At 42.7% G+C, this 144,179-nt stretch overlaps 1 protein-coding gene across 5 annotated transcripts; it reads right to left on the bottom strand.

Moving 5' to 3' along the window:
* Positions 1 to 13,351: 13,351 nt before the first annotated feature.
* On the bottom strand, positions 13,352 to 103,040 carry meis2a (Meis homeobox 2a). 5 transcript variants are annotated; one of them, XM_042500279.1, is made up of 14 exons: positions 102,846 to 103,040; positions 101,750 to 102,596; positions 101,055 to 101,281; positions 99,420 to 99,561; positions 99,105 to 99,155; positions 98,638 to 98,688; positions 98,022 to 98,171; positions 89,263 to 89,377; positions 66,817 to 66,962; positions 41,589 to 41,665; positions 21,881 to 21,939; positions 19,158 to 19,268; positions 18,612 to 18,710; positions 15,061 to 15,149 (listed from the first exon to the last, which is right to left on the bottom strand). In XM_042500279.1, exons 2-13 carry the CDS (start codon positions 101,759 to 101,761, stop codon positions 18,652 to 18,654), a joined length of 1,200 nt encoding a protein of 399 aa, XP_042356213.1. In that variant the 5' UTR covers positions 101,762 to 102,596; positions 102,846 to 103,040; the 3' UTR covers positions 15,061 to 15,149; positions 18,612 to 18,651. The 5 variants fall into 5 exon arrangements, with proteins under 5 accessions (XP_042356210.1, XP_042356212.1, XP_042356209.1 ...); XM_042500280.1 differs by having other exon boundaries at positions 19,158 to 19,247; positions 102,846 to 103,039; XM_042500276.1 differs by lacking the exon at positions 18,612 to 18,710 and having other exon boundaries at positions 13,352 to 15,149; positions 66,817 to 66,959; positions 102,846 to 103,030.
* Positions 103,041 to 144,179: the final 41,139 nt, after the last annotated feature.

Consider the following 144,179-nt stretch of genomic DNA (forward strand, 5'->3'; position numbering starts at 1 on the left):
AAGTGAAAGGCTGAAGAACCTGCCACCACCTCAGACAATGCATCTTATAATAAGAGCATTGTTCCCCCAAAGTGCTGCCGCATTGAAACCGAGTAAACAAGTTAATTTGTTTCTTGATATCAGCCCTCCTGCAGTGAAATGTTCTTGTCGTTACTACAGTGACCAACTCCAGTTCTGTTACCGAGGAGAACTCTCCCCGTATAGAATAAAAATAAGCGTTTCTATGTTTGTTCTGCACAGTCATGCGCCGCATACGCAGTTAGAGAGATATGGTATGTGGGGGTTAAATACCACTAAAGTGTTGCTTGATTTGTTACCCTTAAACCTCTAACCCTCAGCCGGCTCCCATCTAGGCCTTGATCCCTCCATGAGGAGGCCAGTGGGTCACCATGGGGTCGCCAGGCGGCCATGGCTTCCTCTGTCGGGCCCCCCCCTCCCTCCATGTGGTACAAAACAACTGTCCCCATGTGTCCAGTTAAACTCGGCCCTATTGCCTGGCCATGGAATGCTTAGACATCAGTTTATGGCTCCTGTTGGACACAAAAACAGAGCTATTTTACTCAGGGAGGGAAAATTCTCTATTGAGTAAGAACAGAAAAAAATGGAAAACAGCAGATTCAGTTCCTCTCAAGTTTCAAGCCTTCCTGCCATTGTTTTCCAAGATGGCTGTCGCACAAAAGAGGAGCCAGGGTCAACCTCTATAAATTAGGTTCTGCACACAATGCAAACTAAATACAGCTTTTTTAAAATTGACTTCAAAGGCGACGGCCGACAACAGCATCAGCTGACAGTATTTCCATGATGTGAGTGCAAATATAGAAAAAAATGATTTTTTTTAAGAGCCAGCCATCTTTATTTTGTGTTTTCCTTGCCCTTGTCTCCCGCCTCTTTTTAGATTCATTGTTCTTGTCACAACAATGGGGCACTCGAGTGCTCTCCAAATAAGGCCAGTTTGGAGAGGTCGTTTCCTGGGGCCAAGAACACCAGTGTTGTGGAGAAATGTGATCCTCAAAAGGCATCCAGTAACAACAAGACTCAACATACAGTATTTTCTTCATTTTAGAAAAAAATAAGAGAAGAGTTGAAGAAGAAGAGTTGCAGTAATTTATAACAATTTCAGATAATCAATTTAGTGTGAAGGAGAAAAAACTGAAGTCATATTATTAATCATGTTTTTCCTGTTGCCAAAAGTCTACATGCACAACGATTTAGTTACACATTTTATCCTGTATTGTAATATTGGTTACAATTCTTAAATCTGTGAGTCCCATGTGTCAGATTAGTTTGATGCAGTTCACAGCATTCGCTCTGTCTGGCCTCGGCCTGCAGGCTATTGGAAGTCCACTATCCACTCAGATGTACATCTTGGCCCAATCTCTTCCAGATCCTGCTGTTTTATGCCTCTTCAGCCAAGCTGCTAGATCGACCGCTGAGACGCAAGGAATGAGAAAGAAGGACGGAACCAGAGACAGACTGAAGGGTAGGTTCTATCCCTCCAGCAGACCACCAAACGGACTTCCTCCACGCTCCTGCGTTATTTATGTGGAGAGAGCTCTGGCCTGTTTCTGCCCCAGGCAGCGTAGTGCTTTTAGTAAGGATCCTCTCAGCCTCCCTCAGCCAGCAAGACATCACAGGGTGGAAATAAATAAAAGTTCTCCTGGAAGAGTCAGAGCAGCCAGTTTGAAATTAAAAAAAGGATTTTTTTCTTTAAAGAGGGCTTGAATAACAGCACTGGGAAAAAAGCAGCCTCTCTGCCCCGAGCTGAGGCAGATACGAAGAGATTTCATTTTTATTTTTAGGACACTCTGCCTGCTAATCAGAGGCGGTTATTTAAAAACAACAATGGATCATGAGAAAAATGGTCTGGGGGATTTTAAATGGCAAAGCAGTGGATGTTTGATTGACAGGATGGAGGGCAGATGGTATGTTTGAGGAAAACTATGACACATTAATCCACTCTGAGGGGTGGGGGGGCTACTTTAGTTTAGTGATGTATGAGTCACTGGGAGTGCGGGACAAGTGGAGACACAGCCGAGAGCTTCGAAAAACGGAAAATTCAGGGCTCTGAACACTCCTGACACTGATGTGACATGGGATCACATGCACCCAGGGCCTGGCCAGTGAAATATCCCATTTCTGACAGCTTTAAATGAGCAACTCTAGTCACTTCCTGTTAAAAGGAACAGCTTGGCAGTGGAAACCTAAATATCTCAGATGGTATACAGTGTTAAACACTAAGGTGTTGACTAGGCGTCCTGCTAATTGAGGTATTCCATTTAGAGCCAAGCTCTCATTTGTAAAAACAGTGGGGCTCGCAGTGTAACCCAGGCCTTCAAATAAATCCAGGAAGCATATTTGGAGTTCCTTCCAGTGAGACCTGATACACCACGTGTCTGCGGCCTGTGACGCTGCTGCGTTTAGCCAAGATGTCATACATCAGCCACATTTTACAGCAGCTATTTTCGTAAGCTTTGATTTGTCGCCATTGTTTTAACGTGTATTGTCATGGATAAAAAGGAGGAGGTGGATACCACAGAGGGGGAAAAAAGGGTCTGTCAGGGAAATGGAGGGAGCGTGCATTTGTGGTTGGAACCACAGGGGTGACAGCCTGCGCCGAGGCTGCCTGCTCCAGCATTGGCCACCGGAAAGGTCAGCCCCCTCTGCGAGTGGCATTTGGACTGTGACAGAAGTGACCCAGAAACTGTGTCATCTCCTGTTCTCAGTGAGGGGTCCAGAGGAGGACGAGTAACATCCACAGGTACAGGTACAGGCCAGCGTGGGGAGGGGAGGCGGGGAGGAGAACAGCAGGGTAGAGGAGAGGTAGAGGAGGAAGAGAAGGCAGAGTGACATTCTAAAAGATGAGAGCCGTGCGTTTGGAAAATATGACTGTGGAGGTAGTCGGTGGGGGGGAGAAGGTTAGTTGCAAGAGTCTGCAGACGAAATGTGATTGAGTCAAAACAAACCCCGGCTCACCCTTTCCCTCGTCCTCTATTTGAGAGCGCGATTGCCTGATGAGAGCTGTCGCAAGCTTGTTATTATGAAATAAGTGCACTTAGGAGGAGGTGGGGCTACTGTACACAGGCGGCGGTGACCATGGAGACGAGCATAGCTATTATGGGATGCACCCTATGGTGATGCAGAAGTGCACAACTCTATTACTTGAGTCAGAGTATAAATAATCCTGGTCAGGTATTACTACAATACAAGTGAATGTTGCTGATTTAAATTATTACTTGACTTAAAGTACTAGAGTACTTCCTTATTAAAACACTTAAATATTCAAAGCACTTTTAGAAAAAAATCTCAATGCATTGTTGTATATTTTCTAGGTCTGCAAGTAACGATTATTTTGATAATTGATTAATCGGTCGATTTTTTTTTCAATTAATTGGATTTCAAAAAATGAAAATTATAATAAAATAAGCAGATTTTTCCCCCATCACTTTGTTCAAAAACATATTCTCATTGACAGCAGTACTAAAAGTGCAGTGCATAAACAGGCTTTTGCTTGAACATCCCTGAGCTGTCAAAATAATATTAAATTTTAAATAATAACTACAAAATCAAATATGAAACAATTCAAAAACCAAATGTTGACAGCTTTTACAACATACCATTACGTTTTCTTCCTTTAAAACTGAACATGCGTGTTTTTTTGTTTGTTTGTTTTTTGTGGAGACTGACCTGCTGTTGAGCTCTCCTCCTCCTCACTTTGTCTGTCCTTTTAGATGCTGCATCACAACCGTCGTGCTCGCGTGCAATGCCGTGGCATCCGAACTCACTATAATACATCCATGGTGTCTTTTGCATATTTTGCAGCTAACACACTTCCTTGTTTTGCATGATGTGAAGTGCTCCCAAACCTTTGAAGTTTTCGTACGAAACGTCATGCCTCCGCCATGCCTCTTCAAAACATCGGCCTTTCCGTCTGTATGTGACGTAAACACTCACGTGACACAGCGACTGACAAAATAATGGCGCAACACAAGGAATCGATAATTATATTCGCTGCCAACACATTTGATGATCGATTTTATCAATTCGTTGTTGCCGCCCTAATATTTTCACAATACATGAACAGATTGCAATGACTCTCTCGTTTGCCAAACAGTTTAATTTGCTGTAAATGCAGCTTCTTAAAAAAATGATCAAATAAAATAAAATAAACAGCCTACCTTAACATCTCAGTTACACAACTGTAGTTTGGAAAAAACTTCACTAAAGTTTGTATTGATTTACAACCAAAATTAACTTTCAGCCAGTGGATAACTTTGGAGGAACATCCACCCAATTCTTTAGTCAAAAACTGAAGCTGCCAGTGCAAACAATTTGTCGTGGATTTATGGACTTTTGCATTTAAGAAAATAAATAAAAATCATCTGCTGACTTCAAGGCAAATGTAATAAGTAACAAGAGCCTTCATAGAAATGTAGTTGATTCAAAGTAAGATGTTTCCAAAGAAAATAATTCAAGTAAAGAAGAGATACTCAAAAATTGTACTAAAGTACAGTACTTAAGTAAATCTACTTTGTTACTGTCCACCACAATAAATCCTTGCTCCAAATCCTGATGCACAGATGAGACTTCATTGTGTATAGCTTAATTTTGGAAGTATTTGAAAGAGCAGATGTGATTGGTTATTTTATTCAATTGTTGCCACTGGCAACATAATATTTTTGTGCAGGGAAATTGTGAAGGGCAGGGGTGGAAGCAGACATTTCGTCAAAAGAGTCAAGAAAAAGAAGGAAGCAGAGAGAGGAAGACTAAACATTTTTTTCTTTTTTGTATTACTTTCAGTGGTGGATGAAGTACCCGAAAGCAATGCTTGAATAAAAGTACAGACATTTTACCAGAAAATGACTCTGGTAGAGGCTAAACTCTTAGAATAATACTAAGTCAAAGTCTTAAAATATTTGATCTTTACATGTCTAGTTAAGTATCAAAAACCTCCTCCCTTCCTTAGTTCCTTCATATGTTGTCATAAGTAACTAAGATGCTTAGGAGAAATGTAATGAAGTATACATTTTATTTAGAAAATGTGGTGGAGTAAAAGTGAAAGTCAGCAGAAATATAAAAACTCTAGATGCTCCCAAAAATACTGAAGTACTGCATTGAAGTATTGTTACTGTGTAACAGAACACCACAGGGTGCTTTATGAGTATTTTGTTGGGCCTTCACTGTGCTGAGCAATTAACTGTTAGGCTGAAAGCACGGTGCCAGCTCCAGAGCTCCTCTGCTCAAGAAATGTGGTCCATTTATCACTTTTACAACTCATTTTCACCCCCAAAACACTCCTCTCATGGGCTGGATACAACCTGGCTGCTGCCATGTCCTTGAGTTCCTGGTGACAGGTAAATATACACTTCCATCCAAACACATGTCCCACATCGTCTATATATGACTTATGGGAGGTCAGTCTGCGAGGGATCGATGTTGCAGTTCATTTTTAGAGGCTTGATGATGTCATGTTGCGGTGCGCTGTGGGTTATGGGTGCATGAACCTGTTGCTGCGAGAAAGCACAACTTGTCTTCAGAGGAGTGGATGAGGCAACACGTGTGCGGCGGTGAGTTTTCACTTTTAAGGAGGAACTTGAATGAATGTTGCACACTGTAACTCCAGCACGTCACTCCACTGACAACATCCCAGTCCCACAGGGATCATCGGCAGGTCACACAAGAGGGAGAAATGAATGGAGCGATGTGATGTTGTCATTCAAATGCAATGGATCACTTGAACTCCATTGCCCTGTTGTAATGACCCTGTGTAAGGGCCTGTAATGTGGTTTTCCCATTGGGTTTGAGAGAAACCCTATGCCAGGCCATTCAGGTGTGCAATAAAGTGCTTTTCACTTTCTGAGGACTTCCTGTCTCCAGTGGCGTTCTCCATTAACTCCTCACAGACAGACAAGAGCCTTTCTATTGGCCCAGACGCTCTTTATCGCAGCAGTTATTCCCCCCAGGTACGGCACTACCTGGCCTGCAGATAAGATAGGAAACCGGCTGCCTGTCATTATTGGCAGATGAAGGCTATCTGAATATTGACAACAGTTTACACTCCTTGTTGAGAAACAAAGTTGGACTTGTGAGACGGTGGCACACAGGGCTTTTATTGTGTAGGGGAGATATGAAAACCCAGGTTCCCTGTGGTCACACACCCAAATAGCCTTATGTCACAGCCTGAACCCCCTCCTCCTCCTCCTCCTCCCTCCTCCTCCTCCTCCTCCTGCTCCTCTTCAGTTGGCTACTATTTATTCCCACCAGCTGTAGTGATGTGCTAAAAAAGTTCTTGACACCAGCTATTGCTTTTCATCACTGCAGCTTCCGACTGCTAACAGGGAGCATGCTAGCTTTTCCTGCTTCTCTCACAGGCTGGAGGAAATCCTCACATTTAACATAGAAACACATCAGGTTATAACAGAGAAATTGTTAGATGTAGAAAATGTATTTTTTATGAATCCTCACATAAGGTATTGTTATTAAAAACACCGAAAATGCCAAAATAAAGGGACAGACTGACACAAAAAATTAAAGAAGAAAAAAAAGAGAGAGAAAGAAAATGCGATGCCGCATCTCCGTTTCTTCCAACTGCGACCTGGATGCGTTTACATTCTTTCACAGTTTGTTTTGTAACCCGAAGAGAAATTCAGTTCCACGATTTTTGCGCATCTTGAACGTTTCATTCGTGTATTTTTGCACTTTTGATTTCTGTAAGTTGTGTCTACAAAATGACATGATATTAGTTTCTGCCAAAAAAAGAATGATTAAAAAAGAAAAATACGGTTGTCATTTTTTTTTCTAAGACTAATTTCAAAGGACGACTTTCTGCTTTCGGATCAATTAATTTAAAGTGATAATCCCCAGAAATTGCGACTTTTTTTTAAATAACTTTTCACCAGGAAATAAAATACAATTTTGTCGAAATATTGAAAAAGTCGTTTTCACCTTAGGAAAAATAAAGGACGTTTTTTTTAGTGTCTTTCTTTCCTTAACAAAAACGATTTCAAGATTTCGACGGTCTTTGTCTTTGTACTTTGTTGTTTACACAACGCGTTTGCTCGATTTTTAAACGAAATAATTGAAATTCGTTTTTAAAAATTATTTTAATAGAATTGTTTTATCTTGTAGACAATTGATAACAAATTCTAGCAAATGAAAATAACAAAAACCCTTGCAGCATTATCATTACTATGTTTGAATTATTTTTATTTAGAGCAATTGTAGGCGATTCTTCTTTGTTTTGCGGAATTTGTATGGCTATTAATGTTGCTCTAATCTTTATTAAAGCATTCTAGGCTCAATAATGAAGTGGACCACCTCTGTGTCTCCTTGATATTTCCTCCAGAGGAAACGCAAGTCTGTAACTCCATCCCAGTGACACCAGTCTCCCTCTCCTCGTCCTCCCTCCCCCTGTCTTTTGGCCCTTTTTTCCTCTCCGTATAGACCTCAGTGCCATTACATTGTTTTGAAAAATAAGGAGAGGTTTTAACTGCCATCCGAGACGATAATGGTTACCGATTCTATACTTTCAGTCATAATCTTCAAGTGGGCCGTGATTAATGATGTCAGTGTTCGCCGGGTCCTTCAGGCCCCTGGCTGGATGACTTCAGTCCTGCTGCCCCTCTCTCCTTTCTCTCTCTCTTTCCTTTAAACACACATTTGTGCACAGCTCTTGCAGAGATGTTGCATGCTATGAATTGCCCATTTCTCTCTCTCTCTGTGTCACGCGCACTCTCAGGAAGGGGAGCCGGGCAACAAGTCCCCAGGTGCGAAGCATAATATTGACCCTACAATCCATCTTTATTGATTTTACCATCAACGTGGCCGCCTAATACATGCATAAGGAGCTTTATACCTGTGAGTAAATATGAGATGAGAGTCTTTGGAGGTCACGTTTACTGCAGCAGGTCAGGGTCTTATCATGTGAGAGGACGGAGAATGGCGCGAGGCGTTTTGGCATGATTTTTTTGTGGAGCGCAGAGCTGATCGGTCTTTTCGATATTTGAAGCAGAAATGTGAATGAAAGGTTTGCAGGAGCTGGTGTCAAAACAGTCCGCTTCTTCTTTTTTTCCCCCTCTTTCTATAAACACATTTACTTTGGCCTCCAGAAGGGGTCGCCATCATGTAATAACAGTGCGCCCAAGGGTGTGGTGAGGAGGGGGTCTCTCTCTCTCTTTCTCTCTCTTTCTCTCTTTCCAAAAACCAAAGAACATCAATTATATTGGGGTTATTAATTGATTTGAAACATGCACTGTGCTCATAGAAATATGCACATTCATCAATAACCCGGAGGATTTTCATATTGTAGAAAATCTCATTCTTTCTTGCAGCTCTCTCTCGCTCTCTCTCTCTCTCTCTCTCTGTTATTTACAGTTCTTGTGAAATGTCTCACTTTGCTGCCCTCGGCTACCCGCAAGATATTTCTAACCTTTTTTTAAAACTCTCAAAATAACCCAAGGAAATTAAGAATTTAAAAAAATCAACTTAGGACAACACCCCATAAATTTAGGGAATCAATATTTTCGCCGCTCACTATTAGGACTTCCGCCTCATAATGGAATCATGCCAGATTTATTTGCGGATCTTATGGGCTCTCGAGCCATAAAGCGCGATTATTTCACTGGAAAAACCGGTCAAATGTTGACAACCTTAGGGGCATTGTAGCAGCGCTGGAGAAGAAGGCAACATAATGAGAAAAAAAAAAGGAGACGGCCGAGCCTGAGGCTTGCCTAATTAAATCTTAACTGATTGAAATAAAGGTTTGAGTACCTCAAGGCTTGACTAAACTCCGGCTATTTCCCTTTTTATTGCGCTTTATTTATTCTGCACTCACATGCCCTTTTTTCCTTCTGCACAACAGGCCAACTGCAATTTTCAATTTCTGCTCCTTTCCAAACCCCTATAGCTACATTATTTGACTAATTATAATTTTCGCATCATTAAGATTTATTTTCGTGGGATGAGTGTGTTGGGGAGGGAGGGAGAGGAGGGTGCCGGGGTGACTGTCACTCATTTTTAAGAAGACAAGCACCGCTGAAGTGTGAACAAAATCGCCTGTAATTCAAGTAGTCGCGAGTAGGCGCAAAAAAGTCCTGATACGATGCACCTGAGAGATTTATTTTCAGTATTATTCCTTAAAATAACACTTTCATTTTATCCAGTCCCTAGGAAATATAGATTATTAATTCGCTTTTTTCTTTTGCTATTTGTTTTCGTTATTTCCATTTTTTAACCTCTATAATTAAAACATGTAAATGTACAAACAAACAAACAAACAAATAATAATAAATACGTGTTTTTATTTAAGACTAATTATGCATATTTAGATAATATTACATTATTACGAGGATTTATTTTTAAAGATAAAATCCTAAATTTCTATTTATCAAAATGCCATACGGAAGCGCGCGCTTGTGGAAAGGGCAGTGGAGAGCCGTCACTGTCTGCAGGCGCGTTTTCTTCCTCCATTGTCTGAGAAAATACTATCATAAATGATAAATAGATAATGGAGCTGTCTCCTGCAGACACGTTCATCAGCGGTAAATGGGAGCTGGCGCGGAGCACCACGGAGAATTAAGGCGAAAGAGTTTGCAACATTCCTGCAGGGGAGAAGTTGTTGACAATTAAAGAACACACACACGGAGAGAGGAGAGGAAGAGAGAGAGGTCAGACATGCATTTACTGGCCGTCTTTTGGGACTATTTTGTTTATTCCGGCGGAGTAGTCTTTGCAACTTGGCCAACAAAATAAGATTATTATTTTGTTTAGACTTTCTCTTTGGATTTTTGGACACTGTATCAAGTGACGTTTTTGCAATCAAGAGAAATAATGTCTGTATCTGTAATAATACCTTAAATGTCTATAAGGTATTTTAGCTTTTAAATCTTGCGTAACAGCCACGTTGACTTTTATTTTTATTGTAAAGAAAATCACACATTATCTGATTTTGTGTGGCTTTGTGTGCATTAAGTCTATTTGAGTTTACTTGCTGGGCGTAAAGCTATTTCTTCGTGTGATAAAGACGGATGTCAATATGGATTCCACCCCAGGAAGTAAAAATAAACTGTAATTTCAAGCAATAAACAACAAAAGAAAAAGAAAAACCAGGAAGTAAAACACAATTCTGAAAAAGAAAAACATTCAGAGTCATGAAATCTGCGTGCACATGAAGTTTGGCCTCTAAACTCCATTATCTTTCCGGAGTTTGGATTGCGCACATCAACCCTGCCTTTTATTTTCTACAGAAAAAAAGCAGCCAGTCCCCTTTTAAAGAAAGCCTTTTCGGTGGTGCTATAATAAACCATTTTCCCTGGGCTTTATTGATCAGTCACTCTGAGCTAATGTAATTATCCTCATCAATAGGGGGACTGCAGGGAGAATCATTATGCGGTTGACATTGATAAATGATCAGCCAAATGCGGCCCTTTTCTCCCAGGGACCCCCGCCTCTGACCTGCTCACACAGGCCTACATAACGTAGTCATAGAAACACCTTATGGCAAGAGGAGAGAAAACTGCTGAAATGTTTAAAAAAAAGGAGGGCAGCACACACACACACACACACACACACACACACACACACACACACACACACACAGCCTACATACACAAAACCTAAAAACTGTCCCCCAGAGCAAGCCATTTCGGGGAGAGCCAGCTGCAAAGCGAAGGACACTCAGCTCCTGCGTGCGCGTCCATTTTTATGACCACTATCCAAATCAGCAATTTAAAAAAAAAAAAAAACTTTTTTTTCTCCCTCGCTGCCAGCAGATGCACTATCTAAAAATACATATTTGCGGTCCCCTCTCTCAGATCATACACCACAAGAGAGCCAATAACATTATTAACATGTTGCGTCTGGAGCACGCGCGCGCGCGTGCACATACACAGTGTTTCCAGCGGGGTAAACTGTGTGTGGACTTTTAATATTGTTGCACGGGCGTCTTCCAGAGGAGCGGGCTGCATTGTGCAGCAGTGCAGAGGGAATATATTCCTTATTTTATTCGTGCAGCAGCAGCCCGGACTGGCTTTGACAGGGAGGAGATGAAGGGGAGGAGTTGTTTAGCTCGGCTGGATCATCCATCATCCCTGTCACACCGAATCGGCAAAAGGAAAGCAGCAGAGGCAATCTACCTTCTGTCTCATCGGGGAAAGAGAGGGGGAGGAGGAGGAGGAGGAGGAGGAGGAGGAGGAGGGGAGAGGGGAAAGAAAAGAAAAAAAACTATTAATATTAAAATCCTCTCCATCCACAGTAATCCTCACGTTTTCTCTCTTTTTCATCTGATAATCTCCGCACAAAACGGAGGGCTTCTTCCTTCCGTTTTATCCACAGAATAATAGAGCGCTAGAAAAACAAAAAAGGACTTTTAGGGGTTTGAATAGTTGAGAGGAGAAGATGCATCATTAACCAGACTCTGGTGTAAAACCAGTAAATATCTACATTCGTTTTTCTCCAGCCTGGTTAAGGCCTTAACACCCCTGCGCGTGTGCAGAGAAACTGTTAAACAAACATGAAGTGTGCAGGTATTATGTCCGGAATTTCATTAAAACAACCTGCGTGAAATTCAAACCAAATGCTAAAATAACTCATAAAAAAATAATATTGTATGCTGACCATCAGCGGGCTAAACAAATGTCATTTTTAATAAACAAACAAAAATAAATAAATAAATAATTTTTTAAAACCCCCCAAATTATATTAGTTTTAAGAATTAAAAATGGCTTTGAACGCAGGATATTGCTCTGGAAATATTTAATGTGTAAAAGTGATTCAAATTAAAAATAAGCCATTTTGATTTATTTAACTTTTTTTCCCCTTTTCTGTTTTTGTTTGTTTAGTTTTTGTTTGTTTGTTTTTAACAAAAACATAAAATCCAACAGTTGAATAAATACAAGAATAGGTCAATAGCTGCCGGATACACAGGAATTAATAATAAGTTAAGATTGATTTCAAATGAATAATTTCCTAAATTTAAGATCAGTTTTGTTTTATTCCAATGTCAGATTTTTTAAAAAACAAATTCTTATGGGGAAAAAAAACACAAAACTTTCTAAGGGCCACAAAGAATAATTGCAATAAACAACTGGATTTATAAACTAAAAAACCCTGACTAGGGCAGTTTTTAGCTGTAAATACAAATAATAAAATTAAAAAACATTATAATAATCTTACTATGATATTGTAGTTTTACAACGTATTATATTTGTTGATTCACACATAAGACTAAACCAGTAATAGGCGTCAGCAGTGTTCGTAATAAAAATGTAAAGAGGAAAAAAAAAACAAACCCTGAAAAAAACATTTAAGGCCTTAAGTCCGACAGAGCAGAAGTTTAAACTTCTCTGTGAAGGGCAGAAAATATTTCAGCCGAAGTGATGTTGTCATTTCTGGTTTAAGGCTATGACTTGGATGGCCGCGGGCAAACACAGCCAAAGAAATAGAGAAGAGAGAGGAGATAGCCTATCAAAGCCCATCTGTGTGCTCCTGTGCGGCGCTGCCACGTGCAGCCGACAGGCGGCGCTGCAAAACGGCAGAACCGAGCCGAGCACACCGAGAGACACAGAGACACACAGAGACACACAGAGGGCCAGCCGAGACTCTCACTGTACGAGCAATTACACTGGGAACAAATGCTCGCTCTATTGTTTGAACATCAGGGAAAGAGTGAAGGCTGAATCCCTCTCAACTAAATTAACTTTTAAAATCCCAAATTAAGGTTAGCCTACCTTTTTTACTCAACCAGAAATGTTTAAAATATTTTATCCTCATTTAATTAATTTGTATTTATTTCTGTAAAGAAGAAAATGATGTGCAAAATAAATTATCACCACAAAATTTAATAAGTCATTAAAAAAAAAAGTTTTTTCCCCTGTTATTTTTAAAAACCGGATGCCACTTTTGACTTTCTTATTTACCACTGTCACTGCTGACAGTTTATTTTTCGGTATAAAACTAAGATGTGTTAGTGGTGTATTTGCTCTGTAATTTGCACCCTTCATTTGCATTTGACAGTTATTTATCATTAAGCGGACATATTTGTGTTCCCAAATAAATTGCTATGGCATGATATATGTCAACCATAATTTGTTATTGTCATTATAAGAGGGTATTCAATAACCAAATTGGCATTCTGGTTAAAAGATACTGCAAATAAATTGCTGGAAAAGTGTGGATTTCACTGTATTTTTTTCTCCATTTGCAAAAATTAAATTAAAACTTAAGACCTTGCTGAAAGGCAACAATGCACCCGAAACATGTTTTCTGATTAACAATAGCAAACTAATTAATCTTATGCTTTTAAAATGAAAATGTGCATAAAGATTTTGTTTATAACACAGTTAATAACACAAAAATCTAACAAAAATCAAAAATGAAATATTTATTACAGCATTTGTGACTGAACACCTTTTAAACATTACGTCACAGTCCTCATACAAGTATTTAATGTATTTTTGACAAAGCTTAAGGGAGACGGCATCTTATCATCTAGTGAGGAACACGTGCTGAAAAAGGAAGGAATTCATGGACATACAATATCAATGCCACAGCAGATCTGAAACTAGCAAAAACATTCTTTTTCAATTGAGGTAAACACATAGAATATCTAACATGAAACAATTAATAGACTGAACTCTGTACGAAGTTTGTTACAATATTCTCTCAGCTTTTTTTCCCCCAAAAGCATTGAGTTCATAATTTAAGTTTTTTTTTTTTCCTTTTTTTTAGTTTTAGGTTTTTTGGTGCATCAACCATCAAATGCTTCTTCAGTGCCGCAGAATCAACGTTTGTGTCAGTATTGTCCTTATGGCAAGAGTGTTGATCCGCAGATAAAGAAGCGCCGTAGGATGTTGCTTTTCACTTTTAAGCTTCCTTCAATAGGCTCTTACCAACGAGAGTCCAGGGTACAAAAAAATAAAATAATATTAAAATAAAAATGTATAAAACCAACACAATCCAGTGCTTGGGCAATTCAAACAAAGAACTTTTTTCCTTTAAAACCTACAGGGCAACATTCATTCATGAACCAAAAAATAAGAGGGGCATGACAAATGTTCAAACTGAATCTTCTGGAGAGATCCGGTGTCATTTAGCAGCCTTTTCCCATCATGCCCTGTTCTTATGGGGGACAGGACCTGATTGCCCTCTATGGTTTGAGATGTTCCATCCTCTTGTTTTTTTCTTTTATAGTGCTGTGCTGCGAGACAGTTTCTCCTCCAGGAAGGAGCACACACAGTGTGAGAGAGAAAAAAGGTTAACCTTTAATTCTAAAACTAGCTCAGGAAACATAAACCATGTGATCAACGAAAAATGCACAAGTTTTAACTTATTTATCTATACTTTTTATACTACAGTAGTTATAACTCTTGGAGTCTTTCTGTTGTTTCTTTTTTAAATCTTCCAGAGTGATTTTTATTTTAGAAGCGTTTGTCACATGAAAGTGTACTGAACATGTTTACGATGGCGTGTGAGTGAGTGTGCGAAAAAGTGTGTGTTTTTTGAGTGCGTCTTGTCCGTTCTTTGCACACGTGTATGTCAAAACATCCTCTGTTGATCTTTACCAAAAGCCCAAGACTTTACAAAGTGTTCTTGTCAGCTTGGTCCTCCGTTTGGATGAAAGTAACAAAATTGACAAGTCTCAAAAAAAAAAAAAAAAAAAAAAAAAAATTATCACAGCTCATCTGGAATTCTGTTTCTTTAGTGTCAAATTCTGGTCAAAAGGGTTCGCTTTTTATTCTTAAAAATAGTCTCAAAATAGGATTTATCGTGGGCTGCTTTCTTTTTTTAACTGTTTTCTTGTAGTAGCTGCTGTTGTCTTGGTAGCAAAGTTCCCTTATACTATTGGGCATGGATGTCCAGGCCTTGTCCTCCAGTACTGGGGTCAATGGGAGTGAGCAAAGGGGGTCTCTGTGCAGACATGGTCATTCCTGGGTGTGACGAGGGTCCTCCATGCATCAGCATGGCGTGATGGGGGTGGTGATGAGGGTGGTGGGCGTGGTGAGGGTGGTCGGGCAGGTACGCGTGGAGAGGGGGTCCGTGTCGGAGCTGGGAGGGGTGGGAGGTCATCTGATGAGGGTTGGTGTAAGTGGGTGGGGCCATGCTCATGCCCATAGGACCGCTCTGAGGTACGTACTCCCCCGGCAGGCCTGGCAGACCTGACAGAAACACACAGAGGGAGAAATTAAGTTACACTCTTGATAATAAAACTTTTTTGACATGCTCCTTCTCCATTAACGGGCCTTAATTCAATTTAAACACAACAAAGGGCTTAGCGGGTTTTTATGACACTGTGTCCGTGACAAGAGCGCTTTTAGCTTCAACAAGTAAAGAGAGACATTATTGCGCCGGGCTATTTTGGGCTATGGTGAGTGGTTTACAATGCCCAATAGCGTTGTGGTCAGGTCTCAGGTTGGAAAATGATCCTCAGTCATCCACAGACACTGCAGTCCTGGAGGATGGGAGGAAAACCAACCAGCCGTATTGATGTGGAGAAGTGCTAATACTTTTACAAGTGGAACAGTCAATTCCCCAGCTGACTCAAGTGACAAACCGAACAGGCATTCTCTCACGGGGGACGAGCCTCTGTGAACATATTTGATTTACAATCCCTTAAAGAAGTCATTAAATAATTTAGGACTCAGTTTGCTGTATCACAAAGACAGAGAGAGAGCATTAAAGGCTCGTTTTCACCCATGAATGAAAGCATTTTAACCCTTTAAACCCTTGGTTTATTTCAAACACGAGAAAAGGCTATGAGCAAGTTGAGAAAAAAAAATGACCCAAAAATATGCAAAAAAAGTACGAGAAAATAATCTATAAAATACACAATGAAATGAATTGAAAATTAAATAGTTATTCTTTAAAATATTTTTAAATCTATAATTATAAATATAACATCTTTGGACATTTTTAACAAGCATTTTAAAAATGTATTTTCCATATCTATCCTTTTCTAGCAATTTTTGGATGACTTTGAGCATTCCCTTTTTCCCGTATTATCACAAAAAAGCAACCACTTAATTCAAAGGTTTAAATACTTGTGAAAGCGTCTTAATGCAGCACAAGAAAACTGATATCGACTCCGGTTTCAAAGGGTTAAGCTGCTCTTAAATGCATGGAGTGTGGGTTTTTGGAAAAAGAGCAGCAAAAGATAAAAGGAAGAGAGAAAGAAAGCAGGTGATGTCCCTTAAGATGGACTCCTCTTCATATGTGTGGAGGCCTCAGCATGCTGGCATCCCTCACACTGTGACAGGACCCGGCACACACAGAGACGACTCAGCAGTGCCACTGTTTGGCTTTTCACATGGCTTGTTTGTTGTAATCGGAAAGAAAAAAAGAAGTGGAGGGGGGTTTGCTCCTGGAGCCTGGGACTGGAGTATGGGAACATGGCTGGTCCAGAGGCCTGGACCTTGGGGAAAGGCGATTGAGAGCAGGGGGTCCCCCGCTGGAGCCAGGGGGCCTGGGTCTGGGATTGGGTCTGGGCCGACCTGCTTTGTAATGTGAACCCCTGGGGGATTAGAAGCTGTAATAGGAGGGGAGAGGTCGCTGCAAGGTCACTAGGCATGCTCACTCTCTGCATTCCTCCACCTTAGTACACTGCAATTAAGAAATTACACTGGAGGGCCCCGGTGAGGGGAAGAGGACAGAGAGGAGAAAAAAAAAAGGGACAGCAAAGGCCAAGATTAATGACCAGCCTCATTGGTTGAAAGCTGTGCCATTTTCGAATACTCCCTTTCCATGTCAGTTCATTTGAAATGCACATGTTTGTCAGAGCAGGTCTCTTAAAACCTCACTACTGGGGTCATAAAATAAATAAATCATCCAGGGTGTCGGGGCTATGATGGGTGCCCTCACCTCCATATAACCTAGAGCAGCTCCTGTTAAAAGGCCCAGCAGATGTTTTTGACACTGTAAGCTGGTAATCTCCAGTCTTGTAAGCTGCAGTCATTCCGTTAAGTAGATCTGAGACCCCCCTCCTTTATTAACAAGAGTGGTAAAACCATCTGAAGACAATAACTGGGGACAGACTGGGCCTCTCTCTCTCTCCATGCCTGCCTCCCTCTGCACTTCTGTTATGGCACAGCGGTCCTGCTCAATGGCTGGCCATAATTAAGTACCAAATATACCATATTGTGTGGCTGTGTAATCAAATCAAGAGAGGATAATATTCCTCTGTATTAAGCTATTAATGTAATTGGTCATGAAGCATAAAGTATGTTACGTAATTAAATAGTCTCAAAATTATATAGCCCTATATTAAGAATTAGCCAACCTGAGCAAATGTTGTCTCTGTGTGGCTGTTTTAGGGAACATTGCTTCCTGATTTTTTTTCTCCCTGCTGCCATTAGCAAAGACAGGAGGGGAAGAGAGACGGAGAGAGACGGAGAGAGAGAGAGAGAGAGAGAGAGAAAGAGAGAGTGAGAGAGGAAACAAGGACTAGAGGGGTGAAATGATCTCTGTCGGCAGAATTGCCGCTGTGACCCTTTGGAAAATCCAGTCGCCATTTACATATAAAGGGTTCTTTTAATCAAGGTAAGTGTTATTATATTGTGCCTCATTGGGCAAAGGGAGTTTAGGTGTTAAAATAAAATCTCTTCTGCCCTGCCGCCTTCAGGATGTGATATGTCTTGATTTTTCAAATGTCAGCAGTGTGGCACTAGCGGGAGGCGGAATGGCCAGCTTAATCAGGCTGCCGACATTCAGCTGTGTGTGTGTGTGTGTGTGTGTGTGTGTGAGAGAGAGAGAGCGGCACAGAGACTGTATGTGTGAAAGAGATCCCCTCCTTTTAGATGCAGTCATGCTTGTGTCTACAACCTTATAAATTCATCTCAGTGCTCCCCGCTCTTGTCTGTGAGTCTCAGGTCAGTCTCGTCTCTGGCCCCCCCCCGCCCCCCCTTAAATATTCTCCCTCCAGTAAAAAAAAAACCAAACACCCACCCCCCCCCCCCCCTCCACGCTCATTCCTCCCTTTACACAGCTCAAACCAAACCCCCAGTGAAGGATCGGCCATGTCACCCACGGCCCGTATATCTCGCTCAGGGGCCGTAATGTACTGCGGTGTTCCCGTCTTTGCATATAAGATAATTTGGGCATCAATCCTTCCCCCAGACAGATTTATGTCACTCGGAGGACAGTTTCACTTCTCCTTCTTTATCGCTTCACTGGAGCCTGCTTAATTTCTCCCCGTCAGCCCCTTCCCCAGGAGATGTTATTTTTTCCCTAAATGTCCAACATTTGCATTGGCTGTCCGGGGATGGGGAGAGCGATGGTGCTGTTGTGATAAATAAATCTGCACATGCCATGCCAGGTTGTTTCTTCCCTCTTCTTCTTGTTGTTGTTCCTGTTGTCTGGCGCCACAAGTCCATGGGTCCTCTCTGTCCCAGGACGGTTCCCCCCGAATTTTCCCAAGTCTTTAATTCATCCTTGGCTACTGCACCCGCCTCTAAAGCATCTTGCTAGAACAGCCATGCATGCTGGTTCATAGTTGTTGATGCTAGGGAGTATGGGCTGCAAAATTATAGCCAGGGTAGAGAGTGAAAGGGAATCGTGGGTGAAAAAAAAATGAAACCCACAGCCCCAAGATGTAAAAACAACAAGGAAAAGAGCCCAGTACTTACGTCCCCCTTTTTCTTTGCGTTTTGCTTTACAAGATGGAGGTTACATGTAGTGCCATTGCCCATCCATGCCCATATTCATCCCCATTCCACTCATAGGCCCTAGAAAGAGAGAATAAACGCCAGAAAAGGGTCAGCAGGAGTTTGGATCACAGAGAGGAGAACCACTGATAGAAAGGAGGAGGTGGGTTAGATGGAAAATGATTAGGGGGAAGGAAGTGAAAGGTGTTTTTCAAGTGTTTTTATTTTTGCATTGCATCCCATAAATCCCTTTAGTTATTATAACTTGTGAAGGATTTTTCACAGATGTGTTAGAGAAAAAACAAGCAGCAGACAGTGTGGGGACTTTTAGAGAAAGTGGTGTTGTTAGTTGGTTGGTGGTTAGTTTTACGTGGCTGACTCGGGGACCTGCTCCGTGCTGAGGTGACTAAATCTCATGCTACAGAAAAGAGGATCAGTGTTGATCAGCTGTGCGATAACTGAGGGAGAAACTGGTGTCTGGTGAAGCAGGCATTGATGGAGATGACGAGGGATGTGGGACCGGCTTACCGGCTGGCCGGATCCCCATGTGTTGCTGACCGTCCAGCACGAAGCTGCCCATCGGCTGGCCCTCTGGACTGTACGCTGCTCCTTGGCTCACTGAAGGATCAAGAAGAAAACCTGATTGTAGTCAAAACGTGGACATGAAAAAGGGGGAGGGGGGACGGGAGGGGAGGAAGAAGAAGAAGAGAAAACACACCAGACAATCAGCAATTGTCCCAGCTCCAGCCCAAACATACTGTAAGACATTGTGCTCATGTTTGTGGACCGCGTTGACTGACGCGTGGCATGCAAACACGCATACAGTAGGTCCTCGTGCATGCAAGCACACACACACACACACACACACACACACACACACACACGCACACTGGCGCATGCACACACACCAGTGTCATTCAAAACCACACTCACAGGAGATACATTGTTCTCGAAGAAGAAAGCATGCAGTTTGACAGGATGAGAAGAATTTCTGCCTTCACCCCGTCAACACTTGAGTCAGCAGTCATCTACTCCTAAACGTCACATACAGCTCTAATGAATTATTATTAAATATTCTGAATGATTTATTTGATTATCTGTAATGATACAACAGCAATCCGTTTGCTCGGTTGTATTGTGTTTTGCCTACTATTAGCCCTAATGAACTAATGCTCTCTGGAGACTGTAGAAAACCGTGTATTGCAGGACTATAACAGTATTATCTTGGATAATCTGTAATTCGGAAAAGATTAGTGGGAGCTGTTAGTCATGCTGTTTTATGTAGAGGTTGTTGATTGGCACACATCGGCTGCACGCTGACAAATATTCCACACAAGAGCGCAGTAATTGTAGAAAAGAAGTCACCCACATTTGTGAGTGCATCTCATTTTAATCGCGGCTCATGTTGGTTTTGAACAATCTCCACCCCGGTGTGTGGGGACCTTTTTAAGGCGGGAGGAGCTAATCAACAAAAACAGCTTTTCCTCTCCCTGAGACAAATTACTTGGCCTCTTTTTTTGGTAATGCCAAAGTCAATGAAGCTTAGGGTGGCTGAATCATTCCACAGGATCACAGAGCGGCATGTTTACTACTCAAAATGTGTGAGTGTGTTTTTGTAATCTGACCACAATAGATAGGGAAACGTGTTATAAATTAACGACATGAAGCTTTCCTTAATCTGTTTTTAAAGAAATAAAAATCTCTGCCTGCGTTGGTGTTAACTCAAAACATCAGATCTGATTTAATTCAGGCATCCCATAGAGTGGTGCGGGCATGAGTGCTAAAACCTGGAGAGTAGTTAGCATTTTAGCACTCCTGGTTTCCTTGTCTCAAAGTCTATGGTGTTTTTTTGAATGGGGCTTTTGATTAGATGCCTGAAAGAAGGTTTGTGGTTAACACAAGCTTAAGAGACTTTCACAGTTTGTTTTACGACATAAAATATATAAGTAAATTCCCCATTTGTGAATTTTGAAATTTTTATGTGTCTTCAAAAAGGTGGTTGCTAACAAGTGGCTCAATGAGACTTCAGAAAGTCATCATGCCTAACACAGCTTTATAGCCTTGTTTTAATGGGAAGCATAACTGTACATAGAGATAGATGACTTAATAGGTCACCAAAAGTGAAGCCAAAACATCTCGATACTGGCGGGCTACAGTATAGGTTGTAAATCCCCTGAGAAACTTGATACTGCTAAGATTTGCTACTGTGCAGACTCTGGCTCCAAATGGTGTCACCAGCAAAGGATGGCAGTGGCTGTATCCAGGATAATTTGTCTTATTTTTTTATACAGTATGGGGAAGTGGAGATGCAATGTCTCTCTTTATAAACAGTCTATTATGGGGATGTAAAGTAATGAAATGGTGGTGTAGTTCATCAGTAGCCTAATGTTAGCTTTTAACTTCTAAAGATTACATTGATGCTTCATAAATCATAGAGATGGTGCTAACTTGTGAAGATTATGTACTTATCATAGACTTGCTTGCCATAGATTATTTTTTGGAAGAATCCAAGGGGAAATTCCTATAGGCTTTTTGACAAGGGAACCAGGGTGAAGCCAACTTCTGGGTTGGCCCACAAAAAACATCCCTGAAGCACTCTATTAAAGTCAGTCTCCCTCCTAAGGGCAGTTTGGATGACTGAAATGCATTAACTGATATCAATAAACTAAAAAATGACTAAGCAGTCATGTATTGGTCTTGATATTTAAAATGTGCTGAATAACTACTCAATATCCAAATTCAGATCAGTGAGTCTGGAGGGAGTACAATAAAATGCAGCAGAAAAAGTGAGGGGAAGCCTCCCTAACCCTGGACTGGAAAAAAAAAATTAAAAACAAAACAGAAAAAAAGGAAATATAACTCATAAATTGCTGCTAGCATTCCTGGCACTCCTCTTGTGTCCAATTAGTAATTCACAGAGAGAGTGCTAATATACCTCTCTCTCCACTTAGACTGGGAAATCTCCAATTAGAGTCAATCAGCAAACGGCCTGCACCACTGCTGAACGCATCTCATACAGAAAATGGGAAAGGGGATGGAGGGAGGGAGAGGAAGAGGAGGGAGTAGATGGGATTTGTGTGTGTGTGGAGAGAGAGGAGATGTAGGGTGCCCCCTCAAAAAAATCTGGGCTCTAGGCATGATGTGCATGCCAGGAAAGGATTTGGGAAGGGTGTCTTCATGCTGGGGAATGAAAGAGATAGAAGGTCTGCTGCTGTATGTTGGCTGGTTTTTTTTTTGAGTGTTTTTTTTACCTGCTCGATTTGACTGGTCAATCATGGGCTGTACTATTCTTCTCCTGGCGTTAATGAACCTGGCAGAGAGGAAGAGAGAAAAAAAAAACAGAGAGAGGAGAAAAACAAACGTTAAATCACCCCTGCATTCACACACAGAGAGATTCATCACAAGCCACCACAAAGACAAAACAGTTTTGCATGACTTAATGGCAACATTAGCCACCGAGTCCTTGAGAGAGGCGCTCGCAACAAAACAGCAACAAACAAAGGGGCAATTGTGTGCTGACTTGGGAACCCAGCGAGGGATACTTTTAATGTTCCTTATGATCTATTCCCCCCTCTTTTAATAAAGCTTTTGATTACGTTTGGTTGCTATGGGCACCAGGGAGACATTCCTCAAGTATTAAGTGCAGCTTGGGCACAGAAGAACCCTCATAATGGCACATCGCTCTCTCCTTCTGTCTTTCACTCCTGTTGCACAACTTTAGTGTACAGTATCCTGTACTCCAAAGAGTCTGGAGTGTTATCACCCATTGGAATTTCAAAGGCAGCTCTAAGGCTGGGTTGCACCGACAAGGCTTACTTTAATCTAAGATTAGCTCTAATCAGTGTTTAGTAAAACTTGGTTTAAAATGAGTAAATCCAGATTTACGCAGAGCTCTGTTTCACCATTAAAAATGAATCTAGTGAAGTCAAGTTTATTAATCTAAACAGAGTGTAATCAATAGGGACACGCTTCATATCAAAATTAAAATAAACTTAAATACATGGGGCACCCACTGGTTCACCTGGTAGAGTGGGCACCCCATGTACAAAGGCTATGGCCCTGCCGCAGTGGCTTTGGGTTCAATTCCACCATTGACCCTCTGCTGCATGTCATTCCCTCTCTCTCTCCTCATTTCACATTATAGCTTATAGCATTAAATGTTTAAATGGCTGCTTTTCTGTAACAATAACCATAACATTTTTTTATTATCACCAAAGTCAATTGAGTTGAGTCTCAACTTTCTTTGAGAAACTTGATTATTTTGCTCAATCCATCACCAAAAGGCAGCGATTGTAAACGTTAAAGTTTTAAGCCTGGATCACAGTTTAAATTTAAGCTTTAAGTTTTGGTGCAACACCATTAAATTTACTTGAAGTTTAGAGTAAAAACTAAACTGAGATTCATTTAATTTCTTTTAATTTTGAGCTATAGTTTTGAAGTTTGGTGCAACATAATTTAAACCATAATTTAATCAGGTTTAAAAGTTAATCCATGTTGGTGAAATTCAGCTTAAGTTAGCAAAGTGCAGGATACAAATGGCTCCTTTCATTACTCCCCACCATTCCTCCCCCACCTCCACCCTTCCCCTCAGTGGGACCCCCACTTCTCTGCATTGTAGGGGGTTCTGCTCCCCTTCCAGCTGTCTAGAAATGAGGACCAGGCATGGGCCACTCCGTGCTTTCACAAGGTATTGTTATGTCAGCGAGCCCATCAATTAGGCTGTCTGAAGTTTTATCACCGCCACAGCAGCGAATAAGTGCAGCTCCACAAAGCCTCCCCAGCCGGCCTCGCTCCTGTGGCTTTTCCAGTGTAGAGCCAGAGGTCATCTGGAGGTGACTGCCAGCCAGAGGCAACCTTTTTAACTTGGAATGGAGAAGCCTTGGGCTGTGTCAAGCTGGCCACTCAGGCTGAGCGAGCTCTCCACCTTTCTCTCTTTCTTCCGCTCACTTTCACGTACTAAAAATGTAGCGCGGGCTTAGCACTACAGGTACCACCATGTGGTTGATATTAAAGAGGGGTTTCAAATCACGTAGGAGCTGTCCAGCATGGAGTCCTTTGCTGGTTTCCAAAAAGGCAGAGAAGAGAGGGAGAAAAAAACGGCCGCCCTCTTCCAACGTACGGGCCACGGCACCATCAGTGCGGCTAAAGAACTGGTCATTAGAAGGAAGGGAGAGCTGGAACCAATTTGGGCTCCTAATCCCCCATGAAGCCCTGATACCTGCCCTTACCTTCTCCAATGAACTTAAACGCCTGTAATCTGCCCGGCTCAAAGTGACATGGTTAAACGTACAAAATGCACGGTTGGGAAAAGAGAGACGCGGTGCTCATTTGCCAGGGGGCATCCAGAGTGCAGGTACGCAAGGGGTGCTGTAGGCCCCTGAGAGAAAAAGATGAAACGCATCCATATGAGAGAGAGGAGGAAGGTGGAGGAGGCGGGGCGCGCCGATGAGAGCCGGATTGGAAATTATATGATTGCGATGCATGATTTGTGATTTGAGGGAGGAATGAGGATTAAGGTTTATTAACTGTGAAAGTATTTTTCAATAGAACAAAGGGGACAAAGCATTCTTAGAGAGCTATGCTGTCAGAAAATGCCTGCAGTGCTTATGAGAAGAAGACCAGCTGAGCAAGTAAACAGTAAGACATTCCTGGTATCACACTCCCTTTCTTTAGCTTAGAGTGCAAGGCCTGCTAAAATATATGTCCTGCTTTCTCTCTACTTAGATGCACCGAGGGGCTCAAAATCACAACCATGTGCATTCTTACCTATTCTGGGACATAACCATAAACACATAATATTAGGAATGTTCTTCCCAGGTGCTAAATTTGCCCATACGGTTTCCAGGAAATGTACTGGAGAGGAAGATCAAAGTGCTGTTTTCAGACTTCTTTAAAAATCAAGGTGTTCCTTTAAAAACATTGTTCTTCCTCTTGTGTTTTTCCACTTCTTACTGGAAATGTATGACATAAAGTATACAGGAACATATTTCAGGGTACTGGCTCTCATTGAAATGGTAATTTTTGAAAACAGCTCATTGCTGTGTACACAAACATATGGGTATTCAAATATTTTCCCTCCAAGCTGCTTCTGAGATGGACCTGCTTCTTGTCAACAGTCCCTATTGGCTAACCACCACCATATCACACACTAACCCACCCACACACACACATACAAAGGCTCTGTTTTTGTACGCTAAACAAGTTGCCACAGTAACCAGGAGGCGATGCGGTGCACTGGAGGGAGTGGGGGGGTGACGGAGCGCCCCTCTCGTGGCCTTAGAGCACCTTTTATCAGTCTGAGTAAAGCCAATTGAGATTATCAGAGCCAGGCCTGATAACACTGTTTTCCCTCGACCCGTGAGCTGCTAATGGTGTGTGCTTAGAACAACACAACCAGGAATCCTCTAGAGATGAAGGCCAGTCAAACTGGGATGGACGGATAGATGGACGCACCCAAAGGCCCTGAGAGAGACACAGAGGTTGACCACAGGGACTCACAATTCCCAACCACTCGCTAAAACATACGCGCGTGCTGTAAATCTACACATCGACACCGTGGACATGACCACAAGCACCGCCAGTGTGTCTGTAGGCTAACCAGAACACAGGAGGCTCACAGGGGACACTAGCTAAAAAACCTCCAACCCAAACCCCCATGTTTTATTATCTACATCTGGTGGTCTAGCTTATTATGGCCTGCCTCTGCTCAATGTTAGAGCACAGAAACACACACACATGCACACACAGTACACAGAGTACCTCTCAGCATGGGAACTCCATGCTGTCTTCAAACAAATAATTAAAGGCAAGGTTAGGGGGTCGTGTAGAGGTCATTCCTCGGGATACAGCTCAGAATGTGTACATTACCCCGGGAGAAAGCGGGCTGGTGGGGGCAACAGTCTGCTGCTGTTTAACGTGGGCGACTGGGCCCTCCTAGCCAATGAGCCTTAAACACATTTTCAAGTTGCATATCAAAAACTGCTCTTGCAGTGCTAAGAATGCGTTGGAGCATGCATGTGAATATGTACGCACGGTCGATCAATATGTGTGTATGTGCATGTCAGGGCATTCTTCACACACTGGTGCCAATTGGCCTTCAGTAGCACTTCTCACTGACATACCCTGAAATGGCGTGAGCAACACGTGTGTACAAACATGTGTACACGCAGATGCAATATGTCCAGTAGCAAGGGCGTAGGTTTTGTTTCATTGTTGGGACGGACACATATTCAACTGGGGGTTGGGGGGGCAATTGCACGTTCTAAATATTGAGGATGATGTGTTCCCTGGGTTCCTCCCCTGAAAGATACCTGTGCACAAAGGGCATAGGTTTCATTTTAAGATGGACATGTATAAAAGGGAGGTTGGGGGTCCGCATCTGGGAAATTTTGAATGTCGAACACTTTATTTCCTGTTTGTATTGCGTCCCCCCTGAAATGTACGCATATGCACTGGGGCCTATCCACCCCACAGAAATTTAAAGCGTCAATTTTCTGCTTTCTTGTAAATTTTTCTGTGCCAATTCAAGGTGGCAATGTCTTTTGTCAAAATAAAAGTCTTCTACTACTTGCTACTTTCATGTTTTTATTTAAATGTATGTGTTCTAAATATTGAATGTGGCATTTCCCCCAAAATCTATGCCTATGCCAATGTAAAACAAAGTACCCTGCTCAGTGATAATATAGAACGCTAACTTTACTGGTATTTGGAGTGTTGTGGCTGTGCAGGTTGCGGAGGAAAATAACAGGCATATATGAATGATGGAGCCAGGGCAGCAGGAGTCCACTTGACACGGGGTCTCCGCTAGGCTGGATCAACACAGCATACCTGGTTACTAATATCTGCTCACACACGGGGGGGCTTCAGAGAGTGTCCGCTTAGGTGTTAAATACCCTGGCTAGCATACAATGTTATGCTATACCCAGTGTGTGTGTGTGAGTGTGTGTGGGGGGACTGGGGGTAAAGGGTGATGAAGACCGAGGAAGAGACTTTATAGTGGATTTACATAATCCTAAAACATACCATGTGCTTTTATTTCATTAAGTAGAGCTTTATATTTATGAGACTTTAATTCGAGAAACAAACTGCATCATCAGCACAAGAGAACGTTGATAAATACTATAGAAGGTTACTGGAAGGTTGAGAAGATGAAATCACAGCAAACCAGTCTGTCTCACTCAATACTTGTGTTTATTCTTTTTTTTCCGTCTTGCTTCCTCATCTCAGTCTGTCAGAAAGGCCTTGTTTCTGGTTAAATGACTTGCAGCCACACCTGGTAACTCGCTCCTGTTGTCAGCATTCCTTCCCTGAGAAATCGTCATGCCAAACCACCCTACCCTGGAGCACAGCCAAGAGAGTGAAAGAGGGAGGGAGATGAGTGAGGGCAAGAGAGAGAGAGAGACAGCCTGGCTGCTTGGCTGGCCAATTGCTGTGGAGATCGGAGGGAAGCTGGCCAATCAGGAGGAGGGTCACTCGTTTGACGAGTTTGTGATGAAAGAAAGAAACCAAGCCAGAGCCGGAGCGAGACAGTAGAAACAGAGAAATATTAAACACGTCTTCTGCAAAGAAAGCGGCTGGACTGCCTCAAATGTATCCATGTAGAGCGTGCGAAGAACCAGGAAGACGCTTTGAAATTGTGACACAAGAAATCGTTGACAGTTTATTGCCTTCACGGCTGACCTGCACATGCCCATTTTGAGAGCTCATATGCCAGGGACATGGGGGCAAGTTTCCGTATGTCAGTCAAATTCCTCGCCCCCCCCCCCCCCCCCGGTCTGTCTTTGCAGGGAAGATTAGATGCAACACAATCTGAACAAGAACGTGCTGAACTCAATCCCTGATCACTGCTTGCAAACATGACTGTCCTCTGGTTCCTATTAGAGCTCATTGCTTCCATACTTGTGCTTCAGACAGAAATAAAGATTCCAAACCCCCAGCGATTGAGTCACAACTCAGCGGAATCAAAGGAGGAAGGTTTTAGTTTGATCCCCCTCCCCAAAAAAGAAAGACGGGCAGAGAGGAGTGAAACACTCAGTGTCCTTTGACCAGGAAGTGCATGCAAATTAACCCCATGAGGAGGGTGTGTTTAGTATAAGCAAACACTAATTATGGTCCAGTCAGACAGTGGGGCAGTCTGGGGCTACTGAACCTCCAACACTGATCTACTGTAGTGTCAACAACACTGATTGAATCAGCTCACATGGTCCTAACAGGCCCCCTGTAACAGTTTATACATAGCTTGCCACCAGACTGAACCTACAGTATCTGTGGATTTATCATAAACTACCACAATGGAGCTTTTCACAGGCTCCATGGTGGAGATAAAGGACGAAGAGATAGCGTAGGAACGGGGGAAGCTTCCTCATTCTATCAGAGGCGGCGTTTCCCCTTTTTCTATCCCTTCTTCCCTTCTTTAAGTTAAAACAGGAGTCAAGAGACATAAGCCGGGCGAACATTACCTCAGCCCCGTGTTTGATTTAGTGCAGATGTGAAGCGGAGCGAGGCGGGATCGTTTTTTAGGAACGTCAGAGAGAGGGCCCACGTTTAGGGCAGCCACTGTGTTTACATAGTTTTACCTCTGTCTCTCTCTCTCCTGCTCTCTCTCTCATCCACTGTGCCTCCATACCCCCCTCCACACTCTTTTGTCTGCCTCTCAAAGGGGGACTGTTTCACCTCTCCTCCATGGACTTTCACTGACCTGTTTTTCTTTCCCGTTTTATTACTCCACTCATTGCCCTTTTGTGGCATTGCCCCCCCCCTCCTCCTCCTTCCTCAAGTCCAATATGAGTAACATTTGCATTGCTCTGTCAGTCTAGCTGCAGAAGTCATTCCTCTCCGAAAACCCAGGGAGTACGAGTCATTAAGACTCGAGTGGAAAATCAGACAAAGAATTATATATTTGTGTTGCAAACTGACACGATTTAACGAGCAGCTAATTAAAATAAATCAATAGCACTGCGGCATTCTCGCTCCCTGTCTGTCTCTCTTCCCTCGCTCTGATTTTCTGTCAGCACCAAAAGAGGTGGAATACTGCAGTGTGGAGTGCTATTCTAGTGATGGTTTTACCCTTAAAACCAAGCTTCAGATTCCGCCTATGCAATTATAAATGAGTTAAATTTTATGCACGTTAATATCAGTATACATTGGTATTGGCAGATATTGGCTTTAAAGTGAAATTTCGAAATCTGCTAACATGCTTAAGTATTTTTCTTATTTTGCGCAATGAATTCATATTACACACAATGTAAAGCACTGTCTTTCATGTCTCCATCACAATAAAAGTATGCATGATATCATGTTTATTCCACTACAGAGGAGACTTAATCACTGAAATTTGGTGGGGAAAAAAGTGACTATATCGGTATCTGTTATCGACCACATAAGTCGTTACATACCGACACTGGATAGCTGCAAAAATCCAGTATCGTACATTTCTTAGATAGAAATATAAAGTAATAACTCTAAACCACAACGGCAAAACAAACAACAAAAGGAAACAAACATAGACATCTCTCCCTCTATTTACCCTCCCATCTAACACCTTCTCTCCTCTTCCCCCTGTCCAGTGAGGGCATGTCACCCCTGGGTCTTGCTGTCCAGCAGCCTGACCCCTGCATGGCGGGCTGTGCGGCCCCAGCTGCTGACTGTCCGTCAAACACCTCCAGAGCAGCGTTGGGCCAGGAAGACCACGCTTGTTGCCCCTTTGATCCGGAAAGCAGCAGCTGCTGCTCCACACAGCAGCACTTTGTTCCTCTGTCTCCTCACCACACTCTGTCCTACGGCACAAAAACACCGAATCCAGTGCAAGAGTGGAGGGAGAGAAAGGAGAAAAAAATGTGGGGGTTATGAAGGGAGAGAAAGGAGGGTGGGTAAAAAAAAAAAAATGCCCGTTTTTTCCTCCCTACAACATCAACAAGCTCTGACAACGGCAGCGGGGGTTTTTCTTGGCCCCGACACTGCTCACAGGCATCTCCTTCTTGACGCTTCACCCTCCCTTCTCTTTTAAGAGATATGATAGTTATTGTTCAAATCAGCCAGGGTGAATGGAATGGACCGAGGCCAAGCCTGCCCCAGGCGTCAACACACCTGTATGAAAGAGACCTTATTGTAGCAACCCAACATGGCTAACCTGCCCTAGCTCTACCAGTTCTCTGATGTTAGAAGCCGAATCATCTTTTTCTTTCTGTTTCTCGCACACAGTCCCCTAATATTTCCCGTCATTAACCTTCCTTTCCTCGGAGGCTGGCACCTCTGCCCTGGAATGTTTTTACTAACGCTGTTATTTTTGAATACTACCACCAGATGGGGGTGGGGGGTGAGGGGGCGGATTAAGGAAAGAGTTGATCTCCCTTGTTAGCAAGGCCCCTCTTCTTACTCTTGGGCTCCCTCCCTTAAGACAACACCTTATTAACGTGCATAGGTGCACAAAAAGTATTCTCCGCCTGCCCAGGAGCTCCGGGACCAACAGCTGTGTTTTGCGTTTGAAGAAAAACATCCAACATATGTCAATATTAGCCCCCTCCCTTCGTCAAAGGTTCCAGCACATAGCGCGTGACAGAGGTCGTCAGCGCTGGAAGGTAACGCTCATTCCTCATAATCCAGCATCTCACCTTTTTGGGTGGGTGAGGGCTTCCTGCTTTCATGCAGGGCCAGCGAGAAATAGAACGGAGACGTGCTGGCAGGCTGGCACACACAGAGGAGAGTGTGTGTGTGTGTGTGTGAAACGAAAGAACAAGTGAATCCAGCACTATCATTACCCCGGCCTACCCATCAGGCCCCCTGAGATGAGAAGGTGTGCTCACAAGATCGCTTCATTTTCTCAGTTGTGAGTGCCACAACTATTGCCCAGATTTCTCCTTTCCCCCCACAATGCCTGACCTGTTGAGCTCCTTTGTGTGTCTCAGCAGGGCGGGCAGGTATAATCTCCATTTCCATCCACTTCTCACTGCTATCATACAAATGTGTGACTTTTTTAGCCTCTCTGTCTCCCCCCTCTGCTCTATCTTTCCATCTCCATTTCTTTCACCCTCTTTGTCTCTATCGTCTTCTTGCTCCCTTTCATTCTCGACCCTTTTTTCCCCCTCTGCCTGGTAATCGAGTGAGAGATTCCGCGACTCTGTGACTCCCCACTTATTGTCAGATATCAAACAGGGCGGCTTTGTGGATTACCAGGGGAAGCTGATAATGGCATGATAGAGGCGTGATATTTCAAACAAAATTGAGTGTCAATTGCCTGCATCGTCTAGGCAACACAAGTGTCTGCGCTGTGGCAGCCAGGAAGGAAATAAGGCCAATCTATTTCCTTTTGCTTCATATCAAACGTCTCTTCTTCTCCCTCCTTTATAAGACTATAATGGGTTCAGCTCAGAGAGGAGAAGAAGAGGGGCCCTGCCAAGAGGGGTTTCAATAGTTATGTCCTTATGCAACACACATACATGCTTGGGTACACTTATATGAGAGCATGGATATGCACACACTTGCAGACATTAAGTTACGCTCCTGACTCTCAAATGCATTAGCAGAAGTCAGAAAGCAGGGCCAATGGGATGTTGCGCAGGGAGGGTGCCCCCATTTTAACCACCCCGCCCCCAAACATATATACACATGCTCACTCTTTTTTTCCTCTTCATACTGCTGTACTATTAACCATGAATTGAGGGCAGTGAAAACGCACAGCAGTTTGAGCAATTAAAAAGTGACACCTAAACCTTGTGGATAGACTGTCGGGATTCTCTAATGCCTGGGTTTAGGTGCTGAGTCTTTTAAAGACTCAGCACCTACACACTACTCAGGGAGTATAGAGCTGAGTGTGTGTGTGTGTGTGTGTGTGCTTGGAAAAGGATTCTCCCTCCCACTGGGATGTCATCATCTTCTCATCATTGTGTCTCTGACGTGTGAGTGACTGTTTCCACCAAGCACGTTTCCATGATGTGCCCGAGTAAGTGTGTTTGCACATATTAGTGACCACGAGAGTCATTGGTCGAATGTTGTCAGCTTGCCTCTGACTCCCCTTTTGAATAATTAATCTTCAGTTTCAATTGCACATAATCGCTTTGACACACATAAGTGTGAGCACAAGCACACAAACACACATGTGCAGGCACGGTCAGAAGCTGAGTTTAGGGCTAAAAAAGCCCAGCAGCAGGCAAGTGATATAAATAGCTGTTTGTGGAGGGGACTGCTGGCAGGAGCTGCACTGACACTGTGGAGCGGACCACAGGGACTCTGATGTGCCTGGTGGCCTGAAGCGAGCCCTCTGCCTCTCAGATCAGCTCTACCACTGACTGTGTGCAGCTTTGACTGGCCTCCTTCATATGTGACAGCCCAAAACAAAGGCAACAATCTAACACCAGATCTGCACACTGTGTTATGAGCTCACAGCAGTTTTCATTGTGCAAAGCTGAGATCTGACAGAGCTCCTGACCACCTCTGTCAAACCACCTTCACAAACTAAAGCAAGCAGTATATATAGACCCAAGCACTCTCAGCACTCAGGTGATTGAGATCTGCTTGATTGAGAGTCAGTCTGCTCTCAGGTGTGATAATTTAGGCTGATACTCCCACATGGTGCACAGAGCATGCCTCTATGAAAGAAAACACAACTAAAATCAAGATCAGTATCAGATGGGCATATATTTGATAAAACATATCAGAAGTTGAGTCACATTTGTATCACAAATCCCATAAGTCATCCAGAGAAAAAATTCAAAAACTGTTACATGAAAAACATGCTTTTCACTTTATTCTGCCTATTTGTTGAAACTTTTTGTTTATTTCATTTTGTTTTCTGAAATAAATGTTCCGTTTATCATTCATCAAAAAAGTAGAAATACAGGGTTCCTACAGATTAAGGCAAATTAGATGTATCACTTTTTATGAGGTTTAGTCAAAAATGTGGACTTTCGGGCAAAAGAGCTTGGCACACTTTAACAAAAATTAAAGATTGATAAATTAAATTGTAAAATATTTGTGACAATTTAGATATCACAAATTCAAATTTTAGATTATTTAATGACTTAGGCCTAATATTTATGAAATTGATTTAAGACATTTTTAAGACTCTTTTTATGATAAATATTTGACTCAACTTTTGGTGTGTTTTAATTAAAATATGCCTGTTTGATTGTTCACATCAGAGCAGACTGACTCTCAATCAAACGGACCACACCACACTCACCTGAGTGATGAGGGTGCACGTGCCTATGTATTGGCTGCTCTGTTTTGACAGTGCAGGACAAGAGCTCTGTTAGACTGAAACATTAGGAAAACAAAAACTGCTGGTAGCTTTTAATGCAGTGTGCATTTCTTTAGTCAGTTTCTTGTGTTTGATTTTTTGATCAAGCACAAAGTTTTGGGAATGTGTGTACACTATACTCTGCCAACCTGAAACAAATACAACCATCCCTGTGTCTCACAAAAGCTACATTCAATACAGCCCTCACAGCAGAAAATGAATGTGAACTGTGTGACCCCATTCTCAAAATTGCTTTATTTTGTAGATGAAGACAAAAATATCCCTACACTGATATTTTCTATTATTTCAGAAAAGGTGCAACTTTCTACCAAACAGCAGATCGATGATTCTGTTCATTCTTTGCCTTGTACCTGTGAAAACGCTGCAGAAAATCTCAGTAAAACAAGATGATAAAGCAGAAATGTCTTGGGGGAGCTACAGGCAGACGCCCTCCACCCCCGCTGGGGAAAAGATATTTCCGTGGCCCTCTATCGTCCCCGCACATGCTCAGAATCTCCCAATTGAAACATCATCATCGATAATGGGAGGAATAAATATTCATAAGGCTGGGGAAGAGAGAAACCCTAGATTAGGGTAATGTACTCCTCATTGTTCTCCCCCTTCCTTTATCCAGCTCTGTATCTCTGCATCTTGTTATGCATGTAATAGCGTTGGCTAATAGTGGCTAATTCCTCCAGCTACCTCTGATAACTTCATCAAAGCACGTGCGTGGAGAGAATGTGGCGGCAGGATGTGCTGTGTATTTCTCACCTCTCCCCAAATTGCTAATTATGGGACTTGATATCTCCAAGATTTTGGGCCACCATCCAATTAAGATTGGATTGTTTTTGTGGAGAGGCCCTGTGACTCCCTCCCTTCTTGCCTTTCCCTCCCCTTTTTGCTTGGCACCGACTCTGCTGATATCTCATCCATAACAGGCCTGAACTGGGGCAGAGCATGGCTTAAACAAACAAAGGGCTGTATTGATTTATAGGGTCGTCCATGATGGGCTTATTGGCCCTGCACCTCAAAACCACATAGGGCACGGGGCCATGAATCATAGCTTCAGAAAACGCACACAACAAGTAAGAATAATATATTAGAGCACTGTTAGGGATGTCATTACAGCCTTTCATATCCAAAAACACTGACTCTCATTGTGTCTTAAAGGAGGGGGGCTGATGGAGGTCATTAGAGGTTGTTTTGAGTGCGACACCACACACACAAAGCAAAGATAGATGCTAACTTGCATGCTGTTACTGTATATCCAAACACAGGGATAGAGGGAATGCAAAATGTGAAAGAGGGAGGTAAAGAGAAAGGGTGAGAGAACGAGCATGTCTGGACAGAGAGAGAATACCTTGTGGAGGTTCACAGAGTTTAAAGAGCTCAGCCAAAGAAGGAGCTCCTGTCCTCTCCGGCTCCAACACATGCACACGCACACACACACACACGCACACACACACACACACACACACACACACACACACACACACACACACACCCTCAAGGCCATTCTGTTACACCTGGTCACCTTTATCCTTTTTAGTCCCCCTCACCCCTCCCTCTAAACACATTCACCATGCACCCAAACACATACACAGCATTCAGCAACCCGGAACAAATCACCACCAAGATACACACAGCAGCACCCTGTGGCTAACACACAGCTCCTCTGGCTATCTCCCTCAGCAGATAAAACTAATTATTCCAAATCTACTCTGTCAGGTTGTCTGATCCTCTGAGGTTTCAGTTTAAATCTCTCTCTGTCTGTCTGTCTGTCTCGCCGCCTCTGTCTCAGCCACAAAAAGACCAAGAATCTGTGACCTCCCGAGTCCAGAGTAAAAACATAAACAGAGTGACAAGCCATAAAGACACATATAGCTAGCAGCTGAAGCACTTTGTGAAAACAGAGCATTCCAAACAACCACCACACTGACCTGAAGTCAGATTTCTCTTTAAGCTCACACTAATCGAATCCATTTTTAAAAAGCAGCCCAAACAACTCTGTAAATCGCAAAAGAAAAAGCATGACATCATCTTGCATACAATCCAAAGGACTTATGCACCTATTCAGACGCCTAGTCCCTCTGTTGGCACTTGCCGTTGGCACCCATGTTAGGCTTTAGAGCTAAATAACAGGCCAATATCCCAGGCTTTCCAGCTGCACGCCCTGAAAGCCCATGGAGAAACCATTCGTCCCAATGAGCTCTAAAGGCAAATGGAAGCTCATAAACAGAGACTTGACTGTATAGACTTTGCATTTTATCTTTCAGCAGTTTCCCCTTTTATGGGCCAGGGACCCCTATAACAGGGGGAGGAAGGGAGGAGATGAGCAAGATGGGAGGACGGCGGAGAGAGAGAGAGAGAGAGAGAGAGAGAGAGAGTGAGGATGACAGTAAGGATGTTAAGAAAGAAGACGATGGCGGAAAGAGCAGGAGAATAAGAATGAGGTACAGGTTGGCAGAACGAGACAGAGAGGAGAAGCAGGGTCACAAATCTTGCTGCTATTCTAGTACGTGACATCTTCGCTCGTTTGCGGCTGCTCATTAACAAACAATACTGCTGTGAAATTGGTTTAATGACAAAGTAATAAAATTGCTATTCTGCTCACAGATGGCCTCAGGCACAGGGAGATTCTGGCAGGCTTACTGTGGCTGCCCGTGTGCATTAAGCTGCTTGTTCATGAAAACAGCATCCTACACTTTCTTTCTCACTATCACCAACATTTTTTTCTTTCTTTTTAAGTTCTTTCTCTTCCTGCAAATGAAATAAATTAACCTACTTTCCTCCCTTGAATTCTCCTTGAATTCTCCCTCTCCCACACTCTCACCCTCATGCTCTCCCTCTCTCTCTCTCTGGTGTATTCTCTTTCTCTCTCTCTCTCTCCAGTTCTCACCCCTAGTACAGAAATTACCATCTTAAAATAAAAAAAGGAGGCTCGCCCACGCAAACGCAGCTCGACTTCATTTCAAACGCGGAGCCCTTGTTATTAAACGACCCACCAATAAAACCAAGCCGTTGAGGAATAAAAGAGCCAAAAGGAGCAGAGAAGTACAAAGACCTCCCTCCTCCCCATCTCTCTCTCCATCTCCCTCTCTCTCTCTCTAATGCTCTCTCTGTAATGCCTCTTTCAGCTCTTCGCTGCTCTATCTCGCCTCGTCTGGCTTCGTTCTCCTCACATGCCGTCTTTGCTGGGAGAATTCCACAGCCTTGGAGAGTCTTGAGCTTGTAATGGGAAAACAAGTATAAAAAAAGGCATTTTTGTGCATGATCGCCCAACACTGCCAACTTTTTTTTTTAAAAGCACCACCTGTTTTTCATAACTCACACAGAGGTGGGCACAGGGCTGCTCCATGGCCGCGGTGGGTGTCCATGCCATGCTATGACCCAATGTGCCCCCAGTGCCTGATAAAGTGGGAGCGGGCCCTGTTAATCACACTGAGCGTTTCAACAGCGGCATGTACTGTGAGCGCACACATAAACAGTGGTGCACATTAGCATCAGCTGTTCGAGACTACCGTGGCTTATCCTGTAAGTATGGCATGTGTCTAGATTGCACCGCGAACAGACATTTGGATCCGTAACAACTGTGGAACAAAATGGAAAACAAAATGAAACCTACTCCAACAGGGAGTCTGTTCTATTTCACTCTGCCAATAATGAAAATATGTTTTTTTTTCCAAATGTGTTTCTCACTCCAAAACAGATAAAATGGGATTATTATTACAGCATCAAGAAAGCAGCCAGATCAAATGAACTTAGCGGGTAGGGGGTGTTGGTAGGGGGGCTGGCACTTGGGATCTGACAACAGAGTCAATTCTGCTAATTAACTGCCAATTAGCGGTCCCTAAATGAGAGGGATCATGATGCCTGTGTTGGCAGCACCCCGATAGTCTCCCTCTCTCTCTCTCTCAGTCAGACTCACATATACACTTGCACACACAGACACACACACAGCCGCAACCTCTCCACACTCCAGCTGTATATTTAGAAAGCCAGGGGCATAAGATGGCCACTGCTGGGAGTCCCTGGTTGCAGCCAAAAAAAGGCCTGACATTTCCATCTGGGTCAAAGTTAGACTGATAACCAGCAACTTCAGTCAACTAGCCCACCAATGTGGCAGAAACAAAAAGTAAGGAATAGGCAGTAATGTCGAGAAGCGTAACGAGAGGGGAAAAAGGACCTCTGTGTGAGATTCACAAGACTTAAATACTTATAAAGAATGTGGAAAAAAAAGAGGCGGCTGGGCCAGTTTCATAGCTTTATGTTACATTTGGAAAATATTAGTTATTATTTTGCATTTCATAATGTGCTCGCCCGCCAAACCAGAGGATCATAAAAAATCATAAAAAATCAAAAAAGCCAGTGTTTCTAAGTGTCTTGTTGGACGGAGGAATAGGGCATGGAAAATGCTTTGGTAAGTGGAGGAACAAATTTGGCGTCGGTCATTCTCTTTCTTGTTCTCAGATCCTACAAACAAAAGTGCTTGACCGTTAATAACAGTTTGCATGTGAACCTGCGGAACAGCTTCTATGTACCTCTACTGGGTGATTTAAACATTCAGAAGTCTGGAGGGAGAGAGAGGGGGAAAACGCGGATCTGAATAGGAATGGGGGACATGCTGTGAAAAGAGCAATAGAGCAGACACTTTAGAGCGTGCTAAACTCAGTTTATCTGCATGCGGTACTGCAGCAGCACGCAATGTGGGAGGAGAATTTGGATTCAACATAGATGAGGCAGACGTTGTAAAGGCATATGGGTGTCATGACTTTTAAAAAGGTATCTTCCTTAGCTGTAGTATGCTTAAGACCTTTTGTTTTGAGCTTTTATTTTCATTCCACCTGTACACCTGTCTTCCCCGGCTATTTATGGCTTATTCTACTGTTGATCAGGCTTAACACTATGGAGTTAAACATCTAAATCTTAATGCAAACGTACAGTAAATGTACATTGCGTGATATATTGGTTGCTAAATGCAGAGTTTGGGATTCTCAAAAAAAAAAAAAAAAACAATCAGTGCACCATGCCCTGCCCTGAATGGCCGCAGAGATTGAGCCTATTTCATCTCCTCAGCGGGCACAGGCTGCTTGGCGCCGTCGTCTGGCGGATATCCTTCCCTTATCATGTGACCTGTGCTCTGACAGGGGGCAAAGGTTGGCTGCGATCCGCCCCTGTGTCTTAATAACTCACTCATTGTATTCCTTTCTGCCGCTAATTAGAGCCTCTCCCCTGTGTGTGTATATGTGTGTGTCTCCATGTATTCCCCCCTGGGCTGTAGAGAGGAGGCAGAGAAGTAAAAATAGAGTGTGGCTTAGTGCCCTCTTTATTGTTATTAGTGCTCCAGTGGCACAGCAGTCAGTCATCATAGATGCCAAGAACTGACATATTCACTCTCTGACTTGCTCTGCCTCTCTCTCTCTCTCCGCTGTGGAAATGACCAACTGGCTGCCTGTGAGATGAGGGAATAATGAGGGGACGATTTCCTTCCTTTTTTTAGATGCTGTTTCTCTCAGTCATCTGTCATCGGCGTCATCTCTCAGGCCCATGTAATAACCCTGTATGCATGCATGTGTGTGTGCGCATTGCTGCAGTGGTAAATAACGGCAGGATAGCTGTATGTTTATGGCGGTGAGCGAGGGCACATCGTGCTGGGTCTGACGCTGAGACATGAAAGGATTCGGTCAGGCCCCATTTAGCCCAGACTGATAGCAGGACACCAGGAGCTGCTGAGGCAGGCAAATACACCCGCTAGATACTGTAAACGCTTCTCCGACAAATACAGACACCTGCCGTTTCACCTACTCCGCTATCCCAGAATGCCATGTGTGACACGGCCCTCACCTTTTTCCCGCAATCTTAAACGAATGCAATTACATGTCAGACCACTCCCTGATTCTGTTAACATGACGCCAGTTGTCTCAATTGTGGCCAGAGCAAACACACTACCTAATGGTCAACTAATGGTGTCCTGACACTGTACACACACGACATCTCTGAACATACTGAGAGAGCACAGTGTCCCATTACTAAGAATGTGCACACAGACTATACTATTAACTGGAAAATCAGGTCCTCTTGTGAGATTGTGGACTTTAACCTTTTCCTTTGTTCCTTATTAACATCAGACAGCTAATGGGCTGTGAGCTACAAACAGGTGAGGCTGCCAGCTAATGATATAGACTAGATAGAGAACCAGGTAAAGTGTCTCCTTTAGTGACAAAAGGCAGTCCCTCTAGGATTCTGGGAATGATGCGGCCTAAAATGCCTGATTTTACAGCAGTTTTTCAACTGTAACACATGTTGCAATGTTTACATGCATTGTTTGCAATAAATTCTGGGGGGTTAGGGAATTTTACGGGGATTGGCTGAATTTGCGTCAATTATTGCGATCACAACATCATAGAGGGGCTAAAAGGTTTTAAATCACCTATGAATATTTGTGCGTTCAGGTGAGCTGCAGGTACAGCGAGGTGTCAGTTGGAAGGGTACGATTCGGGGAGGTTTGATGGGGCAAGTGGGGAGAGAGCGAGATGCACTGTCTATTGACTATCACACAGAGCACCCTTGTGCCCTCGCTGGGCCACGATTGTGCCGGCGGACAAAGCCCTGATTCAGCACATCCTTTCCCCGAGGGAGAGCTCTGGAAACCGAAGACGGCGGACCATCCCCTCCCTTTACCCCCCCCACTCATCCTCTGCTTCTGTCTCTCTCTCCCTCTGTCTCTATCTCCCCCTCTCTTTGGCCAGTAATGTGGCAGCGGCCATGCATCAAAGGGAGCTACAGAACAATGCAAGGGGCCAGCCAGGAATTTGAAGAGGTTTTTCTTTTTAAAAAAAGAAAAAAAAACCCAGGAATTTCAAATGGCAGAGTTCTGTCATATCCTGGGTGAACCATCTCAACAGTGAAACAAAAGAGGAGAAAGCACAACCCAAACAAAGCAATAAATAACTGTAACTCACCATAACCAGTGAAGCCCTATGTAAAGAAAGTAAACTTAAGCATCCTCTCATCTTTCCCTCACTGCCAAATAGCCAATAATGTGTCCGCATCCACCAGGCAAGTTGACAACACCCAGAATGTCCCATAGATAGACCAGCACAGTCTGAGCCTCTCTAATGACTTTATTTGTGAAAATTGATTCCTGGTGTGTTTTTGTTAACACGGCTGCTGTAACATTAATACATAGCTCCATGAATGTGTGTGTGCATGTGCGTGTGGAGACAGGGTTCACGAGGATGTTACCCACCGCGAGATTCTTTCAGACCTCTTTATAAATGGATCTGAGGCATTTCAGTGCCAGGCTTGGATTTCATGGCCTCTGAGAAGGCAGGGACTTCTTCCTATATCTATCTCTGTCTCTGTCTATTTCTCCCTCGCTCTCTCTCTCTCTGCTCGCAGGTTTGCAAGACTATTTCTGCATTAATCACCATGACACAGGCAAGGCAACTCAATTTTCTGCTCCTGTAGGTAAGGTGCGTGGCGTCCCGAAACGGTGGCACGAGGCATGAAACAGGCAAGCGGGGGCTAATCTTTGGTTACTGGTGTAATTGAAATGCTATCCACACTGTAGGGTGCATTAAAGTCTGATAACAGCGGTTCCTGTGGCCAATTTAAGTAGCTTGACTTCCCTTGGCTAGAAGGGAATAAAGAAAAGGGTGAGAGAGAGAGACAGAAAGAGAGTCAGGATGGAAGGGGGGAGGGAGGGCGGGGGGCTGATAGATAAGGCCGACAAACCAGGCTAATTCTCCAGGCATGTTTCTCATTGTGATCCAGGAAAAATGAGAAAAAAAATGTATCACAGAACCAAAAAATCAATTGACCCTCGGGTGGCTTGTCAGGCTGCGAGCCTGATAAACCTAAAAGCTTCGTTAATGTCGGCCTGCCTGTACCCAACAGATAGAGCACTTTGTAAATGAACCCGCTTTGATAAATATATTAAGGAAAGCTGTGAATAAAAGGCACAGACTTGTCATTTGTAAATAGAACCCCCCGCTACATGGAATTAGAATGATAAAATGGGGTTCCATATAATTAAGTTTGTGTAAGACCTGAAATCCGTGCAAATACCTTCCCGGAAATTTGAAAGGAAGCTGTCAGTTCAATTAATCTGAACATCACCCTGAGAATGTACTGAACAAAATTAAGCTGCAGATAAAACCTGGGCTAGTATTTTGATAAGTAATTCCTGTATCATTTCTTTGCTTCTGTGATCATTTTATTTAATCCACCACCCCCAGTTATGTGCTAAGCCATCTACAAAGGCCCTGCTGGCCAGGCCACCAAAACCTTAATCCACCATATAGCTTGTGTAAAACTGGGAGGGGGTGGAAGGCAGTTTTGCCTTTTGTGGGGGCACCAGTGCCGGAGCTAGGTATGGTTTTTTGGATGAAGGGGTGGGGTGGGGGCAGCTTATGATCTCTGCCTTTCTCCCTTAAATATATCCCACTGAATACATCAAACCACAAAGACTACGGACTTAGCCACCGAGCACTTCGCCGATAACACCGGAACATCCTGGTAGCTTACATGTAATAATGTTACAAAGGTTGTCTGTGTGTATGTCGGCGACGTGCACCGGCGTGTGTGTCAATACACGACAGGGAGGGCTGCACATAAACGGTTTTCACACTTGGCGGGGAGAGGGAGGCGAAAAAAGGCTTTTGAAAATGAAAGGCAGAGCGATGCTGGTGGCAGAGATAGGGCGAGCGGAAATCTTGACTCACCAGTTGTTTACTTGTAAGATGGTGAGGCCTGTGTCTTGGGCTAGCTGCTTCTTCTGCTCTTCAGAAGGGTATGGGTGCTGCAGGAGAGAAACAAACACAAATTAGCCTCTTTGACGTACAGATTAACATAAATATTCACTCATAAAGGGAAACGCTGCAAGGGAACACATGCTGCGAGTCAAGTTCCCTGACTGTTGCCTATTACTGTATATATTCAATATGTTCTAGTGTTTGTTGTATTGTGTAACCCAAGACTGCACCTACTCCTGACCTCCACCCAACCCCGCCCCTCCCTCTGCACTGTATAGACATTCACAGCTTCCACGTGTCCACCCACACACACACACACACACACACACACAAACAATTCAGTGTTAAACCTGTCAGAGCTGGCCGAACAAGTTTGTCAAAACTGTCAGCTATGATAACCCCCTTTCCTATCCCCACCCCGCCCACACACAAACAACATATAGTGTACACACAGAACATATGCACCACAAAAACAAAAAAAACAAACACTTATGAGTACATGTCAAACAAGACTTTCAAGCAAGCCTACCAACAGATACTATGGCGCCTGAGAATCCTTTTATAATACCAAGCAACAGAACGAGTGGGCGCAGATTTGCAGTGAATACATTTATCTTTCCTTGAATGTCTGACATGTATCCTGGTGGTGGCTCTTTCATAGAGAGCAGCTGAATACAGAAGAACAGAATGCTGTGAAATCTCCTTCGCAGCCTCGCCAAGATTTTTACCTGAAAATGTAATTCTGCGACCACGGCTGCAATGATACTATTTGTGTCAGGTCCAATCTAGAGAACATGGGCTGATATAAATGGCAGACCTTGGGCTGCCTCGCTCCCCCTGGGCCTGCTATGAAGCATGACAAAACAACAGTGATCGCTGGTGACAGATGTCTTTAAGGGCCAGATTAGGAGTCGGGGCGCACGCAAACGAAACAAATGAGACACTATGTGTTTCATTCACACACTGTAGACAGACGGCGTGCATGCACACAGAGTTACACATTCACACACAAATATTCGTAGACATGACACCTGCAAATCAACACACACAAAAATTCCTTTTTTGAAAAACTGACACTTAAATCCTCCTCTATTTTCGGGGGTTTCAAGCTCCATTAACACACATTCTTCCCCTTTAACGAAAACACCTTTAGCCTCAAGACTTTTTTTTCAGCTCCACACTCATTGAGAAAGCAAATTTCATGAACGTCTGCCTGCCTCGTGTTAATTGAATTCAATTTTAACTTGAAACGATAACAGTTGCTCAAGAACAATTTTCTCATTTACTGCTGAAATAATTGATGTAAGTGAGGTTTCATATCAGCGGAGAGGACAATTTCTGCTTTCAGGTGGCACTGCCTGTCTAAATGTAGTCTGTTTTAATTAAAGGAGAGATGGGGGGAAAAATGGTTTGAGGAATGTGCTCAATTAATAACAAACAAGGCCGAGATTGGACAAATAATGAGTCCCGGCTGCAGAGAGGGATTACTCTGATTTGTACTTGTGTACGCAGTCCCTTTTAATATGCTAAAAATTATTAACAAAGGAAAGATGATAATGCTTGCATAGGAATACATTTTTTGATTGCCAGGCGCTGACATTTCCTTGGCTCGGGCAGACAAAGCAAAGTCTATTGGGTACTGTGTGTGTGTGTGTGTGTGTGTTTGAGTGTGTAGAATGTGCAACAGATATACAGATCTACATCTCCGTGTGTGTTTGTGTGTCAGCTCTGGACAACAACATGTAATAAGAGTACAGCCGCTCTTTCCCTCCCCCTTACACTCCTGGGCTTCCTCGGCGTTTTCACATTAGCTGTGACCTCGGTCACGATCAAAACACGCTTGCAAATATAACAGGACACACTCCCTCCCACTCTTTTTTTGTGCATGCACACTACACAAACATATACACCAATTGAGACATAGCTAAAGATGATGTGCTATGGAGGTGCGGGGAGAGGAGCAGCCTAGATTGGAAATGTGAGTGGGTCATTTACATTGTATTAAGGCTTCCTCAGCCTCTCAAGCCTAGACCCCGGTCATCAATCGCCTACTGTCAGCCGAAGCGCGCTTTAGCCTGGTGATAAATACGCCGGCCAGCGGCATAGCTCGTCCAGCAGCCACCGCGTAATGAATGGTTTGAACAAACAAGAAAGATGTCTCATCAAGGAGAGTGGGGACGTTAAAGCCCCCCTCGCGTACAAAACCCCTGAGTAAGGAGATTTACTCCGACCACATAGACACGACACTAAAAAAAATCCTATTTCGTTCATCTCATACCCCTCCCAGCTCTTGCTCATTCCCCTCTCCTTGCCTCCCTGTGTCAGACATCGCCCCCCTGCAACCCCAAGACTTGCATGCACTTGCACATATGCACACAGAGAAGCAAACACAGACAATTTATCTAACTGTCCTCAACTCTCTCTCTCTAGCCTTTCTTGCTGACCCCCCCTCCCCAACACACACATAGTTTTTATGACTGTGACTGCAGCCCACCCACACTTTACGTTGTAGCAGCTTTCTTTAAAATCTCAGAAAATGGTGTGTGTTGGTGGCAATGGCTACACACACACACACACACACACACACACACACACACACACACACACACACACAGAAGTGAGAAATAAGCCTGCATGGTGGGCCTGGCGGTTACAAGACTGCAGCAGCCGTGAAATTGGAGAACGGCTATTTAGACCTCTGAGTAACCTCTTAATGTTAATTGCCTCAGTAAAAAAAAAATTTTAGTAACTCAACCAATGAGTGCAAAAAATCTGATACGAAAAGAGTAAACGTGAGCTGAATTGGTGAATAAATATTAAACAGAGAGCTAAATGTGTTTCTTCCTCGAGATGTCCTTCTCTCCCCTCAGGAGACAGTATGACATGGTTATTTAATGGATGAAACACAAACACAGAACAAGATCAAAGATGGTATTGATAATCTCCCCCACTAGCTTTGGATCCGCTCAATATGTTCAGTTACAAACACCAAGGCCAATATCCTTAAAAGAGGATTGACCGCAAAACGTAAAACAGCCAGTCTATAAATAATTAGAGCCAGAAATGAGCAGCTTCAATTTGTCGTCCGGGGCAGCGGCAGATCGAAAACAGCTCTGTTAATTATGCTAAAGCCTGTTAATGGCACGAGTGCGCACTATCCTGATGCGCACATGTTGAACTCCTACAAGCTGACCCGAAAAGCACAGCCAAGCATCAACATAAACACAAACACAGGCGCAGGTGGATCACATTCTGCCAGTCATTGAGAATCGAGCAGTTTGTGTGTGTGTGTGTGTGTGTGTGTGTGTGTGTGTGTATGTGTGTGTGTGATGGCTAAATTACAGGGTGTGATGTGCTCTGTGCTCTCTGATAGTGCTGGATGAAATGGCCCCTGTGGTTGCTGAACATTACAAGCCAAGGTGGCTCCATCATCTGCTGTGTTCGCTCCTTAAACCCCCCCTGAGCCCCAGCATGGTGTTTCACCATACACAATAACCACATCTACAGCCAGACCGCTCACTCCACACCTTTCGTCCACACTCACTCCCTTCTACTCATGCAACATCCAGCTCGCTATGTATCAGATTCATACTCTCCCGACACCTATTCGCTGCCGTTGTCAAACCCCACAGCACGATCATTATCCCTGCCGCTCCATTCAACCCTCGCCGCTTCATCCGCTCCGCCCCCCTCCCCTACGCTCACCGAAACCTGCAGCCCCCTCGCCTGGTGGACCCCATTGATGAATGACATCATCAGTGTGTGACATGAGTTATGGAGCCGGGTCATAAGGTCGCAGTGGGCTTGCAAACCTATTCCATGCTAATGACTCACAGGAAATCACAGGCCATTGGCTGTTTACCCTGTTGCCGTGGCAACACAAAGGGTTTGCTGATGATGATTTGTGTGATTTTAGTCCCAGTTTTTTGGCTATGTCCAGAATACAGGCAAAACTGTCCCAAATCTGATTTTTTTTTTATTATTCAAGTGTGACTCAAGTATGTTTTTGTGTGTATGCAGAACATACATAGACTCTGATTTTGTCATTCCTGATTTGGGCCACTTTCATGTGGTTCTAAATCAGACACAGGTCACTCTATATCAAGGATACAAAATTTGCTTTGCCCAGGGCTAACTTTTGCAAAATGACAGGATGCCAAGGGCTAGATGCATCAGCCCTGCACAGGTCAGCTTTATGCAGGGGCGTTTCTACAATTTGAGGATGTTCGGGGTTTACGCTGGACCTCTGTCACTTATTTTGATAAACAGGCTCTATTTTGCAGGATTTTATGAAATCTGGCACCTTTATTGATATTAAAAGTGATAAGAAAAAAATCCCAGTGTGAATACATTTTTCATTTTGAATTAGAAAATGGTTGGGGGGCTAACTGGGGGGCTGTGAATTGAGTAACTCTACCTGAGATCGTCAACTGATTGTTACACTTCTATGTTAGTGGGAGTCATCGGTGAATACAAACATGGAAGAAAAAAGGAAAATAGTATTCTCTTTCCTCATTCTCATTGTCACCTGCTCATCAATTGGCTAGGCTTCGCTGCATATCAGCTTATGAAACTCAAATGAAAACATAAACGCTGACTTCAGTATGCTGTGTGTTACATCTTTGTTATTGTTTTGTGCATGAGGGTCATTCACGGCCACAGTTCATAATGGACTATGACACTGGCCACATTTAAAACGTTTTTACCATTAAATCCTACACACGAGACCTTTGAAATAAATAATGTAAGCCCCCCCAAAAATCATTGGAGCAATAAATCCAAATTGAGCACTAGGGCTTGCAGTGTGAATTTGTCAGTTGGATGGGATTATTAGGAAATCTGCATCTATATTTTTCATTTTTATGAAAGTGCTCTTTTAAAAGTATTTGACTTAATAAAGTGTCAAATGCTAAACAGACATAATTCTATAGAATAACTTTTTGCATAGTGCTGCGTTATGTGTTGGAAGTATTTGATGGGCTTCACTGTGTATTTGTGTCTAGTTTTACAGCGATATTGTATCGCAGTATTCTCTTTCATATATGCCTTCCCCACATTGATTGGAATCTTATTTGTTTTTAATCAAAGCGACTGGAGGACGATAATAATATTCACTGTCAGAAATAAATGCAATCAAATATAGGAATGACATTTTAATATGGATTCTGCATGGAGCTGGGATAAGATTGGCACATTTTAAATATCAAGTTGCCGTTGTTAATAATGCCACAATTGGCTTCTTTGACAAATGACAATGAGATTGAATGCATATCGGCATTACCGGGAGATCAAACAGATATGACAAATAAATCCAGTTGGAGTTTTTGAATCCATCACGCGTGTTTACTATGCACAGAGCAATACCTGGCTTTTTAGCTGCAGTTTCTGACAGATTTGGTGGTTTAAATTGAAGGATACAGTTAATTACTTCCGTCTGTAAACATCAACTAGATTGACGAGTGACAATTAGGGCAAAAAAGAAGAGCTTCATCTTTCTCCGACAATGATTTTTCAAATTTCTGATATAAACTGCAAAAAATTATTTGTGTCCAATTACAATTGTGTAAAGTTACAATTACAAGTAATGCAGCTTTGTGATTTCAAAAATCAAATTGGTTGATTTCATCAATTATGATCTAATGTCTGATCTACTCTCATGCTAGCTGAGCCCAAACTACAGATTGATTAAAATGATTCTATTGAAGTATTTCCATCACCATCTTCATATCCAACTGCATTTTAATCTCTGTGCTCAACTTTATCTTTAACCCCATTGCTCTCTCATCGCTCTCTCACTCCCTCTCTTTGTGTGTTTTTGGGCGGGTGGAGGCCGGAGGGTTTTTTGGGTGTTTGTTTTATTTTACTGGGAACTACACTGCTTCCTGACAACAGGCTGAAAACAGGCAAGAATGCCACATGACTCAATGACTCAACCCTGCTGCTCTCGCTTTCTCTCTCTCTCTTGCACACACACACACACGCAGACACAGCCAACTTATAAACAGAACTCACATGATGCCAACCTACAAAACCGCACACACTGCATGCCAGCCTCTGATAACAGCAAATGAAAGTACATCCATATCTACACCTCACACGATCTGCATTCAGAACATACCACAACACTTGTGTCTCTCTCACTCTAGACTCCGGCGCTTCCACAATAAGTGTAAGGGCTCTCAGCGGACTGCCCTCTGACAGTAAAACAGTGATGATTGCAAATACGAGGCGGACTGGCGAGGCCCGCGGCATCTATAATAGAGCAAAAGGGCCCCCAGTCTGTCTGTCTGCCTCTCTGACTGGCTGTCTGGCCGGCTGGTTGGCTGGCTGGTTGGCAGTGCATCAGTACTACTACTGCTGTTGCTGCTGCCATGGCCCGCCACAACAATCGCTGGCTGAGCTCCTGAAGCCAGCTCCTGGACCACAGCCAGCAGCCTGTTTGCTCTACACCATTAATTTATGTTCACTGGAGATGGTGCAAGGTTGTAGAGAAGCTCTACAGCATAACTGCCCCTGCTCGCCTGCCAAGCTACAGTAACAGTAAAGTGGGGTGAGGGGAGTCAGGAGGAGAGAGGAATGAATGGAGGGGTGAGGAAGGAGCCCTGGAGGATATGCGAGATATAGGCATCTGATTGTACCAAGCTCCATGAGGCTAAATAGCAATCACTCCCACACAATCCCAATGCACCTCCAGACTTTGCGGATCGACCAATGAAAGGAGAGATGTTTTAGGGGAACGTTCCCAAATGCTATCACGCATAATGATAATAAGGTATCACTTTTATCCAATAAAGAAAAGGGTTTATTATCTATGCAGGAATCTGCAAAAGACTCCCAAAACGGGGAGCTCAACCTCATAAATCTATTGGAGTTTGCCAACAGTTATATACACAAACTGTGTGTGTGCTCTGTTGTGGACCTGGTCTTATTCGCGGCCCGCAGCCATAGAGATGCGCCTATTTAATCGTCAGATCGAGTTCATGGCTTCTTTTTCCACCACACGGCTGCCCCTCCACTTTCAAGAGGAGGAATACGATCCCGCCATCCTTACAACGGGGGCCTGGTCTCCTCTCAGTCTCTCCCTCTCTCTCTCATTTCCGTCGATCTCTCCTTCTGCTGTACTCCATAGGCCCCAGCAGCTATCCCTTTCTCGCTACGCGCTAACCCGTCTGGCCTCGTCTCGTATCCTCCTCACTCCACCTCTTCTCTTCTCCTCTCCACTCCTCTCATCTCGCCACCCCCCCTCCTCCCCTCTTTCAAAGTTTCCGCTCGAGCTTTAAGCCAGGTCCTAGAGGGCAGGAATTTGGCCTGGTTTTTCAGACCAGTCTGTTGGCTTTGTTGTGGTAACTGGCTGCTCAGGGGCACCCAGCTCTGTTCTGCTCTGCTCTCCAGCTCGCCTGATGTCAACACACAAGCCACGCTCACTACTCGCTCTCAAGAAATCTTTAAAACATCTTGTTGCAATGACTACAGCTGAGCCAAAGAGTCATCCTCCTACAAAGGGTTTTGTTCCTATTAAATTTCAATAACTTTACATTTTCAAGTCTGTTTTTTAATAATGCTCCAAAAATGAGCCTCCTGTTCTTTTATACTGTATGATGTAGCTCGTTGGAAGTGTTAAGTAATTGGTCTCTTGCCTTTGCGAGGGACTTTTAGGGCCTATAAGCAGATCATTAGAGGCCTGGTGGGCCTGTCAAAGCAGAAGACCCACCCACTTTGGACAACCTTATATCCACACCACTTGTCACTGTTGCCAGTCATAAAGTCACTGGGAGCACATGCTATAGCTAAAGCAAAGTGAACAAACTAAGCCTCTGAATAAACATCGGCACTGGTTTAATGACGTATGCACACATTGTAAAAAAGCAATGATTTTCTATACTGACAGAGTTGGCCTGAGAAAACCTTTGACACTGGTGAAACAAAAAAGGACACAACCAAAGCTTACACACACAAAAAATGTTTTGTCTAGTTCTTATAATTTCATATGGAGAGAGAACTAATTTCTGTTTCTGCTACTGTCAGCTACTACTTTAACTTCCTGACAAATAGGGCTTTCTCTCATTCAACTTCATAGATCCACAATGCTCTGCATCAAACAGGTCTATATTATTAGACACTATTTAGGCATACTGAGGCCCCGTCTACACGTATACAGATATTTTTAGAAATTAATATTTTCCTCTTCGTTTTGGCCTCTCGTCCCCCAGAAACTATTGTTTTACACCAGGACTGTTCAAACCAACTGATGGTGGGATACTTTTCAGAGTGGGATTGTTGTCGATGGGAAATGAAGGAAAACTTTCGTATTTCCAGAGGATCAATTGTATGTTCAAGTGAGCTCCTTTATCCTTAAATTAAAGAAGAATTACCAGAGATGAGACTTCCAGTATGGTGGTTTGAAAAAGCTAACGTTTACCTGTACGCTTTCCTAGCTTTGTGAAAAATCTGCCTTTACTTGCAACAAGGGAAGACTATGAAAGACAGCTTTTCAGGTTTTTTGTGTTGTTTTTTTAATTGTTTTCATTTTTTGTTTTTTAGTGTGTATGGAGATTAGGGCTGTCAAATGATTAATTTTTAAAATCCTGATGAATCGTAGATTTTATATGGTTAATTGTGATTAATGGCATTTTTTTAAACCACGTTTTCAATTCCATTATTTTGCATTTCAAAACAGTTATGAAGTCCATATTGACAAGGTAAAGCAATTCTTGCCAGATTACCAAATTGTCTTAAATAGGAATCAAATTAAAGCAAAAAAAAAAAAAAATGCATGGGACTACAATAAAGACAGCATGTCTTTTAAGGGCAGACTCGTGAGTACCCATAGAACCCATTTTCATTCAGATATCTAGAGATATCTATGCTGGGAAAGCATAGAGGACAAGACAGTAGTCCACATAGAGCCCGCTGATAAAGTCTGTTGGGAAAGGGACTTAATATTAACATACAGGGTCTCTTTAAGTTTATCCTCTTTCTCTATTGTGGTCTGCAGACTTTGTTTAACTTCCTAAGTCAAAGTAAAGTGGGGCTGATCTTCAATTGAAACAGAAACAGCGTAATTTGTGGAGAGATGGACAGACCGAGGGAGAGAAAAGGGGGTGTGCTCGCTCTTCAAATAGAAGCTTCTGAGAGTTTCCACTTTACGGTTCTCCCTTTCATTGTGCATTAACTTAATGAGCATAAGTATTCAAATACACAACCCGGACCTCTTTTAGCTCTCTCTCTCTTTCTCTCCTCTGTCTCTTTAAGGCTCCACATTCTCGAGAGAAAGGCCAGTACATTCTAATAGTGAGCCTCAGGACACAACAACAAGAGCACAACCACTTACAGAGGACAAACAAGAAACCCCCGGGGCCAGCTATGGAATGTCAAGCCAATTTGAAAGATATCACAGGACATTTGTAATGTCAATTTTTGTTTTCAGGTCAAAAATCAAAGACAAACATTGTGGGTAACATTTGTGCGTTACAGTGCGGGCAGGAACACCCCCCTCCCCCACTGAAAAACAGCTGCAGGGGACACTTCCTGTTTGCTAATGATGCTAAATGTGTTCAAGTCAACCATGTCAAATTTTCTCTCCCTCTGAATGGACAGCTGGGGTGGAAGGAGAGGTTTTCTCCTGTCTCCCTTTTCCTCTGCCAGTGAGAGGAGCTCTCAGGGCCGTGACAGACAGACACTTCAGATCATGTCCCTGTCAGTGAGACAGAGGAGCACAGCCGATGGTAACCATAGGTGCATTCATCTGAGATCACAAGTACTTCCATGGAACAAAGCCAGCCAAGCCCTGATCAGTCACCACCCCGTCCATACCTGTTGTGTCTGTTCTCTTTTTACTCAATACCGTTTTTGCCTCTCAGAAATGCACGTCTTTCTGAGCTCTCCTTTCATCTCGGGGTGCATGAGTCAAGGAGATATCTCCTGTCATTTGCTCAACACCCAGGGGCGGCTGGCTGCATGGGGCTGTGTGGACTGACAAATGCCCTCAGGATCTTTCACTTTCTTAATGTTCCTCAAAGCAGAGTCGACATGTGATGTGGAGTTAAAATGCCTTTGTGAAGTGCCGCCAAAAAAAAAAAAAAAAGAGAGGAGAAGAGAAGGAGTGGTAAGGCAGGGATGTAGCTTTTAGGCCTGGTTAATAGCAGTCGATCTTTAAGTGCATTCTTCCATCCTCTCCTTCTCTCTCTCCTTGTAGTGCTCTTAGGGCTCAATCCTGCCCGGGGGCCGAGGTGACCTTTGACCTGGCTGGCCTGCCTTGCTACAGCCCTCTCGTTTGTTAGGGGCTTTATCCACTGACAAAGCAGGCAGGAAGTTGGCAGCCACCCAGCAGCCCCATGGGAGGATGACCATCAGCTAGCTCAGCTTACCGCTTATTACAGGATGGTGGGGAGCATGTGTGTGTGTGTATGTCTGTCTGTGCACAAGCGTGTGTGTGCCCTTGTGCTCGCATGTGTACTTGCACAAGTACATTTACAAACAAGCAGTGTGTGCATGTGTAACTACATGTATGTTTCACCACACACGTGTGTGTTTGTGTGCACATGAATCAGAAGTGGCCGACTTTTTTCTTTTTTTTTGTGCTGGCAATTTTTTACTATGCTAGCTAATGACACGCAAAGAATAAGCCTGGAAGCTACGGACGTCCCTGTCTCTGAGCTAACCCGATCAGCTACGCATGTTAGCAACAATCAGGCAACCTTCCAGCCGCTGGACTCAGGGGACCCCAGCACACTTCTCTCACTCTCTTTCTCTCTCTCTCTCCACTCTTTCTCTCCTCCTCCTCTCTGCAGCCTGCTCATCAGAGCGCTCAGAACAGCTCACTAAAACATTATATCATAAGACACTCCAGTTTCACTCTCGCCACTCCATAAAAGTCAGGTAATTCATACTTCATTTATATACCTTCCCATTAATAAAGCTGATGAACTTTTACTCCTTAAATCTAATGGGCCATTTTGCCGTGGCTGCCAGCGCTCGCCGTTTTCTCTGTCTCTCTCTATCTGCTTCTTCTCTCTTCTCCTCTCTCGGAGAATCCACAGTCACTGCTCACGTACAGTGCTTTATGGGTGAAGAGAGAAAAAGAAGGATTTAGAGATTTTTGAGGCTTTTTACTGACCTCTTGCCACAGACAAGCAGTGACACGTACCGTATGGTGATGTTAGCGATTGGTTCTCTCTCTCTTTACCTGGGTCTCTATCTGGGTGCAACACAGGGTCATTGACCTCTGGGCCTAAAGCAAGGCATGATGGCTCCCCAGCTCGGAGGCTGTTGACAAGCATCTGTGTTCTTTTCAACAACTCGTTGAACCCCCCCCCCACTCCTTCCCTTCTCAGGAATGTAACACAACCGCTCACTGAGGTAACCCAAGCCCCTCCCCTCTTCCCATCCTTCATTTACAGAAAGAAAAAGAGACAGAGTGAGAGAAAGAGAGTGAAAGCAAGACCAACTGGGGGTGTTGGACAGCTGTCCCCCATCTCCCCATCTAACTCTTGCTCCCTCTCTATTTCGCTTCCCTCTTTAGATTTGCTTCTAGCCAACTGCCTGTGGAATAATTAATGATGCAATTGAGCTGAGGAGAGGACTCTGACCAGCAGGGGCCGTCCCTGAATGCCTGGGTAGCCGTTTTATGGAAGACCGGAAAATAGAAAGCGAGAGACACAGGGAGATAGATAGGCAGAGGAAGAGGGAGACATAAAACAGTCAGACAGTGAGGAAAAAGAGAGTGTTAATAGTCGTTTCCCCCAACAAGCCTTAAACCCAGTCTTCCTCTCTGTTTTCGTCCCCTCTAGTCTAATCCTCCGTCCCCATCCCCCCGCTCCTCTCCACCATCCTGATGGCGGGATTGGGGGGCCTGACCTGTCTGGTGATTGATGGTAATGTCTCAGGAAGTCATTTTCCCCGACAGCACCCCGCCGCCTTTCACCAGGCCTGGTGCAGAGGTGAGCCCATCACATGGATGCTTTTAACTCTTTGCTCGCTTTCCGCCGAGGTCTCCCTGACCCATCTCTCTGATCTCCATCCTCCACACTACACCCTATGCAACCACCAACCCTGTATGTCTGACATCACGAGTGAAAAAGTTGGTGACATAAGATTTAAAAGTTTGCAGAGAAGTGAAAACAAGGGTATCTTGGCAAGAAAAACACAGGCCATCTTGAAGTGGATCTGCCAAGTGGCCCCTAATTCAGGTTGCTGGGGATGGATCCCCACGACTCCATTACTGTCAGCGCTTACCACCTCCATTATGGCAATTAGGACGTGGTTCCAACACTAGGAATGCTTTGCTATGCTGTGGAATTGCTAACATCTGCCGTGTCTCCGCTCCATGTGTCAGAGTAGAGTTGTCTTTTCTTAAACACACATCTTTTTACAGTCACACTCTCCACTCTCTCTCCTTCTCTTTTCCTCACGCTTCTTCAACGCCGCTCTCCACATTTATTTTCTTAATTCGAATCAAACTGTGCCTTAAAGAGATCCCTCTCTGTTTGAGTCCAAATAACCTAAAATGATCCGTGAAGAGCCTCGCGGTTCCCGTTTTCAATAGGCTTCATTAGTTTTTAATATCTAGCCAAGGAACGGAGGGGAAAATGGCATGGAGATAATCAATGGAAAGGGGCTGGTAGCCTATTAATCTCCCCCAAAGGATTGTGGGTTAATACACGCTCTTGCATAGGCAAACATGGCTGTGTGGCGAACACATCTGTCTGCCTGGATGGGCTACTTAATGAAACAGCCAGCGTTTGGCTGCTGAGATGGATGTCGTTCCCCCGCTGAAAAATGAGTTCTCTCTCTCCCACTACGCCGAGCCACACATGATAGGGCTCCATTCAATTCACCGGAGACCTGACTGTGTCCCCCGCGTGAGAGCAGCTTAAACAATGAGGGTGCCAGGCAGGACAGGCAACGCATGGCCACTAGAGCAAGTCTTCATGGAGATCATATCAGGGAATCCTAATGTGAACAAGAGGTTGACTGATCTGGGAATGAGAGAAGACAGAGAAAGACTAGAAGAGAAGTAGTACAGTAGGCAGATAAAGAAGAACAAGGGAGGATAGAGATGAAGGCTGAGCCACCTGGGATAGATAAGCAGGCTCAATGTGTCTGAGTGACAGTGTTTGTGTGTGAAAACTTTGGTGTGTGTGTGTGTACCAGACTGTGTGTATGCAAGGGTGACAGTTTCTAGAGGTTTGGGGTCTTTCTGCAGAAAATTTTGAGCATCAAACACTTAATTTCCTGCATTTGGTGAATTTTTCTGCATCAATTTGGGCCTTTTTTGCATCAATTCATAGTGTTTTTCAAAATAAAAGTCTGCCTCTTTCATGTTTTTATTAAAGGGAACAAATGCAAATTTGAAATATTGGGAGCAACATGTCCCCTGCTTCCTGCTCAAAATCGACACCTATATATGTCCATGCATGTGCAAGCATTCTTGCCTATCTGCCAGGACATGTGCGTATGTTTCTGTGTGTTTATTCTGACAGTGTCGGAGGTGACCCCCGGTCAGGGAGTCCTGTAACCGGAGCTCACCTCCGGTTCTGCAAGCTCTTCTCTCAGTGTGCTAAACAGCCACCTGAAGACAGGATTAGCCATTGTGACCCGGCCCCAGAGGTAACTGAGATACACCTCCAGGGACAGACATGAAACACACACTGTCACGTGTTTTTGCAGCGACACAGCCAGGTGGGAGGAGACAAGACACATAGGAAGATAGAGGTTAAAAAAAAAAAAAGCTGTAAAACTGAGACAGGACGGGACAGGTGGCGACAGGGATTGTAAGAGCAAACAGGACACCTATAAGAGGATGAATGCAAGCAGGATACAGTGTAACGACGAGCGAGCTAAGTTGAAGGTGTCAGTGGTGTTTGCTGCTGTCTAGTGAAAACAACGAATCAGAGCATAAGAGGATTGGGCGACCTAACCCTGTGCCTTGGGGGGTAGCTGAGATTTGTGTCTGCATGGAAATTGATGCCTGTCAGCCTGTCTATGACTCAACTCTGACAGCATGCATGCATGTGTGTTTTCGTGTGCACATACAAAGTGTGCGTGCTGCGCTGTGACAAATGAGCTGTGCTTAATTTGCGACTGATTATGCGGGCTGCTGGTGCCCTAAACCCCCTTTGAACTTGTAATTGCCCCTGGTTTCAGTAATGAACATTAAGGAGGATTCAGAAACGTGTGGCTAATTACACATTTGCCCCCTCTTTTTCATTTATTCATCTTCATGCTGGATGAGAAAGGGGAAAAAGGAGGAGCAGGAGTGGTAGTGGTAGGAGTATGAGAGCCAAGGAGGAGGTTCTGGGTTGGGAGGCATACACTGTTGTCGCCCTCTTTATCTAAATAATTGTACAAGCTGGTTTATGGGCTTTAGAGAGGTGCTTTGTGCGTCAGTCCCTGCAGCCCTGGGGATATAGGGACTAGCTTTCCTCATGATCAATATTCAGAGAGATTCACATCTGGAGCCAAGGCCTGCTCTGCTTAGATTTGGATTTATATATATTTATTCTTTCTTTTTTATTTGATTTCCTTTCTGTGGTTCTCTTCCCTCTCAATCCATCTGCTTAATCTTATCAGCATGTGGTATTTTTTGATACAGGGATTGCTATCTATCACACATTTGTATAGCCTTTCATGATCTTAGTGGGATGTGGCTGCAGAGAAATGTGTGGAGAACAGACACACACGGCTCAATATATATATATGCTTGGCAGAGCTGCTTGAGCAATGGAGCATTCTGGGTAAATGGCTGCGGTGCAGGGAGGGTCCACTGAGGCTAGTGGAGGGGGAAGAGTTGGGGAAAGGAGCAACAAATTGACCCGCTATGCCTCAGTCTTTGATGTGGACTGGGCTCACTCTTAAAAACCAGTCCATATGTTCAGAGGGGGAAAGAGAGAGGATATCAATGGGGGAAAAATGAAAAGGTGAGGAAGTGGGGGGAAGAGGTGAGAACAAGAGACATGGCTCCCAGTTATAAGGACCCCACTGTGCTGGAATCCCACTGCCTGCCCCTGGACTGAGCGGCGGGCAAAACAAAAGCATGCATTTGAGAGGAAGGGAGGGGAGAAAAATCACACAAAATGGCAGGAGTGGGATTTGGTGCAGCCAGGGTCCCATGACAAACCAAACAGTGCAATGCAAGGTCTGTTTTTGATTTCTACTCAATGCCTCCATCCCTCAACCTTTTCTCTTTCCTCGCCTCCCTCCCTTCTTTTTACCATTTCCACCGCTTGTGCTGCTCCTTTTTCCCCTTTTGCATTATTCTTCTCTTGGTGTGAGATGAATATCAAAGCAACTGCTGGGGCAGCTTGGAGGCCTGCAGCAGAATCTCATTGGCCTCAATGGTCCCCAGCATGTAGCAGCCACCGTTCTAGCAGCTCTTGCCACAACCCCGCAATCAACCGTGGGAGGGGGGATGTGAGGCTAGCCTGCAGGGCGGTACCCCTGGAAGGGTAAGGGGTAATTTAAGGAAACTAGCTCTAAGATGTGAAACCAAAATCCTCTTATACATTTTGTTATGAGTAAGATAACCCCAAAAGTGTAGAAAAGGGAAAACGGCACAGAATCAGCCACCACCATCTTAATAACCTTGGTTTTCCACCAGGGGCATGTACGCTATCACAGACTTCCTCGCGGGGTCCCTTATTACACATGACGTCATTCAGCGCTATTTCCCAAAGAGTCAGCTCAGCCAGGAACTAGCCGACGGAGCAGTGTTATGACTACAACAGCGGTGGATTGTGCTGCTGTGCTGAAGGCGGGGAAACTGGCGCTGAGGTTTTATCCTCAGCGGAGCACGGGGCCTTAAAAAGGTCTTCTTAGCTTTGTGCATGTGTGTTCTTGGAGGAGTCTCTCACAGTTCAGAGCTGTGAGTTTATAAATCTGACTGCCCTCCACAGGCCAGGGCATGTGCAGTCACCTCTGCAGGGGTCGGTCAGACTCATGCTGCGCTCCTGCTCCTCCATCAGGACACCACTGTTGTAAAGTGTCTTTTAAAGAAATGCACATACACTTTACCATATTTACACCCCTTGCTGTTGTCTTACCTGAGGAAATGTTGCAGGTTACTTTTTTTTTTATTTTTTTACTAATTTCCTACTAACTCAAACCAATATACTTAGGTGTTAAAGGGTTAACTACTTTAGGCCTAAGAGTTTAATTTCACTCCCTCTGCAGCAGCTGCTCCTCTTATTCATCAATCTGATCAGAACGACCAATTATACATCCCGCGACTCAAACTGCTGCTGATGAAAAAAAAATAACTCATAACAAGTTCTGTCTGTGCTGTGGTCAGACCCACAAAATGTTAGAACTTAGAGGGGACACATTATGATAAAAAAGGGACACACAAGAGTTAAAAAAGGCAAGTTTGCCCCCCTCTCATATCAGCAGCTTCCACCACAGTTGGAAAACACTGCTGCAGAGTTTCACACAGCTTAATCACCTCCATGCAGTGAGAACATGTCGTAAACAGTCCCTTAGCGAAAGCACTCATTTCTGCTACTTCATTAAACAACCTGCATTAAGATGCAAACAGCAGGACTGAGAATTAGCAGGGAGGGAAGGAAAAGAGAAGAAACATGAGGTAGAGGGTGGAGAAGCGATAGGGTTAAGCAGGTATCCCGTCATTTCCACTTGCACAATAACACAATGCCAATCTTGAGAAATAAGCGAGAGTATGGGAACGAAACAGCAAACTTGTCTGCTCTTTTCACAAACACACACACACCAACAGAGTGTATGCAAGGTTAACGTGCCATGCTTTATATGTCAGTGGATTCCACGTGGGGTTAGTTGGCTTTGAAGTGGAACTATGACAGATCTGGATTAGGGGGCAAAGTGTAAAGGTCTGATGTCGGAGCATGAAACGAATTAGGGCTTATTACATTCTAATGCAGCACTAAACCTCTGGAACGGCTACCTACTATGCCAAAGCACACTGTAAACAAGGCTCCCGACACACTCACACTGGGAAATTACCCCGCAAAGCGGCTCAGCAATGATATGGCAAAGTTGATGCGGCCTGTCGTATAATTATACAGCCTGTGAAAATTGGGAGTCACTGGATCCCCCTTCTTAACTTTCTGTTTTCTGCTCCCTCCTTCTATGAAAAAACATCTTGACTAGTAGGGGTAATTTGTTGAAGAGAAGGGTGAGACTCTTGTGTGAAATAAAGACTTTCTTGAGTGTTTTTTCACTGTAGTAATGTCTGCGTTTGAGTGCTGTGAGGTCTGTCCTTGCTTTGGTGGCCCCTCAGTGGTGGCCCGACCGGGAGAGAACAGATGGCAGGCTGAGGTGGCTTGTGTCTCTGTTTTCCAGGGTCGCTGAGCAGCCGACATAAGAACACAGTGACTAGACAATAGCTCGGCACCAAACCTCAACTCAAGCATCTCCTTTAGGAGTCATTATCAATGACTTTCAATGACTAAACATCACCAAACTACCCTGTCATGTTGTCACCAGCGCCTGGTTTGCAAACACACAAAGCAATGGCTGTTGTCACAAAAGTAACGTGATGACTCTCTTTCCTGCGTCTCCCACTGATAGTCACACATTTGGGCAGCGGCAGTGAACCAAACTGTCGCCTGGGTTGCTACGGGTGACTGGAGAGCTGACTTTTGGGCTCCGAGGCAAACGAGCACATGACAGATTAGTGTGTGGGCCTCCTCCAGGCTTCCACCTCTGTGACCTTTAGGAGCCCCCTCTTTACCCCCTCCTCACCCTTGCTCTTACCCCTAAAACACTCCCCCTCCCTCTCCTCCTTCTGCTTTGTCTCCACCCTTCATCCAAACTCACACAACAAGCAAAGGAGGTGAAAAGCAAACAGATTTTAAATGTACGTCACTGACACATAGTTCCTTTTTTTTTATATTTACAGCTTTAAAGGTACCATAGTCTGCACATTGTCAGGTTCATACTTGTATTTTGGGTTTCTACTGGAACGTTTACATGCTTTAATGTTTAAAAAACACATTCTTTTTCTCACACTTTCAGCCTGGATATACCTCTATTTACCCTCTTTCTGAAACGCTGCATTTTTCACATACACTGCAAAACATTTCAACAGAAAATACAAAAAGGACTAAAGTTTGAAACTTGCATTTATCTTGACAGTTTACCTACTCTATATTAAATAAAACATGGCAATCTGACTTTTTACAATATGGGACCATTAACCCTTTGACATCTGGATTGACATCAGTTTTCTTGTGCTGTATCTAGACCCTTTTCACTAGCATTTAAATCCCTGAAAAAAACAAATAAAAAAATAAACAAAACTGGTTTGACCCCTTAAAAAAAAATTAGGACAAAACATAATGAGCAACTTGGCAAGAAATGTCCCACACGCACAAAAAAATGCAAAAGGTGACAAGAAAATAATCTAAAAAGTTTCTTATTTTTTCTCTTTTATTGGTGTTTTTTAATTTTCTTTTTTCCTCTATTTCCAGATTATTTTTAATTATTTTTGTTTGCTAATTTCTTGGCCATTTCTTAAGTTGCTTGTAGCCCTCTTCCCATGTTTTTAAAAGAATCAGGTTTCAAAGGGTTAAAAAGTTATTCTTCAAGCAAATCAAGATGTAGGTGAACTTACTAAGCATAAATTTAGAAAATCTTGTGACTTGCACTGGAAAGACAAAGTATGCACCATCAAATATGGAATAAACAGCTTTCAGCAGTTGAGTGTAAAAGGAGAAAAGGCTCGGGTATTTCAAACTGTTTGCAGATGTGCGTCTCCACCAGTTAAATGCTGCTTGTACTGGAACAACACACACGGATTAGAAGGACTAGAGGAGCTTAAACAAAAACTGGGGATCCTACAGAGCTGACTGTTTAGTCTACTCAAACAACATGCCCTCTCTTTTCGAGGGATGGACTTGTACACTTGTTTATCGTATGGGACAAACATCCGTTGCCAGGTTCGGCCCTGCCTGCGCCCATGTCTTGTGAATGACCCTAGCTGGCTCTTTTATGTGCGTCTTTAAAGGGCGGTCGAGAGAGCGGCTCGGAGGGCTCGACCTGACGATGACACCCTGTTGTCATGGAGACTAATGCTATGTTGGGCTGGGATTGGAAGAGGAGGGGGGGGGCTGTCAGTAATGTCTAATTATGTTTGCAGCACAATTCTCTCATCTCACAAAGTGTGATGTGTCCTCACTCTGTATTAACAGGGCATCTTTTGAGCACTGCTGTGTGTTCACCAGGTATATTTTCATTTTAGTAATTCAGTCAGAAACTGGTTCACCCTTTTCTACCAAAATTTACACATATATGCAGGTTTTTTAAATGTGAGAAAACCCAGTAAAAATAGGCAATAGAGTGTGTTTTTTTTGTTTTGTTTTTTTCTTGTGTGTCAAGTTAGACATCAAAGGCAGGCTCGACGATGGGAAACAGGTTAGCAAACAGCAGACAGCAGCATGGAGGCAAGTGAAAATGTTACATTGGGCGAATTTGCATCTTCAAGGACAGTGAAGGCATGACCCAGCCTACTCTGACTTACTCTGCTCCTGACTGGCTTAACCTACATTCTTACCCTATCCAATTTCACTCCTCATGCCTAAACCTAACCAATCCAAAATCTTCAGCTGGTATAAAACTAGAGCAATGATATTTGTATCATATGAAACTAGATGACCTGAAGAATCAGATGATACCAACCATGCCATGCTAGTTTATCAGTGAGGGGGCGGAATAATGCTCCAAAGTTAGGCTAAATTTTGGCGATGGAAGAATGGCATGGCCATTTCACAGGGATCCTCTGACCTCTGACCTTGAGACATCTGATTGAAAATGGGTTCTATGGGTACCCATGAGTCTCCCCTTTACAGACATGCCCATCCATAACTACAGTAGTGTCATATGACCTGGGAGTGAATGCCAATTGTAATATTTTCCATTAAATAAAAAAGGCAGATGTTAGCAGGTTTTTAATTGAGTGCAGAAGGGGCTTCAGGAGAATAAAACATAATGACATATTGTACTGTACTAACAACTGTATATGAATACCATCTAATATAAATATTTCTCATCTGAACACACACTTCTACTACTTACAGTCCAAAGACTTTCAAAATGACCAAGGGATATATCACTTCCTTTTCAAGGAGCCCAGGGGACCAATACACCTGGCTTAGCAGCTTAACAGAATTTCCCCAAACACCCAGGCCAAAGGGTGGCCCGGCACAAAACCTGAGACGCTTGATGCTTGAGAGGGCTACCTCCTTTACTCATCTGACTGACCACTCTCCCCCTCTCTCCCCCTCGCTCAATCTCTCCCTCCCTCTTCTCTGGCCAACACACATGTGTGCCAACTCTCAACTTGCCCCGCTTTGCTTCTGAGGTCCCCTATTTATTTTCATAGGTGTTTGAGGGTTTACACTAGTCAAAAGACAAGGCCAGAGCCCAGAGTGGTATCTTTGTATCTGAGTGCTTCCTGTTTTCATTGCGAGGCCGACCCTTGTCTTTACAGGGGTGAGTAAGGGCTAGCAGGGGGCTAGCAGGGGGTGAGAGGGAAGGAAGGCCAGGGGCGCCAAGGGGCTAATTGTAGATTTTAAAGTTTGCTTTGGCCCCCCCAAAAAAAGCGCATCACCTTGTTCAACAACAAGGCAAAACTCCCATCGCTGCCACTCTCTCTTTTCACTTCTGTCTTACATTCCCTCCATCCACTTATCCAGTGGTGGAATGTAACTAAGTACATTCACTCACATACTGTATTAAAAACTACCACATTTGAGGTAGGGTACTTTTCGTGTCATTTTGTTTTGCTTTGGGTATTTCTTTTTTGAATCATTTGCAGGTTCTTGTTTGTTTTTTTCTCTTAATTTTGATGTCTTTGGGTGTTTTTCCCCCTATCTTTTTCTGTGTTGTTTTTAATAGTTGTGAGGTTTGGAGGTGCTTTTTCTAATTTAAAAGAAAATTAAGTTTTTTTATTTCTCTGCATTCAGTACTTTTACTTTTAATACTTGAAGTTATTATATTTACTTTTACTTAAGCAACATTTTCAATGCAGGACTTTTAATTTTAACAGAATAATTTAACAGAGAAGTATTAGTATTACTACTTTCTACTTAAGTATGAAACTGAACACTTCTTCCACCACTGCACCTACCCTCCGCATCATTCCCTCTTCCTCTACTGAAATTTGTAGTCCATGCTTTTGAAGTGCAGTAGAACATTTTACCCCTAACAGAGAAGTTTACCTTTCTGATAACATAATCTCCCTGTAGTATTGAAAAGCTTATACCAACAGTCTGGGATTTTCCTTCCCCTAATGTGGCTGGAAGACATCCAGAAACTCCTGGGGAGGGAGGGGGGTATTATAGAGAGAGAGAGAAAGAGTGGGAGGGAGCGCAGAGACGGTCTGACCCTCTTCTGCCAGCTAACACCAGCTGATCTGTCCAGCCGTTTGCCAATTACATATGGGGCATTTAAGGTTGCCAGCTCACGTGCTCTGTGGTGCATGTGCATATGGGCTTGACATTAAAGAGACCAGGGTTATCACAGCTCCTCCACAGAGCAACTGTGGAATCTTTGCGTATTTTTTAAGGTCTCTACGGCACCAAAAATGTCATTTTCCCCTGCAGCTGGAATGTGGTTACTTTCTACATGTGACTGTCCTGAAGAAAACCATCTTGCGATTTCTCCCAAGAGAGTGTGAGGTCAGAGTGAAGCAAGGGAGGGTGGGAGGGGAGCAGGAGAGGGCAATTTTGTTATACTGAATCCAAAAGCCAACAGTTGTTACTATTGGCCTGTGTTGTTTTTCCGTGTGTGAGGGGGGTTCTGTCCTTTTGAGCTTTTCAGAGGATGTGACAATAGCTGGATGTTGAGAACATATGTAGAGAGACCCCTGTGGCTCATAGAAGAGGAGCTCCATGCTGGCCCCGCAGTTTGAGGAAAATACAAGGCCGCTCCTTTCACTCCTCACCCCCTCAGTTAATGAATGCATGAATGGCAGAATGCCGCTATAGGCCATTCAGGGGCCAAAGTCCCCAAGAATTCACCCTTGCACAAACGCATCCAGCAATGGCAAATACATTTGCTTAACAAATTAAAAGAAAGGAGAATGGCTAATGGGTGTGTGTGTGTGTGTGTGTGTGTGTGTGTGTGAGAGAGAGAGAGAGAGAGAGTGAGTGAGAGTTTATGGGTGGGAGAATTGGATGGTGAGAAGGGGGATAATTCAATTAGTCCTCTTCCTCAGTAGAAAAATGAAGGAAGGTTAAAAGGGAGGGATTATTATTTGTACAAGACTGGCCAGGGCTTTACACAAAAGAAACAAATGAAGATTGGAGAGAACATCTACAAGCAGGAGATGTGATAAAGGAGAGAGGGACAGAGAGAAAGAGGGCCTTGAAAGCTCTGCTCTGTCTGAATTAACCAGCTCTCTGAAAAATGCGCCCGAGCCCAACATTGGGTCCCCCCTCTCCACCCTCCTTTCCTTTCCACTCTTTCAATTCAATTTTAAAACAATTCTAAAGAAAATTGTTGGCGACTCTTCCAAAAGCTCTGTATGCGTCATTCTGTCTCTTTCTCTCTGCATCTTTTGCGGAGGGGAGCACAGAGGTTGTGTGAGGCTTTCACCAGGAAAGATGCCAAATCATGAGGAAATTTTTAGTCTGCAGTCACATAAGGGTTGTTCACGTTGTTTTGAATACCAGTTTTTGGGCATGGAAGCTTCAGTGAGAAATAGCCAAAATTAATTACAGACGTTTTGGAAACATCAGTTTTCAGTTGATGCAACTAAAACAAAGTGACAATCAGCCACTTTGTTAGCATGTAGGTTAACATTAACTAGAATAGTTAGAATAAAAATGCTTAACAAGCAGCAGTCTGTGACTCGCAGAGTGAATAATCCATTTAGAGATGATCTGATCAGATCAATGGATGAGAGGAGCAGCAGCTGCGAGTGGATGCAATCTTTTAGACACAGCAGAATAAATGGTTAGGTTTCACTTTTAATGTGTCTGACGTTCAGCTGCTTTACCTGTGCCCAGAGTACACCCTGCAGAGTGTGATGCAATAATTATCAAAACTGTATTTATGCTCAGATAGTGCTCCTAATAAACAGTCCAGCTCCAAAAATAGAAAATCTATTTGTGGCAGCAGGTGTTTTAATCACATGGCAGGCCGCCACAAATAAATGAATGTGTGAAATCCTGCAAGCTTGTTGTGAATTTGGCATATGCAAGTTTCCTTTGAGAGTTTTTAGAGATCATCTTTGTTAATTCTGAAACTATTCCAGATGCTTGAGGTTTTTCACATCTTGCTGGCGTATCTTTAAGCATATTAAGTGTGGTCAAACTGTCCCAGTTTCTGTGCTGGGCTGCTGGTGACTGACGTTAGATATAAGCAAGTTCGAGTCACAAAACTATCTCTGAGTGTAAATGTTCTTATCTTGAATAACTAATAATAACCAATGTTGATGCATAATAATTAATGTTGTATTACTAGGTCCGAATTTATAGGCTATGTGGGATTTTTGGGTTGTGCATTCAAATCCTGATTTGGACGTCTATTACCATGGCAAAGATCGAAGCTACAAAACATACAGGTCATGGGTTTTTTTTGCATGCATATATGAACGCACACATACATGCATATTATTCTCTAAATATACGAAAAGAGTCAGTTCTACTTCAATAAAACCTTTGCTGTCCCTCCCCTTCAAACACAAACATGACATCCTAGTCCAGGCTCAGGAGAGGAAAAAAATTCTCTTAAATAATAATAATAATAGTAATTTAAAAAAAGTTCATCCACCTCCTTTGAATCAGCCTCTGAATGAAACCTGGTCTGCATGATTTGGTGAGAGGTCTCCAGTCAGAGAGCGATGGAGCTGTGAACAGCTGTGAAGTCATTTTGATAATGATGAGAATAATAAGCATGCAGACTGGCGTGGTGGAGCCGCTAAGGCCTGCGAGGCTCAGGGCTTTGCTGTTGCAGCTTCACTGCTCCTGAATAGATAAAAGTGATTAAAGCACTCCTGATTATCCCTGACCAATATGTAATGGATTTACAGCCCTTTCAATTAGGCCGTATTTGCTGGCCACACATTACTTGGGCTTTTGGTTAGGTAATCAGGGTACAGGGCAGGGGGTTGGCACTGGTGAGGAGAGGGAAGGGGTACAGGGTGCACAGGGGCCACCTGACCCTCTTAAATGTGTGGATGATCCATAAGTCTCTTCTACTTTCTCTCTTTTACCCCCCCATTGTCCCTCCATCTCTGGGACAGGGAGCCACGTGCTCTGAGAGCAGCTTATGTGTCCTGCCACCTCCTCCTGAAATCTGACCTGTGTTGCAAAATCAATACAGCCTGATGTTCTGATAATGTCCTGACATTAGCGAGGGTGGTGGGACATGTGGTCCACTCCCTTTATACATGACACAAACACACACAGACAGACCAAAAAAGAAGACTGACATGTACAGAAAACAGCTACGCTAAAGAGTGTTTCATCATTTTACCAAGTATGTTTGAATCACTGTGGCATTTGAATATTTAATCCCAGCCGTGCAGCATCACTGTGTTTAGCGAAGTGGATGAGTCAATGTCAGAGCTGTCTGATTGAACTGTTTGGCAAACAAACAATTTCCTCTCAGCTATGGAGGAAAAATATATTAGCATCTCAACCTCAAACATAAGCGAGAATGTCACCAAGTCAACTGGATTATAAAATGTGAAATGGATCAAAAGGTGAATAGATTAAAAATGCAATTTTAAAGATGTGATACAGCTGTCAAATTTGTACCCATAACCATCTCTACACCTACACAGGACTTACAGTGAAAATAACAAAATTATGTTTAAGTTCAAGTGATCAGAGTTTTTAAAAAATCAGCCGATATAACACTTTTACACTCACAATCACTCTCCGCTAACTACCACTCCTTCTCTTAATCTACCTCAGAAAAAAAAACACTCCTCAGGCCAAACAAACAGCGCATCTCATATTGGAGTGAATGTCATGGATTGCTGGGTCGTCTCCCCTCTTGCTCAGAGTGTGCTGAGCAGAGTAAACAGTCCAAACTGATTAGATTGACCTGGTCACTGTGTCCGTCTGACAGGTGGCTGACAGGTGAGCATCACAGCGCTGCTGTCACTCACTGCCTGGCTTCCTCAGTAACGACTATGTGACAGCTGCGTGTATGTGTGTGTGTGTTTCTTCCATGTTCTCATACATGTGTATCTAAAAAAAAAAGGCCTGCTTACCGTGAGATGCTGGAACAGCCACGCCCTCATGATATTAGTGGCCACCTTGGGGAAAATGCCCCGCTTTTTCTGCCTCTTCTTATCCTTGTCTGGATCATCGTCATCTCCTGTGCCAGGCGATGCAACGCTGTTGTCTAAGCCATCTCCTAGACGGAAACCAAACCCGGGTTAAATAACATCCCACTGACTCAGAACACAATACAAAAATCCAAAAAAATTCTCAGAGCTGAAACAGAAAGCACAGGCTGTCAAAGCTAAGTTTAAGGCTCATGAAAAATGGATAAATGGACAAATACCACAGATATGAAAGAATCCAAAAGCACTGCGCTGAGGCCTAGAGAATCGCCGCAGCAAAGCTAGTCTTGTGTAGTGAAGATATGGAGGTGGGGGGATTTACATGGCCTTAGACCAAGGCCCGTACAGCGAGTGAGGGGTTTACACAGAGGCCTAGCTGAGTTGTTCTATACCCCAGAGCACGGGAGAGGGGAATAGGGGTTAATGACTCTAATGTTATGGTTGGACGCTGAAACACTAGGTTTCTCATTCCAGTTCTACAGTAGGAGGAGGAGGAAAGAAAAAAAATGGAGCGAGATGACAAAAAAAAAGGACAAGGAGCCTTCAAATACAGTAGAGGCTCGGACTCATGTCATTAATTCAATTAAATTTGCATGCTTGACATAATATAGAGCATTTTTTTTCATCTTTTGAAGAGAGCCAAAGGGGACAGGATGGAGTTATGCAGACATGTACAGTAGATTCATGCATTCATGTTGCGTGCACAGACACACAAACAAAACTCAGAGGAGTTGATCATTCACGGCATCCAGTTGAGACGCATGAAAGTGGGGATGTGATTTGGGGTGGTTCATTGTTGCACTTCGATGCACATAATGGACTCGTCTGCCCCCCCCACCTCCACCTCCTCCCCAAGCCCCTAATCTCTCCTCTCCCACTTGCTTCCCTCGCAGCAACCCACCTTTTTTTTTTTTGCTAATGCACAATTAATAGGAGGGCAGGCCAGCGGCGGCTTCGCCTGCATTAATGTCCGTCAGCGTTTGATTTCAAGAGGAAAAAACATGCACATAACCCAGGCACGATTTCTCCTTTAAATCGAAGTTTCCATCTTTGTCCCGTGCCTTTTCTTGTTCCTCTTGCCCCAGCATTAATTGTGCATTAGCAAAAATGATTTACTTTTAACAGTCATAGTTATTTTTTCTTGCCCCCGGGCACAAATGCCTTGAAAGCCTTCCTTGAGGGCATCTAAATTATGTATCTGAAAAACTCCTCCACTAAGGCAGAGAAGGACCCTGACGTTCTCAAAATTCAGACTCGCATGTCCTCCTGTTTTTGGGGAGGCATCAATCACAGCCACCTATACACGCCTTAATCTCGCATAAATATTTGAACTAATAACATTAAAAAGGGGGAAAGAAAAAGGATCCGACTGGTGGCGTAATCAAATGCAAAATAAATGAAGAATACAAGGACAGCAGGGGCCCTCACTTCTGACTACTTTCCCCACTTTCTTTTTCCTCCCCCCTTGTTTTTCCCCTCTCTTTCTTCTTCTCCCTCTCTCTCTCTCTCTGTCTCTCTTTTCTGTGCACAGTGTTTTCCTTCCACATCATTAGCACAGAGCCACACGAAAGAGGAAAACAGAGAAGTGCCGACTTTGCGCTCCCTGTGTGAAGTTAAAGAAGCAACAACCCCTCTGAAGGACATATGGGAATGGGGACATAGGGGTGTTGTAATTGTAGAATGGGCATTCATTAGTGGCAAATGCCGTAAATCCCAGGCTAAGTACGAATCCTTGTTCAGGAAAGCCTAAAACAATAAACTTTAGTCTGGCCATAGCCCTACCCTGACTGTGAGGGGGCTTCCTGAGAAATGCAACCCAGACGGAAGTCAAGTCGAACTCCCCCAGTTTGCTTTCCAAACTTCAATAACAACAACTAGTGAGCTGTGAATTTTAACCACCCTCTCCTTGTTTCTCCGCTTTTGAGCTCCACTGAATAATGTTGATACACAGTTTGGCTGTTTGTTTGTGTGCCGCTAGGTTTTGTGTTGATTTTCGAGCTAGTCCTCCAAATCCCCTCTCCTGCTGTGAGCAGTCAGGCTCATCCAATGGAACCACACAGTGGCCAAAAGGCTGGCAGATTAATTTTATTGACGTTTCCATTTTCACTGCAATGCGATAGCCTCCCCCCTGGCCAGGGCCAGGGCGACCCGTGCGTATTTACAGACTGACCTGTCACTTCATTACCCAGCATGCTCGCTGCCTCCTGCCCTAGCCCGCGAGGGTGAAACCAGACTCCAAGGCTTTCAGCTCCTCTCTCTGTCTTTCTCTCACATGTGCACGGATACTGTCATGAGGTGTTCACATTTTGTGCTCAGTATTAACAGTGCAGAAATATGTGCATTCCTAATTTGAGAATATAGCAAAATCAAGTGTGGACAGAAGGTGAAAAGAAACAAAGAGGAGGAACACGACAAAGCAGGGGGAAGAAAAGAAGGAGTAGAAAAAGAATAAAGAAGACCCAACTTGCACAATCTCATTACATCTAAAGGAGAGCTGGTGCTTTGCATCCACCCCCACTCCTTTCTTATGAGCGAGAGAAGGAACGCTGCAGGGCAAATTGTCCCAAACGCTAATGGCTTCTGACTGTTCCTTGGCAACTCTGCCATTCTAACCTGTGTGGATGTGCACTCTGAAAAAAATGAGGAAAGGGAAAGAAAAAAAAGTGCAGGGCAGAGCAGGGGGAAGCGTCCCATCATCTGGCCATGTGACACAGATGGGGGTTGGCTATTAGGAGGCAGCCGAAAGGCCTAGGGGAGCCGAGGTGCTGGAGTGTAGCCCCAGGCACTTTTGGAAAAGCAGCGCCCTTGGAGACGGCAAAAAAGACAGCCCCCCCCCCTTCCCTCCTCTCTTCCACTCTCTGTCTGTCTTCCCTCCTCTCTCCCTCACCCACTCTCTATCAATATCTTGACCTGAAGTGCTCGCAAAGAAAGTTTGTGCCTATTTCCATGCGCACAGAAAGCGAGAAGGTGTAATCAGGCGAGATGGAAGACAATGACCAGACGCAATGAGGGCGAGAGAGTGAATGAAAACACCAGCAAACAAACAAGCGCCAAGTCCAAGAGCACATTACGCTCACATACATTCCCCCTCTCTCATCACCAGTGGGTGGTTATTAAAAATGCATTCAGATATATCTCCCTGTGAGTAAATTGGTCTCAGGGCTGAGCTCATTAACGGGTTGGGAAAGGACTGTAAACACACTGCAACTCTGCTTATCTAATGTCGGCACATTCAGGGTCGCTTCAGGATTCGGCGCACAAAGAACTGCTCCGGCACAAAGTGTCCTACAGTGTGCGCTGAGAGTTAAGGGGGAAATTCAGGGGAGTCCTAATGACGCTAGAGATCATGCATCATGTCTAGGAGGCACCCTGGCCCTCAGGGAGCCACTGAGGTCTAGCATTATGGATATAGCTGCGAGTATTGTGGCTCTATCAGTGCGCCCTCGCTCCTCTACCATTCCGATATATCCGTGCATGAATGAATAATGGCTTGTCAATAGTTGGAAAACATTCAAACCCAGCCATGGTTAGTTATCAAATAACACTCCACACTTATTGGTCCCTGTACTATTAATACACCTTCTGAAAAGCCTCCAGACAAGCTTTAGATGTTGTGTGTGTATTATTCTAAAGGCTGTGCGGTGATTTTGCGCTGGGAGGCCCCTGCGTTTGTTTCAGGGTAATGAAGCAAGAGTGTAGAGGCAGTGGCTTATGGAAGCTGTGGTTAAAGTGACTAATTACAACAGACCCCCCACACCCCCTGTCAGCCCAAACTAGTCAGGCATGTTCACCCACCCAAATGAGGAGAAGAGGGGAAACTCACGAGCAGAAGAAAAGAGGAGAAGACGGGGAACAGAAGCTAAGAGGGTTTGTTGTAGCAGGAGGCTCCTTTGGCCTCCTCTACCTTAGCACGCCATAGTGACCCCCCCTCTCTCCAACACCCTCCTATTACACCACCTCTAGCCCTGCAGGCTTGGCCGCGGAGAATGAAGAGAAAAGAAGAGGGGGATTTAGAGCCTCCCTTTTCCCTCTTTTTCTCCTCAACTTTTCAGCCAACATAAGCGGCGTTTAGCACATTCAGTCCCCCCCAAATGGCAGCGAATGAGAGAAGCAGTGGGGGCTCCTCTTTTGTCCGTCTGGTTACCCCTTTTATTTACTCTGGATTTACGAAGGGGTCTTTGCCGGCTCTGGGACCACATGCTCTTGACGCACACACAGTCACACAAACACGTAGAGGCTCTATTCACACTAGCGGAATGGCCGGCCCTCTTGTTGCTCTGCGCCGACTGGGGATTACAGGTCTGCAGGCTATAACCGCATGCTAGCAATATGCTTACATACGACATAGACGAGCGCTAACGAGTAGAACATAATCCCTTTAATGATAAAACACACACTTGAGTGTCCAATTTCTAGCAGTACCCATCAGTCTGTCCTTGTGTGACCACACGCCATATGGTTTACTGCGCTCATTCAGATCCATACAGTAGATGAGGGCTCTAAACGGAACTGTTTTAGTGTGGCTGCACCACTGCAGCCAGTGTTTTACGCTGATTATTTCCTGATCTGTGCTTAAACAAGCAACAGCCCCTTGCACTGGACCATAAAACAACAGCTTAGTAAACAGCAAGCATGCTGACAAATTGGTAGCGCTCAGGCCGGAGTCATTAACAGCCCTAAAACCTGTCAGAGCAATTACAACAAACTCTCTCCTTCAGCAAGTCTCCCCTGCCAAACTCAGATGTCACTACTCGCCTCCTCCTTTACCGCCCCGCCTGTTACCACCAGGACACCGGCTAAAGGTGAAGGAGAGAGGACTGCCACGTTTTTCCTCTCTCCTCCAATGGACATGACACCCGAGAGAAATTAGGACAAACCTCCATCTCAAACACAGCTGTATCTGCATCCTGAGTGCAACGACTGAGTGGTTCCTTTTGCATGAGAAGTAATGTGTAGTTGTCTCCCCCCAAAAACACATCATTAAGTGTTCCCTTAAATGAAGTGGAATAAGAGCTTCTAATTAGATGGGTTTTTTTTCTATGTGTGGGGAAGCGAGGCAGTCAGGCAGTAAGAAAGGCAGGGAGGGAAGGAAGGAGGGAGGTGGTGGTGAGGGGGTAGTTGCTCAACAACTCCTGTACCTCCCCTCCCTTCTCCGCCCCTTCTCTAAGCCCCCTAACCCTGCCATCAGGCAGATATCTCTCTGTCATCCCTGGAATGCTGCAGATAACTATCGCCTCTCCACCGATACAAGGCCTCTCTCCTCTCACAGGCACGGCGTTGACCCCACTGTGCACATCCCTACCATAGAGGGCGAGGTTGAAGAGGAGGCAGCGGAGAGAACGAGAGGGGAGGGGTGAGGGTGGAGGGGTTGGAGGTAAAACTTGTTTTTAACAGCCAGTTAGGCTATTTTACCTTTTAACCCAAAATAAGGGCTGGAGCAAAGCCACCCTCCCCTTTCAGCTTCTCCCCTGGAGCCAAAGAAGAGTAGTTCGTCCAGAAGAGAGAGGGAGGAGGGGGGGTACGCTGCCTGGTTACTGCCTTTTCTCCAGAGTCACTGCCTAGAACTCTCTTGATCTTTTCACAAGATTATCATCTGCCAAAACCCGAAAATTTAGCACTGGGTCCAAGGCTTTAAACTGAACTTATTATTGGTGTGATTAACCTTTTACCTGCAACAACTATTTTCTTATTACATCATAAATTAGGACTTTTAGGGTTGTGCTATGGCTGTTTATGCCTCCTGAGATCTTGATTTTATTGTTCTGTACATATGTGTATATGAAGACGCAGAAAAGTGCTTCTCTTCACACAGATGTGGAGTAAATGGATGCAGCTGAGACAAGACTCCGCCGTCTAAAGGGGGCTTTATTTGAGGAGGAAAAAGGGAGCCAAAGAAAAGAGATGGAATAAAGATGTATAAAAGAAAGGAGGCAGGCTGTTGCAGATGTCAGGACCCAATTTGCATGAATGGCAAAGGGCTAAATTGCAGGGGATGGGGGAGCTACCCTCCACCCCCGCACCCCGCTCCTTTTTGGGGGGAACTAAAAGGGAGCTGTGATGCCCATGACTGCTCCTCACTCAGCAGACAGGGATCAGTGGCTAATGAAGGGCTTTGGGTCTCCACCAGACATTTCACACTCTCTGCCTCCCTGACAACTCCACCCCGCTTCCCTCCACACTCCAACACTGCCGCTGCTCTTCCCCTGAAATTCCAAATCGAATGGGGCTAATTGGTCTCACAGGTAATGGCGGTTCATCCCTTGTTTCCTGATAAACAAATGTACAAACCTGCCAATGCACCTGTCCAAACCTTATTTCTCTCTGCCCAGACTTTCTCCTCCTTTCTTCCCTTTACGGAGCTAATCTTAGTGGTTAAAACTGCACATACTGACTCTACTCCCCCTATAAATTACCATTGTTACAACAGAAAAGCAGGGCCGGGTGCCCACAGAGAAGCATACCTACAGTTTGATGCTGCATTAAATATTAAAGAATAGGTATTTCCCAAAAGGAAGCAAGGCTATGTTGAATTGAAACAAGCATGATCATTAGTAAAACAAGCTGCTTCCACACTTTCTGCTTTGTAAAAATGACTAAGTTGCTCCACTTTGGAATGATAATGCAGTGAAAGCAGAGAATAAAGAGACGAGACAAAAGCGAAAGAAAACAGAGATGGAGAGCACGCAAATGCATCGTATGCATCCATCTGCTAGTGAAGAAATGGCTTTACAGTCCCTGCTAGGAAATATTGCATATCAAAGTGTTCCACCTAAACCACCAGAAAGAGCAGCTCTGTGCTGGTTGCCAGTTTGAACAGAGTGCGGTTTCGTGATTCAGAGTAGCTTAAGCTGTTTGAGGCAATGTATGACAACAGCATCAGCGGTGATTCTCTACCCTCAATTACAATTTCAAACCAAACAAACAAACTCCCGGTTTTGATATGGAGAGAAGAGGACGAGTTGGATTTATTGCAGACATCTTTGCCACACCTGATGGACAGTGGCATCAAAGTTTTGCAGAGATGGGGGTTTCTACACAGAGCTGGGGGGGGGGGGGGGGGTGGTAGAGCAAATGGATTAAAAGGTTTATAAATCAACAAGTCAACCATCAGATTGTAGCCTCTGCTCAGCAGCCCTCTCATCAGCCAAATGCCATGAAGTTTTTTTTTCTCCTCACTCTCTTTTTTTCACACAAATGTCCTGGAGGCAGGGAACAAAGCGAGCAGAACTGATTACTGCGCTGCTGCCCCGCTCCGCCAGTCTAAACTCTGTTTGGCTTCCTAATGAGCTCACTAAAAACCCAATTCATCACCCATAACCCCTTCTCAACCTGCCTTGAAATCCCCCATTATGGGGGAGTCAAGGACAGTCCGTTTACAGGCTTTGGGCTGGGGTCAAGGGCTGGATGGCAGTGGTCGTGGCAACAGCGCGACCAAGGTTATTGTGACACGAGGGATACTTCCACTGCTGTCCCAGTTTACCATACGCCATTCATTTCCTTTCAACCAATCCTCTCCTTTGATTGTCACACTCCATTAAGTTTATAGACAAAAAATATATATTTATATCCCACCCCCAAATTACAAGGTCACAACTCTGCAGGCAAATGCTATAGTGATTGCCTCATTGGAGGCTCACAGACTTACTCTTTTAACTGGAAGTCAAAAAAAGCTCCATCATCCTTACTGTGGTTAAACAAAGTTTTCTCTTTTCTGTCTTTAGAAAAACTGATATAAAGTATGTAAAGGCTGCAAGAACTTCTTAATCTGGAGTTCTTCTATAGAATTTATGGGAAACATTCACTTTTGTTGAATGTGCTATTTACCTACTGGTATCCACAGTATTTAGACAGATGTATGTGAATATGGTTATACTGTATTCAAAAACATATACACATAGTTATTACTTGCAAACTGGAATGGGATGTCCCTGTCTGTTTTTCTTTTTCCTTATTTTGTTTTTGTCTTTTTGGAGCCTCTATGGGGAGTAGAGGTGGTTTTGTATCTTGTTTACATGTAATCTACTACCTGGAAAATGAAAAATAAAGTATTCCAAAATTTTCTTTTTTTTAAAAACTATTTTAGAATTATGGCTTGTTTTTTACACCCTGTACCAACTTCCCCCATCCCTTATGCACTTCTCTTTATGCAAAGCCAGCGGTGTCCCAGCCTGAGCGGAGGAATGTCCGGCTTGATGGCTGCAGCAGCGGGAATGTCCCGTTCCAGTCAGCGTTCGCACCAGAGATTTCAAGTTTAATACCCCTTCGTCCCATCCCCGCAAAGACAGGAATTTGGTGGGAAGGGAATGTAGCAGGATGGGGGGGTGGGGGTGGGGGGGGTGAGAGCAGAATACAGTTGGTTTATTAAGGAAAGGGGCAAAGGAAGAGGGGAAAGTGTGAAAAAAAGAGAAGACTGTCAGTAGATGACAAACAGCTGAGAAGGTAGGAAATGAAATGAGGAAAAGAAGGGATAGAAAATGTCTTTAGGAGGAGGTAGAGGGTGTTGGTTGGAAGGTAGGGGGGGTCAGAAAGGAGGAGGAGGACAGCGGAGGGCTGGGGTAAACTCCCACAGTTCCTCATTACATGGAGCTGAAATGATCCTCCTGACACCTGAGCTGTAACCAAGAGATTACAGAATTGATGAATCCTTGGTTTAAAATGCAGCTGTTTTATTCTGCTTTAGTAATTAATTCTTTTTCCGATAGCGTATTGATTAAGCGTAGCCCCTGATAAAGTTCAAACTGAGCGAGATCCCTGTGGGGCTTTGGCTTGGCCTGCTCTGGAGAGTCAATGAAAACTTCCTCCCCTCCACCTGCATCTCTCTCTCTCTGTCAGCGCAGTTTACCCTCATAAATTAGTCAGATCTGCGAGGAGTGAGGAGCTGGCTTAGCTGATACTTGCTTTGTCTGCCCTTTTGCGGATACAATTCTGTTATTTTTATTTTATCACACCTACACAAATGCAAATGCCCTTATTGACTTATTATAGTCCAACTCACCAAAACATTCATCTGAAGAGGCTTTTATTTCTGGCATACTGACTAAAATACTACATGTGCTCTTGGATACAGCTCTTTCACCCAGCTGCTGATTCCTTCGCTTCCTTCACCCTCCTCCCTCGCTCACACTCTCACCCTAACAGGGAATCATGGCATACACAAGCGAAAGTGTCTGCTTTCACAAAACTACTCTTTCATTCTTTTTATCGCCGTGTTTTTCCATACAGCTGTGAGTGAGCGAGTCTGATCAACAGAGGGTAGAGCGGCTCTCTCCGGGGAGCCAACTAGCAGAGAAATCAGATACAGCTTTACAAGAGAGTCAGACGCTCATGTCTTGTCAAGACCCCTCACCTACCGGCTCCTTTACAAGTCAATAACCAGGGCCCAGTGTCCTCCACTGGGCCCTGGCACACATTCACCATTTTCTATAGGAAGCAGAGGCAGGGGCGGGGGGGCGGGGGGGTTGGAGTGCACAGCTCTGGATTCCATGCTGTAACCCTTAATGCTACATTATGGAAATAATGTTGTATTTCTGCTTTGCATAGACATAGATTTCAGGGGGGCAGTCAACTGAGATTGCTTCAAGTCAAGTCTTTTTTTGTGTACAGTGTACTTCTGGGGACGTTTTGGTCCCCAAATTTTGCTGCAGTGTGACTGCTCTTGACTTTCACGGAGGGAGAGACTGGACCCTCAGGTGAAGAGGTGGTGAGTTTACAGCTCATCACAGCAAGTTAACATGACACAGTCTCTGGCTTTTGTTTGATATCTAGTGTCAGAAAAAAAAAGTCATTAGCACTGTTAACTTGTTTACTATACAAAATGGTTGCTGCTGTTACACTGACCTTACTGACTTTAAAACTATATATGGAAAACAAAATGAATTGTTGAATATTCATGTCAAACAGCCAAATCCAATTTGACTGGCATAATTTTGAGTCAGGTAGAGCTTATGTTAATGGTTAACAGTACACACTAACGCATATTAGAACTATGTTATCTCGACAGCTTAAAGAAAATAAATTTTCCATTATGTTACATTACGCTGAAGGTTATTCACTAACGATTACTGTAACAAATTAACTCAGACAGCAAACTGATTCCATGATTTTTCCAGGAATGCAGAATGTGATTGTTTAATTCTATGAGTTTTCAATTATTGTGGGAACCCTGATATTTAGAACGTGTGTATTTGTCCCAAAAAATAAAAACAGTGAAGTAGAAGAGAACTTTTATTTTGAAGAAATTAAACACATTTCGACCACAAATTTTTGCAGAAAAATTCACCAGAATCTCCAAATTGTAAATTAAAGTTAGATTTACTGGGGTTGGACCCAGAAAATGTAAATGTTAAAACAAAACCTGCACCCCTGCTGCTGTAAACATGCTTTTAACACATAACTAGATATACTTCCACATCTTAGCTGTGGTAGGACCCTATTTATCCCCAATATCCAAGATGAACTCCTCTGACATTCCTGTAATACATGCTGACAAATAATTGGTGACCCCATGAGGACAGAAGAGCCAGTTAAAAGCCTTTTTTTCAATATTAAGAACTAATGAAAGAGTGAATGAATTATGAAGGGAGAAGGGAAAAAATATAATTAGAAGGTGGAAGTAGTGCTTAATACATTTACGCGAGACTATTTCCTTTCGTTAATGGGGCCGCAGCATGCAGAGAGAGGGTTTTGACGAGGCTAGTATTGACTGTCCGCCCCTGCTCCTTAAGGTAAATCCAGCAGGTCATTTCATTAAGGCCCAATTCCATGGCACTAATTTTGATTTTAGGGGCTTGACAGCTGTTGGCAGTGGAAATTGCTATGGCAGGAAAAGTGAGAGAGAAGCCTATTACCGCAGTGAAAAAAAATACAAATTGCAAAGCCTTGGTTCAAATTACTGCCACTCTGCCATCCAAAATTTGTACGCGGTCACGTTCTTGGACCTCACCTTTCGATTAGATGCATGAAAAAGGGGGAGTAGGAACAGGCGGCAATCTATTTTGGAGTAAGGGTACAAGTTGATAAATGTGGAGAAACAAATGCATGTCAATATACACATGCCTCACAATGATGCGCACTAATAAGTGACCAACAAATCCACCTCTGCACTGTAAAGAAGTGCAATGCAATGGCCGTTTAACAAATTCTTCCTCACTTGTTTGTGGGTTAATTTAGTTCTATGGTGCATTAAAACTTTACTTTGTATTATTTTTGCTTTGTGCTGCATTACATTCATACATGTTTTAACTATTGTATCCATCTCATTTACATATGCAAACATTAGAAAAAGATACAATATAACACAACTCAATAGCAAAAATTTCAGAAATGACCAAAGAATTGAATTTTGCAGTGGATATGTAGTTTTTTTGTTTGTTTTTCATGTTCTATTCTGCAGCAATTTTTCCCATAAAATGACAGTAAACCACTGGCAGCTGTAGTTGCCATCATCCTACTGTTATTTTACTGTGACTGTTACTGTGTCTACTGTAATTTACATTGCTGGTTAACGGTATATGACCGTTAAATTTATCACAGTATTTTACAGTAGAATGTGGGGTATTACAGTGTAATACTGTAATATGCTGTGGTAGTGCTGTATTCAAGTTCATGTGACGGCACTCACTGATAGGCTGACTCTTACCCATGAATTTTTGTGCAGTCATGTGAGCTAGCTAAAGCTACATCAATGTGAGGCACCTTTTCTTTTAACATAATGGCCAGTTACCTGTATAAGTGTACAAGCATAATTGTGAGCCACTATGGATCATTTTGTAAGTTTGCAAGCAAGAGACTCTGTACTGTCAGACATCACTGGTGAATGTACAAAGGGTGAGGCTAATGCACCTATCAATGCTACAATTGATGCAGATTTAGCAGCTACACACAGCCCAAACGACAGAAAACCTGAAGATATTCAGTTAATGTTCTTAAAGTGCAACTCCTTTTTATACCATATATGCACTCAGGGGGGTCCCTGCTCTATCTCTCCAAGTCCTTGGCCTGAAAAAAAAGTTGAAGACTTCTGATCTACATTAACAGTTTTTAACTGTACGTGTTACAGTACACTAAATAAGCCATTACCCGTCCTTCCTTATATAACATGACCACTGTAAGTTGGTCTGGCAGTGCAATGGACCTGACTCACAATGTGAGCTTCTAATCACCTCGCCTTGCAAGTTAATATGCAACATTAAAGTTCCAGAAGGAAGAAAAAAAAACTCTTCCTCTGATGCTATTAATTAGCAGTGCTCTATAGCTCTCAGCTTTTTGAAGCTCTCCATCTCCTTTTGTTTCACCCTCTTCTTTTCTTTCCCCTGTTTTTTGCGCGGCCTTCGTTATTGACTTTTCAATTTTCCCCTCACATCCACCCCCTTGCACTAGCTGTAGCACCAGTGCTTCTGCAGCGGTGCCCAGCCCCAACAATACCCCCAAGCCCACTCTACGAGACGCTGGCTGGGGAGCCCGGAGAGCTGGGCCAGCCCTACAGCTCCCACCAGCCCACCACTCACTCCCCACGAGACCAAAATCAAAGAGAGAGGCCCTTAAAATATAACCATGGGTATAATGAGGGTGCTCCAAAGAACAATAAGCATATACACCAAAGGAGAAAGGAGAGTAGGAGTACAAAAGAAAAAGAGAGAAAACTATAGGAATGTCGGCCTGAAAGTGTTCTCGAGACTGATGAGAGAGGGAAAAAAAACAGAATGATACTGTGCTTTGGGAGAGAGGGCAAAGGGCCACAGCCAGTGGTGATGGTAGCCGGGGCCACGCATCTATCCGACCACGTATCTGAACCCAAAACAACAAGGGGGTCTGCCGCATGCCTCTGGAGCCGAAGGGAGCCAAAGGGAGCACGACTAATTTCTGCACAACAATGGGCCTGGATGGGCGCCCACACAATGGCAGGTGCTTTGAATAGCAGCAGGGCCCTTGCAGCAGGGATCTTCTCCTCTCTCACTCCGAGGGCTCGGGCTCTGGCTTGTGTAACCTTTCATTTTCAACTGGGCTTCCTTTTGACTCATAAAGGATGAAAACGATCTCATGGGGGAGGGTGTGGGGGGGTAAAGGAGTGAGAGACAGCCAGGCCTGTGAGGCACAATTCAGATCACGTCTGTCTGTGTTTTCTCTGCATGTTATCTCCCTCTATTGCCTTCTCTCTCTCTTTTTATTTACAGTATCTCCCCCTTTTTTTCTTGTCTCACTCTGAATTTTTTTTTTCCACCACCTAATTCTCATTTTTTTTCCATCGACTGTTGCTCTGTTGTTATTTTCTTGTGTTTGTTGTGCCGCTGTCGGGCTGTCCTGTAGGCCATGATGCAGTGGTAAAGGCAGTTTTCCCCCCACCTTAAGAGCATTCTTTCCGGGGTCACAAGGTCAGGCTTCACAGATGTCTCCTGCAGACACTCAGTTGTCTAAGGACTGCATCCCTGGGAGTAAGCATTCGCACTAAACAATGCACCCCCCCCCCCCCCTCTCCTCACTTTGGAAAATGTTAAATGTTTTTTCTTTTTTTGTCTTCCCTTTTTCATTGTTTTATTTTTGAATGAAGCAACGGAGCGAGTGCAATTTTTTCCAAGGTGGAGGTTTTTTGTGTTTAGATAATAAAAGAAAGCACTGGTTATCACAAGATAGTGTTGTTTTCAGGCTGCTTTCATTCTTTTAAACACTCCCCGTCTCCCTAAGTTTCCTGCGATTGTTCTAATGGGGCCTTAGTCATCCTTGCCTGATGGCGAAGGGAAAGATGCTTTTAAAGGTCTTTTCTTTTTTCTTTTTTTTTCTCTCAGTGCGTGTTGCCAGGAGAGGAAAAATGAAAACATGTAGTAACTGTCCTGAAATCCACACTGAGAGACAGATACAAGAAGCCCTTGAGTAAGCAGGGCAGAAGCCAAACAAAGAGCAACCCCTAAATGAACAGAAAGACAATATTTGAACTAGAACATCTCTGCGTAGCCTCAATCTCAACAAAAATTGTATAGAAGAGAATTCCTGTGCCAAATGGCTTTCATTAAAGGGAAATCAGCTTCTGCTTTTTTTAAGGGGGGCGGAGCGTGACACTGGTAAAAGAGAGGAGATTGCAGCATTTAACATGCAAGTTGTGCCTCAGAACATGGGAAAGTGTGTAATTGGAACAACATTTTAAAAAATCCAGGCACAGAGCTATCCCTGAATATCTTACTCCTTTTCATCTCCCTTGTTCCTTTTTCTCTTCCTTTTCGTTTGATATGGTGCTCTCACTTCCCCCTCCAAACATCTTCTCTGTATTCTGCAAATTGATAACCCTCTAAATGAATTATGGTAAATGCATAATGAAGGTTTTCTCAGCTTCAGCCCTGCAGCCAGCCAGGATGGAGCATCTCGTTTGGCATGTTTGATTCGTTTTGTTGCGCATTTAGCCCCAGTGTTCCTTCAGAGTGTTCACTGCTTGGGGCATGTAAATAAGAAATTATCCTTGCTGACTAACATGGCTAATACCTCCTCTGGGGTAATCAAAAATTATTAGACGTTCGCTTCCAATAAACATTAGGGCTCATGGCACTAACCACTGTCAAATCGCTCACCTCCGCCTGCTCCCCAATAGCCATAAAATGGGTGAACAAAAGTGATCAGGTGTGGAAAAAGCACTCTGGCTACATGGAAACTGCAAGACCGCGGGACTGCTATTATGCTTAAAAAAGCAGCCCTTGGCTTTAAGAGTCATTAAAGCATGTACTAGAGTGGGAATCAGACTAGAAAATGAGCTTATCTTGCATAATGCCCTCAAAAGCTTTGCATAAACGTGAAAGATGTGCGCGTGAAAATCAGCGGCAGAGAGGGAAGAACTCGGATTGTAACACACTTCCTTTATCATCCTCCCACTCTCTTGGACGGTGGCAGCATGGTTAAAGCACTACCTGTAGGGTATAGCTGCGTCGCTCGGTTCCAAATATGCTTCAGTGTGTAAACCCCGGTTTACACAAGAGAAAACCACACAGCAAGTGAACAAGCTCGAGCTGGCCTCGCTAAGCCACTCGACTCAACCGCTCGCTGTCTTTTGGGAGGGACCTTTGCTGTGATGTGGGGTTCGGATATTAGGGGGAGGAGAATTGGGAGGGTGGGGGTGGTGGAGGAGATTAAAGAGCCAAGGGAGGCAGAAGAAAGGAAAGAAAGTAAAAGAGCACAAGGCCCATTGGTCAAACACAAAGGGGGAGAGAGGGGAAAGGACATTTGAAGTCAGGGTTAAACTCCAAATAAGCACACCTTAAACGGGTCCTGTGTAAGCTGGCAGTCAGGGGTTTTTTGGAGTTTCCCTGCAGGTGTGCCTTTGACAGACTTGGCCTCCATAACCTCTCTCTGATCTAGAATGGGGCCCGGGGTTGGACACAGAAGAAACCGGTGGCATCTCGCTGCCTCTGCCTCCCATTCTATGTCTATTACATTCACGCACGCATGCTTACACTCTCTGTAAACACACACAAACGCAAACACACTGCCAGACAAGGGGAAAACAAATCTGGTGAGGACTAGAGCAATTGGATTATCACCTCTTAAGGGTGACTTCTTGGCTGACCCCCTTCAGGCTAGCCTTCTGAAACAAGACGGAAAATTTCCTGGGAAAACACTCTCCCTTTAAAGAACTGAAGCAGTGTCATCCTTGTGAAAATACAGCGGCGGCGGCTTTAATGGACGTGAAAATGCCCTTTGGGGCACGCGCTCAAATCCCTTTTAGCCATATTACATCAGACCCCTGTGCACTCCTCATCAGCACCACATGTACTGGAGTAATCAGCAAAGGCACATGGGTGTGTAAACCTACTGTATAATGAACTGACACAACAGCACTGCACTCTATCTTTGTTTTTTTTTCTAGCGCCAAAAAAACCAAGATGGAGATGGCTGAAAAGGTTTCAAAACGCGAGGCTACAAACCAGTGGGTGATGTCACAGTAGCTACTTCTATTATTTTTACAGTCTATGGTCTCATTTGGGGTTTTTACTACAGTTTGTGACACACGTCCTCTTGCCCGTTAATGCTCAGCGCTGTGTTATGTCATGGATACATTGTCAACAAACCAACTTGCCAACAGTTTGTAAAGCTGGGTAAGAGATGCATGCCCAAAAGAGAAGCCCAAAGTTCTGATTGAAAGAAGAACACCTACTTTAAACATTGTAAAGACTTGGATATCAACAGGTTTTCAGATAAATATAACAATATCACCTGTTTCAAGAAGGCGGTTGATGGAATGAAAGAGGGAGACTGTGCTCACATGCTCACAAGTCCACCAACAGCAGGAAACTATAAACTAATAATGAGTGGCATGTTTGGGCACATTTATCGGAGTACGTACAGCTGTATGTAAACATGAATATCATCATGTGAAATCATCACTTTCATTAGCCATGTAAACGGCTAAGTAGGAATACTGTCTTTTTCAAAATGAGGGAAAAACAATTATTTTGTGCATGTAAACATAGTCACTGTATCTCAATCATGATTACTTCCTTGCAACACCTTTTTTCTTTCTGCTTTTCAATTACGCTCACCTCACTTCCAAATATGCCACTCTTCATCTCAGAGGAAGAGAGAAAAAGAAAGAGAGAAAAAAAAGTCTCCCCCAAGCTTTCCCCTTAATGGCGCAAAACAGACATTCTCCTCAGCTGCTGTCAGAATAATCTGGGTAATTTTTTCCCTATGTCCTCCAAACATTAGTTTGCACATTAGGCTGACCCAGATAATGCGCCTTTCCTGCTGTGTGGGACCCAGTTTCTGGCCAAGCTAGGCCAGGCTGGGCTGGGCCGGGTCGCGCCGGGGGCCTGTTCATGATTATGGACCAGAGGGACCAGGCCCCAGTTGGAGCCGAGAGTGGAGTGGAAAGAAGGAGACGATAAGAGGAAGAGCGAGAAACAGGAGAAAGCTCAAGCTGCAGTGTGGATGGAGTGGTGGTGATGTTGTGGGTAGAGGGACTATGTTACTGGAAGTGGAGCTGACTCTACTGGCAGCCCGCATCCTTTTACAATTCCTTTTGCTTTTGCTGTTTTTCATGTGTTTTTCCTCTTATGATCTATACACTCTAAGAACGCAACACAGGGTCAGGAGAAACACAGACTTTAAAAAAAAAGGAAGAGAGAGCGAGAGAGCGGAAGGGAGGAAGGAAGGAGGGAGCTGAGGGAGCTGATCATTCTCTTTAATCACATTTTGGATGAGGGCCAGGTAGTCTGCGGTACTGAGAGCGAGACAGAGAGGGGTGAGAGAGGAGAGGAGTGTGAGGGAGGGTGGGAGAAAGAGAGAGAGAGATGGAGGAATAAATGGAAAGGGAGAGAGAGGATGAGAAAAGGACTTATGGAGAGAGGGAGAGAGGGGATGAGCCTGAGAGCAGAGCCCCTTGAAACAGCTTCAAGTGCAGCAGCGCTTAAGCAAGAGTGCACATATGCCCACACGTACTATATGTGTGTGCAGGAGGGGAGAGAGTGACAGCCGTTCCCGTAAATGCCCGCGAATGCTGAATCCAGCAAGAATCTGGTGTTAGAGCAGAGGCAGGGAGAGATCCATTTTAAAACTATGTGCATTAACTATACTTTTCCCCATAGATTAAGCACTCGGCATGAATAATTTAGCCTCTCTTATGCTAATGGGATCATGAAAGTATCCCCTCCGTACCATGTTTTCTCCCCCTCCACAGCAAACTCTTCTCAGCTTTCAACAATGGCCCTGCCCCTTCCCAACAAACCATCAGACAGACACACTGTTTTCACAGCAGACACCTGACTAACATGGGGCTGACATGTAGTGACAAGGCTAGAATTGCACATAGCTTCTTGAGAAACACTGTTATCCTCATTAGCTTTTTTTCTGTTTAAGCGCACTTGCTGATTGCGAGACATTGCACGTTATAGGTTGAATGGCTACACTTGGTGTAATGTTTATTTGATTGCTGTTGCCATTGAGCTGCTTGTTTAAAGTGGTTCCTCTTACACTTTCTGCTCCACTGTGGTTCTCTGTGTGAGGGGAAGTGGACACATCCTGTGTGTTTATGTGTTTCTTCGGCCCTTTTATTTTCACTAAAATATACCCGAGCACACATTTACAACGCACACACACCCTTGTTGCTTCAGCATTGTGTTGTGGTGAGGTGGGGGCACTGTGTAAAAATTATCAGTGCTCCAACAGCTGGGAGTGAGAGCCATGAAACAGCAGGGCTTGGGTCTGCTTTATTGTTTATCTGTTGTTTATGGGCCAGTGTTCAGCTTTAATTACTACACTAAATTAAACTCTAACAGGCACTTAGAGGGAACCAGCTAACACACACACACACATACACACACACACTGTATATTTTCTATACACAGACACACCTCGCTGATCACTCCAGAGCCGAGGTATAAAACGCAACAAGGCTTCCATCTTGCGTTTAGCGCAGACTCTGCTGATCTTTCTGTTGTGGTTACATTTTTTTCAGCTCACTCATTTTTGGATCTTCTTGAGCCTTAAGTGTAGCTATAAAAAAAAAATACACACAAGAGAAAGCAAAGCCAAAGGTCTGGAAAATGCCAGATTCAACAGGCCTTCATGCTCTCTGGGCGGACACACGAAGTCGTGTCCCCACCAGGAATGACCCCCCTCTGGTGAGCTCAACCACAAAGACCTTGCTGAGTGGGGCCCCTGGCCAGGGCCAAGGGAGCTCACCACACTCCCCACGCATACACACACACACACTCACACACAAATGTACCACAATACCATCAAGCGCAGCATGCTCCCTTGGAGCCGAACACTCAAGCTTTCCCTCTCTTCCTCCCTTCCTCTCCATCTCTGCCTCTCTGGGTCTCTCTGGGGAGTCTGTCTATCCGCAGAGCGTGGGGATTGTTCAATTGCTGAGAAAATGTACAAAATGCTTTCTCCTCTCTTCTGTTGAGCCTTTTCCATCTCCAGCAGAATTGTACAGAAAGCCCCTTTTGCTCACCACTCAAGATGTCAACGTGGATTTTGGTCTTCATGCATAGCTAATAATTACAAGTGTGGACTGGAGCTGAGGCACACTCAGACACACACATATACATACCTACCGTGCTGAATCAGTGTTGAGGATTTACAGTTCATGACTGAGTGCATACTGTGTTTGGTGTGGGCATGAGTACTTCATCCTGCTGCTTCATCACACTTTTGGGTGTTTGAACATATTACGGACACCTGCTTGGAAACGAGTGCTATCTTAAGGCACGCACATTCATCAAGTTTAACTCCCTGCAACTGATGTCTCTGATGTTTCAAGATAAGCTTGGAGGAGCTCCAGAAGGACTGTTAATCAAAATGATGTGCAAGCAGGGCCAATGAAGTTATTGTGTGCTACATTTTTGAACCGTCTCCCGTAAACCGCGGCTGTTTGTTTATCTAGCAAGAACATAGGGAGTCACTCTCTAAGAGTCAGTAAGTGAGAGTGCAGAATTTGCCCGGAGGGTGATAATTCATATTTTCTTTTTTTGGAGGGAAATTCTGAGGAAAAGGGAAAAAAAGTCAGTTAAGAGCGAGGTGGGGAGGTTACTGATCTGAGTATTTTACTGAAACCTTTTTCATATGTGTCAGAACCTTAACTGGCAGTCTTTACTCACAGCTGTGAGCATGCTTCACCTTGGTTTACGGATTGACAATAAATTATTCCACAAGAGGGGCAATACATATTTGCACACTTGTTAAATTGTTTTTTGGCACCCGTTCAGAGCAATGCTTGATGCTGAGATACTAAGCTGAAGAATGTGGAAGTGAATTCTGTTCACTGAGCCCATCTTGAGTTGTATGCACTGTATATACAGCACTAAAAAGGTAAAGGAAGGAAAGGTAAGGAAAAGGGAAGCAAGTTAAAACTTTTTACTTCTTACAACCATTTTGGGGAGAAATTGAGTCACATTCAACACAAGGATGCCTCTGGATCAATTTTGAAGTAAATGTTTTTCAAGTCACAGGCCGACATACAACACATCTTTCAAGATGGAAGATGGTGGAAGAAAGTTGATGTTTTTCTTGGCAGCTGAAACCAAAAAGCACCTCACTCTTTCTCCCTCTCCTCCCCTTTCTCTCTCTCTCTCCCATCCATTCTGTCTTCCTCAACTGATCCACATCGTCACCCCTTTTAACAGGGGCCAAGCTGTTAAAGACCCCATTACTGAAGTGAAGCACACATTTCACATTTTCTCTGTGGACTCGTGAGTGTGGACTACAAATTTTATGTGGAAATGTATTGAGATAGGAGGCGAGTTCATGCGTGGAGTGGAGGGAGAGGGAGGGAGAGGAGGGGATAAGGTGGAGAGGTTGGGGAGGGAAGGGTGCTCTGTCAGAATGGAAGGGCCAGAGTCGGGAGTCAGCGAGCGCTTCAAGCGTTAACGTAATTGCAAGAATGTGAAAAATGAGGCGGCGGGGCTCCCGAGCGGAGCGAAAGGTCAGAGCATGCCTCACACAAAACAACTGGCTGGAGGACGGCCTCATTAGACCATTAAATCAGCTGCCCTCTCTCTCTCTCTTTTTCTTGCTCTGCATACTTTTTCACCTTCTCTACTCTTTCACCTCTAGACTCTCTTTTTAAATATCTGCCTCTATTCTATACTTTGTTTCTACCATGAAAGATCTAGCAGTTAGCGCTCTTAAGCGTAGGTCAGGCTCTGGCCCCTGATCTAGTCCAAGCCTATCTTGGCCCGGTGCACGGTGCTGTACCGTAACTGTCTTTGGCCCGTATTGATCCACTGTTACTGGATACGGTGGGGAGAGGAGTCGATAAGTGCTCTGTGGATTACAGGTCACTTGTACTTATGTGTGTAAGATAATCAATAGGCAGTGCATTTCTTTCTCTCATCCTGCCCCCTCCTCTCTCTGTTGTTCCTGCAGTCTTCATCTCCCATGCAATTGCAAAGATGAGTGCAAAAACTCCACCTCTGCTTTGTCTTCCAACCTGCAATTATAAGTGTCTTAAGTACTTCAATATCAGACAATTCAACATCTAATTTGCAGCAATTTCTCTCATTTTTTCTGCAATTGTTCCTTTGCTTTGCTCACCATGCAGGGAGCAGGTAAAAGAAGACTATTCCAAATTAGGATCAAACAAGTGTCACGTAATTGTACATCATTCCTTGATTATGCTTCTACTGTCAAACAAACATATCCTACAGCTTAGCCAAAGCCTAGCTATCATCAACTAGCCTGACAACAGCCTTGTGATCCAACTAGTCCTGACACAGCCAACCGCAGAGGTCTCCTGCAGCCCTCAGTCTGTGGTCAGTAATGGTTCAACTGCAGCTTCTGTCTGAAGAGAAGTTGATTTAAACAGCCCCACCACAGACGCACATCCCATCAATACATTTGATTGCTTATCGGCTAAACGATAGCTTCAAACGGGACGCGACAAGCGGCTTTGCTCTGTGAGCGAGCTGTTATGAGTGTGTATCTGAGCGTGTTTGTGTGTGTAGACGGTGTGATGAAATTTCATGCAAAACCGTGGACACTGCCAGAGGGCACACACACACACACACACACACACACGGATACAGAAAGAGACACACACACACACACACACACACACACACACACTCTGCTGCCGCCAGTGAAAGGAGATCTTGGTGCATTCAAAACAAGAGGAAGACAAGAAAGGAAAGGCCAAGAGCTCATCATCTGTTCTCTCCAGCTGCATTTAATAAACAATTTTAACCTTGCGACGTATTGATGCTCGTCCTCACCTCTAAATTCAGCTAACAGCGTCTGCTTTTGATAATTTACATGTCAAAATTTGATAGCGACCGTGACAAAACTACAAGGCAGATAGCTGACTTGCACAAGCTATCTGTAATAATTTCAAATACATTTGTTTTGAAATGCATTATTGCTGTTTGGCAGGTCGTGTACTAGATAACAGAAGGCTCACTGAGACATAATTAGGGGCTGTTGTGTGCACAAAGTTAATATGGTTTAAATGCAAGCAAGAACTGGCAGAAATATAGTATTAATCACCGCCTTTTGTTCAGCTCTGTAAATAGCAACATTTTTGGAAAGCCCTTTTCTAGGTTGGTGTATTACAGTGGCTTGCATTTGCGTGCAAGTGTAACAGTGGATAAGCATGTTCATTTTTAGGTGTGACTATGTGTTTACATGGACGCCAGTCAAAAAGCGGGATAATCCAGTGTGCATAAGGAGGGACTGGGACATGTGTGTATAGAGAGATGTGCCATCTATTCAGTGTAGATCTCACATTAGACAGGGTTAAAGTGAAGTGTTGGCAACTCTACCCATGCATGATGATTAATATGTCCCGCATGGACCTGTGCCTGTGTATGTTTATGTGTGCTTGAGTGCAGAAGTGCTTGCATGTGTATATGTATGTGTGTGTGCATATGCATGCCCATTTCTGTGCTGGCTCACCTTGTTCGCTGCTGTTGTCACCGCTCTGTGAAGCGTGTCCCCCGCTGGAGGGCCCCGGTGTGCCGGCTGAGTGTGTGGAGGTGGCGTCATCATGGTCTCTCCAGGAAGCTGGGTTCTGAGGTTTGAAAAGAGAGAAAGCGAGCGTGGGATCCATCCATCCATCCGTGCATCCATCCACATTCCCCCGTCCAAACCGCAAACCAGGAGCAGAGAGAGCAGGAAGGGGGGGGGGGGGGGGGACAGAGAAAGAGCGAGACCATATGAGTGTGCTGGAAAAGTGAGTGACATCTGTAAGAGTCTACAGGCACTGTGAAGGTCCTTGGCCTGCTTACATTCTCCTGGCAGGGCGAAGAGCCCCATCGCCTTATTCCCAGCTAGCAGACAATCAGGGATGCCACTAAAATCATAGACGAACAGAAAGTAACTAATGCACTAAAGCAGCTGGCAATAAGTCAAAACACTGTAATCAAAGTGTTTCATTAATGCATGAGAGCAAAACGCAGCACTGTTAATGTGGCGTCTGATTTTGAACGTTGCAAGTGGAGCACTTGTGAGTAATTGTCTAAACACACATGGCAGAACCCAGTGGAGTTCGTTTATACCATAACCAATTGAGACTTCCGTGTCAAGTGAGAAATATAGAGGTAAAAAGTCCAAACACACCACAGCCGCCATTAATCATTACCACTGTCAGAAATGAAAATAAGATATGACAGTGATTCTCCCGCTAATCTGCCAAAAATGTGCACACGCCCACACCGACGTACACACACGCCCACAGAGGGCCTGCAGAAATACACTTACGCACACATGCTAATGACATAATAGAGCAAGAAGTATAAACACACATGCACACACACTCACTTTTCTATATACAAACACATGCTGGAAAAAAGTGTTAAATCTCTGCTGGATAACTTCAAAGAAATGTCCATAAACAAATTCATAGCTTTTTAAGGCGTCTTTCTTTTTTTCCTTCCCCTGCTCATTTTCTCTCCTTCTCCTCCTCTTCTCTTTCCTGGTCATTCCCACTGCCCTGTCGGTACACACAGGGAAACAGGATTTTCTACTGTACAGGAAAGGCTTTATCAGTGCCACATGAAGGCAGGCTGGAGGTGGAATTTCCTCTGCCATTCAAGCAATAGAGGGACAGACTGATCACGTCATTTACTACACTCACAATCCAACACACAAAGTTGATACAGTTTCATAGCTCACACAGCCCCAGCTAGTCTTTCCCAATTTAACCTGTCACCTGAGCACGATGACAAAATGTTGGCGAACGTAAGCTCAGCGTTGTCTGGGGCCCTTCGAGAGAAGCGGCCCCTTGAGCAGAGCCCAAGCCAAACAAACACAGGCCTGCACCAAGGCTTCCCACAAACCTCAACCCACTTCTCAGTTCCCGCTATGGGTTTTTTTTCTTCTCCCTCAAACACACACAAACACATATACATACATACGAAAGCAGGGGGAAAATGTACACAGAATATTCCAAGAAAGAGACCATTTTTTACCATTTTGTCTAACTTCAGTTCCTGATGAACTTCTTTTCCCTAAGCCCCCGCCAGAGAGGAGCCTGCTCTGCCTGCTTTTGGTGCCCCAGTCAGAGTGAGCTGTACTGGTGGAGGACAGACAGGATTGCGCCTGGAGACTACTGGAGGTTTGCAGGGAAACAGAGGATATAAGACAAGCGGCTGCCGAGCTCCCCTGGGTGCGCAGTCCTGATGTGCTGCTGCTTGTTCTGCTGCGGAGGCGAGGCTGCTGCTATTGCCTGTGAGCAAGGCCCTTTTATCTGCTAAGTTTTTTGGGGAAGGAGGGCTGTTTTCTCAAACAGCTTGGAGCTGAAAACAGCAGACAGAAACACACAAGGCCCTTCAGACCCTCCGCTCCACTCAAGGCCCTCTCAGCGTCAGCTGTTCACCGGATGGCAATCAGATAAAGAGCCTGGAGAATTGCTCAGAAGAGGGGTGCGAAGACAGGGTGAACAATAGCCCCGTGCGTGGGTTTGAGCCCTCCAGAGTGAGCAGAGGGAGAAGTGTCCCCGCTCTGGAGAGGGTTGGATGATTGTGATGTGTTCACTCTCTGGCCCTCTGATCGACACATGGCGTACTTCATGGGAACTGTTATTCTCAACGCAGCATATGCTGAGTAAAATTACTAATGTGGGAAAAGGCAATCAACCCTCTGAAAACAGTCTAATTCTGTCCTATGGAACAAGGAGGTAAAAATCCCAGACTCCCAGAGAGCATAATGTATTTAGGCAGAGCGGCTCTCCGAACGGGCTGTTGTTGTTCCAAGAGAAGAAAATGACTGGGTTCTACTTCCTCACACTGCCGGCAAGATGCGAGACAGACCTGAAAAACTATGCTTGCTGCTCTCACACACTCTCTCTCTCTCTCCAACACTTGCCAGCTATGGCCACAGCACGGTTTTAATGCAACAGCTGAATCGATAGGACTTAATTTAGCTATCATTGCAGAGTAATGTGTCATTTTTAATGGCGCTGGCACTAAATTAAATTCAAAGACACCTCAGCTAATGGTGTTAAAGGGAATGATATTTTGCTGTGATTTGCTACCCTGTGGCTTTAATGGGCCTGTATGCAGAGATATATATAAAGCTTTGTTATGTTGTTTCTTATTGGGTTAAAAAAAAGCAGACCGCAGCAGTTTATATGACCTACTAATACAGCAGTGCAGTATCTTTAATGAAGCACACGCTCCTCTTTTAATACCTGCGAGTCACCTCTCATTCATAACCCCTGCGTCTGCAAAACACGACAACAAATATCACAACAAAAGCGTTAACTTTCCACGCTCAACAAGGCGACAAAAGCAACAGCCTTTCCTCCACATGAATAATTTAGTGGGCCTCTCTGAGCTACGGAGGGTGCATCAGCAGACGCCGCGCAATGCAAACACACACAACCATTTTGTCACAACCCTCGTGGGTCTGATAAAGTTCAAACAAGTTGAAGAAAAAAAAACCATGTCACCCAAACAGTCTTCTTCAACCTAAACAAGAAGACAAAAAGGAAAGTGAGGAAGAAGCAAAAGAGGGAAAAAAAGGCTTGTAGCTCATGTGACTATTCCCTAAAGCTGGGCATAATTAGGAGTCAAACATGGTTCATTCCATGCTCTTCACTAATTGTGTTAAAGAGCAGTGTTACCAGGAGGAGGAGGAGGAGAACGCCAGCAAGCTAACGCACATACATGTGCAGGCGGGAACACACACACACACACACACACACACACACACACACACACACACAAGCACAATAGGACTAGATAGAGAATAAGATACAAAAGAAGCGTGGTCTCTTGGGGCAGCCTTTTCTATTTGCTGGGGTTAGCAACTGGCAGCTGATAATACAAGATGTAATTAATATAAAAGCAGGAGACAATATGGGGAGGAAGGCTTGTAGTGGAGCCAGGCCACAGGAGAGCAGGAGAATGCTGCTGTCTCCTCTGCTCCTGTCCCCTGTTTCTCATTTACAAACACCTGCCTGGCACAATCTCACTTCCCTCCCTGCACTCTGCCTACATCCCTAGGAATTTCAAATAAAATTGATTTAGCGGCATCATTGAATTTCCCTCAAATTCCCCTGGAACCCGGAGGAAAGGGAAGAAATCTGTGAGGTAGGCTGAGAACGACTAGCCTCACGTGTGTGTGTGTGTGTGTGTGTGTGTGTGTGTGTGTGTGTGTGTTGCACTGCAGCTACAGGAGTCCTGTGTGCTGAACATGTACAGAATCGCTGACGCACCAGAAAACACACACAGGACCGTAAATCATAGCGCCAGCTGACATTTCAAGACACATCTTGCTACATTAAAAAAAAAAAAAAAGTAAACAGAGAAAAAAGTCCTCACATTTTTTGTTGGGCTGAGCTCGTAATTATACACAGCCTCTTAAGAAAAGTGTGGGTACACCCCTGTTGAACAACTGAGTGTTTACAACACCCTCAATTATCTAGAATATAAAGAGTCCTTAATTTAGCAGCTAATAATTCACCGGAGCGTGTTTTAACAGACACCAGGGACTGAGTGATTATATTTATGCTGCAAAACTTTCTCTAGGGCAAAAACAACCTTTTTTGCTGTAGTGAACGGCACATTACATGACTACAGAACACACATCAAAATGATTATTCCAAAAGTAAAAATAAAACACATAAGCCGTTATAGATCATGCTACTGTCAGTTATCCTCGTAACAAATTATCCTAAAATATGAGTGTGTAAAATATGCTTAAAGGCAACTTTACTATGTACACCTGTACAATTCATAATAATACAACTGTACTGCCATCACGTGTATTTATAAGATGCCTATAATTATTGTTTTTTGTTGACACTGTCATGGAGGTGTTAATTACATTTTATGTGTTAGCATTGAGGTCATAGTTAGTGGTGACATCAAACTGTAGTGCAGTATACGGAGAGGTGTTTTGTAATATTCTGCTACCTCAAGCAAGGGTGTAGGTTTTGTTTTATGATTGGGAAAGGACATACACATATGACACCGGTTTGAAGAGCCCTCTGCTAGAAAATTTTACTAATCGAACACTTAATATCCTGCACACAGTTAACCCCCCCTCTCCCCATTTTCTCATGTATGTGGATGGAAAGGATAAAAAAATTATCCAGTCCAGTACCACCTTTAACTATGAACTCAATAATAAAAACACAGTTAAATTAAGTAAGTTTTGTACTAATGGGGGAGGGGGGGGCACAAATGACAAAAGAAATATACACCTATGTCCTCATATTATGTGAATGGCAAGGGTTAAAAAAAAGGCCATTACCATACCACTTTTAAATATGACCTCAGTAATAAAATAATTTAATTTACACATTTCTGATAATATCAATAAAACGGAACATTGTTATTTTTGTAAAGGTGATTTTTGTTTTACTGAGAGTATGTCTGTACTAACATTAACTGTATGTTGCATTTCAATACATAATCAACATACACGCATCTCATGATTCCAGAAAGACTGTCCAGCAACTGTTTTCATTGCAATCTTTAACAGCATAGTACATGCAGGGAAAGGAAGGGGAGTGTGGGAGATGCAACAAGTGAGCCGAGCCTCTCTCTCCAGCCGCGGCAGCGATGATTAGATATGCCTGCCAACAGGGCCCTGCCTCTGAGCACTAATCAAATAGGAAATGTAAGGCCAGACATCCCACCATCACAAAACAATTGTGTGGAACAGACAGAGCGGTCCAAGTCAACGCTGCACTGTTTTCATGAGAAAGTGGTGGTGTGTGTGTGTGAGGGGGGATCCAAACATACTCGGTCCCTGAGGAGAACAAAGCTAGTTGAATTAGAACACCTCCAAAACGGAGAAATTCCACGGTTCAGCAGGCCGGCTCGGCCCGAGGGCTCTCTGTCCACAGGCGGAGAGTCTGCTGCACCGTGCATAGTGACGTACAGAAACAGGACATTACTGAGCACCCATCTCGGCTGACACGCACACTAAACTACTGCATGGGCACAAGATGAACTATTACTTGGCCCAACCTGTGACATCACCATGCCTGACCAATGTGCTTACAGCCTGTAGCAGAGAATCAAATGTAAACAGAAAGCTTTTTTTTCCTCCTTCTTCCCTTTCCAGCCATGCAGGGTCAAGATAAGCTCCGCCATAACCTCTATGGGAACTACTATCACTCCCTGAGGAAAGCTCTCCAAAACAAAGCGCCGGGACCTGCAAATCCTACACACTTTTCAGTAGAACAAACCTGAAACTGTGCAGAAATTCAAAAGCGTAATGCATATGCATGGAGGAAATGAAAAGCCTTCTGCTAATATGTAAGCTTTACCGGAGAAGCGGCACAATAGCACGAGAAGACACAAAGGCTAATTCATTAGAACAGATAATATTCAGACACTGTTAATTCTATTTGCCTCCCTAATTGGATGTAGCACCGAAGAGACAGAAATTTTATTCATTAATTAAAAGACAAGAGAGCAAAGCATTGACAAGCACACACACACACACACACTGTATCAACCGTTTACAAATCTACACTGCTGTGTTTTTTTCTTTCCTTCTCTCCATCACCCTTCATGTGTAATAGAACATCTTTTTTTTTTTCTTTTCTTTTAATTGGGGATGGGGTTGATCTGAGGAGGGGTGATGAGTTAGGAAGCCTTGGGTGGGCTACATGGTTGAGATAGTCACCGCAAGCGAATAAGAGAAATCAACAGTGTCAGCAAAGGCCTCATCCTGCTCTCACTATACCATAATCCAATCATCTCTAAGACAATGCTGCATTCAAGTGTAAATAAAACTGTGCTTATTATGCTCCGCTGTCAGGTAGCAAGAGACGAGAGGAGGGAAACAGAAAGAGGTAAAAAAAAAAGGAGGGAAACACATACACACAAACAAGCTCAACGTGCCGCCTCCTTCACAGTGAAGAGCCTCATCATCTCCAGAAAAACCAACTTTCACCAAATGAGATGTAGCCCAGGGCTATATATTAAAAATGCATATCAAAGCAAAGAAAAATGGACGTGAGAGATTCTAACTAAATAAATTAGCATATCTAACTATCAAACCCCCTTTCCTCTCCCTCAATGAGAAAGCGAGGACAGAAATGAATAATAAAATAGAGCCAAATACAAATGAATAAATAAAATAAATAAATCAAGACAAGTAGGACAGGAATTGCTTTCCATCCAGCGGCACAGTTTTTGCAGCCAAATGCATTTTTGTGCATTGTTTCCGATATTCAAAACACATTTTTGGGGCATGAAAAGCTGGAACCCTTTCAATTAGACACGGATATTACTGCTGGAGAAGTTAACTATTTACTACAAGGCTTATGACGGCACTGTGCAATGATCGTTTCACTTTTTGCAATTATTATCTACACTGAAGCCTCATGAGGTGCACACATGCTCTCACACACTGTGCAAAAATAAGGCATTGTATTTTATACATGAAAGAAATAAGCTTGAGTGTGTATGTTTCCAAAATCACCCTTTGCTCAGACAGAAAGAAAAAAAAAGGAAATAAAAAAAACTCTGCTGTTTTTGTCAAATTCATCCCCAGCAATAAAAAGTTCACCAGTGCCACAGAAGTGAAATAAATCCCTCAAAACTTAAATACCTAATGAGGTGGTCAGTTCAAAATGACTCCAAGATAAATGACTTGCTGTGGAACCTTCTTTGTTTATTGCTGCTCCTGATTTGCTTTATTGGCATATCTAATTTTCTAATGATCAAAATATTTCTCCCAAAGTGGACTGATGACAAAGATGGTGTCTGAGCACTGGGAGGCACCATTGGAAATTGGCTTGAGTATCAGCCATCTGCCATGAAACTAAACAGGCTAGTTTATCTAATCTCCACAATATAAACAACAGCATGCCTCATTTCTACACTTGTGTTGGAGGACCACAATATTGCCGTTTTTGACTCAAACCGACCATCGTCATCTTCGCTCTAATTATGGTTTAATTCACCTTGTGCGGTGGTGCTGCGTGGCCGTGTAAACGCGCCGGGCTCTCAAACGGGGGGAATCCGCTGCTATTAGGCCTATAGCCAGACCCAACAGATGCAGCGCAGTGACTTTGCATAACACTTAAATCTGCTTTAATTCCTAATAGGCTTGGCCTTGTGCTGCACAGATATTCACTTGCTTGAAACAGCCCGCCCTCCACCAAAACATTAGCTTTATCACAGGCATGCAAGACGCAATAATTCACAAATATCAACTCAATAATACACTGTCAGCTCGATCCATATTGCGGGGGGGGGGGGGGGGGGGGGCTTGTGTTTATTACACCGAAAATGCACGATTTAAACCAGGGAATCGATCTTCAAATTTAAAGCTACTGTACTTCAGGTGCATATAATTGAATTCAGCATTATGGAGCCTGCAGCCATAAAACGGGGAGCAGAGGAGAGAGCCACTGCAGAGCAAACCACACGGCAATCAATACGAAACAATTAAACACATTAACATCAACAGCAATGGAAGGCCTCCAGACGAACCATCAGATGCCTTGTGAACTTGACATTGATGGTAAGCCTTTAGCTCTGAGATCTATTTCAATAGGCTACCACTTTCTCCACCTCTGCAGCAAGAAAAAAAAATCCACAGCTTTACGCGCAGACCATATCCAGCTCCCACAGCCCCCAAATATAAAGCCCTTTTCTTTTTAAATATTGGCCTAAAGCTAAAGCTTAGCGCTGATACCCTGCTTTAACGTTAAACCTGCGTAACAGATAATTGCCTCACGTTTTTTTTGCAACTCTCCATAATGCACGGCAGCGATTTGCACGCGCACACTCCACTTCACTGCACACACACACGCACGCACGCACGCACGGACGCATTATGCACGCATGACTGCCCCTAATCAAAAGACTAAAACAATAACTCAGTCTATTGTATCACATCTAGCTTTTGACCTTAGAACATCGATCGGCACATTTTCCTTGCAGAACAGAGCATGCTCTATTTACTGATGGCACAGCAGGGTCACACACACACACACACACACACACACACACACACACACACACACACACACACACCAAGCATAGGGCTAAGTAGCCTCCCCCCAAAAAAGTTGGCATTATGAGACACATCACACAAATCTGATTATCTATAAACAAGCCGATTATTCATATGCATTGTGTTTTTAAAATAATGCATGCCCCGGTGTTGTCTATCAGCAGCAGAGGCGCACGCAGAGACAAAAACAGCACGTCTCATTGTGAAAATAAAACGCTATTACTTACGTGATCTGCGAGGTTAGTCGACGATCCCGAGAGCTCTTCGTGATCTGATTTTGAGCTGCCATCCCGTTCGTCAATAACTAGATCTATTGGCATTTTTCCTTTCAAACAACTGATGTACCGGTGGCAAAAATTGTCGCAGAGCTCGTGCACCTAAGGAGGAAAAAATAAAGGAAGAAAACACCTTTTTTTCAGGATGGGGAAACAGCCAGTCCAAGAATAACTCCAATTAAGGGGCATTATCGGCGTCGAGGAAACAATAGTGAAACTGTTGCAGTGCTTATTATTCTCCTGAGACTCCAGCAACAAGTTGAACGACAAAAAAAAAAAATAATAATAAACGACATGTCGCGAGCTGGTGGAATAATAAGCAGATGAAACTAAATCTGCGGGTCAATAACAATGTGCAACGTGAGCAAAGTGGCTCACATATTTTATCAATAGTCACATATAGTTGGGTAAATAAAAATGTATATTTTATGCAAAATAAAAAACTTTCTCCCAATGCATGCCAGTTTACTTTTAAATATTATCACTGAATATTATTTATAATATTATTTGCATTGAAATACAGTGTGATTGCGCACGCATGCGTCAGAAGAAAAATTATAATATTTACCTTTTCTAATTCCAAGAGGTGAAACCGTAATACTTGTATGGCTTGTATCATCTGGAAAAAATGCAAAATACACACAATTCATATCATAAAATTTACAGCGTTCTTCTTATTTTTTTTACACAACAATATAATATGATAATCCACCCGCTATAAGAGTGCAAATACAGCCAGCAAGAGCTTTTTTTTTTAACTTAACAATGAATCTGCATTTCACAAACTAACTGGTCCACACACACTGGTCAGTCTGGTCAGTTTGATGGGAAGACTGAGCTCTGACAGCGGCAAAATGTGGTCACACAGCTTCACTTTATAACTGATCTGACATCTCTGCGGAACTTTTAATCACATGTTCACATATTTACTGCGTAATGCTGCGGACACTCCAGACAATCCCCAAAACAAGGCAAAAGCGTAAATCGCACTGAAGCGGCAATTGTCGTTATTATTGAGAGACAAGAAAGGCTTACCAAATTGTCCAACTCTGGATTTGATGAAAATAAAGGTTTTTCTGCTCGGACCTAAAATGAAACACCAAATGTTAAAGTTAGTTTGGCATGAAACGTGCGTAAAGTGTCTATTTCCGTCCTGAAATGTAGCCTGCAAGTATAATTCTCAGTGGAAATTCTGCAGAGATTATGCAATATTCATTAATCATAACAATGGAAAGTTTTATTGCAAAAAATAAATATGAAGCAGGGAGAAAACTATGCGCCATGACGCAGCCAACATCTACAATATATGTATTCTTTTACATATAAATATATATATATTTCTAGATTGACCTGTTTGGCAAAGACTGCAATGTCCTCATTGAAGGAGTCTGAGGAGCAGACATCGCCGCCTGCTACGCCGGGCTCCCTCGGAGTACACGTCGCCAACTCGCACTTCTCAAAAACCAGTGCGAGCAGTGGGAATAAAGGGTGACTGCAAGAAGGAAACACAGCCTGAGTACAAGCAGCACACCGGCTCCACAATGCCCACTGCAAAAAATACCCAAGCAACCTGCACATGAGACGGCTCCCTAACCCTAATAATTCTTACTTTACATAAAACAACTGACAAACATAACAGTTTGGATGAGATAATTTTACTTTTACTCCGCGGAAGTTTTTACACACTTGCTTTTAAAAAAGGACCGCGTTTTAATATAATGCAGACAACAACTAAAACAATAAAATCTGTATTTAAGGTTCTTTTTAGAAGCTGGTTGCAATGTGTAAACATGTATCTGGAACATTGTTATTCCTCGCTTTTTGACAAATCGGAGGATTTTAGACTAAATGTGATATTAATCGTCCTGCTGAGACTGACATTTTTTGCAGTGCAAACAAGAAACGGCTGAGAAGAACAAAACTTTACAAAAAATAAGATTGACACACTCTACAGCAGTCAGTGGGAGTTTAGAGAAATTTAAAGTCTGAAAAAAATAAGTGAAATAATAATTTTGCAGTAACACTAAATAACGTGCTGGGGGACCGAGGTCTTTACTAATAAAATTATAGCCTTAAAAGTAAACCAGGGGTGAATAAAAAAACAAGTCTAACTATCGTTTAATCCACGTAATGAGACAAACAGTCACTAAATAATTTTTAAAAACTAAATTACAATTTCAAAATATAAATGCTATTTCGAGAACAAACGTTAACTTTATAAATTGTTTTCAATTTCTTAGTTTATGTCATTTAATTTTGTGTCAGTATTAAACATGAATTCCGCGTGTGAAAACGTAAGTAAAAAAGATGAAGAGGATTTACTCTGCACTACATCCCAGATTATAATGATACACTGTGGATTATAGCACTTTCTGTGTACGTGTGTGAGTAAGCAACGTCTGGAAATATTTTTTTTTTTAAGTTTGCAATCATCACTATCAGAACGTCTAAATACGTTTTCTATCATTGTTTGAGAATAATGTCATTAAAGTACATTTCTGAAAACACACAGTGCGTTGTGACGCGCTGTGTGTGTCTGTCTCACGATATATGAAAACATTTGGGAAGTTTTTGCAGGCTGCAAAGAGGACGTTTAAATGTGTCCAGACTATTTTAAGGATAGAGAAATAATAACGGGTTGGTATATTGAAGCTAACTTTAAAACGTGGAAGAATTGTTGTGATGTTGAAAATAGTTTTTTTTAGAATATTTTATTTCCTGTGACTTTAGAGCTCGTACACAGAGAGCTTCTATATTATTTTATAGCTTCAAGCTCGAGGCTTACTCTAACTTACAATGCGTCTAAAATTACACATCAACAAAACTTCCCTGAGCAACAATAGCGCTCAAAAACTGCGGTTAATGCTGAAGAAAATTTGAATTTCGTGTTGGAAGAGAAACTCCAACAAAACCAAGTTATAAAAAAAAGCTGAAAACTTCTGAAAATAAATAACTGCACACGGATTTGGCTCGTGCAAACCTTACCCATAAATTTGATCTTTATCCCTCTTTAAAACGTCGTTGACAGCAGAGCCCATGCTGGTGGGCATAACGTTTGGATGAGGAGCGTGGGCTCCGTAGTGCTGGCTGGCGTGCAGCGGCGGTCCGTGGTTCAGGTGGTGGACCTGGGGAAGCGGCCGGGGAGCATGCGGGTCCCCGTACATCGACGCCGAGACTCCGTCCATCCCACCGTAGTGGGCCAGCTCATCGTACTGAGAATAAAATAAAAATCAGAGCAAAAGTCAGCCGGGCTGCTCGGTTACTTTTTTAAACAAATGTGAAAAGTGGAAGAAAAAAAGCATGACGTGTTGTTTTGAATATACGCAAAGTGTGAAAATGCGCTGCAGCGAGAACAGAAAAAGTGATATATATGGTATCTGATAAACGCTTTGTCATTACCAAAAACATTAAAACTTCCCCGACAGAGAGTTTGGTGGGTGAAAAGAGCGAATTAGTTTGGAGTCTCCTGTGAAACTGCTCCACGACTGTCGTGGAGGCTTGTCGGTGAGAGCAGAGGCTGTCACTTTGCTTGAAGAGTAAGGGCGCTGCAAAAATGTCAAATATAGCCGCTTTGATATGAATACTTTGTGAATTTGCCACCACCCGACAAGAGGTTATCGATACGAGTGGCTCCCTACAGTGGATTTGAAACAGGTAAGTGTAGGAGATTTAAAACCTACCCTTTGCGCCATCAGGCTGCGCTCCAATAAACTCCTGAATCTGTCGTATATTTAATATCCCAGTCCCGTTTAGAAAGTGATTTAGAGGCAAGATTCCTTTTTCAACCAACTTTGCGACTTCTCCTATTCGCCAGTGTGGTTCAGTAGAAAGCGAAGCATCGGGGAGTTTTGCAATTTTTCTTGTTTTCCCTCTTTCCTCGGAAAAAAGAAAAAGAAAAAAATGCGCCAAAGTGAAGGTTACAATCGGCCCATCAACAACCTGCATGTAACTAAACTGTCGTGTCTCATGGCTTTTTGCCACTCCAGCTGTCAATCAAAGCCAGAGGTTGTCAAGGTAATGAATGAATGACGGTTGGTGATGATGTTCAAGAGAAGGGCGAATCTTTTTAGTCCGTTTTCATCCCGCAAGTCCGCGTCTCCTTTAATGCCTCCAGATCGCTATCTTGTTTTATTATCACTGTAAAAAAAGAAGAAGAAAAAAAGCTGAAGAAATTAAGAGATTGCGATTCAGATCTTCTCTTTCTTTTCCCCCGTAGGTATTTCGTCTATCTGGCGAGACTGAGATGAGTGAGTGTCAGCGAGTGTTGGCAGGTTGGCTGCTAGCTTGCTTATAGAAACAGAGTCAGTTCGCAGCGCTGAGCGGTGGGCGAATGAAATGACGGATCCCGGAAGTAGCGGTGGCCATAGCCAGTCCTACAGCAGCTCCAGAAAAGAGAGAGGAGAGACCAAATCTTGTGATATGCAGAGTATATGCGAGGCGCAGGGACGGCTTCAACTCCACACTGGGGGTAAAAAAGCCAAACACAGCTCCAAACTCCCACCCAATTCTTTTGCGCCGTGAAGAGTCCTGAAGGAAAAAAGGCAAGAGAAGACTGAATGAGGAAGGTTTAGCAGCGCGGACACATCGACTGCAGCTCAAATCAAACATAATATTCAACACATGAATAATGATTTAGAGTAAAAAGTTTATTTTAACGCACAATTACGCATGCAAACTTTTACGCACGGTTATAAGAGATACATATTTGAACTTTTATCCACAAAATATTATAAAACATCTTCACAGCTGAGATTAATACAAAAGCATGACGCTTACTTGTTATCTGTTTTGTGCTTATAAGCTGCTGTGCCTAATATCTCAGTAATACCTCCTAATCTTACAGCTAATTATCTCTCTGCTCTTTTTTTTTTTTTTTTTTTTTAGCAAATTAAACGACACGCAGCACCCCTCTAAGCCCAGAATGAACTTTTCCAAGAGGAAAAAAAAGCTTTTGTGGAGAAAGTAATTTTGTATGTTTCTTTCGTCCAATCGCGTCTCTTGATAGAAATCCGTGCCTTTACCTCAGAGTAGTCAATTATCAAAGCTCCCCGAGATCATCAATCATGTGAGGAGATTGAAGTTTAGAGGAGGAGCTCCGGCCATCGATTGCAGTGGAGCCCTTTTTGGAGCCTGAGCACTTTTACGCACAAAACAGAAAGCAGGCCATCTATCTATCTTTCTATCTATCCCCACTTTTAATATTCCATCAATGCTAATATGGCATCATGGCTGTATTGATAGACTCTCACATAAAGGCTCCATTTATGGCTCCGTGACATTTTTTTTTTATTTTTTTTGATGGTGGAAATTAATTATTCACAGGTTAGGATTAAGGTAGACACACGCTCAGGGGAAAGATGGGCTGCGGCTACCGGTGGAGGGTCAATAAACTCTCCCAACAAACAAAAACAGAGTTGAGGGTCGATTATAGAAACAGCAGTTTTTTTAAGAAGAAAAAAAAACGATTTAATAAATGAAACCGTGACAACAGTTATGTTTGTTGGCATAAAGGGGGGTGGGAAGTGTAGGACTGCAGGGTTTGACAAACGGCTGTGTGGACATTTCAACGTGCAATACCCCGGGAAGGAGCTGCAGAGCGGTGCGCAGAGAGAGCCAAGGCACTCACCGTCTCCAAGTCTCTCTTTACACTCTGTAAACACAACCAGTCCGGCTGCTATTGAAGACTGATATTTTTATAAGCTAAATACTATGGTTCACATTGATTTGTGCTCTAACGCTTGACTTTTTTTTCAACCTCCTCCTTTGGACAAGCATGGTGAGTAGAATAAAGCTTATACTGTATCTTTTCTTGTGAGCGCGCCTCCTTACGCGGCGCAGTGAAAGTTTTTGAGTATAACAATACTCTTATATGTTTGTTTAATCCGCGCAAAATATCCTAAAAACTAAAAGCGATTTTTAAAAAATACTTTGAAATCTTTCATTTTTGCCGCATTTTCTCCGTATTTATTATGAAAATATGTGATTTGCCCCCGAGGAGAGTGATGTAAACACCCGAAGAGCGTGTGAAAATAGCAGAGGCTAATTACGCGTGTCCAATGCACCGCTCCACAGAAACACATCCTTCCCTATAAAACTTCCCAGCAACGACTACCTCTAATCTAACGACGCGGATTTTTTTTAAACTCCTTCCTTTTGTGAACTATTTATTTGAGTAATTAATGGGAGCCATAAACACGACGCATCATCATTAACGACATTTAGGGCTTGCGAAATGGGTTAATTTCGCTTAATAACAGTCTTCTGACGCGACATTACACAAGTCGGTGTTTAATTTTCTAATTTTATTTTAATCATCATTCACTCAATAGGTAATTAAAATTAATTTTCCCCTCATAAACAAGACCTGTGCCAACTTAAACTCCCCTGCTTACAACCTGAGCGCGTTTACAAGCCAGATTATTCCACTAGGACACCTATTACAGACAATTTTAAGCAGTTTTAGATTTCTCAGTGACTCTTTTTCAGGTGCGCACACATCTTACGAAAAAAAAAAAAATCAGTGGATGGCATTAACAGGCGGTAAAATTTCATCTGGTGGTGTCAAATTGAGGTCAGTTTAGGGTTAAAGCTCTCGGTGTCCGTGTGGGACATGGCCAGCTGCGTTTGGATTCATTAGAGGGGGGAGAGAGGATCCATTTCAAGGAAAACACTACTGGGACAATCAGCAGGCTAAAGATCCACTGCATGTCACATCCTAAAGGTGCAACCAGGACCCGCCTGCATGCCACCGCACCAACTCTTCTGTTTATTCTTTGCAGGACTTCCAATCCTCTCCTCTCTCCCTCCTCTATCCCTGCAGGGCTCTCACACACAAGCCTGTTGCTAAATATGGAGAGAAAAAACGCATTGTTGATTTAATTCCCTCAAAAAGATCACTGATATGAAACGAGCTTCAAATCCTCTTAGTGACCTTAAACACTCCTGGAGAAACAATTGGCGCTCAACGGCAGGAACAAATAAAATCGCCCTAATCTTGTTTGTAACTTTGTTCTTCTTTGGCCCTCTTCAGTATTTGAGATTATGTAAATGAGAGGAGCTAATGTATAGAGGCGATGAGATAAGACTGGATCATAGACTGACTACTGGAGAGGCTCGGGAAGTAAAAACCTTGCTGCATGCCCATTTTTGCTTTTTTTTGGCAATAGTTTTAAAATTAAACAAATGCAGCTGCTGGTGCGTAATTTAACTTTAAAGTTTACTTTTGCATAAAGTTTATTAAATTTCGCTTTGCATTATTCCTGCTGTAAACAAGACTCCTTTAATCATCTCCACAAACTAAATTTTCTTCATTTTCGAACGTTTTTGTTTTTGTTTTGTAAATATAATTTTATTTATGATTTGTTTATAACAATTTGGCTCCTCCGTGTTCCCTCTATCTCAGAAAGCATTACCTCAGTCATCTGAATCTGAACTCTTTTTGACCCCCGGAGTGAAATGTGACTATAGGGTTTCAGAAAGTGGAGTGAGCAACTCAAATACTTGTAAAAGTTTCGCGACTAACTGTAAATTCTTCAGCTCCAAAGCCTCATTTTCCCCTCCACCGATTCTCAGAGTCTGGTGTCAGAGGGTTAGTAAAGGGAGGAGGGGGAGAGACACACACACACACACGAAATGTAACTGTGGCTTTCCCTTTATAGACTCACTGGCAATTATGCGGCCCTCTAGCGACACCTGGCGGCCGCAGCCGTTGCCGAGGTGTCGAAAGCGTTGCAACAAACGAGAGAAGGCCCACAAAATTAAAAGAAAAAAAGGAATAAATTTACACAAAAACTACACACAAATATCAACAAAATTATATTTTAAAATTAAAACCAAAGCGACTGCAATCAAATTATTATTTTCTGACAACACATCAACGTAAATCTAAAATATGAATATTAGAAAATGCAGATTTTGTTTTAGTGTCCAAATCGTGCTTTTTTTTTTTCTAATTCTTAATTTATTTGCTGGCGATATTTTGACCATAAATTCAGTTTTAACAGTTTATACCGTCACAGCTGAAGCTGTTACAAGACTCTGACTGTGTGTCACAAAATGGAAAAATGTGGCCTTTAGTAGTCCTAGTTTGTCTCTAATTAAGTCTGCAAAAATTATTTTTCAACTTTTGAACTGATGTGATTTTCAAATTAATTTTGAATGAAAGTTGTACTTCCATATTTATATATTAATCCGAAATAGATAAATCAGTATTTAATACGCAACCTTTTATCTAAACCAACAAACAATGACGCTTCTATATTTTAATATTAATACAATCTTCATTTTCTGCTAATATACGCGTCATTTCTCGTTAGAATAAAGTATGAGACCTGCAAGAGTTAAACCATCCCAAAGTGAAGCCTAAAAATATTGAAAGAAAAAAACAACATTAAAATAAGTATTGTTTTTATTGGGAAAACAGCGCGTAAAAGTAATAAACACATTAGGAAAATATCAAAGTAAGAGAAAAAAAATCTTTTCTATGGCGTTAAATTCTTAAAGATGTAAAAACACAGCGCGTTTTTTTTAAACGAATTTTTAAAGCAAAGAGGATTTGTCTAAAATGCAAAAATAAATATATTTGTGTGGAACTCGCAGCTCTGTGGCATGTGTGCAGCCTCTGTGCAGCCTCAGCTCTGCTCGGCTGTGACACAGTTTGAACAGGTCACCGCCGAGATTAGAGCCCGTCGTTAACGCCTGTGCGGATACACCAAATGCTGATTTAATGAGCTTGCATTGGGTGTTTGTCCCAGAATACCTGGTGTGCATGTTAGTAACGCCACACACTATAATCCCTGTGTTTCCCCCTTAACACGTGGCTTTAGGGACAGCCTATACCCACATCCACAAAGGCGCGTGAGCAGATTTGAGTATGATTTTTTTCCCCTTTTTATTTCAGTTAGATTGAACAGGTCGAAGCCTATAAGGCCCGTATCCAGCCACATTACCAGATGTAATTGAGAGAAGTTTAAGTGGAGGCCGGGAAACCGAGGAGTTAATAGCGGTGACCCTCTTGCTGTGCCTCTGTCGCTCATCATTTATCAGGCTTAAGGGGCTTAAACAGGCAGCACAGACCCACCTTTTATTACATATCAAACCCTCTCTCCCTTATCTACATTATAGGAAATGCATGCATCGTTGGCTGTTATGCGGATTTGGAAATAGAAACATGTCCAATAAAGTCGCCCTCCTCCGCTGATCAGAGGAAATATGGCTTTAGGCGCTGCACAGACAACCCCAGCGCTTTAAGCCTTTATTAAATTGTCTTAATTCCCCCTCTCCACTTTGAAATGAATACAAATTCCACTCTTGTGTTGTTTGTCCGGAGCGGAAGCGGGGGAAATGTTTTCATGGTTCCAATATGATTATAAAATTGTTAAAGCCTCTGAGTGCAAGCAAAAAAAAAAAAAAAAAAACTGTTAAAACTTGTGCACGTCCGAAATAATGCATGCAGCGTCCAAACGCGGGGAGTGTCAGGGACATTCAACAAGGCTGTAAAGAATTTGCATATCCTTTCCCAACTCAGGCCGAAGATAGCAGGCGAAACCTATCTGCACAAATGGACGCTGCTTTATTCATATAATTAATTAAAAGGTGAGGAAAAAGAGACGTCTTTGTGAAAAGTTGGATATTTTTAGCCTGTCTTCTGTGATTTGCGTCATTCTCCCTTATTTATAGCCTTAGTTAATTACACGTCCTTTACAAGGGGACAATTAAAACAGCTGCTTCGTTATTTTTGTGATTTAAAAATGGCTTTTTAGAGAAAAAGCTAAAATCAATTTTATTTAATATTTGAGTACACGAGAGATTTATTGTGTGTTTTTTTTCCTTTAAGAAATGCTGCCACAGTGTTTCAGTTAAACTTCAGGGCCACGTTGTCTCCTGGTTTCCTCCAAGGAGAGCTCAGTCAGTCAGCCTGAACGCAGCTGCATTCACATGGAGTGACGGATTTTGATATTCTAGTCACACAACAGAGTAAACACTGCTCTCCTATTCAATAAACATCATTGACAAGGTTCCATATCCAGCTATTTGAAATACTGAGCCAAATCCCATTAAAAATACGCATTTTTTTATTTATAAATGAAGAAAATCACTCTTATTTTTTTCTTCTAGTTGTTTCAAACGAAAAAGTTGAAAAAATGATGTGCATGTTGTGACAAAAAATAATGTAATTTTTGTAATTTTGTGATGATTTAATGTAACAGCATTAAAGACATTTTAAACTGTCTTTCGCTTTTCTCTTCTCTTTTTCAAAATGTGTACTCATGTGAAACACAACCAAGCTCATAAGAAAAAGGTTTCACTGAATATCACACACACACACACACACACACACACACACACACACACACACACACACACACTATAATCTAATCAAATGACTGAACCCAAGAGACATAAAGTGGTTATTTGAGTTATAATAAACTTGCACTTCTCTCTTGTTAATGCATTTAAGTAGTAACCCAACTATGTTTGGTCTCCCTTCACAGCATGGGGCAGTCCCAGCAGAAAACACCACTACTGAAGCCTCAAAAACACACACACAACTTGCTTAACACAACACACTCTTCCTCATGACTCCACTCATACTTGCAGAAAACAATGCAAGTAAACAAATGCAGATAGTTTGTTTGTTTTGTTTTGTCCCGCTTGTTTTTTTTTTGTTTTTTTTTACTGTTCCCATTTCCATCTTCTCTCCCATACCCACAGCCCAGCTCTCTCCCTCCCTCCCCCCCTTTCCTCCCCTCCCTCCCTCCTCTCTGGTTCTGCAGGAGTTCACATGATCAAGCAAGGTACCCAGGTAATTACCTGGCATTGTCAAATAAAGCGACCACTGATTCAAATGAGGAGTGAAATATCAAAGACCGGCATTGCCTTTGCAGCCACTACTTATCCACACAGGAGACAGAGAGGAGATCTGAGAGCTCGGGGACCTGCAGGGAGGCAACAACAACACTCAGCCTTCCCTTCCTGGATAAATATCACCAATGGAAGCAACAGAGCCAAACATGCCCAGGTTCACCAGTAACAGCAGATTTATTTGTATTACATATCCTACTTGTCCGTTATTAGCTCGTGGTATCCTTTATAGTGGCTGCAGTGCAACTTTAACAAGAGGGATTTTGCTGTTTTCCTGGACCTTCCTGATATGCAGACGTGCTCGGAGGTTCTGATTGTGCGCTGAAGCTGTCATAAGCAGACAGGTCATGCATTGTTACCAAACTTCTGTTACAGCATTTATTCTATATTTGTGGATCAGATACAAAGGGAGGAATAAAAAGAAGCTATAGACGCCAAGATTAGAGCTGAACGCTGTGTTAATGTCTGGCAGCGCAAAAGTCCAAAGTCCTCAGCGTGATTGGCTCAGATAACCGCAGCAATCATTCAGAATTTGCAGAGTTTCTATTTTATTTTCTTGCTGAGAGTTGGCTCAAATTAACTTTTTAAATCAGCGTGCACCCCTTCTCTCTCATAACATAATTTAATATACTGTGTAATTTCTCCTGCTGGTGCCTTGATTCGAGCACGGCTGACAACAAGACCTTTGACACTTTGACACAGTAAGTGGAAGGTGATCTCAATGAGCAATGTCATCGCTGTGGAAACAACCCCTTGTATACGAAACCTCATTTCTGCTCCCCTCACGTTCCAACAAGACAAGCGGCGTCCTGGGATTTCAGTTGAGCACAGAGAGAGTACCTGTAATTTGACTTGCCACGTCTAAATGGAAGTTGAATAGGTTACATTGTGCAACAACAAATAAAATGCTCGCAATGCTTTAGTGACTGTTTTTCATGGTTGGAGGCGAAATAAGGCTGGTGACGATGTTTGAGTGTTTAATGCTATAAACACACAGACTTCCCTCCCTCTGGCATATGGAAGGCTCCCAGGGACACTTTGCGTGTAAATATTCATAGGGCGATGGGACGGGCTATTAATTATTAAGCACAGTAAAGAAGTGTAATACTTCAGCATTTAACACATGAATCTTATTTTTTTTATTTGCTGCACCTGAGGATGAACATTTGGAGATATTTTTCACAAAACAGTTCTCACTGTGAGGTTGAAAATATAAGGAAGTGCTTAAGAATGATGACTTTTGAGGAATAAAGAGTAATAATTCTCAAATATGTGCAATGTGTGAGAATATACATAATTAACACCTGAGCTAAAAGGCAACATTAAACTGATAACAGTAAAGCAATAAGTCTATTTTTTTCTGCTATATCAAAAGTAATGGCATGACTGCTGTAACTAAAATCTCCTTTGATTTGTCGCATTTGAAGTGGGAGTTTGAGCACTTCCTGCATAACTTTCCAGGTGAACTACATCGGCACTCATTCCTGCAGCTGTGCCTCGTGACAGACTGACACAGCATGATGGAACTCGAGTGGGGCCACCAGTGAGAGGTGGTTGGAGGTCCATACCTGAGCTTCATACTCCACACATCTGACAACTTAGGAGAGAATTGCTCCTACATGACCATAAAGCTAGAAAGGTTCAGGTACAGTGAATAATTGAATTATCTGACAACCTAGGAGATAAGTGCTCCTACATAAGTATAAAGTTGATAAGTGGGAAGTACAGTGAATACTTAAAACATCTGACAACCTAGGAGAGAAGTGCTCCTACATAACTGTAAAGTTAGAAAAGTTAAGGTATGGTAATGGTTAAATGATCTGACAACCTAGGAGAGAAGTGCTCCTATGAGTTTAAAGTTAGATAAGGGGAGGTGCAGCAAATAGTTAAATAAAGTGTAATTCTACACTTGTGGTTTTTATATAGATACTAACAGTGTTGTGCTGATGTGGTATCGTATTAACGACGCCACTTTTGCATCTACGGAAAAACGCACACATGTTATTTTTTCTTATATATGTCTCTCCAATGCGGCATGCATTTCTGAAATATGGAGACATGAAGCAGAACGGGCTTTTCAATTATAAGTGCAAAAAAATGACCTAGATACAATCAGGTCTTTGAGAGTTCACATCCTATTGTGTCACTGACAGAAACGAACCAGTGATCTACATGATCTGTGTTGACACGAGTGGAAATCAAAAAGGACACTGCCATCCCGTAAGATCCCCGCAATTCAATTCATTTGTGCCCTGAAAAACTCGGTATCATCTGAGTGGAATTGAATTAACAATTTCCCTAGCTGATTTGGTCTTTTAAAACCCTCATTACACAGAAGCATTGTATATATTATGGAATCCCTCGGAGGAATATGGAACGAGGAGTCTATGTTCATCCTATCATCACCGAGTTGTAATATTATAATCAATTAGCATGGATGAACTAATTGTCCAATCTCTCACTTGCTAATTAACCCTGGAAATATACTAAATGGGACAAACTAATGCACCATTTTTTTAAAGGGGGATGCACAAATTGAGCTCATGCTTTAGTTAGGTTTCTTCGGCGGGTCGTCAATATGTATGAGCTACATCAAAGCGTAGAGATAGAAATGAGGCCTGCACAAAAAGCGGAGCATGTTTCAGATACAGAATATGCAAATGTGTTGGTTTTTGTTGAACTCTGGTGTTTGCATAACATTGCTTGACACAGTCTATGAGAGCTTTTCTGTGCCACTTGTGTACAGACTACAAAACACACTGTCCTTTGGGATATTTTAGTTTAAAAGGCACACTCTGCATAAATACACTGAATTTCAATGTGTCTGGTTCTTGTTTCCGAATGGCCGCGGCCTAAATGTGTCTGAAATTACATAATTTTGTGTAGAGAAGGGTGTGTTTAGTAGAGTTGATCATTATCACTCAGTCACATGAATGTCATAGTCAGTGTCACAGCAGTTTAACAGTTTGGCTAGACAAAAAGGGTGTCAACACTAATGCTGGGCAAAAGAGCAAAAGTTCTGACTCCAACAATCAAAACCTGAATAAGACGTGCCAAGAAAATCAGTGAGACATTTGCTCATGTAACTGCACTCTCAAGTTTCCAGGGAGTTGCCCTCAGCTGACTTAGAGAATGAATCACTAACAAGAAAAAACAATAAACCTACTGTAAAAGCAGAATGTCTTTTAATTTGAACTTAATGTATGAAAAACAAATATTTAACCAGCTTTTAAAAGTCAGTGACATTATTTCTTTATTGCAAGGACATAAACATCTAAAAAATAAATGTCACATTCATACGAGCCTGCTTTTTGTTTACTGCATGAGCCAGGGATAAAAAATTGGGCAGCCAACTTTTTGTTTTTGCGCCTCAGTCCTTTGTTCTGTGTTGTTGTCAAATTTGAAATTTAATCCTATTTTTCACCTGACTCCATCTGTAGGAAAGATATCCAGCATTCTCCTTTAATATTCACTGGTTGTTAATTATTAAAGGTATGTATTTGAATTATAAATATACTAGTTATACAGAAGTAGGCAAAGCAGGCATATAGCCCGAGGCTAAATTCCTCCATTACCCATTATTTTCCAGTCTGCCGTCTCCATATGCCTGCCTCCTATTCCTATGTCATCTCAAAAAACACTGCGGCATTCCTTTGTACTTACCTACCCCTCCCCACTTTGGCCACCCGAAAAAAAAAAAAAATCTCCCCCCTCCATACATATGTGTGCTGCTTCCTTGAAGTAGGATGTCACACTTGTCTTAAATATAATGAATCACTATCTTCAAGGCATCCCTGGATCCCAAACACTCCCCACAGAAACCTGCCTAGTCCTCCCCCGTTTCCAGCCTTCCTACATGTCACAAATCATCCGTTGTGGAGGGCTCTCCACTAAATCATTAACATTGTCAGAAATGACTGGGCCAAGAATGGGAAGAGCCCAGAGATGCAGCCGAGGCGTGCGCACGTATGATGGGAATATAGGATGGTAAACAAAGAGAGGCAGCCTCATACCTGCTTTTCCCTCTTCCTTCGTCGTTCCCCTTTGCCTCCCCTTTGGTTTTTTTCCGTTCCTCTCCTCTTCCATGGGATTTCTGAACAACAAGAAAGAAGTACAGTGTGAGGAAAAGTAAAGAAACTGTCAAAGAAGTTTAACAACTCACGAGAAATTCGTAACCTCTATTCTCTAAACTGTTGTGGAGTTTTTCCAATTTTTCCTCTGAGTTTTTTTTTTCCTAAAAGCTCTTTGTTGTAAACACACTGTAAAAAACATGTGCTGCAATATATGAGATTATGTCTCTGGGCCCATTTTGATTACAGGTATTTATGAGTCCACTGCTGAGAGGATCATCAAAAATCGGACTCTTTCAGGCTGTCTAAATCTGTGGCGGCTTTGTTGTCGCCAAATGATAATGCTCCTGTCATACAGCATTACAGTTTGTACCATATATGTGGCATGTCTTAAAATGCAAGCTCCTCATGCGATGCTACTTATCAAGGCGATTTCCATTTAATGCTATAGCCACACTTATATCTTACGCATACACTCCTACCTATGCTATCATCCATCAAAAGGATTACTAATTTTCCTTCAATTTCCGTTCCTCTCCTAAGAATCTAAAGGATGATTGATAATGGATGAAGGAAAAGCACAGTGGTACTGTTTTTAACCTTGCTCAAGTCATTAATCCGCTTTATACCCATGAAGGTAGTAAAGGAGACAATGAATTAGTCATTAAAGCACAGGTCAGTTTATTAGAATTCCTGATTGAACTGTAAAACGACTTCTCCCGGGCCGCCCGGGCGGACGATGGAATCTGCAAAAGCAGGGAGAAAAAAGGAGCTGAGGGAAGCAGACAGAGGAATTACTGCACGAGTGCATTTTCTCTTGAAGAAAATGACAGAGGGGTGTATCGGTAGCCATCGTTCACCTGACAAAAAAAGCCCTCGCCTAATTAGCGCATGCTGGGTATGGTGTACACAGAGAAAAATCACATGGCAAGGATCATTTGAAAGTGATCAAAGTGCAAAAATGATGCAAGCATGACAGCACATATGTATAAAACGCACAAAACCAGGAGTGACCATTTGTTTGGTTGAACTTGTGCCATGTCTGTGTTAGCATGTAATCTTGGTGATGCAAGTGCTGGCGTATGTTTGTCACCATTTATTAAGTCATGTGGTTGTTGGCCCCACTCCACAGGGAAAGTTCAGACGGCCTCGGATGTTTGCAGCTCCCTAAAATGGAGTAATGATCTAATGACTGTTCAAGGGGGAGGGGGGTCACAGTGAGAGGATGTAATGGATAGGATCAAACCAAAACATGGCACACAAGTTAGCACTGTTTAACAATGGATTCAGTCCGTTCGCAAAGTTCTGATACTGCACACATAGCTGCTCAGATTCCATGTCAGGAAGTGTAGAAATTGAAATATAATACGAAATAATGATCAACAACTTTGTTTTTAAAAAAAATCTGTATCTATTACTGCCAGTGGATTATCATAGGAGCACCGTTCACATTAATATTCTGAAATTACTCGGCGTACACAAGTGTTGGGTTTAAGAGTTGCAACTTGTAAACACCATCTTCCACTTCCAACAGCCTGGATAAACACACATCCCAGTTATGAGAAACCCGAGTATGACAGCTGAGATATGCCATTATTAGCCAGCATTCTCAGGCATGTAAACATCTTACTCCATTAAATGGCGATTTTTGCGGCCTGTGTAAACTCCGTTTCCATGGCAGCAAACAGAATATTGTTTATTTATGTAAACAAGGGTGTTTGTGAATGGGATGAGAAGATTAATATAAATAGTCTATCCTAAATATGACCTCGACGGGGATGTTGTGGAATATTCTGTTATCACTATGCATCACTTGCAGCATGTAAGATGGGTTTTAAAATCTGCAAAAAGGTATTTATTTTTATGCCCTGCTTGAATTGTACGCTGCGAGATTGTTTTGAAACCAATCACAGCTCGAGGGGCTTTCAAGAGCTGATTGCGAGATGTTATGCTTACCAGGAAGGCCACTTATCACGGTGGTGGACTTCAGAGGAGCTGGCGGGGCAGTGGTGCTCTCCTCGTAATGTTTTGTCTATGCCACAAGAATTGAACCGAGTCCGTTTAAGGAATGCTTGAAACAGCCACGCCAGGTGCTTCGTGCATGTGGGCACACGGCCTTGACTCACACTGTGGTGATTTCTTGTTTACAGTCGTGTCTACAGACTGTCATCCCAGTCCGTCTTACTCCCTAACTAAATGGAACTTTCATTTCCTGGTTTGTAAATGAGTCTCTCCCTCTGCTTTTGTTTGATATTTATTTATTCAGTTTATGTGACAGGAACAATGCACATTAATCAACATCTCAGCTTTCACATCACTGTAAAAGTGTCAGACCCTCTCTCCCCCTCTCCTCCCTCCTCCCCTCCCGCTCTCCTCTCTTTCCCTCACAGTGCAGTAGCCTCAGCGCAACTCCAATCAGCAAATCAGCACCGTAACTCTAATGAGTGAAATTGCTTATGAGGGGAATCTGTTTCCGATGGTGGGCCCGATGATTAATGCGCACTGACAACATGTCTTTCCTCGAGGAGCTTTGCTGGGCTATGGCAGCTGTGTGACGCCACCTCCTCAAAGATGGCCCCCTCTTCCTCTGAGAGGCTGACATCCCACAGGGACAGGGATAAACTGGAGATGCTGCTGAGGATTTCACCACAACTCAACACTGAATGAGATCATAGCGGTAACATTTCATCCTGATTTTACATTCCTTAAAGTTGTGATATGCCGGCATAAACCATGTAGAAGTTGCTGTGTGGGTTGAGCTGTTATTACAAGATAAAATGGCATGCATTTGCAGCATGATTTTGGAGGTTTCATAAAGTTTTTGAGTTTTTCCTGTGCAATCATAACTACATGCAAAGCAACAGTTTTAAGAAGGCTATGGTAAAAAGAAATTAAATGAAATATTTAAAGAAAATAGAAATCAGATTTGATGGTTGAAGTTTAAATCTGGGAATAATTCAACCTTAAGTTAAACACAATTCAATTTATTCAATAAACTTCATTTTAAAATCATTATCTCCATAGACAATATAAATAACACTACTTTCACATTTTGGATGGCCATGATAGTGTCCTGGTTGAAATGTCAACACATACATTTAAAAGTGCACTTGAAAATATCTGTTCTTTTTTTTTTTTAAAGTAGTCATTAGCTACATTATGAGCCTGTGTACATAAAAGCATAAGGTGAGAAGGAAACTATGACCCAAGGTACATTTTGGCCAAAAAATATCCAAATGAGCTTAAAATGCCATTTTGTTTGTCACTATCAGTTTTTACAATCTTCATCTTACACTAATTCACTAAATTAATCCATCAATTTTGGATAAATTCAGCTGCTATGGTGCCAAGTTCTGTTCACAACGTTAACAGAGCATTTTGAATCAGCTGCCACACCGATTTGCACCTCTGACTAACTTCTTCTTATGGGCACTGCAGTATTTACAGCTGTTCACCATGACAAGCTAAGGACAAAACATGTTTTTTCAGACACAAAATTGAGACATTAAAAAATAGTCATAACATAAATCAGGAGAATTACGTGCTTCTATGTTGAGTTATATTGAGGGTAACATTCAAAGACAAAATTTGTATGCTACACAAGTACCCAACTGGAAGGGAGCATGCGATATAAGGTGGCATTGTGATTGGCTGCTGCAATAATTCAGTCGCAAGAAGTTCAAAAGGTTTGAATTCATGTAACATCCACTGTACTCTAAGAGCAAGGACAGAAGATAAAAGGATATATTCAATGAGATGACGTCAATTTGTCGAAATTGAGAGATTCTGCCATATTGTGTAAACTTTCCCTTTAACATCTCTGAATGCATTGGGCCATTGTGAGCAAGGCTGGAAAGCAATGATCAGTACTGTTTTGCAGACCGCTCTAGGGATGACATTTTCTCTGTAGGCCGACCAAGACGTTAGCATTGCCCTGCTTCCCTCAACAAAAGCCAAAAAAAATTTTCCATTGCATTCTGGATTACTGCAGAAAATAAACAGAGTTGCAAGCAACAGTTTATGAAACCTTTACATTTTGTTCAGCAAGATAATCTTCACAAATGAAAATCACTTTTATATTTTTTATATTATAGATGCAATTACCAGAAGTAAAAAGCTAACGTTAAGCTGTAAACACCATGGTCATATGACCTCAACGTCACCACCAGAGCGAGGCTGTTGCACAAAGCTGCATGAAATGTTTTATATGTGATTTTGAAAAAGCATCCCACCACAATTTGGCGGCTGCAGGTCACACCACTGGCCTCAGCTGTTCAGCTGCTTCCATTTCATCATGGGTGTACATTTCATCAGGCTCCTGTTAATGCTGAGAGATTTCTCACAACTACCGGGTATTTGTGCATGTTTTTTTAATGTTACATGAAATTAGCTGTTGTTTGGACAATTGTTTCAGACAAGTAAGATGAAAACAGAAACAGTCACACCCCTCTGCTAACTTTATTAGGCCTGCAGTTTAAAAAAAGATACATTTAGCTGTATATCATCTTCAATAAAAGTGTCCTGGATATGTATGAATCTATCCAAGTTGTAACTAGTGTGTCTTGGCTTTACAGCATGTGATGGATCTAGATTAAAAAGGAACTATTCATCTCCATACTTCACACCTCAAGAGAATTTCTTATCAACCATAACCATTCTGTAAATTACATTACACAGTCTCTGAAAGCCTTAGCCTTGGTTTGTAAGGCTCTAATGTAACATGCACCATTATCAAAGAATTTCTACCTAACGACCCAACTAACCCGAACACTCCTTTCCTCATTCCGTGCTCACAGATGAGATGAGACCCCACTGAGCCAATGAGCTTCGACAAAACTGACTTGATTGCCAGGGCTTTAGCGTCAATGATCCTAGAATAACAAGGAGCATATTGTACCATCAGCACAGGGCTGCAGAGCCAGGCCTGTTCCAGGTTAACAGGCTCTTAGATGCCCGGGCTCAATGACGGAGGTAATGACATTCTCATGATCCTGCAATACAGGTGAAGCGGTAACCATATGGACAGAGGGAGACTACAGAGAGGAAGAAAACTGTGGAGCAGAACATCTGGACATCTATACATTTAAATAATGTGTAAAATGACACTGTGATTAAATATAATGAAGGCTATATAATCCTACATTAAAGTAAATTACAAAAGATTTTTCTATCATCTTCTCTACCTGTCTTATCTTCCTAAAAGGTCACAGGGTGAATGCAAAGAAAAGCTGACCAAAAACAAATAGTACATGATTTTATCATGAGTAAGTTCTGAAAGATTAACAACTATAAATGCGCCTTGGCATCATGTCTATGAAGCACATGTACAGTATCAGCTTGCAAGCAAGTCATTATCACAGCGAGACCACTGATGTTGCCACGCATCCCTGTCAATATTTTGAGTGGAGCTGCAGTACTTTGCACAACTCTATATGAAGTCATTTGACACTCTTATCAAGCATGGGAAATCCATTTCTTGTAATTTCCGCTGTAAAGACACCTCATCAGCCTGTCCCTGATGCCACAGCAGTGGCAAATAAGCGAAAGAAAAAAAAATTGATCATTAAGATATGATTGACAACAAAAGAAAGAGCAGCCATAGTGCATTGTGCATTTGTTTTTAATTTCCCACAAGTTTTTAATCACAGCATTTGACATCTGTCACTGCGAGGCCTCTGATGTAAGTGAGATGGAAAAAGTACATGTGGCTCTATTTGTGGTGGATGCATAATAGTATGTTTATGTATGGCTTCATGCATGGGTGCAGACATAACTGCATGCACATGTAAACTGTATGTGTTAGATGATTGAATGCATCTAAAGATATTTTTGTGGTGTCTATGGTACATATAGGAACTAATTGCCAGTTTATTAGGTAAACTAAGCTAAAAGTAATACAGTCTAATACAACAGTCCTCTAATAAATCCTTCCTCAATGAAGGTTTTATTCTTTAGTGTTTGCTGAAACTATTTCAAAGAGGTGCTGATTTAACTGTATGGATGTTTTGGAGGCTGCAGTTTGAGGTTTTCTTTTGAGTTATATTGAAAGGAGTTAAAGAAGCAGCGTCTCAGGCTGGAAAATGAAGCCAACGCAAAAGTGCCAAAAGCTCCAGTTCCTCAAATGGCCACTTGAGGCTGGCTCCAAAATTGATCTCAGTCCCCATAGACACCCATATTAAAATATCAGAATTTACAGTTATAATGAATATGTTTACAGCCTGGTCTCTATGGTTATTTTTTCCCATTCGTGACAACTGTGTAGGGCATGAATTTTTATATAACTCACCTGTTTAAATGTTTTAGACTTCTTCTGTTTAGATTTCTTACACTCTAAATTAGAAAACCTTACATGAAAGACGGGTGCTACTGCATCACCCAAAGGTAGCTTGTAACTTGTACTCCTGTTATGGTAAAATTGTTAGTAATAAGGAGAGAATATGATGATTGGTTTGCACACTTTTGTTTTCTAATATAGTCATGAATTATGGTTCTATGATTTCTTTATATGTATGCATATATGTGTATGTAGGTGTGTTAATGTTTTTTTATACCAATTTTGTTTTTAACAATTTGCACATTTATAACTGTCTATAATTGTCTTATGTCTGTCTATGTTTTGTTATTTAGAATTGACAAGAAGCTAATACACATAATGTTCAAAAAAAAGTTCTAATAGAGAACCCCAGTAATTTTAGAGTCCTAAAATATGGAAATCCATTAGCATCTCAGCACCTCTGGTACTCTGGCTTGAAGTTAATGGGTTTTTGATTGGGTTTTTTTGTTAGCAGCCCCTGTCAGTCTGTGGACTTTCATGCTTTGTTTACGACATAAAATATGTCAATAAATCCCCCACTCACAAACTTTGGCGCTTTTATGTGTCCTAAAAGACGTTATCACGCTGAACTGCGTCGAACACAGCTTTACAGCCTCGTGGCAGTGGTGACACGACCGTAGTGTGGTTTGTTTTAGCCCAATAATTGCTTTTTACTTCTGGCGATCACATTTAGGCTTCAAAAATCCTGAAATTGGTGTTCATTTGTGAAGATTATCTTACAGAACAAAGCATGCAAGTATCATAAATACTGTTTTACCACAGAGCCGCAATGATCCAAAATCCAATGGAAAAATCACATAGGCTTTTTGACGATGGCGCCACGGTGACGTTAGCTTCCAGGCTGGCCTACAGAAAAACGTCTTCCCTGAGGCACTCAGTGGCTCCATCCAGTATTATTCTAGAGTCTATAATGTTTATATTATTTTGTCCACCACATCTCTGAGTGTAGACAAAATGACAGAAACACCTCTTTGTATAAAGTCGTATTATTTAATAACACTATGAACTACGTTCTCCAAAACGACCCTACAGTTAAATCCGCACCTGTCTAACAATTTCAACAAAAACTGCAAAGGTAGGATTTATTGCAGGACTGTTGTTAGACTGCATTACTTTTAGCTAGGTGCACCTGATAAACTGGCATGTACCTCGGTCTCTGTTCGCGATAGTACAAAAGAAAAGTAGCATTATTATTGCTTTACATATCTGCCTGTCTGCTAGCGCCTCTCATTCGTCCCTGTCGCTAACTGCCGTGGGAGTTCAGATAATGTTCCTTGGCTGGCAGAAGACAGGTTGATAGCTGTCAGGGACAGAAACAGAATAAATGACAGGGTTTCATTGGGGCGCCTCTAAGGCGCATTAGGGACCTCAGGATCCCAATCCCCAAACACGGGATGAAGAATCATTTTGTCACAAAGGCACAGGGTCGCCCATCACTGTCTAATGCATGCCTTGATTAATCGTAGGGATGGATCAACATTATGTCCTATTCAGGGTGATGCTTAATTGCCTCCGCCATCCAAGTCATCCATTGCCCTAATGATTGTGCGTCTGCTTCCCTGGACACATGGTTAGTCTGGTGGACTGTAGCTTAGCAGGACAGGACCCCCTTAAACATCATCACCAGCTGAGAGCTTACCCTCTGCAGACACCTTTACCTCCCCCTAACCGTGAATATGTGGATAAATGGAGCCGGCTTCATCGCCCGTAGCCCTGTGTTTATATTCACAGCAGAATGTCGGCGAGTGTTAATGTATGTAGATTTCATTTCTGATGAGTGATTATTTGACTGCTCATTTTGCCTGAGATTTATGGCACTCTCTCTATCTCCTGACTGCAGTGCCACTCTTATCTTTAATAAAAGAGATGAGGACATTAATCAGGTTTTGTTGGCGGCCCTTACTAAGACATTAAATGTATTGTATGGGGTAAGTAAACACGCTTCACATCCTTCTCTCTCACAGTCGAGAGAGAGAGAGTGAGGGAAGGAGGGTGAGGGACAGAAAGAGGCGAGCAAGGAGGAGAAAAAAAAACCCTCATTATATTTATCATAATTTCACATCTGCTGTTTTTGAAGCAATGTACCATGAGCCCATAAAGTGTATTACAACTGTGCATAAATTCAACTGATTTGTGGCTGGAGTAGCTAATTCCTTGAGTACATTTTAGAAAAACAAGCACTGAGCCCTGAAATTGCAATTCCATAAAGGCTTTAAATTACTGAGTACAGAATCAAGAACTTGCCTGATGTGCCGCGCATGGTGACCGTGTTATAGGGAAATGCAGCGCTCCCTGAGATAGAGACAATAAAACCTGAGATGAGTGAGCCATATACTCAAACAAAATAAAGGAAGAGGAGATGGGCTGGGTACGTGATGAGGGGGAGTGACTATTGTACCTCTGCATCTCAATTTACCCTTTTAACCATGAGGATGCATTTGAGAGGACACATTTAGTTTTTTCCCAGCTCATAATATCCGTCTCTCTGTACTTCATATTGGTGGAAGAGTTAGTGGATGGATGCCAGCACTGCACGCAAAGCCTCCTCATTCAGAAGGCAGTTAAAATGAAATGAATCTCATCATTAGCAGAAAGGGGAGGATGTGCCCTGTGGGATACTCCTAAACAAAGTCAAGAACACACACACACAAAAAAAACATAGCCCACACATTCACACTAGAGATGTCGACAGTTATCCTTAATCGGTTAACCGCAAAAATGTTTTTGACCAGTTATGGAAGTTGGTGTATGGGTTATTTTGCTGCTCTTCAGTTTATTGAGCTATGCACTAACCAGGGCTGGTGGTTTACCTTAGCGAGTTCCGCAGATCATTTGGAGATTACAGCTAATAACGTTGTTCGCACCCAACAGCATTGCTCTGGAAACATTTAGGCCACCCTCTGGTCTCTCCCCAGGTTGCCCTGGTGAATTTTGAGTAGCGAACCATCTTACACGTTGTTAGCACTGTTAGCACTGGCAGCGCGGCTCTTTGTGCTAACCATGGGCTGTTTATAAAGAAGAACAAGATGACAGCTCCCCAAAAGTTAAGTTTTTCAATCTATATTGTCTCTTGATGTATGGCTGCAGTACAGGTCATAAAGCCCGCCCCTCCATGTAGGTAAATGGGACATAGGCCAAACTAAAAACTCAAAGTACACGCCAACATTTTTTTTCCCAAAGATGGTTTCTGTCTCTGAAGGTAGTCCTCATCACCCTGATGTTTGTTCAAGTGATTGTTTGGTTTCAATGAGTTATTCAATTCTACATAAAGGGGATTTTCCGCCATGATTGACAGCTGTGAATGCCGTTCAGTGCCGCTGCTCATGATTGGTCGGATGCATGTTTTGGCGGTAAATCCCCCTCTGCAGAGATTGCTACTGTGCAGACTTTTGCACTGAATGATGTCACCAGTGCAAGATGGCAGCAGCCATATCCAGGATGTTTTAGCTTCACTTTTGCGTAGTAAGTGGTGGCGCGATGTCCATCTTTATATACTGTCTATGGTGCTAACATGGTTTAAGAGTAACTAATCCCAACACTACTTTTTTCAGCTGAATATATATGGGTATTGTGGTCCAACTCTTGATGTTTGAGTGCAATCTATTGCAATTCTACATTTTGTGTATAAATATGCATGGTAACTGCCCACTAATGGTTGAAACCTGGCTATTGGGTGACTTAATGTGTCTAATCCTGACACGTTGAATGAGTCATGCCACAGGCTAACTTCCATCCCACACGCACTATGTTTCCATGTTATGTCGTCTAGCCGGCTGACTGTCAGCAAAGCCAACAGAAAATAAAATAAAAGGTAAAACATTTACATCGTAAACAAAACTTTGCCATCTCTAAATGGATAGAAATAGATGGATTTGAAAAGCTAAAGCTCACTGAGTCCATGGAGGATGGGACTAAAAGAAAAGGCAGTTTTGTATTTCACGTCTTTTTGTGTTTTTTTTTTCCTGTCTTAAAAAATTACTAATTATTTACCGTTTCATGGGTGCCGGGCTATTGAGAGCAAAATGAACCAAAACTGACACCCCTTATTCACACCAACAGTATAAGCTTGTGTGTGCACACAGCCAGTCATGCACAACCTCGAGTCATTTATTCATCTTCCAGAACCACTATCAGACAAACACAATGAAACCTTTGGGAAGTTCATACTCTCCACTTGTACTGACTTGTATGTATTGGTAATGGTTTCTCCACGAATCAATAAAAAGACTCTGGACCTACATTTGATACGAAGCATTATTTTGTTATCGTGCAAACTTCAGGTGTCACATTGGCTCCAATGTTATTAATATTTCATGTCATTCTTTCCAGCCACTCTCCATCCTATCACCTCCTCTATCCTCCCTTTGCTGTCGCACACCTCCTCACTTTCTCCCTCTTCTATCTAGAGTCATTTGGGGATCGGCATGAACAAGATTTTCATATCAGGTAAATGAATATCTTTATCACAGAGGCAGGAGTCTAGATGCTCAGGGAGCTGGAGAGAATAATCACACAGAGCAAACAGTCTTGGGGAAACAGAGAGGCACTCAGTAATAACAACCTCTCTCAGTCTCCCACAGTGCTCTCTGTGTACATCTAAATAGCCTGCTTACTGCAGTGGATGCTGAGGGATCAATGGCCTTGCTGTGGCTTAGTGCTGACCTTTGACCTATGATGATCGGAGAGAAATAAAAGGATATTGTGGAGTTACGACATGAGCCCCAACACAATTTTTGATCAACAAATGGGACATGAGTGTAACTGTTTTTTTCCTAGAATTAAGACATGTTGGCCATATTATTAGCCACGCTAGCTCCATGACTCAAGAGATGGTGATGTCAGTCTCTCTATCCACCACTTTGGTCCAAACTGAAATGCAATAATAACTCTTGGATGGATTTCTATAAAATTTCATACAAACACTCAATGTTCCTCAGCGGGTAAAATTATCTTACTTTGGTGATACTTTTTTCTCCTGTATGATTCCAAGGTGAGGTTGACATTTTTGTTTTTAAGCAAAATAATTCAACAAGTATCACATCAACTGCAATGGATTAACATGATGCCCAGAGAAGCGCCACCTGTAGGTGGCAATGAACATGCAATGCAACATGCAAATGCAATGAACGTAGAGTACAGACTTGTACATGTCTATATACACATCTAATGTTAAGCATAAGTAGGCTATTTTCTGTGAAATATCTCAACATTAACCAGATGGATTGGCACATTTTGTACAGACATTCGTGGTTCCCAGAGGATGAGCCCTAACAACATGCTGACCCCGTGAGTTTTCGTCTAGAGCCACAATGAGGTTGACATTTTTGGCTCTGAGTGAAATTGCTTAACAACTATCAGATGGATTGCTATGAAATTTGGGGTACACATCATTGTCTCAGGATAAGCTGTCATCACTTAAATGTTCCCCTGCCTTTTATCTAGAGAAACCATGAGGACAAAATTCTATTTTGGTTCAGCACAACTAACAATCCCATCAGCCCCACTTTGAGAATTATACCTGCTAAACATCAGCATGTTGACATTGCCATTTTGTTTATATGTTAGCATGCTGATGTTCAAAGCACTGCTGTGCCTAACAGGCCTCCTACCTCACAGAGCATGGCTGTAGACTGTTAGTCTTGTTTCTCGTTGAAGACAGACGTAAAACAAAGCATGCTGTTTTTAATATTCATGTGTGCATTTCAATCAAAAGTTTTGGGCCACCTTATAAAGCACTGCGATACCAGAATATTTTATCACCATTGTGTGAACTATTAGTGAGCATTATGTTGATTTTAATGAGAATAAAATCAATTGTTTATATTTTACTGGTTCGTTGACATTTCATTTACTTGTGTGAAAAAAATTTGGCGCAACTAATTCTTTTCTAACGTGGACTGCAGAACAAAAAGCAACCATCTCTCTTTATTACAATGCCCAATAACAGTTGATTTAATGGCTATAAAAAGCGTTCATTAGAATGTTATAGATAAGAAATATTGAAAGTATACCTAAAAGTGTCACTTTTATAGTGAGTGAACAGGATAATATAATCTAAAAAGGGTGTGATTATATTCAAGTCCTGTCCTCCAGCATTATCTCGGAGCTCATAAAGAGATGAAGTTTAATATGATGCTTTCAGTCAGTTTAATTGAATTTTAATTGCCACTTTGGACAGAAGGTTTAGATCTAATCAATAAAATATTAAACTTTTGGGGCTTTGACATGGAATGGTCTCCCTGTCGCCCCCGGCGTGATGCATCCCGGTACCAGGCGGGTATAAAATGCCTGTTTATGAGCTGAGGTAGCTAAGCCAACACCTTGCTGTTTTCCATAGTGTTTCAGCAGAATGCGGTGGATAAATAACACACGGCGAACAAGCTGAGATTCCATTAATTACACTGGTGTGGAAGAGCGGTCGGTCACCTTCAAAGGAAGGCCTTTAATGTGCCAGAGCTATAAATATTTTGAAATGTCACACCTTGGGAAGACAGCATCAGGCCAGAGCCGGGGTGATAAATCAGAGCCTGAGAAGAACCAGGAAAGAAAAGATGGCTCTTTGGTATTTTAGAAATAATTACCGATACAAAAGGGGTAATGAATGAAGCTATAAATTACATTAAAACAGACCATTAGGAGAGGATTAGTTTATAAAACTCGTTCCTGCTCCTTAAAATTACCCTCTCAGAATATCGCGTATTTTACTCTGTCCATAACTCACAGAAATAAAAAACATGTATGCATAATATCACACTCTTTTGATTAATGCTAAATTAATTGATTTTGTTCTGCTGCTTTTAAATAAGAATCTTCTAAAGACGCCAGATATGACATCATTACACCAGTCCTTTCTTACTAATATAATGCCAATGTAATAATGTCCATAGTCACATTTTATGGCAACTACTAAAATCTGCAATGAATCAGAGCGTCTTTTACTTTTATTCAAGTTTGAGAAAGTATAGAGCAGGTGTGACCCCGGACAGAGACCCGTGTGCTTTGTCCTGCAGTCGTCGTCCACCACCAGCATCACCGCTATCACATACAGTTATAAATCTGGGGGAGCCTTGGTTAGGCTGCTACACGGATGGAAGGAATTTATCCTCAATCCCTATAGAGAGAGCCCGGGAGAGAAAAATGACATGGCCCATCCTCTAAGGCTCATAAAAGTCTAAATTAAATATCAAATGGAACCACTGATGGATAGCGTCCCCTCCATGGATCCCCAGCGCCGCCTCTGCCTCCACTCCCTGACACGACAGGTGCTGCTCACATGACTGGAGAGCCAGACAACTTTGTTAGCAGAATTGTTCTCAGTTCTGCGTAAAGCCACGGTGTACAAAATGAGGGAGTCGAGTAAGTGAACGCAACAAGGCACCATTATTCCTCGCTGGTTCCTGCCACAGCCGGATCCTCCCTTCCTTTCAAAAGGATCCTTAAATATTGTGCATGTATGACTGAATGAGGATGTTTCCTCAGACGACTTAAAAGTGCAATTTGTCACATATCTGAATTACAGTGTATGATTCTCTGTATCCATATTTATAAACTCGTGATTCCCCCATCCTCAGCAAAAGAACACTTGGAAAGATTGCTGTCAGCCGGGAACACCTCATTGGGAGATACTGTAATACTAATGCCAGCCCAGCCACAATAGCTGGCGCTATCGCCAGGCTAAAACTGTACATTATGAATCATCAATTGTCGCCCTGCTTTGTATTATCCCCAGAGAAAATCCCAATCTGGGCTTGAGCCCACGGCTGATGGACACCCCATTATTCACTCGCGCTTCTTCAGCTCTGAGACAGGAGTGGGGATAGGCAGTAAAACGACGGCCTTAAGATTAATCCTCCGCTCTTTCTCCTGCTTCCCGAATCAGAATGAAATAGAACATTCCCTTCCCTTAATCAAAAAGTTTTTATCATCTCCCCCCTCTCCAACTCAGGAAGTGGGGATAATGCTCGTTCTGTCGCTCGTCCTGTGAATTGACATTGGGGAGGGTGATGAGAGGGATCTGCTCTTGCTGCCTTTTGTACTATAACAAGTGAGCACAATTTAGATGAGCTGGTGGTCGTCGATCAATACGCGCATTATCTCCCATACGTATACCACGCAAGCCTTAATAATGGGGTTGGCAAGCCCTACAAAACGCCATGGCGCCCACGTCACTGAATGGCCTTCACAATTAAGATAATAACATGGTGAAAGTCAAAGAGAGCAGAAGTTCATAGTACTGCTGTGCAATGAGGGTGAACACAATGAGTTTAGACAAAAATAAAGCCTTTTGCCTCAAGTTTACATAATGTAAGAAGTGTGTTCATAACTAGGGATGCCCCAATCAAGTTTTTCTGCCCGTGTTCTGAGTCATTTGATATTGAGTATCTACCAACACTGAGTCCGGATCTGATGCTTGTATTTACCTGGATAATACAGCTGCACCATGCACACTTCAAGTACTTTAAAGTTATTAAAATCAACCCAGTGTGTATGATTGACAGTTTAATAGCTCTGCAATGCAAAACAAGAAAAAAATGTCTGCATCCAAACAGTTCCTTAAGGGTTTTATTTTTTACAAAAATACAAAATGAACCAAAAATATTTTCATGTGGCGCTTTTCAAAATTCCATTTGGAGCAGCTTTTTCAAGTAAACTAACTAAAATGTGTCTTTAGAAATTGGTCTCAAAACTATTTTGTGTAGGATTGTAAAATGAAAATGAGTAAAATGATTACACTTAAAAGAAGTGTTATAGCTGAAAATTCCCAGTATTATATTAAACCAGTTTAATAAAAATGAACAAAGAAAATCAATTTCACTTAAAGGGGTGTAGCAGCTTAAGTTGAACATTGAAAAAAACAGTTTCTACTCATTGGAGTAGCAGCCTTACAATAAAACCTTAATATTTGCTGCAAATTGTGATTTCTGTTTATGACACTTGTGTGATGACAGACATAACCAAAGGATCAGCAGTGTGTGTTCACAATAACTGATCCTGATTAATTTAAAAATGTCTCTTCTCACAACCAACTGTATAAACTTAAAAGGAACTTCACACTCCTTTCTTCTTTTTCGCTCATAAGGTGGAGGACGTGCAGCACGAGGTGAGATGTGATTTGGTTCTCACCGAGGTCACGAGCATCGGGTGAGCTGTTGTGGTTGTGGTTTCGCCTCACACACAGTCAAAGCCTCGATGCCATCACGCCTCGGCCCGCATCACTTAGCGGAAGGGTGTGAATTTGTTTTCGGCCAGGCGTTAATGAACTGTGGGCTTTGTAGGCTTAATGAGAGCGTGCTTCTATTACGCAAAAGGTAACTGGGAGGATAACAAGAGTTTACAATTCAAGAAACTTCTCCCTTTCCACAGTTTAGGAGGTGTTTTAACGAAAGGGGCTGCTGATGGCCGCCGCCACCGCAGTTCATCTCTGACCTGCCAAATCAGCATGAGGAAACAAGACTCCGGGAGTATTCGTCATCCATCAAGAACACGCGGTTTTGTGTCACGGCTCCTGGCTTCCAGCCAAGTCCAAAGCGACGCATTGTACAGCAGCCAAAAGACAAAGGCAGCTCCCCCTCTGCTCTGCGAGAGCGGTGCGTGGAGGTGTGGGTGGTTATGCAGATCACTAATTGTACAGGCCACCGGGGGAAAGAGAGAGCGAAATGGCAGCCTCTCTGCAAGACATGCCGAGGGAGGGGAGGGACGGACTGGTGTGAGCCTCCCTCCCCTTCTCCATCTCTCTCTCTCCCTCTCTTTCTCCTTCTTTTTCACTCTCTCTACCCCAAATTGGCAGCTGGCAGGCAAATGAATGCGGTGTGAAGTGAGCCCACTGAAGTGCAGGGTCCTGCTGTTCAGGCAACAAAGGAGCTCCATGCGAGACATCTGCTGTTCAGTTATCAGAATACATTTAGTCACGTGCCTCCCTTCCCTCGCTCTTTCTCCATTGCTCTTCCACCACGGCCCCGCAACATCTATTCTGTCAACCGAGAGCCTTTCTTTCTCCCCACTTCTCTTCAACGCATTCTTCTTCACATCACTCCTCTGCTGACACCCCCCCTACACACACACACACCTCCTCCCCATCCCTTTTCTCATTCTCTCATTTGCCACCGTAATCCCTCTCTCCACCTCTTCTTTTGCTGCCTTTATTTAAACAGTTTAGGTCTGGCAGATAACCCCAGAGTGTTTCCTATCTGGTCCAAAATACGTTAACCCTGTGTGAATGATCACAAGACGGCCTGAGGAAACGGCAGACTGAATCTTAATGAGCCACGCTCGCACAAGCAAAAGTAAATTGAGCTTACCACCATGATAAATTAACCTAATGAATGCAATTGTTTTGTGGCACGCTAGCTTGGGCTGGAGCCAGATGGTCAATACTTAGCGCTGAATTTTGTGTCTCCTGTCTTTTTTTTTCTTTTCCTTCGTGCTTTCTTGCTTTCTTTTCTTTTACACTCAGAAAGTAAAATGCATACAAAAAAAGCAACTGTATTTTTTTTTCACTTAAATTAGTTTTTTAAAACTGTAAAATCTCTCAGTTTTCTTAATTTAATGCCTATGACTTGGTTTGCAATGGATAAATCGCCTGTCGGTAAGCATCTGCCCGACACCTCGGACTAGGGCCTTGCAGCTGAGTAAAACAAGCAACTGTGGTGACATGATAGGGGTCCACAGAGGAGACGGCGGTGTGTATTTCTCCCCGTTTCCTGTCCCAACTCACGATATCCGTGTTTACTTTAACACTTAATCTCTGTAAAGTGTGTCATTTGCTTTTGCACGCTCTTCACTCTCCACTTCGTCCTTCCATCCTCTCCCCAGTGGTGCAGGCTAGCATGAAGGTTGCACATCCAGGAAGGGACAAACCCCCCTCCTGTACTGCGTGTAAACTAGATGACTTCCTCTAGGCAGGTGGCACATATCCAGATGTTCTCTCAATTTCCTCCCGTGTGCGCGCATCTACTTATGTGTATGCCTGCATGTATTGCTTGAGCTGGTGACCTCTCTGCTCTCCCCACAACATCACCACTGGAGCAGTTTACACCATAATGACTTGTATCGCCCGAGGCCCCGCCACATCTGTGGCTCCCTTCCTCCATCTCTGTCTCAGCCTTTTTCCTCGTTCTGTCTCTGTTTTTCTGTCTCTTTGTCTTTCTGCAAACCCTCGGACACAACCTGTCCATATTTCTTTTGTTTATACTTTATTCTTTCCAGTTTTTAAACTCTGCTAAGCTGTCATAGACTTTCCCAATCGCTTCGTCCTCAAGTAAGTGCTGTCCCGCTTTGGTCCATAGCACTATTACTGCAGAAAAAAAACTGCATGGCTCACTTTGCAAGGACTTAATGCATGTCTAACATGACACCTATCAGCCATAATAAACAAACACATCATTCAATGTCAGCCAGCTTGAGAAGGTACTGTAGTTGCAGCCCCTCATTGGAATGCCCAGTGTACAAGATAAAGCACAGGGTAAGCTCTGGCAGCACTGAGTGAGTCTAATGTCACATGGAGTGACGTGTGCTCCACCAACAACAACTCAGCTCATTACCCACTCAGGAGGAAAGGGAGGGGGGAAAATGGTGCGTCCAAAATGTGACCATGTGCTGACCGGGCGTTCTGTCCCGTCCCCACACCCTCCGGGCTGTATATGGAGAGCAATGACCTCTCACTCAGACAGTGCGGCGTTCGATCGATCATACGTGACATTTGTGACATTGCATGCATCCAAGATATGCATCTCGGCGGTGTCAACTTATCAGTCAAGCCGTCTCGCAGGCAGGACATACATATCACATTACATGTTCAGCAGCCCTTGTGCTCCACATGCGGTTGGACTCGAATTCTTGCACTTTCACACAAAGTAAACTGTGCCTTTGTGAATGTGGCGTGGTGCCGACGCCTTTTTCACCTTTACAGCTGACGTATTCCCTGAAATCGTAAACAAATAATTGACTTCATCATCATAACACAGAGTGCCTACTTCTCACTGGAGATGCACAGTATTTTTGAAAATACACTAGCCAGCTCTATGGTACTGTACAGTTCCCATCTGGATTTACACACACACACACACACACACACACACACACACACACACACACACACTCCCCTCACCACACACAGTGTCTTGTTTTCAGGTTCATTAAGCCCCTGTGTTACCCAGAGTGGCTGACAGGATGAGGAACAGTGCAGAAATCTCCCCCTGCAGGTATCCATTCACATTATCATTGGGAAAAAGCCTCTCTCGTCAGTGCCCTTGTTACGGCTCGAGGGGGGACCACTAATTAGAGAGACAAGAACTGCTTGAGAATAAGTCCATTACACCCATGTGGACCCAAAAGCCTAAAATACCTGAAATATCAGCAAACTCACAGCATCCCCTCCAATCGCTCCATTTCTGCCGAGGGCATCTTTTTAAAACATGGAAAAATATGGCGAAAGAGTTATAGAGATAGACCGAAACGAAGGACAGAAGCTGTCAGCTATTTGAAAGGCTTTATGAAAATTATCTTCCAATTAGAGGTGATGATCAAATCAGGCATGAGCCCCACTCTTGAGTTCTTGATGATTCCTCTGTCTGTCTGTCTCTCTCTCACTCAATTTCTCTCTTTTCCTCTCTCTTTGTCTCTCACTCTGTGTGTGTGCGTGCGCGTGTGTGTGTGTGTGTGTGTGTGTGTGTGTGTGTGTGTGTGTGTGTGCGTGTGCGTGTGCGTGTGTGCGTGTGTGGTGTATCCACAGCTCAGATGAACTCATGAAAGGAAATTTGGTTCGCTTTCTCATCACTGGTAATTACACTAATACATCGGAAATGCCTCCTTCAAAGTGCAAGAGCCATGTGGGGCACATCATTATAGTAATATAGTTTTGGCTGAAATATATATCAAACTGATTATCACCGCTCATTGTTTATTCTCAAACACACAGCCACGAAGGAAGCTGACGGGATGAAAAATGCAATAAATAGATTCTGAATGAATATTTTAACCTATTGTTCAAATAACATAAAGGGGGTCACTATAATAAGAGGCTTGCTCAGCTTGCAGTGGTTGAAAGTAAATAAGTACATTTACTTACTGTTAGTATTGTACTTAAGTACAACTTTAGGTACTACTTTCCTTGAGTATTTTATGCTACATGTGCTCCAATATGTACTACCACAACTGCTGCTTCTTTTGCTATATATTTCATATATTTTGAAGACTAGTTTCAAGGTGTGCGGTGGTTTGCTTATCTACGGTATTGAAAAAAATGCAACTGGACGGAGAATCTCATCTTTACTTTAGTTATGTTTAAATGGGAGACTTTTTACACATTTTCATCAAAAGAAATGATTTCAAGTTTCAATTATTGTAATAAGAGTTAAAAAAAATGAAAAAAGTTCTGTTTTCAATCCTTTAAATGTCACTGTAACTGGTAATAATTGTAATTCTGTAATACTTAGTAAAAGTATAAAGTATTTTATTATAGTAAATAAAGAGTCTTCAGTCTTTTGACTGTTGTTTGGACAAAAGAAGGTATTTGAAGACGTCACTTTGGGCTTTGGGAAATTGTTACGAGCATTTTTACCAAAATAATGATCAGATCAATCAATAATCAAAATAGCCATTAGTTGCAGCTCCACTTAACATTCCGTTGTTAAGGAAAAGGGTGTGTTGGATTTATAACACTAGACCAAAAAAGAGTGCAATTGCAAAATGGCAGGCTGCAAATTAATTGTTTTATCTCAATTATCTTGTTCTTATAGTTGTTGGAGGCCAAAATCGTCATTGAAAATAAAATTCGATTAACTGCCCAGCCCTAATTTTTACAATATAGCACTTTTACTGATACTGTTTACTTCTCTGCACAGTCCAAAACAACTTCAAATCATGACAATATATCTATAAAATTGTGTGCAGGTGCAGTGTGCAAAGTTGTCAGCTTCTCCTTAACTCCACTCTTTTGCCTTCTGATTTCATTATGATCCAACAAATGATCCATTAGTTTTGGATGCGGGCTCTAAGTAGGCAGCTGAATTCAGCCCGCAGTTGGCAGTATTTATGCAAGTTGATTTAACTGCTGGATAGGGTCCTCTTGTGAAACACGAGTCAGTTCCAGCATTTAACCTCACCATACTAATTTATGCACCATGGCATAGGGTACTTTATCATCTGCTCTTTGGGGAGAGACAGTCATCTCATTAGGCAGGATTTAATGAAATGCAAGGATAGACTTCTTAATTCCATAGATGGCTGAAACAAAAATCCCAGCGTAAATCCTGCACTCCTCTGTGGCGCTATAAATTGTAGCAGGCAGAGGAGGAGAACGTGAGGGAGGGAGGATGCCAGCGGAGACTTTTGGGTGAGGGAGAAAGGAGATGGAGGTTGATATGAGCTAAGGTGTAACTGAGTCCATAAATGGGGTTTGTAATTGTGACATTGCTGGCTTAAAAGTTGCACTAAAGAATGCCTTGGAAACATATGAAATTAAGACATATTGCTTTACATTGTAATGCATCAGTAATATATATTGCCCAATAATACCCACAATATAATGGATGCCTCTGTAAGCTTCAACACAAGTGTTTCTTAGGGCCAAAAAAATCCCCAAATGTAGATATATCTGTACTGACAGCAATAGGCCTGTGCATCTTAACCACCCTCTCCACTATTCTTCCAAAGTCCCACTGCTTTTCTAGCCTCAAGCCAACTAAGATATGTTAAATCCTTTTGAATGTACAGACAGTAGAGAGAGGAAGAAAAAAAATTAGGGCAGACTGTCGACTGTTCTTGGCAAATGTACATGTTCATTTCCAGCCGGTGACTGCTGGGGCCCGCAGAAGAGAGCCACCAGAGGAGGAACACACCAGCCAATCATCAACAGCACGACGCAGAACATTAACACCATAATTTACATAAAATTACTTACATACTGGTGTGGTAATTTAATTTGTTTGACCGGTACAGTGTAACTGCAAGGAATAGATTCATACATGCACCACAAGGGAGCTCTGCTTACTCTTCCACATGGCTAATTCTTTCATACAATATTATGGGAGAAAAAATAGAGACGCTATAGAAACCTTAATTTCATTTAAAGGTCCCGTTTCCCCGACCAAGACGAGAATGCACACGCACACATGCACGTGCACATACATGCAAATGTATGCGTACGTAAGCATGCGTTAATACAAAGATAACATGGTGTGTTTGTCATATGCTAATAAGACAATGTACACATTAAGATACTTCAGCACATAATAGAGAATTATAATGTCTCAGGTTCTCGTTTTCCTTTGTTTGGATTTCATACTTTATAAATCCTTCAGTGAGCTTCAGAGCTTCTGATACAATGAAGTGGACAAAATAACAGGATCTAATACAAATAAAGGCTGCAGATATAAATTCTACATGCGTTTGTCATGCAGGAGGCATGTTGGCAACACATTAAAGTAATCAGTGTCCAGGGTTCAGTTCAGACATGCATTCTGTTCATACACTGTACATATAATGGACGTAGCTTTGACATCAGCCACTGGTTTGCGGATTTTCATTTTAAAGCCACAACTTTGGCATTTTGGCTGTCGCCATCTTGGTTTTTTGAAGCCAGATATTTGGCCATATTTGGACAAGAGGGTGGAGCTGTACAAGAGCAAGGGGTGGATCTGACTCACCAGCCAGCTTTCATTTCCAACTTGTCAAATACCACCTCTTGGTCAGTGATTTTGGCATCAGATTGATTATATGAAAAATATATGAAAAATCAGATGCTCATATGCTTCGGACATGATGCTTAAAAAGACTTGAAGTCACAGTGCAAGGTGGGACACGGAGCTAGAGTAAGAACATTTACAGAACTGTTGCAAAATACGATCCATCCATATCACAAGCAGCAGTTATCAACTGTTGGTGTATCAACTCTCGAGGATGTGTGGCAATCACCACTTTGATATACAACTTTTGAAAGTCACACAAGACTGAAAACAGTCGATGCCTAAATTGCTGATGTGTCAGTCACTAAACCTACAAAGTGACTTGACTGTGACAAGAAACAGCAACCTCTACATACTAAACAGAAACAAATGGCAAGACTTGAAACCACCTGCAGCTACAGCCATTAGCCGCTATATTACCTGCATTGGCACATAAACACCTGGAGGCATGGAAAAAGTGATATGGCTTGATGACGAGTCATCTTTCACACCTTTGCCTAAATTCAAATTGGTTTAGGTTGCCTGTTGGCATCTATTTAACAAGGTCTAGGACTGGAACCGTTTGGTCAGCCAACTTTTTAGAGTTATTAGGTCCAGTGATCACTCTGCAGGGTACCATAACTGCAAAAGGAATATGAAGCCATTTTACAGGACAGGAGGGACCACTGGGTGCCAACAGCGCTCTCTCATTATGTTTCCAAACTTGATAAGGTCCTCATACACCTGGCTAAATAGATTCTAGAGTAGTTTCTAGAGCCAAGAATGTTGATATTTTAACCTGAAAAATACAGGATATTTTCAGGGAGAGGAGAAGGAGATGAAGTTAAAAATGCGAAAAATTAAAACTCCAGTTAAATACTTCTGGTCTTATTTTTTGTTGTTTGAGTACTTAAAAAACTCAAAAAACACTCTCCAGGTTTTATCTCGTAGTATGATGATCAAACCCCAAAAAATAAGACCAACGTTGTAAAAATCCAACACAGTCTTTCCTTGATTTTGTGTTCATTTTGCCAATACAAATTCCTTTATTTATAATTTATTTGTTATATCTGCTGAACAACGCATATTTAACACCTAGCACTCAAAATTTTAGATATGTCTCCCTCTCTCACTATCAAAAATCGTCCACACGTCTGACTCGTCATATGACATGAAGAAGTAACGGAGAACATAATACAATGGGTTCTCTGCCTGTTTTCTGAATGGATTCTTTGAACTTAAGGGAGAATTACAGCAGCTCTTATTCACCATCAGCCACGCCTGACCTGACAGGAGAGCTGTCACCTTCTCGTCTGCCCGGCCGCTGTTAGCTTTAATGCAAGACCCCCTCAGCATGACAAGGAAAAAAAATAATAATAAAAAAATACATCACCACTACCAGAAAAAAGAACTTAATGTCCTATTCACCCCTCCGCCCTGCACCGTTTCGGAAATTGCTCAATCTTTTCTTTTCCCCCTGTCCCTGTGCCATATTATTATACATTGTTTCTGAGGAAAAGCATTTTCTATTATTGCCATTAAAAATATGAAAGTTTAGCGAGAAAAAAAGAACAGAGCATGTAGGATGTAGAGGAACATTTGGAGAAGAGAGGTGAGGGTAAAAAGCGATTGAAAGGCTGTAATTATTTGAAATTGTCTGCTAATGTGTATTATCATGTCATTAAATGTAAATGAGATGGAGCTAAAAGACCCAACGCAGAGGACTTGTGGCTTGCTGTAGAAAAAAAGAAAAAAGGAGGGGGAGAAAAGAAAATGTGAGATTAAAAAAAGGAGAAATGTCAAGGCTATGTTCATTTGTGGGAACATAAACATTTAATACTCTGACCAACCTGTGTCAATGAACGAGAGCATTGTCACATGACGGCACGATGCATTTACAAACAGCTACTGCAACTTACAAAACCTTTGAGGCTGCTGCTGGCACACAGATAAAGAGAGGGCGGATGGTAGGAGCGATTTAGTGGGAAGATCCTGATGCTGTCTGAAGTCCCGAAGACAATTGTCTTGACTGTGAGTGGGTGTGTGTGTGTGCGTGCATATGTGTTTACTCTTGCATTTGATCCCTGACGTGAGCGAGCATCATTCCACTTCAGCTGCTTAATAAGGCTGTCTGGGCCAGCGGCTCCTCATGGCCCCCAGCCCTGTTATCAGAAACATTAAGCTGAATATTAATGGCCTGGCCCGAGACGCATGCCATTAAGCTTGGTTAGCCATTTCTCTCTGTCCTTTCCCCCTACCACTGTACAGGAATTAATGAATCGTGGGTAAAACAGGGAACACAAAAGAACGAGGGAGATAGAGAAAGTGAGAGAGAAATGGGGGGGCTTGGTCGGTGGCTATTTCTCAAAAAGCGGAAAGATAAATACGAGCAGAAATGTAGCATGTCATGTGTGGACAAAGGAGAAAGAGGAGAAAAAGAGTTAGGTGGCAACATATCTAAAAATAAGCTCCTGGTTGTATTTCTTTTTCTCCCACTACATTAATAACGCACCCATGACAGACCTTTGTGTCTTGCTCAAAGAAAGAAACAACGAAAAATTATTTGGTAATGATTTGTTCGTCTCTATTTCCTCTGGCTGAGCAGGCGCAGAGGTTTACATTTGAAATGGAACAGCAAGACGGGAAAGCACTTATTACTCCCTAAGTGCTGTGCTGGTGCAGCCTAAGCAAAGTGAGCTGTTAACGGATATAATTTGTGTAGAATAGCCAGAGGAGAGCTTTTGATATGCAGAAGAGCTGACCTCTGGACTGCCACTTTAATTGGGTTTTTAATTTTCCAGGCCATCTGACAGTATCAAACATGATCCCTGAGCTTTGCCCCACTGATTGGAACCACCGTGACAAGAGGAGCCTGACGTCCTCTCTCCGCTTTCAACAGAAGGGAGGACAGCAGAAAGAAAAAGTGAAAAAAGGAGCAAGAAGAGGGGAAATAAAAGCATGCAGGGCCAAAGGAGACTGGAGGGCTTGGGATGGAAATTTTGCCTTAATAGTGAGCAGCGTAGTATTGTACGCGGCTGAGGCTGAGGCTGTGCTGTTGACGGGATACCACCCTCTGAGACAGGGAGGAAAAGTGCAGGCTGCTGAAATAAAGGCTGTCACTTCTGACTAGCAACAGCACACACAGGACCAGACCAGACTTCACCACTTGGAGAGGTGCAGCAGTTGTATACAGTACACTGAAGAGAGAGCAGGCCGGCTAATCGTGACAGAATATCACCCTGTGAAAACTAGGGCTGGGCGATGTGGTTGGTAAAAAATATTGCAATATTTTAAGGCTATATCATGACATCAAATATATATGTTGATATTTTGAAATCATGTCTAAGCTACTGTAGACTACTACAATACTAAACTACTAAATAAACTACAGAAACGATAAAGTTAAATAAAGTATAGTTACAATAAAGTTAAATGAAATAGCTACTATTAAATAATAAAGTTAAACAAAGTACTGCTATAATAAAGGTAAAGTATTGTTATAACAAGGTTAAATAAAATACTGTTATGGTAAAGTACTGCTATGATAAAAGTAAAAAAAAGTCCTGTTACAATAAAGTTTAATAAAGTAGCTATTATAAAATAAAGTTAAATATAGTACCGTTAAAATAAACTTAAATAAATTGTTGTTATATTAAAAGTAAATAAAGTACTTTTATACTACATCTAAATAAAGTATTAAGTAAAGTACTGTTAAAATCAAGTTTAATAAAGCACTGTTACAATAAAGTTAAATACAACACTGGTATAATACAGTTAAATAAAGTACTGTTATAAAGTTAAATAAAGTATTGTTATCATAATAAAACTAAATAATGTGTTGTTAACGTAATGTTACAATACAATTAAACAGAGCACTGTAAGAATAATGTTAAATAAAGTATTAATAAAATAAAGGTAAATAAAGTACTGTTATAGTGAAATTTATCAAAGCAGAATCACTGGGGCTTTTATTCTGAAGCCCCCGGCTTGTCTCAGGCCTAATGTGTTGGTGCTTTTGCTGTGAACTTTAAGTTTCCCGTCAACAGTTAGATGTTAGCAGTTACCAAAAAGTTAAACTGTTATAGCAACACTGTTAAACTTGAGGATTTATTCACTGTGGGTGGGAAACAAACAGCTCTCCAGTTCATATATTAATAACACGTGCATAATGCATGAGTGCTCTCATAGTCGCAAGATGCGTCTTCACTGTGGTGTGGAGCCCTGCAGATACAAAAACAGACACTTGGCCTGCTCACACGATCGCCAAGGAGAGACTGGCCTGGATAACTATATCCAGGATATAGTTTTTACCCATCCGACATGGAACAAGCTGCAGTACATCGAGTAGAATTGATGTATCGCCCACCCCTAGTGAGAACTCAAAATTTTAACAAAATCATGCCAAAAACAAAAAAAAAAATCAAAGTCATTAGGTGTGATGTATCCATGAGCATAGAGAAACTTCAGCTCTCTTGCCTGGAGAAGTAATAGCACGAAGCGGAATGGCTTTCAAATGAGGCTACATCGTCAAATCCCAACATGGCCCATCAACACGCCAACCTCTACAATTATCACCTGCGCCAGTCCATCTGGCTCGCTATCGTCACACAGACAAGAGTCTGTCTTGTGGTTTTTGGACAGAGGTTCCTTACTGGTGCCTGTTTGTTCAATCTGCAAGACCACACAAAGAGTTTCAGCCCTCTAATCTCCTAACCAAACAAGACAGCAATTACGCAGGCAGATAACTAGGGGACATTTTCATCCGCAGTGACAGTACTGGCACAGAAGTGTCGGAGACAGAAGAGGAGAGAGAGACAGACAGAGAGAGGGAAGGAGACTGTTGTCCTGTTTGAAGAAAAGAGAGGTTCACCTGCCAGTCAGAATACGCAGAGACGACTGTGACACACACTGTAGTCATTACAAATGGACAGGGTTATCTCAAAGACCACTGGAGGAGGTTGTGCAGGTCCCAAACCTGCCAACAGCATGTGACAGTTATTGACAACCTGACATATTTAGCCACATTATTAATGTAATGGAATTTATTTGTTGCCGACATCAAACTCGGAGAGCAGATCTGAATTGGATTTCCCTAACCGAGCCTAAACATCCAACTCTTTGTACAAGTAACCGTGAATCGAAAACTATAAAAGTTGAAAGAAGATGACTCATGTCCTTGGAAAGCGTGAGAATGTGAATGAAATTGGCGGACAGGATCATCACTCAGAATTAAGTCAGTTCCGTGACATGCATTAGACAAATGTAGCTATTTTTCACAAGTAGTGGAATACATTACAGTTGAGATTGAGAGTAATGTACCTTTCTTGGCACCACTGAGATTCTACAACCTTTAGTCATTAACAAGTGGGAACTTTTCCACCTTTTCCTTAAAGTTCATGTTCTCATTGAAGCTAAATTACTCTGTCCAAAGATACTCGTAAAAAACCCTGCGATGACAAAACCCTTTTAACGTGTCAGGAAATGCAGAGCTGTTATATATTTGCGGGCTACACGCCTGCTAACCCACACTACGCAGTCAAATCTGCATGCATAAGCATTCACACACGCGCACACACTCAAACAAGGCCCCCGTAAAGTCATGCTCACATACACACATATGCAGAAATCTCATTAGAGCCTTTGTTAATTGCTGCAGACAAATGCTAATGGTTCAGGCAACAAAGCAGCTGTGTGTATGAAAAATGAGAATCCACAAAGTAATTATTACATCCAATATTAATTTAATTATACCATTTTGTGCGATACAGTAATTTAGGAGGGTTTTTCTAATCACACACACTCTTGAAATAAATTAGGAGTTACGGAGGCACAGGGGAGCCGAGGATTTCTCCACAGACTCACTAGGGGGGAAATAGCATCATTCTCTTTCAGAGAACTGGGATTTTCACATTTAAATTAAAACGCCACTGTTGCTCTCTCATCAAATGTGAGACAAGAAGAAAAAGGAGTGGGACGCCTATGTGTTTTTTTGTGCCAGAAAAACAGACACTTTATTTTTTTTCCCCCTTCTCCTGGTGGCCATGCTTTGCATTTGGCTGATGAGGGAACCAGTGAGACGGTGTGGCTGTCAGCGCATTGGCTGTGTTTGAATAAAAAATTTAATTATTAATCATCTCTCCTGGGCCTGGTTTTGCCTCTTCGCCTCTCTCTTGTGAGCTCAGAAATGTAATTGCGGTTGTTTTCTATATAATCAGTAGCCAGAGAGTTGGTGCTATTACAGACACTCGACAAGGGAGCTTTTGTTTTAATCTTTTGATTCCAAAGTCAGGTTCTTTTTTATCTGCTGTGGTGTACACAAAAGCAAGTTTGATTGGCAGGGAGTTTGCATCTTTTTTTCCTCCCCTCTCTCTCTGTGTCATGTAAATTGTTATTGTCTTTTACCTCAAATTGCCTGAGAAGTTTGTCAGATGAATAGATCCACAACAGCAGCCCTTTCTTCTATGGATTTGTACACTACACAACATGCATGATGGCCAGTTATAATTCAAACAAACACACCTAGGCCCCAGCTAGTGCGAGTCTGTGTCTCTGCATGTACAAATTGGACAGATGTATGTTAACAGTGTCTGCCATTGTACCTCGTTTTATGTGTGCGTGTTTCACTCCCCTTCCCACTCTCCTTTTTTTTGTATTCACACTTTTTAATAAAGCAGAACATCTCGCCTCTGGACGTCACATGGACGGACAGCTGTGCCGGTGGTCGAGGTGAAAATCAACCCCAGGACATGTCAAAGAGTGAGATTTCCAGTCCTAAAATTAGATGAGAAACCTGGGTGTCTGTGAAGGGTGGGAAGGAGAAGGAGAGCGAGGAGGGAAGGAGCGCAGAGGGGTGAAATAAAGTGTTAGAGAAGCACGTCCACCCCTGGCTAGTTACTGTAAATCAGGTCTCTGAATGACTAAGGGTTACACCTCAGGAAGTAGCTTCCTGGAGTCAAAAGTGCAATGGTATTTATATAATAACACTGTTTCATTCCAACATCCCCCAGTAACAGAGTAATGGGGCCTCTGCCAGCGGCGCCTTTAATGCTCTAATGGCAGAATTAAAACCAGGAGATGGCAATGAACGGATGTAAATTAACAATCACCTCGCGATTACAAACTTGCATGTGCACACACACTCTTACACACCCACACAAAGGAAGTCAGCCCGCCAACTTGCTCCCTCCGTTGAGCCAATAGGGGAACTTGAGTAGCATCTGACGAAATTGGCCCATTGTTTTCTTAGCTGCCTGGTTGACGTTTTAAGTTGGCAACACTTGGAAAGAGAAAACCGTTTCACCTGATGTGCAGCCAGTGGTGGAAGAAGTTTTACTTAAAGGCACCTAAAAGTTTTGCAGGTTTTTCTCACCAAAATGCGCAAAGTCAATTTTTAATAGCTTAAAAAAACAACATTAAGAGCAGTAATATAGCAGCAAACATGTATCTGTTATATATAGATACAGTAGAGTAATGGTGTCCTGACCAGAGAGTACGCAGGTTTCCATTAACCCTCAAATTGTGCAAACTGCGAATATACTGTATATTACACCTAATGAAACACGTCATTTTTTAAAAAACTCGCAAAACTTAATGGCTATGCACTTATCGGTAGGAGCTGGCTCCCTCAGGCATGATGCAGCAGGCGCTACAAGAGATGGTATTGCATTGCATAACTCAAAAGTTGAGCAGATTATGTGGAAGTTTTTAATCCACAATTACTCTGTGAAATCATGGACTATCACCTCCTAGAAATCCCTCATACATGGCTGCTCCCACGTATAAGGGGCTTGCCTTTTCATTATCACTCGCATAACACGCCTATGTTGCCTTCGACTGGAAATGATGGCTAGTGCGGTGTGCTGCAACGGAAATAAACTAGCCGTTGTTTTGAACATCCATCGCCATGCTTCTTGGAATTGTTATCGCGAGAGGAGAAGTCACATAACGTCACTCAGTGTAAACGCAGTCATCTTGCAATTTGAAAATATTGCTTAATTTTTGCACAAATCTGTGATGAAAACCCGCCTAATGACTTGTGGGTGCAGGTGAGTGCCTGTGTCTGCATTCAGCTCGCTAGGTAAAAGCTGCCTCTGTGCAATACGCTCATACAGCAGTTACAGCTGATAATACTGGTCTGACCCATGGGGTAAATGCAACTGCTTAGTGGCCACCATCCTGTTCCTCTCTAGGGTAATACTGTTAGCTTTGTCAGCATTGTTGCCGTTGTTAGCACTGTTGGCAACACAAACTGTTAGCGCTGTTGGCTGCTAGCCACTGGCTCAGCCAGGGGGGGGACAGTGACAACGTACCTTTAAAGTACTCAAAGTTGGTTTGATTTCACAAGGTCCTGAATTGTTCACATGATTGTAGTCTTCCCAAATTCATGGATTATACCCCAATTACTGGCTCATAATTATGTGGAATATACATTAAAAAAATGTTTGCATTGCGTATGAACAGTGGATGAAAACAGCCTGTATTATATATCAGATTATTTTATTATTATTACCATTGCTTTAATGTCTGAGCAACATTTTAATGTTTGCTGATGAAAGTGAAGCTATTTTTTGGTTAGGTTAATCTGTGTGTGTAAAATCTTAATATGTAATGTAGCTGACAAACAAATGTAGTGAAGTAAAAAGAACAGTACTTCCAACACAATTGCAGAGGATTATAAGAATATAAGTATTGTAAAATGAAAATACTCAAGTAAAATATAATTACTTCAAAATGTGCATGAGAAAATAAAAATCAGAGTGTCCAAAATTGGAGTTTATTCTATTTTGTCTAAAAAATTTGGTATAGTAATACTGTGACTGCTTTCTTACTTGGTATTTACATTTGTTTTACTTTTATTTTGTAACACTATAACTGATTCAGTTCTTTCTGTTGTCATTTGCTATTCTATTTTGTTGCTTATCCTCAAATAGTTCAGGACACAGCGGGTCAGGCAACCTGCACTGTTAAAATACTTTGTACATAATTAACTGCAAATGTTATTGTAATTAAAGGAAATTCACACACGGGGATTTTACCCTCCTTTCACCACCGAGCCTTATGTTTTCTACTGGGACAGGAAATGTTCAAGGGATCAAACTTAGTTCACATGTTACAGGTGGTTAAGATATAGCTACAATTCAAATGATATTCCTCTGGGGAAACACTAGCCCCTGAGTATTTA

This window comes from Plectropomus leopardus, chromosome 14 (assembly GCF_008729295.1).
Source record: "Plectropomus leopardus isolate mb chromosome 14, YSFRI_Pleo_2.0, whole genome shotgun sequence".
Lineage (NCBI taxonomy): Eukaryota > Metazoa > Chordata > Actinopteri > Perciformes > Serranidae > Plectropomus > Plectropomus leopardus.

What these genes read in the sequence shown, in the direction of transcription:
- meis2a (XM_042500275.1), bottom strand. An exon ending in TTGCAGTCTTTGCCAAACAG is followed by an intron (nt 99,156 to 99,419) that starts GTCAATCTAGAA and finishes GTTTCATTTTAG; the next exon opens with GTCCGAGCAGAAAAACCTTT. An exon ending in ACCTCTTGGAATTAGAAAAG is followed by an intron (nt 98,172 to 98,637) that starts GTAAATATTATA and finishes TTTCCTCCTTAG; the next exon opens with GTGCACGAGCTCTGCGACAA.